The 141,552-nt window shown below is 51.8% G+C and overlaps 1 protein-coding gene across 1 annotated transcript; it reads left to right on the top strand.

Moving 5' to 3' along the window:
• The first annotated feature begins 10,463 nt into the window (after positions 1 to 10,463).
• Positions 10,464 to 96,401, top strand: LOC106028364 (uncharacterized). The gene is made up of 6 exons (XM_063259856.1): positions 10,464 to 10,527; positions 15,544 to 15,761; positions 31,116 to 31,424; positions 32,510 to 32,657; positions 88,811 to 88,904; positions 93,650 to 96,401. The coding sequence occupies exons 1-5, from the start codon at positions 10,464 to 10,466 to the stop codon at positions 88,882 to 88,884; spliced, it is 813 nt and encodes a 270-aa protein (XP_063115926.1). The 3' UTR covers positions 88,885 to 88,904; positions 93,650 to 96,401.
• Positions 96,402 to 141,552: the final 45,151 nt, after the last annotated feature.

Genomic DNA, 141,552 nt, shown 5'->3' on the forward strand with positions numbered 1-141,552 from the left:
ACTTAAACACAGCCTTGGCAGCCCTGGTGAAATGGATTGTCGTCGGCTGTGTGTCCCGATGGCCTCCGTAGGGTTGAGGAATGTCTGGCCCTGAGCCCCAGACCTCTTTCTAGTTTAAGCTGAACGAAAGTCCGACAACCTAAATGTCCACCTGGCAGCCAGCGGGGGACCCCTCCTGTTGATGGCTGCTAAGCTCGACTGTCTCCTCCCAGCTCTCCACAGTCCTCCCATTTGTGTACATTTTATATGGTCTATTTCCATTATAAATTGCCCACAAATTAAATGCAGATTTTCTTGGGAGCATCTTTAAAAAAGGCACAGATCTGTGTGACGCGTGTTTCTGGTACTGGAGGAGATGTGAACCCCCCACCCCTCGGTGAGCGGCCCAGCGCAGCAGCGCCCTGGCCGGGAGGTCGGGTGTCGGGGTACAGCTCCAAGGGCAGTGTGAGCGCACGGCCAGCGTGCCTGTCCTTCCTCTGGACACCACGACTGGAGGAGGACCTGGAGCAGGGAGGGGACAAGAGGATGGAGGCTGGCAATTCTGCAGTCTGCTCCCCCAGTGAATCTCCAGATCGACACTCCCAGCCCCGGAAGTGTGTGCATGTGTACACGTCTGTGTGCGTGTGTTCGCGCATGTCGGGCAGGGATGTTGCAGCATGACCTCTTGCTAATAATGAAGCTCCAGCTGGCCTCGAGAAGGAAACGAAAGCAGACTCAAGGCTTTCTCTACAACGTCTCCTTACCCCGTCGCATCTCCAGCTCCTGCTGGAGGGGAGAGCGGAGGGTGACGTTTGCCGGACTCTGAGAAACTGCGCCTCGCCTGTGCCCTGGCTTGGTGACCCGGGCTCCGCTCTTGCTCATCGGCTTCTTCTGTGTGCTCCTATCCCAGGTGTCTGTGTTGCTTGCCCGCTCCTCTCTGCTCATTCTGGTTTTGCCCAATGACCCTCTCTGGCAGTGTGGCTCAGTAGGTATCTCAAACACGCCGTCTTTTCCTTGCTGTATACTAAAGTTCATGTCATTTAAGAGGCTGTATAATTTACTTATTCTTATATACAATACTAAAACTAGGATTCATGAGGCAAGGCTTTTATCTCCTGTTCTATGTGTTCCTTTTAGAGTTGAGGGACCAAACTGCAACCCCAACACACTTATTTATTGCTACGCACCAGCACTGTAATTAAAACCCAAATATTGAGGGTTTAGTTCAGAAAAAACCGCTCATACATTAACATCTTTAAAGAAAAACAAATAACGTGTGTGCCATAGGTTCACCACCGCTGTAGGAACACTCAATAAATTTGTTGAATGAATGCCTGAAGATATTCATTTGCAAGTCACTATTATATGTTAGGGAAGAAAAAGTGTCGCAAAAATTGCTTTCAGACACTAGAGTCGAGCCAATTATTAGCAATTACAAAAAAGATAGGTTTTAGAGACTTAAAAACAATATGCAATATATTAACCATTGTTAATCTCCTATTATGTTGTTTTGAAATTTCGTATCATCATTTTTGTTTAAAGGAAAAAACCATTTTAAAAGAGGACCCACTTAAGGAAATACAGAGTCGCCCCAAGCGCACAGTGCCGTGGAATGAATGCCCACGGAGGCCGAGTGCCCAGCCAGAGTGGGGGCTGCTGTCGGGGCCCGGCGTCAGACCTCCTGGCCCCAGAGGCAGCTTCTCCACGTCCAGACTTCCCTTCCTCTGTTCTGTGATGCTGGCATAACACATGCTGCTCTGGGCTCTCCTCAGACAATTCTGGGAGTGGCTGGGTGCGGTCATGGCCTGGTCACACATCTCCTGGCCTCTGGTCCTCTGCCACCTGTGAGTCTGAGCTCCCGCAGGTCCCCGCCCTGCAGTCTCCAGCTGCCTTCCTCGGGGCCTGCCCGTGCTTCCCCGGGGCCCACGGCACCGTGATCTTGTCCATGTCATGCTGGGGAGCTCAAGGAGGCCTCAGCAGGAGCCCACACCAGGGCAAAAGGAAGCCACCCGCACAGGGAGCTGGAGCTGCTGGCCAGGAGCAGCAGCCTGCTAGCGGATATGCTGCCAGGGCAGGGTCCCCACACTTGGAGCCCTGAAAGGACCACAGCCACCTCCTTTCTCACCTTGCTCTGGGGTGGCCAGGCCTCAGGGCTTGTGTGGGGCTCATGAACAGACAAGGGACACTGTGGCCTCCTGGTGCTGGGACACAGAACGTGGTAAATTCAGGGCAACAGAGCGTGTGGGCGCCCCGAGAGAGCCGCTGCACGAGCCGCCTGACTTTCTTCCTGTAATTTTCCCCACTGTGGAGTAGACACTAGATTCATTTCTTTGAAAGTCCTCTTGATGTTTGGTAGCAAACTTTATCAGGTTGCTTTCTGTGCTATTCGATTTGTTAAGTCCATCCAGGCATCTTGCTTTGGTAATAACAATAATAATAATAATAATAATATTTGGGAAAAGCTAACTGCTCTGTGCTCGTCTGGTGTCTGATCTGCCCCCTGGGGTGGGAACTCATGACACATGGCATGACCTTGCTGTTGTCCCCCCAGCCCACATGCTGAGCCCGTGACCCAGGCTTCCCGAGAGCCTGCGTGGCAGGGAGCCAGCTCTGCAGGATCAGGGCTGAGGCCCACTGTGCCAGCCTAGAGCTTAGGGGAGGTTGGTGGTGGATGAAGTCGTCCTCACTTGGGTTTTATAAAAGGTTCTGTGGGGTCCATTAGAGCTGGGCGGGGAGCAAGAGAGCGATTTTTATGGGCAATTTACACATAGCCTTTTCTTGCACAGTGCCAGCTGGACAACGGGCTGCTTGCTGGCTGTTTCTCCAGCACAGTCCCAGCCTGGAGCAGCCCCCAGGATGTGAGATCACACCAGCAGGATGCTCCCCAAAAGGGAGGCGCCATGATCCCCCAGGGCAGCCGGCCTCAGAAATGCCAGGGAGGAGGGGAGTCGTGCGCCCTGGTCTCCATCTGTTTCCAGAGAACTTGAAGTCTAGTTTCCTTGAGGCCAACCAGCCTTTCCCTCCCCAGAAGAGGCATGACTGGGGAACCAGCAGAGCTTCTAATCCCGCATGTCACCTGGGGACACCACGGGGAAGAAACACGTGTCAAGAGAAGGTGCCATTCTGGGCTTACGTGGTCTCTTCAGACCAAGGAGCGGAGTCAGGAGGACTGTTTGTGGGTTGCCGTGCATGTGAGTGCAAGGTGCAGGGGCCATCGAGTGCCTCCCAGCCCGTGCCTTACAGCACTCTCCTCCCGGAAGTGGGCCTGGTACCCACGAGATGTCCCAGTGCCCTGGAGACACTGCGTCACCTGGTTCTCTTGCTGGAGAGCTGGGCTCCTGCGACCTTTGCCAGTGTGGGTGTCTGTCTCGGTTTGCCTTGTGCAGCCGCCGCAGAACACCACAGACTGGCACTGGGAAATGGCAGCAGCTGATCAGTCATGGTTTGGAAGGCCAGGAGTGTGAGGCCCTCTCTCCGTATCACCTAGTGGAGGGCATCACATGGTGAGAGTTCGAGAATGTGCGAGGGAGGGGAGAGGCTCAAACCCGTGGTTGTCTCAGGATCTCACTCTGGGGCTAACTGAGCCACTTGGGAGAGAGTGGCACTAGGGACCACTTCAAGGCCCCAGCTCTCAAGCTTGCTGGGATTAACGTTCCAATTGTAAATGTCGGGAAAACCATAGCAGAATCACAGCAGTTGTGAGATGCAGCCCTGATAGGGAGGTGGGAGGCTCATGCCTGGACCTCCTGGTACCTGGGGATGAACTCATGATATCAGCACTCGATGCCCTATCCAGCAGGCGCTGGGCCTGGCTCCAAGGGGGCCGTGCATCACGTGCTCCTGGGTGATTGTGAGGCGTTTCCGGGAGCCACTGCTTCTCCGGGGGTACCTCAGGAGCCGAGTCGGGTGACTCAGCCTTTCTTTGCCTCTGTCTTGACACCATCGTACGTGGGAGAGCCTTGCAGGTCACTACCTTGGAGTCACTTGTGAAAGAGGATGGCCATTTCATTTTGTACTCAGAGTCTTGAGTTGCATACCCGGTCCTCACCCTGCACACAGGTGGCTCAGATGGGTGCCTGGGGAGAGATGGGACAGAGCAGGGGGCGTCTCAGGACGGGGTGTTGTTGGCTGAGGGTGGGGCTCACCTTCAGACGCTGTGAACTGGGCACGGCTCTGCCAGCCTTCAGGCTCTACCGTCTTGGGCTTCTTTCGCCCTTTCTTAATGTAAGCTGGTCACATTCTGCTCCTCTGTTTGGGGACAGGTTTTGTGCCCTTGGCCAGTCTAGTAGGCTAGGCTGGGTCAAGAAGCAGAAATCCCATGGAGCATGGATTTCTTGCAGGGTCTTTTGTCCCTCAGAGATCGGGGAGGGGGGACTCTGCTCCGTGCGGTCACTCTGGGCTCTTGCCAGTGGAGGTCCACCTTCATAGTGCTGCACAGGGTCACTTGGCAGGAGGCCTCCCGGCTGCTCCTTAAGGGTCCAGCTTGGGAGACACACAGCGTTTCTGCTCGTAGCCTACTGACCGCACCGGATGGCGAGGGTCTGCAAGGTGTTCTTGGCTCCAGAAGAGGGGAAGAACTGGATGCTGGCGAGCACTTGATGTGTTCCCCATGATGAATGACCCAGATATTTCGTTGCCTAAGTGAATAAACAGAAGAATAAGAAGGCCGTGGTCACGTGTTACCCAGACAAAGTCGTGTTTGCTTCTTACTTCGGGGCTCTTTAGTGTTTCTTGGTGAGTTACCAACAGCAAAGCCCTCAGCCAGGCCCCGCATTTCTCTTGTGGCAGAAAGGTTTCTGCTAACGGCTGGGTCCTGAGCGGCAGTGTGCTGGGCCTCCCCTGGGTGCAGGAGCCCTGCTGGGGCAGAGAGACTCTGCAAACGAGCAGGCAGGTATGGGCTGCTGCCCATAGAGAAACATAGAAATGACCAGTGTGAACGGATCCACGGCACTTGGGCCTAAGAAATATACTTATTTCTCTAAATCGAATCTGCCCCTGTCCCCAGCCACCTGGCTGCTGGGATGGACCCTCGTGTCTGGTCACGTCCTGTCCTTCAGCTCCGCAGAGATGGGCAGGGAGGGGCTGCAGAAACGCAGACTGGCTCCTGCTGTGCCGGTCTCCCTGGTCAGGGGTGGGCGCTCATCTGGGAATGAGAAAGCCCTTGGCTTCGCCAGAATGGAGAGGCCAGTGCTGCTCAGGAACCGTAATGTGCGTTGCCCGGTGCCACAGGGTCTGTGGGACAAGGCCCTCTCCTCCAGCAGTGGCTGGCGGGCCTTGTCCTGCTGTCCCCCGCCTCCCCCATCCTGGGCCTGTCTGGAGCCCCGCAGTGTGTAGCAGCCTGGCTCTCGGGCTGCCTTTTGGGGTGTTCCTCAGCCTGGCTCTCTCTCTGCCGACTTGCAGAGATCCGCCGTCAGCCGCGGTGCAGCCAGGGGATCTGTGAGTTACCTCATCTCGGCCACGTTCGTGTGGCCAAAGCGCACTGCAGACAAAACACCATAAATGCCCGGGCCTGGGAGACAGGGCTGGAGACCGGGGAAGCAGGCTTGTTCTAAGGCCCAAAACTGGTGTCTTTTTTTTTTCTGGCAAAAGAGAAAACGAAATAAATTTAAAAACAATGTACAGTCCACATTTGATGGCCGTAGAATATGTACAGCCTTTAGCTGCTTCCAAAAAATTATTCATGATCTTTTTGAGGGCTAGCTAGACGCTGACACTATGTCTCCTCGCACTGACTTGGCCCCCGCTGGGCCCTGCCTGTCGCCCGCTGGCCCGCAGCCTGTGAGGGTTCCGTACCTGAGCCAGGTAAGTCCTGCAGGTGACCTCCCGCAGACAGGCCCAGACCATGCAGCACTGCTAGGGCTGGCCAGCGGGCCCTGCAGCTGGGCCGTGATTGTCCTGGGAAGGGTCGAGCAGGGGCCAGCCTCGCAAAGCCTGCTCGGCTGTGATTCCCTCCGTGCATCTCTGCTGGTGGACAATCGGGGGACAGCTGCCCTTCACGATAGCCCTAACCCTCCTCTCACTTCAGGCTTTGCTGAGTAGCACTCTTACCCTTACGTGGTCCTGAAAATTACTTCAGTGAGAAAGTCAGGAGACTGCTACCACTGTTCCGTGGCCTTTGTCAATTCTCCTTTTCCCGTGGGCAGGCTTCATCTTCCCTGGGTGACCCATGTGAGGCTGAGGGAATGTGGTGAGATCGTGTCTCAAAAAAAAAAGTAATGGAGATATAACTCAGCATTCTCTTCGGTCCCAGTTTGGGTGGGTGAGTGACTGGGGGAGACTTCCAGAAAGCTCTGTGAGAGGCTTTCTTCACACAAATCTCCATCCTTAGAATATCTTCAAAAACCACTCTTTCCACAGGGCAGGACCAGGAGAGGGCACAGTGCTGCCTGTGCCTCTGCCCTCTAACCCACATCTTGGTGCCCCTGAAAGGGCTCCGTGTATTAAACAGGGCTGCCCCAGTGATTTGAAGACCATCAGGGTGGGTGAAAGGAGATGACGGTGCCCGACATTCTGCTTCTATCTCATCTTCACAACCACAGTGACAACACAAAACCAAAATGGCGGCAGAATTATGAGAGGATGAAGGCCACGAAGAAGCCGTGCCTCTGTGGGAGCTTCCTCTTTCTCTCATAGTCGGAAACACTATCTGTCGGTGACTTGGGTACTTCCATTCCTTGGGCTTTCCCTCCTCAGCCAAGTGGATTTGTTGTGGTGCTCAGGGAACCCACCCTCCCACACCATTCCTGTGCTGACTGGGGAGGGTTCCGGCTCTCCACATTCTCACAGAGACCACTCTGAAATGTGTTCCAAGGTTTCCACCTCTTCTGCAGGGATGTTGCCCCTCCGCAGCGGGAGTCACTGACGGGGTGGAATGGAACTGGGGTAAGGGGTGACACAGATGATAGGGATTCCAGCAGACATAGCAGTGCTTTTCAAGCACTAGGCTCACTGGGCAGTGGTCATGTCCACTTAGTGCATAGTAGATGATTCATAAGCATTTCTGGAATGAATGAAGGTTTGGTGGGTGAAAACAGGGCATGGACGAGCAGGTCTAGATTCTAGACAATTTATGAATCCGGGTCACTGGCTGTTGACACAGTGCCCGTGGTCCTGCTGCAGAGTCCTCCACCCCAAAACTGGCATAAAGGCCTTAGAATCTCAGGAGAAGGAAGATGGCCCACTTTGGTTATGGCCAGTTCCCAGACAAAGTGACTTTCTGTGTCTCGGGAAACTTGTCTTCCTCCTTCCCAACGAGCCTGGCGAGGAGCAGTCTAGGGAAATCTCTGCTTGTTAATGGTGTGGAGACTGAACGGACAGAGATGTGTGTGTCCTGGGAGGCCCAGCCTGGATGCTTCGCTGGCGGGCACCGCTTCCAGGTAGCCCCCTGTTGGGTGACCTAGTTTCCTCAGTGGGTCAGCGCTGTACGGATTGCTTTGCTAGGCTCAGGTGGTTTCCAGTTTCTGGGCTGGGGAGGGAAGCAGGGCATTTCAGCCTGACTTTTCCTGGCTGGAAAGTGGCAGCTAAGTTTTTGGATGATATTGCACGGATCAAATTTACACTTGGTCAAAAGACAGGAGGTGTGTTTCCTGAGCTCACGAAGGCCCTTGTCGTCATGATATTTGGTGCTATCCACTTTATGCCCCGAGCCTTTGGTGGAGTTGAGCTCTACTCTCTGGTGGCCTCACAGACAACTGAGTCCTGAGGGGCCTCGCAGCCCTCTCCTCCTACCCTTCCGACTAGAGGGATTCTTAGTGTGGTCTTTGGAAGGTGGTCATCCCCTGCTAGGATGCAATTGGAGTCGCTGTCTTTTGAGGTGGCCCTGTGTGCTCTGAGCCCGGATCTACCGCGTGATCTTAGGAGTTCTATGGACGTGGCAGTAGAACTCCCAATACCCGCTGCAGTCCTGAGTCCCTGCTGCCTTGTGAAACCACAAAACCTGTGTGGTTCTGTGACTCAGAAGGGCTTTTCTGGATCCACAGACAGCAGGGACCTGCCCAGCCCTTCCCTTGGCCACATCTGGGACCTCATGGTGCTATGACTCGGGATTCCTTCTCCTTCATACAGCAAGGCCAACCCAGGTACTGAGGAGGAGGGTCTCACACTAGTCCTGCCATTCTGATGGCTCAGCACAGAGGGGAAGGGGCAGGGGAAGTAAGCTTTGGACTCCAATTGGCACTGTGTCTCCTGCAGTTCCTGGAATGTTGGATTCTCCAGGGCAAGCTCCCGTCTTCTGGAGAAGCCCTTCAGTTCAGAGCAGAACACCCAAGCACCGTGCAGCGAGTGGACTGAGGAACAGCTGTGGCTGTGTGTAGAGCGATGGGAGAAGGTGAGCACGGGAAGAGCAGAGGCCAGCACTTATTAAGCTCCTGCTGAATACTAGACTTTTTTATGCAGTATTTCACTTATTCTTAATTAACCCTATGGGCCTAGGTATTCTTGCTTTACTTATAAAGATTCCAGTCCTAGAGAAGTTGGTGTGAATAATTAGCCACACTGAAGTTTGGGTTGAACTCAGGACTGTGTGTGTCCAGAGCTTTTCCAAATTGCTGTACTTGCCTGGCTTCTCGGGCCAGCTCACGCTGTCCTGGACTGGCCTGCTTTCTCCAGTCCAGACCTCCACTTCCCATTTGGAAAATGATTTATTGGACGCCACCCTCTCCAGAGCATCTTCTGTGAGTCTCATCCCAGGGGTTTCTTAAAGTGAATTTGTCCCCACGCCCTGCTTTTACCTCGTAGAGTTTCTCCTGGGCCTCAACAGCCAGCTCTAGTGGGAACTGCCTGGTGCTCTCAGGGACATCCCTTCCTCACTGTGCGCCGGGGGCTTTGGTGTCCATGGTGCATGTTGGATGCTGCAGGCACATTGCCGGGGGGCACAGGTGCCAGCTGCAAACCCCACGCAGTGCAGCTGTTGTGGCCCAGGCCTCTCTTGGAAACGGCTGTGCTGTGGGGGGCAGCTGACTGGGGGACAAGAAGAGGGACAGTAACCTGACATAACTAAAAAGATTTCCCATGCTGTGGACTTCTGGAAGTGTGGGTGTGGAGCAGGGGTTCACACCTAGGTTCAGATTCTGGCTCACAGGGGCTTTGGAGGTCAAGGTGCTCCAGCGTCGAATAGAGATTGGATGTGCCTCTTCCTGTGTGTGTGTGCAAGCGACAGCCCTGGGTAGATATCCACACTGCCATCCATACTGCCCACACACCTGCATGTGTGTACTCTTAGCCCAGTGCTGAGGCTTCCAGTTAGTGTCATATGTCACTGTACCTTTGTCACCCGTGATCCTCTGCAGAACTGGCACATGGGGCCCAGCAGGAATAACTTCCAGAGGGAACTGTACAGCGCCCTTCTCCAGGGCGTCTCTTCTGGTCCCTGGCTGACTGAGTCCGGCGATGAAGGGGCCATCCAGTTCTCCTGAATTGACACCAGCCTGAGGCAGGAGGCCTTAGCGAGTGAGGACCTTGTGCTCGGCTTCCCTGCTAGGTGCTCTCTGTCTACACTGCATGATGGGAAGCGCCCTCGGCAATCAGCTCTGCAGTTTCTCTTGCATTTCTTTTGTGTTTGCTTTTCAATCCCCAAATGAAAAGGAGTACATGGTTTATTTCTAAAACAGAAACACCCTGGACTCCGCTTGTCGCAGGGGCAAGAGCCTCTCTTCCCAGCACTCTGGTCTCCCTGGGAGCAGAGGCAGCCTGGAGTCGGAGGAAGCTGGGATGGGGACAGAGGAGGAGAGGGTCGTGTCCAGGGCTTGTAGTGGCCAGGTGATGCTGGAAACCCCGTGTTGGAGGATTATGGTCATGCGAAGAGCAGGCAGCTGTTCAGACAGGCAGCACCGGCTCGGGCTTTCACAACAAGGGAGTCAGCGTCTGCAGCTGGGTCTCCTGCTTCCAATTTGGGGTTTCTCCTGTTGAATGGTCTGAGAGGTGAATGTTGGATTGGGTCTTGGCCTTAAGGAGAAACGTCTTAGAGAAGATGTAACAGGAAAGCCCTTAGACTATCCATGGGCGAGGGAATTCTGGGGTGATGCTGATGATGATAGTGAGAGAGATTCTCAAGGATCATAGCTTGGGCTTATCAAGACTCAAGAGAACTGTGGGACTGTGGCTCTGCAGGAGCTCGCTGGTGTGTGGGTGAGCTAGGAAGTATGTGGACCAAGCCCTGGACACACAGGCCACTGCTTATCTCCATAGCGTGGCTGTTTTCTTGGAGGGAAGGCTGTGGTGGTCCTGGCTCCTGGTGGTTCACATCACGGTGAGGTTGGAGCTTGGTGTCCATATTGGGGGCTTTTGGGGTGACAGACACACCTTGTCTGTGCTTCCACTGTCCAGGAATGCACTCAAGTTGATAGTGCAGACCCGGAGCATGAACTGGTAACCATTCCTGCGTCCTAAGTTGAGCTCAGCTCCCCAGCAAAGGAAGCAGGTAAAAGGGGAAACACTCTTGACCACCAGGCACAAGTCTGTGCTCTGCACGTGGCTCATGCGTGGCCATGGCACATGCCTTCCCTTCTCAGGTTGTAGCGATGCTGGTGCTCCTTGTCCTGTCCGCCGCTGGTAGGCTGCATGCTTTGTCTGCAGTGTTCTCCTTGGCCTGCCCTTCTGATATGAGCATGCCGTTCCTTAGTGGGTAACTTCTCCTCCATAACTGGGGGGTCTGGTGGAGGCTCCCAGCTACACCCCCTCTCCTCCCAGCCTTACCCATGATTATGATGAGATTAATCTGTTTATCCCAGTCTCTGGCCACTCATTTTGCAGGAGAGTTAGGATTGCTCCTGGCCTTACAGAAGACACTCAAGGCCTGCACCAACAGCGCTGAGTTCCACTAAGAAACAGCTGTGGTAGGGCTGGAGCTGAGTCAGTTATAGAAGCTACTGCTGCGCTGCTGTCAGTGTGAACGACGTCTCCCCGGGGGCTATTGCTGAGGCCCCAGAGGATAGTGAGCTATAAGGATGTATATGTGTGGGAGATTTTGCTTTCAGGGGTGGAAATCCCAGCCCAAAGTAATTTAAGCAGAAGAGAACGTATCCCTTCACTTCTCTTAGCAGGCAGAGGTCGGGTTAGTTTTGGACTCGGCTTCAGACAGCACCTCATTCACTGTCACCAGGATCCCGAGTCTCTCTGGTCTCCTTCCATTTCTCAGCTCTGCCTCCTTGGAGCTGACTCCATCTGGAAGCAGAAACACCCCCCTAACCCCCATCTCAAGTGATTGCATGAGCTCCTAGTCTGGTATTCTCTTAGATTCAACTTTGTCTGGAAGTAGCAGCTGTCTTTTTCTTAGAAATATTGGCTGCTGTCTGATGTCTCTGATTGGTTCTGATGGGTCTCATATCTATCTGCAAAGTAAGAAGTAGGAAGAGAGTGACCATGCGACTGTGACCATTTAATTGGTTTAGGCTCACACTGTGCTCAAGTCCTACGTGAGGAGTGAAGCCCAGGATTTAAGAGCAGAGGAGAGGACAGAATTATCAGAAGGGCAAGGCATTTCCCAAAGCCACTTCAGCAGCGTCTCTACCTGGCTCAGAGCGGCTCACCCAGAGGAAGAAAAGTCCTGACAGTTGTTTCTCGGGAAAACCAGGGCCCACAGTGAACGTGTGTGGGTCCTTCCCTCTGGAGGACAGCAGGCGCCTGGGAACACACCTCTCTTGAGACTGAAGGGCCCACTCCTCCCTGCAGAAGCAGGCACGTAGGGAACGGTCAGCTCTCCACGAAGAGCACTCGTTCCCCGGCTCCATTCCTCTGGGGATGTTGGTTCAGCCTGTCAGTGACTCGGAAGTGATCTAGGACTCGCACTGGGAGACCCCGGGAAAGTGTCCTCAGGTTGCTCAGCTGGAGAATGGTAGCCGAGCTCCTGGTGCCTGCGCTGTGATTCCAGGCAGCATCTGAGAGCAGAGAAACAGAACCAGGGAGGGCCAAGGTGTGATCATCACACATCTGAGGGCCTGAATTCAGTGCGCCAAGGTGTGATCATCACACATCTGAGGGCCTGAATTCAGTGTGCCCGGACCCAAACCCAGCTCAGGAATTTCAGTTTATTTATGACAATAAATTCTGTGTGTGGGCTCTTCCTCCCCTTCCCTCTTCTTGTTCTCTTCTTCTTCCTTCCGCTTCTTCGAATGCCTTCTGTTGTGTCCTTGTCTGGGAGTTACTAGAGCTGCTGTTTGTGGCTGTGTCAGAATGAGTGGGCTTTGCCTCGGGTCCCAGAGCCGTGACCTTGGGGGAGGCTGTGAAAGACCTCGCCGAAGCGTTACCCGTCCCGAGGAGGCGTAACCTGCACCCCCGTGTCTCCAGGCAAGATAGAGCTTACCCCACCTCCGGGACTTCTCTGCCTGGGATAAACCCTCACTCCTTTCTCCCTGCCCTCCTCATCCCAGTCTTCCTCCTCTCCCAGAGTCATGGCATCCAAATTCTCCTCTCAGGGGCGTTTCGGAGAAGCTGAGCTGAGTCACTAAGCAGTCCCTGCCTCTGGGGACCAGGAGCGTGATTCTCCGGGTGTGCTCTGTGATGGTCGCAGCTTCCGCAGACAGCTGCTAACTTTTCTGTGTTGTCCTCTGCCTTGGCCTAGGGCAGGTCAAGGCTCAGTAACTGCCCAGAGACGCTGGTCTGAACCATGTCACCTGGGGCCCAGACCTGTGCTCTCTTTGCCTCTTTGACGGTTCCCTTCACCTCCTCTTCGGGTGATTCAGCATCTGTGGCCACCGTAAGATCCACTGAGCTCCTGTGACTAAATTTGGTTTTCTTTCTGTGCATCTGATTGGCTGAGGGGCTTTCTGGTCATAAACCTTCAAGGCTGTCTAGGTGGTTTCATTTTCCAGAGTAGTCTATGTTTTTTATTTTATTTAGTCCCAACACCAAGCCACGTACAGCCCAGTTAGTTCTGCCAGATTCCCGCCACAGTAGGGCTTCAGTGCTTTTGAGGTCAGAACTCTCAGGCTCAGCCTTGAGGTCAGCCTTGCAGGCTCCTGAAAGTGTGCTCATGAGCTTGCTTGTGGGAGGTGAAACTCTGAACAGATTTGATTCTTGGATTGATTGAGTCACAGCTTCTCCAAGGGTTTTTTGAAAGCATATTCTGTGAGCCTCAGTTTCCTCCTGGCATGGGGAGAGCAGGTGCTGGCTCGATGTCTGTATGGACATTCTGGTCCTGGCTGAGAGAAGACTGCTAACAGTGAAGGGTTGTCTCGGAGTGGAACCTGGGCATTCACAGGGGAGCACGATGGGCGCAGGGAAAGGGGTCCCCAGCTGGCAATGGGTTGGGCAACTTGGCATGAGTCTTGCCAATAAGTAGAAATTCCAGCTGGTGTGGGAAATCAGCACTGCAGAGACACAGATGGAGAGTTCTGCAGCCCGGTAGTTAGTGTTGATGGAAGCATCAAACCCAAACCCAGGGACTCTGGGGAGACTTCCGGGAGGAAATGGTGATCACCTGAAGTGACCAAAGTTAACCATAGCTGGAGCTTGGAAGGAGCTGCTGGTGGCTGAAGAGTGATGTACATTGCTAAGAGAAGCGGGTGACACAGAGAGGAATCGGGTCATAGGGGGCCTTGGAAAAGTCACAGTGAGAACACGTGGGGCTTTATTCCAAGACCCCTGTAAAGGCCTCTAGGTATTCCTAGGGCTACGTCTATGTCCAGGTGCAGCTAAATTCGGGCCCACAGATGCTGAGGCCATCAACCCGTGGCCCTCCTCTCTGGTCTGTCTTTTAGAAAATGCTGCAGGCTGTCCTGGCTGTGGCACAGGGCACGAGCAGGTGGAAGGCTGTCACCGAGGTGCAGCTGTGTGATTGCAGCATGAGCCAGGGAGAGAATGGTGTGGACAGACAGAATGGGACAGACGTCAGAAGTTCAGCGGGGCATGGGTGAAGGCAGTTTTAGGGCCTTACTGGACTGCTTGGGTGAGGGGGAGAATGGCCCAAGGGAATGCTGGGATTCTGAGTGGGACAACCAGGTACATGGAGGCAAAAATAAGATACGAGCCAGCATCTGCCGAGTGCTGGGGCAGGGCTTGATGGGAATCTGACGTAGCCGGTGGGTTACTTGAGTGGAGGGTTGAGCAGCTGAGCATTTTTTCTAGGGAGACACCTTGACTGAAGATACTGTTCCAGTTTGGGTGGTCCCGTGGGATCGTGTATTGGAAACTTAACTTTCAAAATCATCTGCCTAGCGGTATTTGAGGCGGGGTCTTTGAAGGTAACCGGGACTGGAAGAGCGGAACTCCATTATGACACTGTGAGAGGGAGAGACCTGTACAGCAGCAACGTTTCACGCCCGTCTCATTATTCATGCCCTCCCCCGGGCCCTGGCCCTGCAAGATGGCCCTTACCAGCTGCAAGCCAAAGCCATGCCATGCTCCGCACTGTGAGCTAAGCAGGATGCTAGTTTTTATAAGTTATCCAGTCTGTGGTATCAGTTACGGTAAGACAATCATGGACCGCAGTAGGCAGATACTGATTTGAGACTTATCAGCATGTACATTAACTTCAGCCGTGAAGTGGGTAGCATGGGTCAGGCCGGAGGCCGTAAGAGCAGTTTGAAGACAGGAGAGGGCAGTTTTAAGAAGCCCTCGACTCTTAGAACTCCATCGCGAGGAGCTGGGGTACGGCTGACGAGGTCACCGCGGAGGAGGAGAGGAGCATGTCATCAGGTAGAGGAAGAAAGGAGGAGAGGATGTGCCGGAACCCACGGCTGCAAGCTTAAAGATGAAAGGATGGCCGGCGCTGCTGGCCGGGATGGGCCTCGCGAGTCCCTCTGCAGGTGCTGCCTTCCGAGACGGGCAGAGGTGTCAGGAGGGTGCGGTGGGGGCTGAGGGGCGAGGCTTGCTTCACCCCAGCCCTCTCTTTCCTTCCGCCTGTTGCACCCCTTCCTTGAAAATATTCTTCCCAATAGCGAAAGGCTGCTCAGAGATGGCAGGGAACCGAGGAACGCAATGTCTGGCCGGCAGTGATGGTCAGGGTGGACAGAAGACGAAGGCCACCTCTGAGTGCGCCCTGGGCTGTCCGAGCAGATGCCGAGCTCACCTAGGGACTTCTCGGTGGGCACAGTGGTGGCCAGACACTGCAGAGCCTGATAAGTGAAGAGAACCTGCACGAGGTTGGTAGATGGCGGTGACGGGGAGTGGCAGCTGGGGGTTTGTTTGAAGGTCTGAGCCCCCAAAGGGCTGGGATTTTGGGTCTCAAAGAGCAGAGGAGGGTAAGGGGGACACGATCCCCCTCGAACCTCCCTAGCTTCCTCTCCAGGGGTGGCAGGTAAGCACTACCTGAGGGTGGAGATCCAGTGCCCGAGACTGTTCCCAGATGATCGTGGCCTTGGAGCAGGATATGTTTCTTGGATAGCGAGTCCAGCCAAGTGCGGTCCACCCTTTGAACATCTGCCATGGGTATCCTGTTCCCAGCACCTGCCTGATGTCTCCTCTGTGCTCATGCCAGGGGCCAGACCCCCAGGAGCCTCTGCACAGTGTTAGTACATGCTGGATGGCCCTGAGGAAAGAGGGAACACATAATCATGATTTAAAAATAAATAGCAGAAGACAAAGTATTTGGCTCTTGGCTCTGCCCACCGCTGAAGTCATCTGTTCAAGCTCTGGCCACGCTGTACTTGGAGGGCTTTGAGGTCTGGCAACTGCTGGGCTTTGTCCATAGAGCGCTGGATCTGTTCACAGATGACAGACCCGTCCACCACAGTCGGGCTCTACTGGAGCAAGACCCAGCGCTGGGAGAGCCCTGCTGGCCCTCTCCTGGCCTGTCTGTCTGTCTGGTCTTCCTGTCAGAACAGCTCCGCCACCACCTGGAGAGGCAGGTCAGTGTGTTACGGGTCCAACACAGCCAGCTTTGTGGCACAGCACTCTCCTAAAGAGGGTTCAAACAGATGCAAGCAGGCAGAGGCCCGGGTTCCCATGCTGGCCGTCAACCTCGGATGCCTGCACCCTTAAAAGTCAGCCTTGGAAGGAGATGAGTGCACGGATGGCCTCCAAAGTCTCAGTGAGGCCTCTGGAGTCAAAGGGAAAAGCCTGAGAAGGGGAGAGGTCGAGACCGGAGACCCTGGGTCACCAGATGGCGTTCAGTGGGCCTCACGGCACTGATGCTGCTGTGGAGGGTGCATTGCGTGTGCTCTGTCAGAGAATACAGACCTGATTTAATCATTTCATCAGAAGAGAGCCACCCACAGGTTCTTCATTTGTGAATTTTGTTAACAAAATTAAGAAAATTCTGTTCATCCTATGAATACTTAAATCCAGATAAACTGGGAAGGCTGTTTGCAACCTTCGTGGCAGAGTTAGTTAATAACCCTGACACACAGGCCTTTACAAAACGAAAGGAGAGCGACTCACAGACCAGGAGACGAGTGAACCCAAGAAATAATGCCATTAACAACGTGACGAATGGTAACGGATCTCGGCACAAACGTTGGCTGGGCTTGGTGGTTCACACTTGAAGCTTGGCAGACAGATGCAGGAGGGTTAAAAGTGTGAGTCCGGCCTGGAGATTGAGACCCTGTATCAAAGTGAAAATAAAAAGGGCCGGGAACATAGCCTTGTGCTGGAGCTCTTGCCTACCATTTTTTTTTTCCATACCGGGAATCGAACTCACAACCACGTGCTTGCAAGGCAGGCACTTATGCCGCTGAGCTAAATCCCCAGCCCCTTGCCTAGTGTTTGTGAGGCCTTGGGTTCAAGCTCCAGTCACACTCACACTCACACAGACACACACACACACACACAATCATGCTTTACCTAACGTTGATGGTAAACAGATTACCTAGTCAAGGTCTTGAGAGACACTTCGTTATTGGGACTATAAGTTAATGGAGGTAACAACAAGGATCAAAAACATAACATTCACTGGGCCAGGGGCTCAAGGCCCAGGCTGCAGCCAGCTGAAAGCACTTTTAGGCAGAGAGGCAGCCATGAAGTGTGTTCTCAGGACCCGAGGGACAGGGCCTGGAGGAGCAGGACCGCGTCCGGCTGTAGGGGACGTGGCCTGACCAGGTGAGCGTGGTCAGACAGCTCCAGCCCCAGCTCAGGTGGTCTATGGCCTGAACAAGCGTCAAGCCTGGGTCTTGTGTTTTAGCTCAGTGACTGGACGTTCCAGTGTCCCAAAGGACCTCAGCCTCATTTGCTGGGGGTCTCCTGCCCTGCACACACCCTGTTTTAGGGGCACTGAGCGCACGGGGCTCAGACCGAGTCCAGGAAACTAATGGCTTGGCTTCCAAAGCCACCCTCACCACTGCCCACCATGGGGCCTTGGTTAAGTTCTTGTGTTCCCGTGGCCTGTGGCATGGAGGAGGACGGTCAGAGCCGCTGCAAATCCGTGCAGGGGAGCACTTAGGAAAGCTTTCTAAATGTTTTCTGTCGTTACTTTTCCCTGCTGCTGTCCTCCCTCCCCTCCCCTCCCCTCCCTGCCCCTCTTCTCCCCCTCCTCTCCCCTCCCCTTTCCTCCCCTCCCCTCCCTTCCCCTCCCCTCCCCTCCCTTCCCCTCCCCTCCCCTTCCCTCCCCTTCCCTCCTCTCCCCTCCCCTCCCCTCCTCTCCCTGCCCCTCCTCTCCTCTCCCCTCCCTTCCCCTCCCCTCCCCTCCCCTTTCCTCCCCTCCCCTCCCTTCCCCTCCCCTCCCCTCCCCTCCCCTCCCCTCCCCTCCCCTCCCCTCCTCTCCCCCTCCGCCTCCTGTTCCCTCCCTCTCCTCTGGCCCCATGTCTCACCTCACAGGATTTCAGCACCATCTGGAGGTGGGCTGCCCACAGGTCCTCTCTGCCTGGGCCCTGCGGGCTTTGCCTTCGCAGTGTGGCCTCTCAGTGGCAGGGTCGGGGAAAGCGCTCGCCCTGGCACCGGCTGGTGGCTCCTGCTCCTCTGCCTTTTCGGGGACCCTGTCCCTGGACTGCGATTCCCCACTAGAGCTGTAGAAGCTGCACACCCTTGTTCTGCCTTAGATTTTCTGTGTCTGTACACCGTCCACCATGTTATAAACAGGGACTTCATTCTTGCCGCTTAGACTTTTCTATTTCCCTCAAAGCTCACGTGCGATCCCGAGCAGACCCCGTGGCCTGTTTGTGCAGAGCCAGCCCCTGACTCTCCCTTACAGTGCAGGGCACACCCGCCCCACTTCACTCTCTGCCCCCTAAGCTTCCCTCTCCCCATAGCAGCAGAGTGGTCTTTATCAAGCCCGCCGAGCACACTCCTGAGCCTCAGCTGTGGCTCTGTGTGGTCTGCAGTGAGATCCCCAACCCTGGAAGTCGGGGGTCCCTGAGCCTTAGTCTCTCTGCTGTTTCTCCAATGGGCTTGCTCCTGCCACAGGACGCTTGCACCTGCTGGTGGGTCAGTCGGAAATTCTCTCCTCTGATTTACACAGCGGCTCATTCTCTCACCTCTTCAGCCCTCTGCTCGGCTTTCATTGGCTGATTTATAAAACAGCCATCTAGCATTGCTCTCTCCTTTACCTGGTTTCTTCATAGCTTTTGGCAGGACCTTATATTGGGTAAAATTTTTGTTTTGGTTGTTTGCTTCTTTAGGATTTAAATGTAATGAGGTCAGGACCTTATTTTCTGTCCAGTGACTAGGACAGTGCCTGGAATGTAGTAGTTGATCATTCAATTTATTCAGTAGCTTCAGAAAATATCCAACCACATGACCTGCTCTTTTGATATTTATTTAGACTTTCCCTAATGTATCTAAGCGTGGCAACATTTTTAAATGCGTTTGCAATACTATTGTTAAATTTGTTCCTAAGTACTTTACATTTTGATGTAATTATAGATGAACATGTATAATTTTGTTATCTTATTTTTTGATGCTGATTTATAGAAATACACTTGATGATCAGTATTGACCTTGGAAAGGCCCTGATCGCCTAGATTGACTTATTTCTTCTAGCTGTTTCGTCCTTGTTCTTAAGTCTTGGTGAATAATCATGTCACTCCCGTCTCTTTTTCTTTTCTCGGCTTTCCGAGCTGCCGAGGGCCATCGCTGCTGTTAGACCTGCGATGCTGGGGGTGGCGTGAAGGTGGGGAAGGGCTCGCTCAGGAAGCACCGCTGGAGGCATGATTTCTGCAGCTGCCTCTGACAGGCTGAGCAGGCAGGCGCTCCTGCTTCTCCCTCACAGACAGTGTCTGCACATTTTTAAACCAAAAGGGTTTTGCATCTTCACAAATATTTTTCCTTTTCATTTTTATTCTGTTAATATGATGAATTTCTTTGATTTTCAAAAACCAACTCAGTGTTGCATTTCTACAGTAAGTTTACCGGTGCACGATAGGTGTTTACTAATATTTGCTAAGGACTTTGGTACTTGAGCTCATGGAGAACTTTTCTTGCTGAAATGCTTTGTTTCACAGGCGTTGGAATATCAAGAGGATGGTAATATCAGTAAAGGAGTAGAGAAATGCTGCTCTCTGTATTTTCTGAAAAGGTTTTCCTATGATTGATGTTATTTCTTGATTAATGTTGGAATTCAGAAGGGAAATCACTTGAGCTTGAAGTTTTCCTGTCTCAGAACACTTCTGATATCTTCAATTTCTTTGAAGACACTTTCTGTTTCACCTTGGGTCACTGGGACGAGGCGTGTTTCCAAAGGAACTTTCTAGCTGCCCTCGGTTGGCAAGTGCATTAACACAGCACTGTGCGTAATATTCTCTCATTCTGTTTCTGTGAGGTCTGGAATGCCCTCTTTTCTTTCTGACGTTGATCTCTCTTTTTTCTATGAGGTATTTATTAATTCTATTAATCTTCTCAATAACAATATTCTTGGTATTGCTTTTCTGTTTTCTATCTGATTACCTTCTGACTCTAATTTTATTTTTATTTTGATCTGTCTGTTTACTTTTGGTAAATGTGCTCCTTTTCCTCCCTGAAGGTGAGGTCTTCTGTCACTGATGCTAACCTGCCTCCCTCTGTAATGTCAGCAGGCAGAACCGCGCCCTTTCCTCTCCCCTCGTCCACGGCATCTTGCAGGTCTGCATTTTCATTGATTCTGAAATTTTTTTTGATTTCCTCTTTCAGTTCTTTGACATTTATTTATTATTTGTTCAATTTCTAAATAGTTGTTGTGGAGGGAAGTCTCTAACTTCCAGATTATTACTGATTTCTAATTTAATTTTGTTGTGCCCAAAGAACATACCTCCATGATATATAATATTTTGAAATTTATGGCCAAGCAGACAGTGACTGCTAGAATTGCCTTTGGAAGGACTGCGTGGTCTGCAGTTGTGGATGTCTGTTGATGTCGGTTACCTTTTCTGTATCTGTGCTGATTTTTGGGTTCAGTAATTCTCTCACCAACTTGGGGGGCAGGTAATAAAGCCTCCAGTTCTGTCACAGATTTGCCAACTTCTCCTTGTATTTCTTTTAGGTCTGGGTTTATTTATTAGGAAGTCTTTTTTTTTTTTTTTTTTTTTTTGTCTTTTTCGTTTTTACTGGTACCAGGGATCGAACTCACAACTGCCTGCTTGCAAGGCAGGCACTTATGCCGCTGAGCTAAATCCCCAGCCCCTAAGCTAAATCCCCAGCCCCTTATTAGGAAGTCTTGCTATCACCTGCAGGCACACTTAGATGTGTTGTGTGGTGCTGAATCCTTTATTATTACAAAAATTTCCCTCTTATCTCTGCTAACAATCTTGCCTTGAGGTCTATTTAATCTGACATAGATTCAGCCACTCAGCTTTTTAAAGAAATTCATTTGCCTACTTTTTCCTTTTCCTTTTCTTTTACTCCAAAACTGTTTTTATCTTCATGTTTCATTTTGTGGACAGCTTATAGCTGAGACTTATTTATTTATTCTCCTCTGTCGGTCCATTCTGATTGTAGTGGTCTTTTAATTGTGGTGTTTGGTACATTCTTATGCAACATATTATTGATACAGTAGGAATTTTTTTTCCAAAAAGCAATAGCAAAGTTTATTCAAAAAAGCAAAAATGAAGAATGGCAGAGAAATTGGCTTGTAGAGAGAGTTTGGACCGACTAAACAGAAAAAGGGAGTGAACTAAGATAGAAGCACACACTGTGTCTGGGAAACACAGCGTGGGCTGTGGCGGAAGGCGGGATGCACCCGCTGCTCATGGCTGCCTCTCTTTGTGCTGTTCAGATCTCGAGGACACCCCAAGAGCTGCTACATCCGGGTCCTGAGAGGCAGGGCTGGGACCCGAGCTTCAGGCTGGTGTTGGGCCTGGGCTATCCTACTAAAACCCGCACCAGTTCTCAGAGAACTCCATGTGCAGGGCTACTGCACATGCGTCTGGGATCTAGCAGGTAGCAGGTCCCCCTACGACCTTCACCTGCACCCTAATCTCCTCCTCACTTCACCCTGAGAGACACAAATACCTGTGATTCTTTATGGGCTGCGGAAGGGGCGGAGAGCTCTGTCTTGTACAACTTCTGCAGGCCAGAAGGGGCTGTAGCCCCTACCTATGGGGACCCGTGTACCCTCCAGCTATCTTGGGGTGCTGCAGCTCACTGGCTGGGCTGACGGAAGGAGCACTTGTCAGGAAAGGGGAAAAGTTGGTGACAGATGAGCCTGAATACGAGGAGCAGGTCAGATTTCCGTGCTTTCTGTAGCAGGACACGAGTCTTGCTTTCTGAAGGGAAATCTCAAAACTCTAGAGGGCCAAAGAAGTAGCTTTCTTCTTTCCCACTTCTTGTTCTTCAGACAGTTCAGCTGGGACTGGCTTTGTTTTAGAAAGATGAATCCAGTTGTCTATTTCTGTCACCTTTATTGCAGTAGGTCTGGCAAGGATCCCTGAGAAGGGTCTTTTCACTTGGATTTACCTGATAAGTAAGTGTTTCCTCTCTCCAAGTTTTTAGCAGAGGTTCCTGGAGGAAGAAGTCTACACTTAATGACCTGTTTTGTGCTAACAGCTGCTGCATAAGCTGCGTTTCAATGTGCTTGAGCAAAGCCACTCCATCAGTGAGCCACACCTCTTCAGGGTCTTGGAGGGGCAGATCACTGACGTCCTGCCTACTTTATATGTCAGAGATAACTTGCTCCCGAGAGTGACTAGCTCCTGGGCATAGAGGCATCATAAAAGCAGGATTAACAGTAGTACAAGTTTTTATAATAAGCTCAGGGGTATCTAGGAGTATGCTGTGATACTTGGTGAGCCATGCTCCTCTAATCACAAATAACCTTTTGTCTCCAGAATAGCTCTGAACTGATGAGGGGTCTGCTCTCCTAGTCTCCGTCCTAACATTAACTTTGTAGTTTCTTCTGTTAGCACAGCTGTAGCTGCTATTACTCTCAGGCAGGGCGGCCATCCAGCAGCCAACCCACCTGGTTTCTTTGAAAAGTATGCCACTTGCAACTCCTTACTTTTCTGGCATGTAGAGAAAGAAAGTTTTTCTTTAGTCAGGTGTTCCCTGTGCTGGAGCCTGAGTAAGGGCATACTTTATCTCCCTAAAGGCACTGTCAGTCACTGTCCATTCTAGGCACACAGACTTAGGGCCTTTTGCAGACCCATATAAATGCTTTGCAATTAGTCAAAAATTGGGCAGCCAGATCCTACAAATGCTGGCCATCCCAAGTAGTGGGTAGACTGTTTGGTGCAGGAAGCCCGAGATCACAGATGACCTGGAGCCTGTCCCTGTCATTCCTCTGGTTTAAGAATATATCCTGGACACTGACATTTTGGAAGAATATCTGAGCCTTTTCTCTGGAGATTTATAGCCCTTCTTCACCAGAAAGTTGAGAATTTGTAGAGTGTTGTGGTTAGTTAATTTCTGAGTTGGGCTACAAACTAGAATACCATCAACGTACTGTAGGGAGGTTCCTTGATTAATCTTGACGTTCCTCGAGTCTTTCTCTAGTGCCCACTAAGTCTGAGGACTGTTTCCAAGCCCTGGTGGGAGGACTGTCCAAGTGCGTTGCTGCTTTTCTCTGGAATGGGGATTTCCCCATTTAAAGGCAAACAGCAGTTGGGAGTCTGGGCGGAGAAAAATGCATCTTTTCAATCTAAGACTGAGAACCAATTGGGGCCCCTGGAATTTGGGGGAGAACTGATGTGGGTCTGCCCCTAGAGGATGAATTGGAATGGCAGCCTCATCAGTGGGGTGGAGGTCTTGAATCATCTGATGTCTTTACTACAGGGAGAGTGGGAGTATCGCAGGGGGCCTGGCAGGCTTTGGAATAATTTTAAAAGCCTGTGATGAGAGGCTGAAGGCCTTTACATGCATCTTCTTTGGTTGAATACTGCTTTCAGTTAGTCTTATATTTTTCCGACCAGGTATTCCGTGATTCCATGCCGCAGGATCCACTTGGCCAGTTTGGTCAGGGAGACCTGGTGTGGTCCCACCGAGTAAAATCCAGTTTGTCCTTAGCTGGAATTTGATAATTGCTTCCAATTTAGCTAATAAATCTCATCCTAGCAAGGGAGTAGGACACTGTGGCACAATTAGAAACTCATGGTTAAACATTTGGCCTTCAAAGTGACACATCAGAGCAGGAGGAAAGAATCTATGTCTAGGGGTCCCATAGAACCCAACTTTGGTATAGACCTAGTGGAGAGTTTTCTAGGGAAGGAAATCAAACCAGAGTGAGCAGACCCTGTATCGGTAAGCAGTTGAATTGGCTCACCCATGATGCCTAAGTTTACCCAGGGTTCCTAGGTGAAGTCTGTGGATGGGGCATTGCAGGTGCCTCAGACCTCTTTGGTCATCAAGCAGGAAAGGAAGCTTCTGGCTGGCCTCACCTCTCGCTGGAAGCCAGGACAGTCAGCCCTCCAGTGCCTCACAATTAGAGCAGGGCTGGGGGGAAACCCAGCATGATCTCGTGCCCAGTATCTGATCTTGCACAGAAACAGGAACGTTTTCCTCGGTTGTGTCTGGGTTTTCCTTAGAAGACCTAGGAGGGCTTAAAACATTAAGAATGGCAGCACAGGGCTGGGGATTTAGCTCAGTGGCATAAGCACCTGCCTAGCAAGTGCAAGCTCATGAGTTTGATCCCCAGACCCAAAAAATAACAGCATAATAATTCTACCTTATCTGTCCTTTCTCCTCTGGGTTCTGATGGTTGGACACACAAAGCACTGCGTCCAGCATTTGGGACACGGGTGTCTGTGACCTCTTCTGAGGTTTTTGTAGTTTATGCTGAATATCTGGCGTGGGCTGACGGGTGAAATGATGTGTCCCTAGCACCTCCCCTTCCTGGAGGATGGATCTATGTTAGTACATTTACAAAAGACTCAGCACAGTTTTGTAAATCTCCCTGGTAAGAAGCTAGCAAAGCAGACGTCATTTCTAGTCCAGGACCAGCACTGCCGTCCCTGTCTGGTTCCTTTCCAAGGGGGTTTCCTTCCTCTTATAGAGCGCATGTCCACCTGCATGGCTCCTGGCCTCTGGTGCATCTGTAACTGAAGAACGGCCTGATCTATTGGCTGGGAACTCGGAGGAGGCAGAAGAGACCTCCAAGTGGTCCAGGAGATCCGAGGCCTGCACGTCCCCATTTGTTCTGTGTTTCTCCCATCTGTTTCATATTCTGTTTTTCTCCTTTCCTTTTAAACTTTGAACACATCAAATATTTTTTATCATTCTGTTTTGATTTCTTTATTGGATTTTTAGCTATATGTTTTGCGCTACTATTTTAAGGGTTGTCCCTGGGACAGCAATGTACATCTTTTTTAAAAATTTTTTATGTGGTGCCAGATTGCTCCTGGCCCTACTTGATTTTTGTAAATAAGAAGAGGAAGAGGGGCAGAAAGGAGGGGAGAGGATGGGGAAAGAGGAACCAAGATACAGGGCGTACAGGTACGGATGTGATCAATACGTGTATCTAAACTGCACCAATAAACTTAATAATAAAGATACTGTACAGTGTGACAGAAGATGCAGAGTCATTGCTCTAGAAGGCTCCAATGGCCCAGCTCCCCTTCCAGTCTGAACCGCGGTGGCACCGGCCAGTGAAGGACAGCACGCAGTACTCTGCACCCTGCTGGACCACAGGAGGCGCCTGGGCGCGGTCCCGGGCGTGGTAGTGGGGATTCTTCTGGTACAAGATGGTTATGTTCTAAGCAGCACCTCGGCCTGTGCCACAGAGTGAGCCACCAGGCCTCGGATCAGCGGGACTCCCAGACACAGGGAACGTTTGTGTCCCATGTGTGTGTAGAAACCGGGAGTAAACATTCCTGAGAGGCTGTGTGTGAGAAGAAAGCGGTATACTCCCTGCATGAGGGCGGCAGAGCGTGTCTTTATTCTCTGTGCATGCTATTGGAAGAAGCTGGAGCATAGTCTGTTACATGAGTTAAAAACTTGACAATGCATGCTTAAAAACAAAATTAAGAATTGATTTTTGTAGCTTTCAGGGAAGCTAATGATTAATTGCAACTTGCAAAAGTGTTTGTTGATCTTGTGTAATACCTTTGACCACAGAGGACCCAGAAGACACAAACCCGCTGAAGACACATCGCCATCTCTGAAATTTATGGTTATTTTAAGTCCTGCCCAAAGTTAATCAGATGAATAGCTGCAAAGGGTGCTTACAGATCATTTTATGACCCATTTAGCCTCAATGACTGTTCTTCTGCGTTAATTCCACTAGTGTCCAATTCCAAATTTTTTTGGGCAGGGATGGAAAGTGAATGATAGCAGTGGACATGTTGGCTCTGTCGGGAGAAAAATAATTTCTCCAGCAGTTACATGAGGCCAACATTAAATCAGCGTCATGAGATGCTTCAAATAGAATATCCATTAAGATAATTTCAGACCTGATCCAATTCACGGAACCAAAGCAATGCTGTGGTGAGTTCATTCCCTCAAAGGTCAAACTGATGAAATGATGACAGTTTGACTTGTTAAGACATTGAACATGAGAGTTTTCTCAGCAACAATAAAAATACGTTTTTTGTGGAACACAGTGTTAGAGACCAAATTATTTTCTTACCGAATTAAGATGTTTTTAGAGTGGGAATGTATTTGGAATTGGTTGGAGCACGCATAGTGAATAACTTTGTGAACAAGTTGTTTTTTTTTAAAATATCAATTCTATTGGAAACTGTAGTTGCATAAATTCAGAAGACTGAACTGCAAAACTTTTGTGACAAATCTGATTTTGAGCGCAAAATAATAGTATTTTAATCAAAATTAAGAGAATGACCCCAAGGCATAGTTTTTGAATCTTTTAGTGAACTGCAATTGAGAAGAACAAAGCCTACGGACTAGAAGACACCAAAACTTCTCTCTACAAAGCAAGGGAGGAGCTTAAAAAATTAAATAGTGAGCACTTCTGGATGGACCGCTAAGGTTAATACTTCAGTTCTGGAGGGCACTTTAGGGTATGCGGCTTTGCAGGAAGCCTCTCGGCTGGGGCTCACAGCGAGTGAGCAAATTTATCTTCCGTCTGGGATGAGATGCAGCTGAGTAAGCCTGCCATTCTGAGCATCTACAACTGGTGAACCGTTTACAAGACTCATAAACAGACACAATTTATTTGACATATTTTGTCAAATAAAACTACTCTGAGGCAAAAAGAAAGCATCTGAAAATATTTGAAGCGAAATATTTACTCGTCTCAATATAAAAATAATTAAAATGGACAGCATCCTCCATTTAACTGAATTTTCTCCAAGTTTACCAGTTTTCTCAGCGTCAGGAGGCAGAATGTTTTCTTAATTAAAAAATTATGGCCTACAATGCAGGGCCAATGGAAAGAATTGATCATTTAAAATTTATTAATAACATGCCAGTCTGAAAAAAACTGCAGGCAGTTTCAGGGGAAAATCTGAAAGTGTAAGATGAGGTTAAAAAACTTACATTCTTTAGAAAAATTCAGTGCTGCAATATTTAAGAGAAATATATCTAAGAAACCAATGAATACATGTGAACTCACACAAAGCAAAAGTCATTACATTTACCTCACTTTGTATGTTCAAGTCACCAATGTGAAGTTGTTTTATTTGATGTGCCCAGATATTTATTATAATTTTAAGAAGACCTTTACTCTTGCAATTAGTTTTTGAACAGGACAATTTTGTGGCCCATCAATAAAATCAATTTGCCAATACCTACGTGTTGTACAAATATGTAACTTTATTACTTTTGTTCCCTTTGTATTTTCCGAAGAGCCCCAGTCTGAGTGGTGTGCTATCTCGTCGCCATCACTACTGGGTTTGCCGTGAGCAGAGCTCACGGATGCAGAAGGACGAAGCTGTTTTGTATTCCCGTGTTTTCTGCAGTTAGTCGTGCTCATCAGCCGAGGACAGGTGAGCACAGGGGACGTCTTCGAGCTGGGCGGGCTGCCCTCTTCTCTGCAGTCATCATGGAAGCGATGGCCAGTGCAGCTTCTGTCAGGGTGCATCTCGGCGGAGGCACAGCTCCAAGCAACGTTATGTAAGAAGCTAGTGACAGATAGATGCGCACCTACATCCTTATGCTTTTAAACCACTGAGATTTTGGGAGGATTTATTACTGTAGCAAAATTTAACTTACTCTAACTGATCAAGCTGTTTAATAAGTTCACCTCTTAACTAATCCCGAGGCAGATTATAAAGCATGGTATTAAATAAAAAGACAAGGGAGTGGGTCAAAGGGAAACTAGGGATCTGAAATAATGTCGGAGGTGAGCTCAGTTCTGAGAATGCTTTTCTGTGCAGTTTGCAGAGCTGGGGCTTGCCTATATGTACAGTCTTCTCGGCAGCCGAGGCAAGGAACAGTGCTCCTAAGACAGCGATGAGCAGGGTGCTTATAGGGAAGACCTCAGACCAAGATGGGACACACACTGCACAACTTTCCTTCTGTAAATAAACCAGACTTTTTAACACAGTTCTTTCTTACACTATGCAATGCAAGCAGAAGACACAGCTGCAATGCTGAGCTCGAGGAGACAGATGGGAAGCGATGGTTTAATACGGACCAGACAAACAGCTCTCAATGGCCTGGTCTAGTTCAACATCAGCGTCAGGGACTTTGCCACATGAGTATGTGGTCTTCAGCCTTTTCTTTTCATCGGGGGTCTTTTAGTAGAACTTTTTTTTTTGTCTTTTTGAGACAGGGTCTCGCTATGCAGTTCAGGCAGGTCTTGAGCTCACTTTGTAGCCCAGGCTGGTCTCGCTCTTGCAAACAATTCTCCTGCCTCAGCCTCCCAAATGCTGGGATTCCAGGCGTGCGCCACAGGCTCGGCTTTTTAGTAGAATTTTTATGGGAGGGTTGTTGTTTGCTTGTGTATCTGGCAAGGTCCTGGTGCAGAATCAGATTTGGCTTCTATTTTCCATAAGATTCCACTTCAGTGGCAGGCAAGACATATGAATAGACACCGCGGCAGAGAGTGAATTAAATACAGCAAGACCTATGCGCTCAGCGTGTCCTGGGAAGGGCCTCGGCTCTCCTGGGTGATCGCTGAGTCACTCCCTGGGAGGATTATGAGCGGCCCCAGTGGTCTATGTCTTGGCTCTACTAAGGTGCTTGGCTGCTTGGCGTCGGTCTCTCACCAGCTTCATATCCAAGAACCATCCAAAAGGCCTGAGGGAGGAACACGCTACGTCGGATAAGCCACCATGTCAATTAAACCAGCTGTACCCGAGGCAGCCAGTCTCCAAGTGAGCTCAGGGAGAGGGACCTCCGCCAGGGCTGGAGAAGCCTGTGAACCGGTGACCCCAACACTGGAATATTTGCAAGAGTCTATTTTTGTTTCAGATAAAACCAGAAACAAAGAGCCACTTGGGGAGGCTCTCTGGGAGACTGATGGTGGTGGAACGAGCCACGGCTCACCGGGGGAGCGTGCAGGGGCTCTGGGCGTGCTGATGTATTTCTCTGAGAGAGACAGGCTGTTCCTTTGGGACAGGCAAGGGAGAGAAGTTCTGTCCAGGCCAAGTCCCCTTCCACAGAGTGCCCACGGGCATCTGCATCTGTCCATCTGCCTGTGTCACTCCGCACCCTGAGCCCCAGCAGGCACACAGCTGGTGTCTGGTCTTCTGGTTAGTTAAGAGGGGACAGCAGAAGGGCCAGGTCCTGTTCCCTGGGTTGGGGGAAATCCACAGGCAGAGCACATCAAGGGATGTGCAAATTGAAAGCAATTTGAAAACAGGGCCTGGGGATTTCCTGTGTTGTTAACTCATCAGCCACTGGAGAGGAATGCTTTCTCCTCACAAGCTTTCTCCTAACCAATCCAAAGCCATTCCTGGCAAGTCCACCTGAGGCTGGGCTTGTGCTGTAGTGCTGGGAGGATGAGGCACGAGAGGGGACGTGGCTCTGCTTTAGGGTCTTGTATCCAGGGCTCAAGTGGGAGGAAGAGCCCTCATCCTGGAGGTACACCTAACTCAGACCCCATTTCATGTCCAGGAACCACTGTCCTTCATCAGCTCCCTCTACTGATCAGAGACCTTGCGAAGCATTGCCCAGAGGAGCGGAGACAGATTGGACACCCTGAGCAGTGAGGGGCGGGCCAAGCTCCTTCCAGCCTGTTCAGTGTCCGTGCTGGTGCAGGGCACACGGCTGTTTCATGCACGTGCTTCCCAGCCTGAGTCTGTCTGAGAACTGGGACATGGACTGGGTTCCCAGGGGGACCTGCTGGCCCACTCATGGTGTCTGGGAAGCATGTCAGGGTTCTAGCAGGGCTGGAAGGCAGGGAAGACCCTCGGTGAAGAGGCACAGCATAGGACTTATCCCAGCTGCACGTGTTGATCGGGAGTCAGATGTACTTAATGGGCAGAGTTTTCAGATAAGTGGGAAGAAGCCAGCTTCCTCAAAGCTACTGTGAGAAAATCAGCACGGCGTTGGAAAAAACAGAATACAACACCTGAGAATCAGTGGAACAAAATAGAAGATGCAGACACAACTCCAAATACACTCAGCCACCTTGTCTTTGACAAAGGAGCCACGCATATTTACTGGAAGAAAGACAGCCTCTTTAATAAATGGTACTGAAAAACTGGCTTTTCATAAGCTGAAGACTAAAACTGTCTATCACCATGCACTAAACTAAAGTCAAAATGGATCGAAGATCTAAATATTAAAACAGAACCACTAAATCTGCTGGAAGACAAAATAGGTAGATACCTTGAAGACACAGGTGTAGGCAGGGATTTCATGAACAAAACCCAGACCATATAGGAAATACTTCAAAGAACCAGCAAATTGGATCTCACCATATTAAAACCTTTTGCACAACAAAAGAAATCATCAACAGAATGAAAAGACAACACACAGAGTGGGAAAAAATTACAGCCAGTTGACCCTCTGACAAAGGACTTATATCTATAACATATAAAGATTTGATCCCCAAATTTAAAGTCCCAATCAAAAATGGGCATCTGAAATGAATAGGAACTTCTCAGATGAAGACATACAAATAGAAAGTAAATATACAAAAAAATGTTCAACATCACTGGTCACTCAAGAGATGTAAATTAAAACAACACTGAGATTCCACCTCTCCCCAGAAAGAATGGCTACTATCAAGAAATCAAGCAATAAAAAATGCTGGAGGGGCTGTGGGGAAAAAGGAGCCCTTCTCCACTGTTGGTGGGAGTGCAGACTGGTGCAACCACTGTGGAAATCAGTGTGGAGATTCCTCAAAAAACTAGGATGAGAGGTCCCATTTGACCCAGCTATTCCCTTTCTGGGTGTCTTCCTCGAAGAATTAAGAGCATCACACCACAGCGATACATGTGCACTCATGTTTATAGCAGCACAATTTGTAATAGCTAAGTTGGAAACAACCCAAATCCTCATCAACCAAGGAATAGATAAAAAGGATGAGGATTTTTTTAATGCAATGGAGTACTACTCAGTCATAAAGAAAGATAAAGTTGAGACTTTTATAGGTAAATGGCTGCAACTCAGGACCATACTCATAAGTGAAGTAAATCAGATTCTCATGTGTAAACATCTCCCCGCTGTGAGAAACAGAAAGAGTAAGATTCCAAATGTATAACTGATATTGTGAAATGGGGAGACACTGTCCAAAAGGAAAAGGAACTAGGTTTGGAGGAAGGGAAAAGAAAGCAAAGGAAGGGGAGAAGAGCTGTATACACGCAAGATAGTTAAGATAGTTATTATGTAGCTAGTTTTTCTTAGTTAATTGAAAAGGAAGGTTTGCGCTAATATTGTTTGGACAGTATTTCATGCCTGTGTCTTGCACTCTGAGTAACTCCTGTGAGCATAACAATATGCAATGTATTTGTTACTATTCTCCTATTAGCTTGTTTCAAAGGTCTATTTTATTTATTTATTCATTTTTCTCTTAAAAGGAAAAGAGAAGCCCGTTTCTGGCCCGAGCCTCCGGGCGGGAGTGGGAAGGTAGGCGATCCTCACCCGGGGATCGGAACCGGCTTCAGGAGGTTACTATCTGGACACCCGAAGAGCCTGCCTTCCTCCTCGCAGGAGCACCGCGGGGCTTGGTGCCGAGAGAGGCGTCTACTGTTTCGTCACTTCTGTCTCTGAGTGGTCTCACGCGTGCCTCGCCTCCCCACGAAGACGTTGTGACCGCCACTCCCTCCCTCCCCCGGCCAGCATTCCCTGAGCCCTCTGCCGGCTTTGGGCTGGCAGCAGGCCATCAGGTAAGTCAGGAGGATGCTGCCTTGGGGTGCACACAGCACGGTAGGGCAGAGGAAACCGTAGCGCCCGAGCGGGGCTCTGGCAGGCAGGAGGAAGGACGTGTTCCGAGGTGGCTCAGCAGGGTGGCACCTAGTGGGCACTCTTCGGAGCAGACGCGGTGACCACTGCCTTCACTGCCAGTAGGACTGGGCCCTAATATGCTGGCACAGATTATTCCAGATGCTTCTGCAAGGGTATTTAAAAAATGATGATATTAACATTTAATTGAAATAATTGCATGGTAGGTTTAGAGTATAGCAGATTCCTGCCAGGAACATGGTTGGGCCTCACCTAACCAGTTGGAGGCCCTTGGTGCAAAGCAAGAAGGGATCCTGCAGCCAGTGGCCCGTGGACCCACACTGAACCTCATCCGCAGGTCTCCTGAGGCTGCAGAGCTTGACCAGAGTTTGGTTGCTTTTGCTTGACCATTTCTTAAATCTCTCTCTTGATATATGTGTGTATATCTATCTACCTAGGTACACACACGTAACACAGACACACACAAATGCACACCGCTGGTTCTGTTTCTTAAACTTTGACTCACACATGTGTCAGTGGCCGGGGAGGCTGTTGGAGAGCCTTGGTTCACCCCTGTGAGCTCCTAAGCTACCCACGAGCAAAGAACATTCTGGAATGTCAGGCTCGCAGACCCAGTTTGGGGTTTGTGAGGGTTGCAAAAGCCTTGATTTCAGAGATAGCGGAGAGTGTCACGGATAAAAGCTTTTCCTGTGGAATGTGAAAGCCACAGAGGATGAAAACTAAAAGTGTTTTCTGTGCAGCTGCAGAAGGTGCTGAATCCTAGAACCAGGACAAGTTACTTACAGTTTCCAGTGAGAACAAAACTAACGTCAAATAAGCAAGCGACAAGGACACCAGACGTTAGGTGGCCGCATTCTTTCTAATCCCGAGACCCGAAGTCAACTGAGATATTTGTATCGACCACCATGATTTTGCTTCTCTAAAATAATTAATACTATTTTTTAAAATATGGAATGTCAACGCACTGTAGTATTTTCCCACATTCTTACTCTTGCTGTTATTTTTCCAGGGGAAAACCCACATGAGAAAGTGGGAAGTTCACCCACCTTTCACTCCTCTGGGCCTCGGTAGAGGGAAGACTCCACGGCAGCTTCCGGGTGGGTCCTTCGAGCCCCTGAGAGCCACTGCGGTGGTCCCTGGTCCCGTCCTGTTCACAGGTTTGTGAACGTCTGCAGTTTTAAATTGCTTCCTGGCTGATGCATCTGGAGCAGTTTCTGTTTTCCTGACGATTTGACAACACAAGGGCTTCCCAAAACAGACCTTTGGAGATGGGTTGGCTGGGATAGATGTTAGGCTTAGAGACAACGCGGGTTTCTGTGTCAGTGGAAAGTAAAATACTGACCATGTGCGGCCTGCAGTGGCAAAGGGTTTGCAAAGCCACCTGAATTTGTAGGGAAGAAAGCACCAGTGCAGGACACGCCTTTGCAGGTTGAATGGCCGCTGGCGCCAAAATCGTGGTGATAAGCATCGAGTGCGCACTGCAGGGTCAGAATCGGAGGGCTAGCTCTTCCCAGTGCGTAGCAAGGGAGGATGGCTTATCTCGGAGTGCGGGCTCGGAGTGGTCAGGGAGGGGGACCCCTGCACTTCGCTTAGTGCTTCGTGTGTGCTGGAAAGCTTGATGGTGAAACTGTAAATACCCGTACAGCGTGGCTCCAGCTCTCCCAGGTCTCAGGTGCAGACACAGACAGAGGCAGGAGGTTGGAACGGGGACCCCTGGGTGGACCTAGCTGAATTAGAGGGTCCCCCTCGCTTCGCAAATCTCCTGTCCCGCTTTGCTGTGAGCAGAAGCCTTCTCCGCCACTCTGGGGCGCTCCCTCCCTCCACTGAGAAGCTGGTGACAGGACCTGACAGCTTCTTATGACATGGCCGAGGCTACCCTCCTTGCCTTTCTTTGCTCCCTGGTGCATAGCCAAGTTAGATGTCAGCGTGCCCAAGGGTGGCGAGAACAAGTGCGCCCTGCAGGAGAGGCATCCATGCCAGAAGAAGTACGAGGTGACAGACAAGGAAGGAAGCCACCAAATGTTAGATTGGACTGATGTATCAAGATGCAGGTACTCATCAGAGACCCTTAATTTAGAATTGAGCAGCTTGGAGTGGCTCCAAGTATTTTTTGTTTTGACTTAAAACTGGGCTGGGTGGTGGCTGGCACTGAGGGAGACCAAGCTGTCAGGGAGACCAAGCTGTCAGGGCGTTGTTGGTGCATTGCAGACAGAGGAAACCCCATTAAAAGGGTAGGAATGTTGGAATGGACCCCTCCCTCTCCTGCGTGCGAACACACACGTCGATGATCTGGTGCAACAGTATCCTCTTTACCTGTGCATTTCGGAGACATGATGACCTGTCCAAGCCTCCCACCTGGCTGGGAGTGGAGCTGTGATCTGAAACGTGGCCTTCTGACTTCAAATCCATTTTCTTTTCCAAGTCTTGCACCGCTCGCTGATTGGAGTGTGACGAGGCTGACAGGAGGTCCTCTGCCTTGTTCTCGGGCTAGCTAGTAAGCAGTGGTGGCATCCTATGAAGCACAAGTAAAGTTGTCATGGCCAGCAGACAGCTCCAGTCCTCTTTTACCCTTCAGGGGCAGCCTTGGCCATCTGACAGCAGTCCCAGACCCTGGGTCTGTGGCCAGAGACTTGATCGATCAGTATTGGCCAAGAGGACGAGGATGGATCTTCTTTCAGCCTAGGTAATTCACAGACCTGCGAGAGGAGGGTGTGGTGACTAACACTCCAGGTTCTGATTCTTGAACCCTGAAGTCTTGGGAGGAGTAAGATTAGGGGTGGAGATAATGAGCAGGAGAGAGGAGAGGGGGACCTGGGAGCATGGTCAGGACTCAGGCTCAGCAGGGAGTCTGAGGACGTATGAGAGGTAAAGAGAGGGGGTGAAGGGGAGTATGGGGAAAGAGACAGATAGACAGACAGACAGACAGAGACAGAGAGGCACAGAGAGACAGAGAGAGACAAAGAGACAGAAGTAAGAAGTCGGAGGAGGAGGAGGAAGATGAGGAAAGGGAGGAAGAGCAGGGAGGAGGGTCACCATCGAGCCTGCTTTTCTTCTAAGTCAGGGCAGAGACAAAGCAAACATTCTCCTCATGTTCTCTAGGGTGGAATGGGCATAGAACCACTCCACTGTGTTACAGGGTTCTTAGTTACATAATGACTAAGAGCAGATAAAGATCCAGCCAAAGCACAGAGAGCCGTGGACCCAGTGCTCATAAAGCCCGTAGCCAGGCGCAGGGCTTGGCTGCCGACCTGCTCTGGGCGATGTGGGTGACAGGGCCAGGCCCCAGCAGCCTCCAAGAGCTCCGAGGAGGAGGTGGGGGTGTGGGGGGAACAGCAGAGAAGGCCAGCCCTGGCTGCCAAGAACAGCAGGTTGCAATACTTAATGTCCACGCTCATGCCAGTGTGCTTAGGAACTGTTGTTATTTTTATGAGAAAAATGCAGAAAGGCTAATCTGTCTATTTATGTCTGTCTGGACACGTGTAATTACCGAAGGGCCATTCTGGTGCCAGCACTCAGCTGTGGCTCTTCTTCTCCCATCATGGCTCCGGGAGGCTGGGCTCCATGGCCTTACTCAGGAGCCTGCAGAGGACCGGGAGCACCGGAGGGACAGCCAGCCAGCCAGCCAGACGTGATTGGAGACACCAAGATCATGGGTCAACACTTTTATCCATTTTAGGTGTTTTGGCAAGGGGTAACTTGAGGATATTTTCATTGAGTCTATGACTGATGTCAAACGCAGTCTCCATCCATCCATCCATCTACCCACCTTCCATTCGTCCATCCATCCTTTGAGCGAGCATGTCCCACTAGATACTTGCTGGGACCTGTAGCTTCAGGACTAAATAAGACAGGGTCTTTCCACTTGAGAGACTGAAGGTGCACAGTGGTAGACATGCCAGCCACAGAGCCCAGGAAAGTGCCACAGGGGCCACGGTAGCCTTCCACAGGCAGGGGGACGAGAGGAGGCGGGGAAGCCAGAAACAGCTTTGGAGAGCAGGTGAGGACGTTTTTTGCAGGGAGGCTGCCACCTCTGCAGTGCTCAGGGTGGCACTGACTCCTGGATCTATGACTTCTGAGGGCATCTGAAGTCTGTGCTCTGCTGGGGTTGGGGTGGGGCACCATGGCAGGATGACGTTCCTCCGCTGTTAGGTGTGTCTGGTGACCTGTGCGGCCGTTCCCCTGAGAGTCCAGGCTGGCCACGTAGTGCTGTGCTCCGAGCAGGCCCTGCAGGTCCTGGCTTCCCGCCTTTGCTGGGTTGGCTGCTGGTTAGGCTGCTCCCTCTCACACGTCCATGCTCTCTTTGAGATCACATCGTCACCCCAGGGGCTCAGTGATCAGAGGCACTAAGTGTTGAAGAGCCCCTTCTGCGCCCAGCTGCGTGGCCAAGCTCTGAGGTGGGCACAGGTGGAGATCGTGGTGGCCCGTAGGAAAGGTACAAAGCTGGTGAGGATTGTTGACTGGAGCAAGGTGACAACATGCCACTCAGCTCACAGCACACACCACAGACAGCTGAGGGGATTGTCAGTTACAGGAAGCTAGACCAGGCAGGTCACGTGACACCCACCTTTCTCATTCTGGGGATTCCTGAACCTGCTGCTCTGATTTTCTCCATGTTTTGGAGGACTTGCTTTTTCTTTTGTATTTTTATTTTAAAAATAACAACAAAACAAAACAAGACCAAAACTTTAGGGTATTGAAACAAGATAAGGGAGTAACAATAATTAATATGTTGTTATTGTTATCTTCAGTTCTCAGGGTACAAGACATCTACATGACAATATCAAACAATATTAGCGCAAGCCTTGCTTTTCAGGGGACTAAGAGAAACTTGCAGTATAACTGCCTTACCTGTCTTGTTTATCTGTCAGCTGTCTGTCTGTCTGTCTATCATCTCCATCTTCTGTATTTTTCAGTTCCCCTTCTGTCCTTTTTCCTCTCCTCCATCACAGCTAGGACTCACTTCTTCAGTCTCTCTCTGGGCCATTGCAATCAGCACGGATGGCCCCGAGGAGCCCCAGGGACGGAGCTAACTCCTTGGTAGCAGGAGACTGTGCTCAGAGGTGGCGGCACAGGCACTGGCAAGGGCGGCCAGTTGGCCCTGCTTCTGGGCCCAGCTGGGCCCAGCTGGGCTGCGACCATCGGCCTAGTCCCGGCTCCTTCCAGCTGACCCCAGCCTAACCCACGAGCTGGCCGCGAGCTGTCTGGACCCGGGCCGGCTGTGCAGTCCCCTGCAGATCCGAGGAGCTGTGCAGTGCTGGCTGGGCATGTGCAGGGCACTGAGGTAGGTTTGCCTTCAAGCAGGGAGTGGGATGCCCTCCCACCCGGCCTCTGCTTTCCTGAAAAGGGGTGAGGCTGGACTCCACGGCCCTAGAGGCTCTGTCTCGCTGTACAGGGCTGAAGACTTCGGTGCAGTGGGTGGTCCACAGCAGTGCTGAGGACATTTCAGACGGGGAGATGAGATTCATTACTCATTCTGTCCACCTTCCCGGAAATACCGCGGCTGGTGTCAGGCTGGCTCAGGGCTCGGTGACTGAGATTAGGCTGGGCATGGTACGAGCAGGGAAGCGGAACACCCTACTGTTAGTTCGTTTTTCCTAGAAACCTTCCTAGAAACCCATTGCTGCCTCGAGGTGGCCCAGGAACTCAGGCCCAGGTGGTGTCGGTAGGCTCCCTGCGGGTGAAGCAGGCTTGGAAAGCTCCCCAGAGGAGGTAGCAATAGGGAATTTAGGCAGGGAAGGGGCAGAGTAGCTGGAGGGGGACAGGGCACAGCAAATTCCTCTGGGTTGGCACAGTAAGGAAAGGGCCAGGAACCGCATCATGCATGTTCCCTGTTGCGCTGCTGTGTCTTGAGCACCCCAAGAGTGGTGCTCTCTCTGTAGATGATGTACAGTCGTGTCACAGCCCTGGGGCTCAGACTGTACCAGGGCCGGGGCGGGCAGGGATGGGCAAGCTGAGGCCCGAGGAGTCACCACCGTCAGAGGGAGAGCAGGGCCGGGTTTCAGAGTGTGGATCCTTGCTGTGCCCAGTAGTGTGGAGGTCCTTCCTGAGCCTTCGCCTCCCTGCATTTTTGGGCTTCTGTTCTGAATCCTCCCCAGCTCCCTGAATTGCTGTGCCCACAGCACCCTGCGCACCCAGGCCCCTGTGCCACCTCCTCCTGCAGAAGAGCCCTGTCCCCCATCCCTCCATGCACTCCCTCTTCCTGGTTAGGTGTGTGTGACTCTGGGGTGCCCTACTCCGCTTGCACATGGCCTGAGGCCCACCTGAAGGACTCATGAGAAGACTCCTCGGGTCTCGCTCACCCCCATGTTCCTAGGACGCTCTGTACCAGCGTCTGCCGAGTGAACGAGTGAAGGCAGCTGTCCTGGCCACGTGCTTTCGCGCCCCTGCCGTGGACCTCCTCCACTCGTAGTCCTCTCCAGGGCAGCAGGGGGCCAAGCAGTGGTCCCAGCTGGAGTCAGATACCAGGCTCCCCTGACACCTCCCCTGCAAACAGAGGCCCTGGGCTTTGGGGCTCAAGTGGCCTAAGGACTGCAGGGTCATCCGGAGCCACAACTTACCTCGTGTGGGATGTTACAGTCAAAACAAAGGTGCACTAAAAGTACCATGCAAAACCTCCTTCGGTGTCTACAAAACAGAAGTGAATTCATGTTTAAATTACATTACTTTCTCAGGTTGTCTCATTATATAGTTGCAAATTCAGTATGTCATGGTCTAAACAAACAAAATCTTAAATCTGAAACACTTCTGATTCTAAGCATTACATACAAGGAACACGCAAGCCTCATAATCATCTGTGATTGTTAAGCATAGCTGTGAGTTTGACTGGCCTGGGGGTGGCGCAGGTGCTGAGGAGTCATCAGTGTACGTCAGGGAGCCCATGGAGATGTGCTCTTGAGTTCCGCAGCTGGCCCCTGGCCCTTCCCCTCTGGGCCTGTTCTGCTCTGCTCTTTGACTGCCATGCCTGAGCAGCCTTCTACTCCCACGCCCTTCTGCCGGGGGCAAGAACCAGCCAGCTAACCATGCACTGAAGCCGTGAGCCAAATTAAGTTGTGGGTATTAGGTATTTGGTCCCAGCATTGAAAAGCTGAGTAATACATTATCATTATAATTCTTAGCATTAATATAATATTAATAGAGCATAATAATTATAGTCCCATTTCTGGATTTGGGGACCCAGACTGTGGGGTACCATTCTGGTATCCTGAATGTGAGAGCCAGTCTTACCGTCCCTGTCCTTTGAAGGTCCCTTTTCTATGAGTCAGCTGAGTGCCAGGAAAGAGAGACGGTGGGCACCTGGCCTGCTCTGTCGGGCTCGGCTACCTTAATCTGCTGTTTGCCACTTCTCGGCCTGGGCACCCTATCTCTCCGAGCCTGTTTTCTCACCTGGAATGTGGGGTTTCTTCCCCAGAGAGTTGTTACCAGGCTTACATGGCAACACACGGTTGGTGGTTACAGCTGTTCTCCTTTCCTGGAAGTTTCTAGAGCTTAGGAAATTGTGAGGGGTGGAGTGGCACATGCCTGTAACCCTGGCACTTCGGGGGATTGACACAGGAGACCTGTGTGTCTGAGCCCAGCCTGGGAAGCTTAGTGAGCCCTTCTATAAAAGGAAAAAAGCTGATGATGTAGCTCAATGTTCAATTTCCTGTACAGAATTTTTAAAAAAGTGAGGCAATTGTTTTTAGACCTCGGATCATCTCCCCAGGTAAGACGGTTTCCCTCGTAGGGCCTCGGCGTGGGCAGAGCGCTGGTGTGGGCAGGGCTGGTTCCGCCTGCTGCTGGTATCAAGGCTCATTCCGTGGAGAAGAAGGTGTTCATGAGAGCATCACGGCAGCTATCACAAGGCACAGGCCAGAGGCAGAGGCGAAAAACCCATATTTGGCCGAGGAGAAAGGATCAGGCCGTGGTCCCAAGCTTGCCTAATAACTTCCCGCCTTGGGGGTCATTACTTGTTGTGAATGACTTTCTCCTTTAGAGACAGGAAGACACTGCAGGTGCCAGAGCATTGTCGCGGGCAGGAGGGATTTATGGCTGTCTGTCTCCTGGGTCCCTCTGTCCTCAGCCAGCCTCTGGAGGAAAGAGCACGAGCCCTGAGCCGCCGGCAGCTGGTGGCCACGCTCTCAGCCGTGGGTGGGGGAAGTGGTTTGTCCGTCCTCTCCCCCAGCCCTGGTGGATACCCACTGAGCTCAGCAGCTTGGCACCCAGCGCTGGCCATGGTGTCCTCGGTGACTCACTTGCCCCAAACCTCCTGCTGGACACTCTGGAAAGGGTGAGTGCCAGGGCCATTTTCAATTTTATTTCCAGTGGTCAAACATTTGGTGCTTGGCCCGGGCTTCTTTCAAATCCTCGACTTCCTCCGGCAGGGCAGGACCACTCCTCTCCCCGTGCCGGCTCCCATGAACCAAAAGCCCAGGCGTTCTGGAGAGCAGGGCCGGGTCTTAGTCCTGCCGGAGTCCCAGGCTCAGCGGGGCGCTCCGGGCCTTGGTCTCTGACCTCAGGCTATCTTATCTATATGGTGTCTTACTCTGGTTCGCACAACTTGGGAGGGGAGCAGGCTGCTCAGTGCTGAATGCCCGGATCTGCCTCCTGTGGGGAGCCCTCTCTCCCAGCAGTTGCCCGTCCTCCAGTCCCCTTGCTGGCCCTCAGAGTGCCAGCCTGCGTAGCTCCCACGATCCCAGTCTAGTCTTCTGTCTCTGCCTCAATTTCTCTATCAGTCACAACTCCTTGTTCCGCTCCCCAACCCCTTTCTCTTCTTTTTTCAAATCCCTTTGTGCTAAAGTAAGGTCCTCAAGAGAACGGGTCCTGAGCCAAAGCGTGAAGTTGGGAGGCCGTGTCCCCTGACAGGGTGTGGATGAAGTCACCAGTGACACTGGCTCCTTACGCAGACGGGAAGTTCTTTCTGCTAAGCAGCTGTGTGACTGCAGTGGGCCTCCCTGGTGGCTTCAGTTCTGTCTTCTGAGACTTTGCTGTCCCCAAGCCTGAACTCCATCTCCTCCCTTCCAGAGGTGGCCTTAAAGGAGGCTGAGGTCCTGGGGACCTGGGAGGCCTGCAGCTCCTGCTTGTGGCTGCAACATGACAGTGTCCCGCGTGGCTGTGGCCGACAGGCAGACTTGCACTCCTGCAGCCCCTTCTGGCGGGATGCAGGGCGGCTCTCCTCTGGTTAATGAGGTGTCCGGGGCCGGCGCTGGCTGCTTGCCCCCCACTGCCCTGCTTAGAGTCTCAGGTCTCTTCTAGGACACCCTCATGAGGCTAAGGACACTTTGGTCAAGGGCAGGTTGTGACTGATCCAGGCCACAGAAGCGGCGAGCGGGACCTGGCCAGAGCACTTCTGGATTCCCAATGCAGGGCTCACTGTCTCCTGCTCCCCAGGTCCCTCATTCCTCAGTACTTCACTGAGTGCTTAGTACTTCTTCACTTAGTACTTCTCTCGCAGAGGAACCTGGGGTGGGCAGGCTCTGAGCACTCGCCTGCGAAAGGCAGGCCTCGGGATCCTACCCTCGGCCTCTCGGGGACCCCCCCCCCCACGCTGTCTTCCTGCCCCCCCCCCCTTTGTAGATTCTGGCTTCCTGTCTGCCTCTCCAGCCTTAGCTCATGGTTTCAGGCCCAGAAGCTAACAAATGGCTCGAAAATGCTGCAGGTTGTGGGCTACCGAATCCACATGGCCCTGGGCCCTCTCCCTGAGGTCTAAACGCTCTGGGTCACCGAGGGTTGAGGTGACATCTCTTGTGACCTCTTCTGCTTCGCAGGAGACGCACACCACACCTGCTGGCAGCTGAGCACTGTCCCTGCCCGAGTGTCTGTCTGAGGTCAGTCTGTCCTCCCCAAGCCTCTTTTCCTCAGGAAGCTCCTGTTAATATGTTCCACTTCGTGTATCAAGCAACTGTCTTGCAAACGGTGCCGCTGGTAATTCATAGGGACGGCTGTTATTGTTGGAGGCGGGCGCCTCGGAGACAGGCCGCAGGCCGGCTGCTTGTGCTTTTCCTTCTCAACTTTCCTCTTATTACTGTAGAAATTACAGAAAAAGATTTGGCTCATCATGCTCGACAATATATATGGCCGGTTCCCTGTCACTGTGTTAATCCTGGAAAAATAAACCTTCTGGCTCCTCACAGATTCTGCTCGGTGGAGGGGAACAGGGCTTCCTGAACCCTGGGGGCTGTCAGTACCTCTCTGTGCAGCGCAGGACCTGGGAAGGTGCAGACGTGGCCAACTGGACTGCACTGAGGTGAAGTGTTGTCATGTCTTGGTTACCTGGAGGGTCAGGGTCATGTCAAAGCTGTCCACAACCCTGGGACCCTGGGCAGACCTGGATTTTAAGCTGACGCAGACCCCAGGTGGGGATGGGAGTGTGTTAAACTGATCTGAACAGGAAGAGAGGACATTATGCCAGCTGAGATGCAAGGACAGTTGGTGATACGGTCGCTCGGGCAATTTCACCTGCTGCAGGTCTCCCTATCAGGTGATCTCACTAGAAATCCTCTTTTTCAGAGCCCTGAGAGAAGCAGGGCAGTGTGACTCTGCCCATTTTGTGGATAAGAAAGTAGAGAGGCTCAGGGAGGAAGAGTGGCCTCCTGAGAGCCACAGAAGGATCTGCAGTCAGGCAGAGGATGAAGCGAGGCTGCGTGATGCACAGGGCAGCCCTTTTCCTTCTGCAGCCTGTCCCCTTGACCCGTGTCACTGACCATCGCTGCCCACAGATGGCAGCTTTGCCTGCTGTCCCTGTCCTTCAAGGCACCGCACACAGCTCTGTCCTCCGTTCTGCCCACTAATGACCTGCTGTCTTCCTTAGGCAACAGGTGCCCCCTGCGGCCACAGCCTGAGCCACCCCAGGCAGCCCTGGACTGAGGGAGCTCGGAGCCTGCAGCCAGCACAGCCCGGAAACATCGTTCTCATTTCCTGGCTCTGGGTCTGTCCTCTGAAGGCGAAGTGGCTGGTCTCCTCCTTGGGAATCATCTGTACCGAGCTGTGTTTCAGTTTATTGACTTAGCTTGACCATAAAACCACAGGTGGGGAAAACACAACCTTCGCGGCTCAGGGCTCTTTCCTTTGGGAAAATTGGGAAGAAAACCCGGCCTTGTCATGGGCACCGTCTGCCTCTAGGAAGGGAGATCCTGCCAGGTTTGACAGCTGACCCAGATTTTCCTCGGAGCCATCTGGGCTGACGGAATCGCCAGTTTCCTTCAGATGGTTGTAATATTCCCCGCGATTTACAGCCCGGGTGCTCCCTGGGGTGTCGTCCTCTTTTCCGATTCCTTCATGAAATCCGCACCTTGTCCAAGGGAGCAGGGTTGGGGGAGGCACAGACGGGCACACTGGTGGCCACCCTGTCCTCTGAGGGGTGGAGGGTCAGCAGAGAGCGTCCTCCAGGCTCTGGGAGTTTGGAGCTTGGCCTCCCACTCGGTGGCTGTTCGCCACGGGTTTGCTTTTGTGGCAATTGGGTAGAGCTCATCCCGAGTTAGAAAGAATTGCTGGGAGCATCTGTCTGTTTTTAATTATCACTCTGTCGTGCATCTACGAATCCAACCACCATCTCCCCGCCCAGGTCCGCCCGTCCCCCCAGCCTCCTACCCCTTCCTGCCCTGCTTTCCTCCCTTCCCTCTTTCCTTCCCCCCATTAATTACCCATCCAGCCATCCATCTATCTCCATTTTTTTACGTGTGTGTGGGGTCTCCTAATGTTGCCCAGGGTGGTCTTGAACTCCTGGGTTAAGAGATCTTCCCACCTGAGCCTCCCTCCTGAGTGCTGGGACTGCCGGCTTGCGCCACCCTCTGGCTCCACCTCCACTGTGAAGAGCTCCGTCGTGCTCGGCTGGCGTGGATACACACTATTTCACAGAATGTGTGCACGCAACAAAGAACTACTAAACAGCTTAGAAACATATGAGCTTAATTTTCAGGTCACAGTTTTCCTGGAGCGTAAATACGATCTTGGAGTTGAACTGACTGTGTTTTCCTTTGTTGTTAAGAAGGTCGTCTCGCCTTTTGCAGAGTCTTTCACACCACTCTTGGTTGCCCTCTGTATATTTCTATGTATATTTTGCCCATCTGACATGGTATAATTTATAATTTAGCCTGCAGATGTTTGCTCTCTGCATCGTGATGACTGCTTTGTTCCCCGTGTGTCCCCCAGGTTTCATGTCCCATCTATGGCTCCAGGAACCCCACATGCTCCTTCTGCTGTGCTGCTGCCTGAGGCTGGGGTCCACCTTGTACCCTGAGCTTGCTCACACCCTTCCTACCCTTCCCCTTTCGGACGCATGCTCCATGCGAAGCTTTCCCAGGCTGGCTGGAGCCAGCCTTATGGACCAAAGCTTCTGCTACGATGTACTCTGCTGTCCCCGAGCCCCTTGAGGACAGGAGGGAGGCTGGTTTTCATTCTCTCTCACATTCATGATAAATCTGCCCAGACTAAATGCATGTCGGTTCCACCGGAGACAAAAAAAGACAACGAATTTAAATAAAAAGCCTTTCCCCAAATCCAGAGGCATGCTCCGTATGGCGGGTCCCTTTGGGTCCCCTTTTGACCAGGGAGTATCCTGAGTATGAGTGGGCGCCCCGGCAGATGCTGGGACAGCTCTGAGGTCAAGGCCTCTCTCCTCGGGCCTCAAGAACTTGCAGCCAGTGCGCACCAGTGACAAGCTGTGGCAGCAACCACTTCTGTTCTGACTGACTACGGTGAGGTTGGACTCTGTCAGGAACAAGGAGAGGCCAGGAGGAGAGTCCACGAAGGGGCTGCTCCCCAAGTGTGAGGAGACAAGGCTATGAGCAAGGGTTGAGGAACCCCAGGAAAGCCACAGAGGTGCGGGGAGGGAGGTGGGCAGAGCCGCAGCGGCAGCTGCCCGGTCTGTGTGGCTGTGTGGCTCAGGAGAGGTGCCTGGGGGTGCTGGGCAGACGTCCTTGATGTCACCTTCCACCGTTAGTGCTAGTGTGAGCCCCTTGCACTGGCCAAACCAATGGAAGCTGAGGGCAGGGGAGCCCGTCTGTGCCGCCCCAGGTCTGCCTGCAGGATGGGCCAGAGGAAGGGTGGCTGCGAGGGGGGAACGGGCTGTCCTCACTGGGAAGTGCCGCTTGGCCTGCTGGTCTTTGGCTGCTGTCTGTAAGTGGCAGGCTCACCCTAAGGACCCCCAGAGATCAGCAGTACCCTATTTGCTCCTAGGCGGGCTGCTGTAGGATCTGTGTGGAGTCTTGCAAAGTCTGGCCTCTTCCCAGGAGAGCCCCTGGCCTGACCTGTGGGCTGTGCCCAGGGCACCTGCTCTTCCCCACTCTTCGCCTTTCCCTAAGAGATGCAGCCGCACAGCTTTGTGGGGGCGCAGAGCTTGCTGGGCACATGGGCAGCCTCTGGGGTGTCCGGTACACTTGGGCAGCGAGGCAGAGGGCCCCACCGAGGGGCAGTCCCTCGCTCAGTCCCTGACAGTTGTGAAGGAGCTAGAGGGGAGTGGGGCTCTCAGTTCGCTCGTGTTGGGGCTGAGAGCAGCTGAGTGGTTCAGTCATGGCGCATGTGAGGGACGGACCTGAGCTTCAATCTCGGCTCCCATCTGAACTTCGCTCTGAGCCCCAGCGTCCATGACTTCCAAACAGGGGTGCTGTTCTGACTGAAGAGCGTAGGAGGATGGGAGCCACACATGCTTCGCCTCCATTGCTGGTCCTCAGAAACAGTGTCACCTGTGGCTGCGCTCAGGTGTGGACCTGGGGAGAAACCAAGGCAGCTGCAAAGTTGGTACATCTCAGGCCCCCGGACGCCTTTCCCGCCAAAGCACACCAGAAAAGCTGCGGAAAATTAGATGCTGAGTTTACAGGCCCAAGAACACGAAAAAGCTCTTCTGCCAGTTAAAAAAAATGGATGTTTTTTCTGGGAGAAGAAATGTCGTATAGTGGTCAGGAGGAGATGGTGAGTCAGACCTCTGAGGCCGCCAGGCTGGCCCCGCAGCCCACCTCTGTGCGTCAGTGCCTCGCACGAGGCCTGGCGGGCAGGGGTCCAGCAGACCCTGGAGCCAGGTGGCTGTCCCTGGGGAGCTGCAGCTGTGCTGCCTGGGACTTGGGGAAGGATGTTCAGATGCCAGCATCGCCACTGGCGTGGACACCGTGGGCAGCCGTGATAAGGCCGCGTCCCCCACTCTTTTCCATAGAGGCCCTGCCCCTCGGTGGAGCCCTCTGCCTTGCTCGGGGTGTGCCACAGGCGCTTCTCCCAGTATGTCTCTGGGGATCTGTTAGCGGTGGCATTTAGTCTCCAGAACTAAAGAGCAGCACGCTCTGTTTTGGAGGGCTCTGCATGTAACTGATGTGGATTTCCCAGCTTCCCCAGAGGGCTCCAGACTACAAAAAATGCAGAGGCAGGAAATCAGACCCTTGGGTCATGAGAGGAAGAAGGCTTGAGGTTGACCAGACGCCCAGGCGGGCGGCCTTGCTCACTGCACATGTTGCCCTGAGTGTACTGGGAGGTGGTTAGAGCAGGGGGTTCCGGGCCCTTCGGGGATCTGGCTCCACCCAGACTGCACCCCTTACTGCTGTGTGGCCTAATATTAAAGTTGCCCTCTCTGATCCAAGTTCCTCAAGCCCAAAGTGAGGGAGGCAGTTGTCTTTTGTGCTTTGTATATAGAGTCAACCTGAATAGGAGTTCATGTGAAAACACGCTATGATCTACAAATTAACAGCAGTGCGTGTAAGGTGCTGGTGCTGTTAGATAAGGAGAGGAAGGCTCCGGGACCTGGAGACCTGCCTGAGGTCGCCTGACCGGAGTCCTAGACAGGGCCAGGTATGTGTCTCCTCTTCCCTGTGCTCTGTGCTGTGTGATTTCTCGAATTGTCTCCTACACAGAGCACTTAATTAGCTGGTCTCCTTGCTCTGGGTGCAGGTGTTTTGTTGATTAACCGGGAACCTTGGCCTCTGGCTTGCAGGCCCTGGACAGCAGGCCAATGCTGCGTGAGTGGCCTCCAAGTGACCTGTCACCCAAGGGGGCCCAGTGATTCCCGAAGGAGCTAATACCAGAGGTGGATCTGAGTGATGACATGGGCGGGCTTGTCCTGGCCCAGGCCTGCAGCTGGGATGTGCTGATGGCCTTGCCTGTCCATGGGCATCCTGCCGTGAAAATGCCACCTGGGCTGTGGCTCTGAGGACAGGCTGGGTCATTCAGATGGCAGACAGTGGAAACCTCTGGCAGGGCCACCAGAGCCCTGGAGGCTGGCTGCACCCGAAGGTCCTCGGCTGGGCGGTAAGGAGACTCTTGTGGTCCTCAGCCAGAGGAGAGTCCTTGTGCACCACAGGAAAGCAGCCCAGGGCAGAGACACCAAGGAGGAGCGGCTTCCGGTGGACCTCCGGTCCAGAATGGGGACCCACTTCCCGCTTGGACACGGCTGCCCCGTCCTGCTCGGGGTCTGCTCTGCGAGCCCCTTCTCTGGACAGTCTTTGGTCCTGCTTCCCCGTGTGTGTCTCCTGCGGCAGAGGAACGTGGTTTCTGCAGCAAGACGAGCCTGGCTGGGACATGAGCAGATTCGGAAACCAGGAGACTCGGTTTTCTTACCGCAAAGTGTATCCATGTTTCCTTCTTCTGGGGGGCCGGTAAGGAGGAGTTAATGGAGGTACCACGGCCGACACAGTAGTCTGTGCATAGTGGTGCGCACTCAACAGTGGCCTCCCTTTTTATCATGTAAGGCCCAGCCCAGGTCTGACCTTGCAGAGCCCCTCAGAGCCTGGAGCCCCTCTGAGGCTGGCCACCCCACCCCTCCTGACCTGCTTTGAGCTCCAGGCTCTATTCTACTCAGGTTCTTTCTTTCTTGTCCCCCAATCTGATACCCCATTTTCACCTATCACAGCACCCGCCATGCTGAATGGGGCCCTTGATTTCTGTCAAACTCTGGGAGTGGCTTTATCTTGCCACTTAGGGCTGCAGGGGGCCCTTCCATGGCTCCCACTGTGCTGCTGTCCCAGTCAGCATCTGGGCCACTTAGGAACACAGAGCCCAGAGTCTCAGAGTGGGCCACCTCGAAGTCTGATCCTTTCCTTGGAGCCTTGCAAGGGAGGGAGGGGCAGCGTGAGGTGGTCTCCAGCCCCTTTGCAAACTGGACACCTCCGATTTATACTGCGAGTTTGAGACTCCTGGTGATGGAGGAAGGAGGCCCACCGGCCCTGAGATCAGAAAGGAAGGGGGAAGTCAGCTCATGGTGGGCAGGCTTGGAGCCCAGGCCAGCGTGCGGTGCCAATGACACTGCTGCTTAGTTCTCCGCCCTTCATTCTCAGTGAGCTCCCCTCTGAATGGAGGGAGGTCCAGGTGGACAGACACACCGGTGCTGCCAGGGGACAGAGCCCAGGAGTTAAGCAGGCCAGGTGTGTAACCACCTCTGGCCACACACGGAGATGCCCATGTCTGTCTTCATACTGATTTAGTTCGGTTCCACTTGCAAGCCCATGGGGTGGGGCTTGCAGCCAGGGATGCTTCGGGGTTGAGAAATCTCACTCTCCCTGGTGCAGGGCAAGAAGATGCAGCACCAAGGGGACAGAGGCGCACAGGGAACATGAGCTGGTTGCTCCATGCACTTTTGAGATGCTCTGTGTGACTCCTGGGATGTGTGTGTATGAAGCTTAGCCTAGCTGGCCTGTGCCAGCTATCAGGGAGTGATGCTATCAGAGTGACAGGGAAGCTTTGCCATTGTTTCCATAGGCAGGAACATGGCCAGCGCCAACACTATCACCCGCTGAGAGCTTGACCTTTTCATCCATGCGACAACAGGGCATTCAGCCTTTCCACAGGCTCCTCTGCTGCCCAGGGCAGGGCTCAGTCTGCAGGCCCGCTGGCCTGTGGAGGGAATGAGCACTGCTCTGGTCCCCCAGGAGCAGGCTGTGGTCCAGCTGAGCACAGGGAACGTGTGCTGTAGGGCGGGCTTACTTTTACGTGCATCTGATGGGCTGAGGATTCGGAGTCCTGTTTTTTTAGCTATGAAATTCCTGTTGACCTGGATTCAGCGCGTGAATGTGCACAGGGGCTGCTCTGTGTGAGGCAAAATGGGAAGTGAACAGCAGGTCTCCGTCCTCAGAGAGCTATTGATCTGAGGGGTAGCACAGCAGAATTGCACTGCAGCCTACTGCGGTGGGCTAGGGAGCCAGGAATGCAGCGTGGCAGGCCAAGGCCGTATCCCATTGAGTTAACCAAGGAGGCCTTCTCAGGGGCTGGGCGGAAGTCAGGTGTGCAACCCTGCGGGGAGTGGTGGGAGATGGGCTGATCATGGATCCCAAAGTAGGGATTGGATGGTGTGTGTGTGGCGGGGGGCAGGACTGGGTTACATATGCGCTCTCTGCTGCCTGGTCCCAAGCTGGCATTTATAAGATAGTGATGCTCATCAAGAACTTGCCAGGGGTAAGTGAGGGCTCTCTGAGGCATTTACAGCATGATTTCTGTTTTACAGGCAGGGAAACTGAGGGGCAGTGAGTTCCAGTTGTCAACATCTCACAACAGTGTGTCTGCAAAGCATGGATTCCTGCCCAGTTGGGTTTGCCCAAGGTCTGTCATAGCTCTCTGCCTCGAATTCTTTGTCATCAGAGCTTGCTTGCTTCTTTTCTTCTTCCTGAATTCAAGGCCCTTGGAAAGCCAGTGCCCGTGAGCTTTTCCACATTCTGTCCTCTGCCTCGCCGGAGAGATGTGTATGCTCTGCTCCTGCATAGGTGGCCCCTCTCCCTCCAGGTTTCTGTCCTTCCCTGAGGTGAAGCACATGGGCGGGAAGCAGAGTGGAGTTAGAAGGGACAGACGTCCCACGTCCTGCCTTCGGCTGGGTTCTGGCTCCTGCTGGCCTTGGGCTTCTCTGTTGCACCCCTCTGTGCCCTGGCTGTGCTGGCCATGCCTCTACAGCCTGCTAGATCACTGCGCGTGGGCAGCAGGTTCCAGCCACTGCTCTGGCTCCACCCTGACCTTGACCTTGAGGCTGGGTGCACAGCATGGGGACTCAGTTGAGAAGTTCCAGGTGAACAAGTGAGGAGCCACATGACTGTCCACAGTTGCCACCTCCAGCAGGGTCACTGTACAGGGAGAAGGCAAGTCCAGCTGCTGGCTTTCTATGTCATAAATTTAAGTGGTCTCATATTTCTAAAGCCCCTGAGAATTTTCATGAATGAATTTAATCAATTGAGTAATTTACTCATCCAGAAGATATCTACTGATGCCTCCTGCATGACTGTCACTTGTTTTGGGTATTATATGTGTGTCCCCGTCCTTATAGGGCTTATTCCAGCCCAGTAAGGTCTGGTAGACCTCCACGGACGCATTCATGTCTGCTTCCTGATTCATCTACGTGTAATGTGATAATCCTACTTAAACTCCCTGTCCCGACAACTTTTGAGATATTAGGTTATCACTCCATTCAGAGAGAATATTTACCCTGGTCCTAAATCATCCAAACTCTGCAGAGATGCTTTTCTATGCAGAAATACCACACCCTTCCCTAACATCTGTGATTCATACAGCTTGTTTCATGGCAGGCGAGGATTCCTGTGGAAGATTGCAAGATGGTTAGATTTGGCACTGATGGATGTACATGTTAGGCCGAAACCTCAATACCGCAGGGCCAGAGCAGAGAAAGACATTAGCATATTCATGAACCCCTGGTCTTCTATTTATAGGGCCATTTTCAAAGCTAATGATTTTTCAGCTTTCATGAAATCATCGAACTTAGTAAAGATTCCTGCTGTAGAAGGTACGTGAAATCCAAACACATCCTCATATCCATAGGCACTATGGTAACATCTTCAGAAACGGTGACCAGAAAGAGGTCACCCAGAAACACAAATGCCAGTCCAGGACCTGCCACTTCTCTTCCTGCCTTTCACAATGGCTGGTGTTGGTGGTTAACGGTGGACTATAAAACCATGATTTTGCTTTTCATGTGTGGCCTGGAAAAACTTCCTTCTGATGTAAAGTCATTATGTTTTTAATTTAATGGTTCCCCTGGGCATGCAGGAGAAGGTGAAGGCATCCAACTCCACCAGTTTTGTAGGCATCGCCTGCTGTGAGTGGACGTGGAGGCCGGGACTGCTTTCGGCCATGATGGCAGATAAGGGTGTGCACCTCTCGAGAGCACAGTGCTTTCTGCTTGCTGATGGGAGCTGGGAAACATTTCATGCAGCTTTGTGTGCGACCACTGAGCCTTTTCTTAGAGAACAAAAACAGCCCCTCTTCCCCTGCTCGTTGTATGAGCTGGTTTTGCCTGTGAGTTGCACACGCCCACCCAGGTGCTGGGCGTCAGTCACTCTGGGCGCCCGCCTCCTAGGTCTTGGCTCGGAGCATTCCTGGCCTTCTGCTCTTTCTCCGAGGGGGGCTGCAACATTTTGCAGCTGATATGTTTGGAGTAAAAATGTTTACAGGCCCAGAGGAACGTTAGTAACATTGGGAATGCTTTTTATTAAGACCAAAAATGAAGCTGTGTTCTAGCTGTGGATGGAAGAGTGGGTGGACGTTTTCGATCCTGAGGGTCCTGAAGACTCAGATTTTTCTGTTTTGCTTTCTATATGGTTGGAAACAGGAGCTTAGTTCCTGGTTAAGGAAATGGCGAATGCACAACATTTGATGTTTACTGTGCATCAGAGAAGAAACTCTTTGGGAAGTTGTGGAAAAGATGGTCAGCACACGCCAAGAGCTCTTGGGAGAACCATTCAGTGGCTGAGGACTGGGATGAAGTGGTGGTGGGGATGGTTCTGAGCGAGGAAGGAAATTCCAGGCAGAGGGACAAAGAGGGCCGCCTTCTGCGGCTGTACTACAGACTGTGGATGGGGGCGCATGTGAGACGGGGGTGCTGAGGAGTGGGCTGAGTTGAGATCATGAGAGATCTGCTAATGACTGGACATTAAATCTGTAATGGCAAGGAAGAGCCTTGGAGATTGTGCATGAGTCAAGGTTTTGGGGGGGACTGGAGTGGGTGGGTAACTGGGGATAAACCCAGAGCTTTTGCACTGAGCTATAGCCTCAGCCTCTTTAAAATTTTTAAATTTTGTTAAGCCACTAAGCATCACAGGCTGGACTCAAACTTGAGATCTTTCTCCCTCAGCCTCCCAGAGTGCTGGGATTACAGGCATCCACCAGGTTTTAAACGAAAAAGTGTTGAGTGTGCCTTAGCTACCGTTGTCATGTGCCTTAGCTTTCTGTTGGACCAGGGGTGCCAAACACACGCCACATGGGGCCCGTTGGTGCAGTCCTTGCCGGGGCCCCAGGGGCGGGCCCACGTGGTGAGCTGAGTCCTCCCGGGTTGAGGAGCTTCTGAACGGTGCTCTTCAGTGTGAGATTTTGGACCAGCTCTCCAGAGAAGACAGCCACATGATGAGGACAGCCAGGCCAGGAGTGTGAGCAAGTCCAGGGGGGCTGTGAGGACCTCGGCCTGGGAGGTGGGGAAGGAGGACCTCGGCCTTCCCCAAACGTGTGTTTCCCAGAGTTGTCACACCTCAGAGCACCATCTGGAGACATTCACGGGCTCCATCTGCCCTTTCCTGGTCTTTTCTAGAGCTCTGCACCCCTCCAAGGAAGAAGCAGCAGGCAGGCTGATGAGACATGGATGGCTGTCTGTGATCTGCACGCTGACATAAATGACCCTCAGTATCAGCTGCCTGAGGACCCCTAGATCCACTGGGGTAGCTAGGGAGAGGGCCACTTCCTTGTTGGGTGATCAGTAGGCTGATCCTGCTCCCAGAACCAGCGTTTCACCAGGCTTCTAGGAGTGGTGTGAGGCAGTGGGCCACTGCCCTGCACTCCTGGTCACGTACCCAGGCAGTGCCCCTGAGCCACAGTGCTCTTGCACAGGTGCTAGCTCATGGGTGCTGAGCACACAGCAGGGCCCCTCAGTTTGAAGCAGGCCTGGGTATTATGTTCACGTTGGTACTGGTTATAATCCGGGTTTTACCTACCGGGTTAGGTAAACTGTGAGCCGTGAGCATTTTTAATAAACCAGATACTGTTTGCAGCACCATTTGTGTAGGAGAAGTGCCCGAGAGGGGTTTCCATCACTTACAGCTGCTCGTGTGGCAGAAGGTAGAGCTTTCTCTGTGGTGTATCAGTCAGGGTTTACTAGAGAAACGGGCACAACACACGGCATACAAATGTATACGACATTACAAGATCGGCTTATAGTGGTCAGCCTGGGTCAGACGAGGGAGCGGGCAGAGGGGTCTGCACACTGGAGGCTGAAGGGTCCCCCAAGGGCTTCGGCTGACTGCAGTGTCCCGTGCAAGTCCATGTCAGGAGGCCAATGCGTCTGTGATGGAACACTGAAGCGTCTGTGATGAAGGCTGGAGAGGCCCAAGCAGAAGCCGAACACTCTGTGCCAGAAGCCAGGAGATGGCGGCCCAGCGAAGGTGAAGGCTGGGCTCCTCCCAAGCAGCAGCCATCGGTCCCTCCTCCTTTGCCTCTTATTCTAAGCAGGCTGCTTCCCTGGAGTAAGGCAATTGGGTGCAGCGCTCACACCGTCTGTGCCCTCCTCTTGCACAGGCTGACGATGTTACACACTAGGGACCCTGACAACCCCCCATCAATTAAAGTTCCAACCTTCTCAAACTGACACAGTGAACAAAATCCTAGACGGTCACTGCTTGTCCTCTGCACCCCAGGAGGCAGAGCTGCTGTGTCACTTGGTTAAGCTCCAGACTCTCCAGCTCACACAACACGTAAACCACAACAGAGGTTTAGCTACCTGCAAAGCGGTGGGAAGACTTCTAGAGTGGGGTCCACGTCACTGGGCTTCTGTCCCGTGGTCTAGTACTTGCACAGTGACACTGGATGAAGTCCATTGCTCAGGGTTTTAGTTTCCCACATGGGATCCAAGTAGTAGGACTAGAGGAGCTCAGAGGTCCCCTATAGCCGGGGAGCGTGACAACTCTTAAAATGCTCTCCCTAGATAAACTCGGGAGTAGCAGGAGGAGACTAAATGGCCCCGTGCTCTCAGGGCTGAGGTTTGGATAAGGGGACCAGACCACCTTGCTGCCAAGCATTCTGTGGCTTGCAGACTACAGATTAGAGCTCAAGAACACGTGCACCCCCCCCGCCCCCGTGGCACTGGAAAGCATGCTCAGGTGGTGGGGAGGAAGCCCCTCTGTGCCTCCTGGGGTGGGGAGACTTCCTCAGCCTTCTGTTCTGTGAACCAAGGAGAGCGCAGAAAGCGCCATCTAACAAGCTCCACAACGCTGAGAGGGACACTCGGTGAGAACGAGGAGAGAGGGAGGTGAAGAGTCGCAGGAGAGCTGCACGGCCTGGGTCCACTCCCGGCCCCCAGCTGCTCACGCGGAGACAGAAGCTGTGTATGCGCAGAAGCTCAGTGGCATAAGCGCCTGCCTTGGAGGCAGGCAGTCATGAGTTCAATCCCCGGTACCGGTAAAAAGGAAAAAGCCAAAAAAAAAAAAAAAGAGAGAGAGAGAGAGAGAGAGAGAGAATTGTAGGTGTGAATTTGAACACTTTTTAAACTTATTTTTGTTTTTAAAATTTTAAACAGGATAAAACCAAGGGAAATAAAACAGAATAAAACCAATCAAAATAAGCCAGTATAAGTGATGCAGGACTTCAAAATCTTATGAAATCAGCAGTAGTTACCATAATGTCTTTTGTTGTCTTCAAAATAGCTGTGGATGCCTTTGGACATAGTAAAAATCAAACAGAACAAAACAGAGTAGAAACAACAGAAACAAAACAATGAATGCAATAAAAAACTTCCAAAGAAGCCAACAGGAAATCCAAAATGGCTCCCATTATATGTCTTCTGTCTTTTAAATAGCTGCTCCTGCCATCAGATTTAACATAATCAAACAAAACAAAATAGAGTAAAACTCGACCCAAGAAAACCATGAGAACGATAAGGTTTCCAGGCGGGGACCACCTCCTCCAGGGGCCGCCTGGCTCTCTCCCTCCTCGGTCCACAAAGGAACATTCTCTCTCTCTCTCTCTCTCTCTCTCTCTCTCTCTCTCTCTGTCTCTTTCTTTTCTTTTTCTCTTTTTTTCTTGCAGCTATAGGCTTTGAGGACTTCACCAAGGAGAGGTGTACTTTTTCTTGGAGCAGCGCCTGCTGTCTTTGGAACACACACTTAGTTCCTGATGGAACGGACAACCGTAAGTTCTAGATGATGTCACCCCAATTGCCAACCTGATCATGAGAGAACTTTGACAAACGCCCTGCCCAGGAGCTGGATGGACATTGACGCTGCTGGTGGTGCTTCTCTGCAAGGTTTGGAGAGGAAGGTACCGAAAAAGTCCTGCTCGACTTTACAGCGAGCGGCTGGCAGGTGTTACCCTGGAGAAGTGGCCAGCTGAGCATAGTTGGGGACAGCGTGCTGACAGACTGAGGCTGGATATGGTGCAGCGAGGGGGACCCCTCACTTCTGTGGTGCTCTTCTTCAAAACCCGTGGCCCCAGTGTAATCATGAGAAAAAGCTGATTTTTCCGGGTCCTGATTTTTTCTTGTTTGGCTGCCAAGTCGGTTTGCTCTTGGAAACCCGACTTTTCATTTTCTTAGAAAACTGATGTAAAATATCTCATTAGGAAACTGCCCTATGCAACCCCTCATGATTAAATGGTTCACCAAGCTGGTTTTGAATGGCCGTCACCGAATCAGGAACAGACGCTTGGATTTCTGGTTGGACTCTTGGTTGTTGGCACCGCTAGGATTAGGTGCCCAGGCAAATCCTCTCAGCCTCCCATGAGGAGCGGAGCAGTGGAGCCGCTGAAGGCCAGGTTTGTAAGGCAATTGGCAGCTCCTCGGCAACACACACTGTGCACCCAGCCCTCTGCTGGAGGTCTGAGGATGAGATGATTTCCTGGGGGCGCAAGGCCAGGCGGCCCCTGGAGAAGCCACAGGGTGCTTGGGTGTGTGCTGGGGAGACTGGGCAGGCCGGCCAGTGTCTGCTCTGGCTGCCTGCTGGTGCTGGTGACTATTAGACCGTCCTTCCACAGCGAAGATGACCAACTCTTTCCAGGGGTGTGTGACTTTGATGCTAAAATTGGGGTGACCCAGGCCAACTGGATGGTTAGTCACCCTACCTAAACCTGATTTAGTAAACTAAATCAGGGACCATGACTACAGGTCCCACAGTAGCCTTCATTATTATCTGAAAAGAAGCTGGAAATCATGATTGCATGGGTCTCTTGGTCTCCTGGTTGTGACTTGGTACTGCCTGGGAAGCCAGGAGAGGTTGAGTCCAAGGCGCTGAGGGGCTCTTGCTGTTAAAGGGGGTTTCCCCATGGCCATGGTGGGGCTGGGAAGCGCCCATTTCCAGGATAATGACTCCTTGAGTCTCAGCTCAAGAATGACCAAGCATCCCTGAACCCACTACCTGACAAAGACCGTGCCAGGCATCAGGCCAGGGCTGGGGTGGGGGGAGTTATGCAGGAGACCTGGAGGGGGACCGACGATGGCCCCAGAGCTCCACGTGTAAGAGAATGCTGTGCTGATTTGCGGGAGTCTTTGCATTCTCATTATCTTCTCCTCAAGGGATGCTGTCTTTGGTTTTGAATCCTATTTATTCACCCACGATGACTGCAAGCACCCAAGCGAAATGCTGAGTGTTCTCTTTATTCTCTCCTCATGTCCCCATTTCCAGGTTGTGGCTCTAGCTTATCAATTCTACGACTGCAGACATCTCTCTTATCTGGTTCTGTTGTCAGTATCCTAGCTTGCATCTCATCAGGACCCCCAACCACCTCTGCCTCTGGCTTCCTCTCATCTGCTCACCCTCCGCTGGCTCATCGTCTCCAGGAGCATCCTCGGCTGCTGCTCTCTGGGCCACGGCTCCTCGCTGACCTCTTCCAGACCAAGGCTGACCTCCAGCGCTGTCTGGCTTCAGCTGCCTCCCTGCTCCTCTCACACCGCCCCATCGAGACCAGATGTTCTTGGGCCAGACCACCATTGCTTGTAACTGCTGATTCCCTGTGGAAAGTGCCGCCTGCCAGCTCTGGGTCCTACCCCCAGCATGGATGGAGCTGACTTCCAGATTTTTCCAGCACTTGGTTATTTATGTACTAACTTGGCCCTGGAGCAGCTCCCTTTGGGTACAGGACAGCCCGAGTCCAGGCACCAGTGTGGACACAGGCTGGGCTTCCACTTAGAGTCAAAGGGTTGCTGAGAGATCCAGGTACCCCCTTACTCCCTGTGTGTATGTTAGCATCCTGAGCTTACCGGGATATAGCTTTGTTGGAAGTGGGTCCTACTAATGACCAACATCATCTGAGTATCTGGAGGTGTATCTTGTGCCCTGTCCAGGACTATTAGCTCCCTTGCGAGACCTGTCCTGTGGCCACTGGAAGGCGGTCAGGCCTGTGGGATACCCTAGGCTCCTGTCCTGACCCCAGCCAATTCCAAGAGCCCGCATTTGGGGTAAGAAGATGCAGGTCTGACTGCTATCTGGTGCAGCTGGGCTGAGTGCTGGCCTTCGCTCAGGAGACAGCAGACAGCTGACTGTCTGCCTTCGGGGAGCTGTACCCCCAAGCAAAGCCACAAGCATCTTGGCAGGACGTTTGGTGAGCTGGGAGTATCCTGAAGAGGCAGCAGACTGTTGATTCAGCTAACAACAAAATAGCGACTTAATAGAAAGAAGCCTTAGCTTCTAAGAAGGGCATCTGTGCCCACCGACAGCCCACAGGGCAACGTCAGGCCCATTTACCAGACCAGGCAGCTGAGGCTGGAGGCGAATGATAGGGAAACGGGAGCTCTGTGCCCTTGGGACGGAGGCTGCCTCTGGCCCTAGGAAGGCGGTGTTCTGCTCTCGGCAGGTCATGGGTGTGTGAGAGAAGGAGAAGGCAGAGGGCAGCAAAGAGGAAGAGAGGGAGGTGTGGCGAGGACACCCCGCATCTCAGGAGCCCCCAGGGGAGCTGTCTGGGTGGGGTGGGGCTCCCGATGATGAACTGGGATGCACCCTGTGTGATTCCATCTACCCAGGCTCTTGCTGGTTGCAGGGAGGGGGCTGAGGCCCAGCACCTGTCCACGTCCCAGGCAGCAGGGTACCAAGGGAATAAGTGAGGAGAGACAGCGCTGTGTCAGGAGAGTGGCTTTGTGCCTGGACTGCACAGTGACCCCTCTTGAGGTCGGGGCCCAGACTCTGCCCTGTGGCCCTGTTACTGTTCCTGCACTGGACAGGGTGGCACTGCTGGGCCTCAGTCTCTGCAGAGTCCTCCCCCACTCTCCTGCCGGACTCCCAGACCTGCTGGTTCCGCCCCTCAGGTGGCCACTGCTGTTCCTTCCTGTGGCTACTCGCCTGTCTTTCTCACTTGAGGATCCCTGCCTGGGGACTCTCTAGCAGGTGGCCTGTGCTCGTCCACCCACTCAGGCCTGAGGGCTGGGCTCAGGGCAGGCGTGGGGCAAATGGGAAACTTGGGCAAACCTAATGCCACCCTGACTCTGGGGTTCTCCCTACGAGCCCTCCCTAATCTGCAGGGTCCGGGCTGCCCAGGGAGGACAGCCAGCCTCTGCAGTTTGCGCTTCTGAGTGCTGAGAGCTCAGAGATTCCTGCCTACTGGAGCAAACCAGCAACCAGGAATAAAGGGCAAGTGACATGTCACAGGGAGGCCAGAAAGACCCAGCAGACCAGGGTGAGGGCGCAGACATCCATTTAAAACCACAGAGCAGCGCGGTCGTTGTTTGTTGAAGTAGATGCCCACGTGTCTGCCCTCACACGGGCGTTTGCGTCTCGGCCAGGGCCAGCTTGACCCGCCAGTCGGAGGATGCTTCTCCATGGCTGCTGCTGTCTCCTCCCTGCTTGCTAAAGTCTTATTCATGTTTCAAGGCCCACTCACCTGTGCCTTTCTCTGGGAGAGTATCATTATTTTTTATTTTAAAGAGAATGAAATGAAACAAAGCAAATCAGAACAGAACAATGCAAGCAACACAGGACTTCACAGCAAGGCAGCAGGAATCAATAATGGCTGCCATAAGGATGCTTGTTTTCTCTGAAATAGTTGTGGGAAGGTTACTCTCATCCTGTAGGCAGAATTAATCTCTTCCCTTTCTGTGCTTTCTGGGCACTTGTTATCTAATTTTGATGCAGGCATGACCTCCTGCGGGGACCCCTGCTGTCCAGATATCTGACTTCTCCCTCCCGGAGGACTTGTGGGGAGGCTGGCAGGGAGCAGGCCCTGAGTGAGAGACGGGCCGTTAGCCCAATCTGCTGCTGCCTCCTTTCCCCCACAGCCCTGGGGTTCCCTCGCGGGGAGCTGACCTGCCACCTCATGACTTGCCATTGGCACGGCCCCAGCCTCTGGGCTGCTGGCAGCCTGTGGCCCCATTAGGGCCTGCACTGTCCCTGAGGGTGCAGGGCATGTGCCCAGCCAGGGATGAATGATCCTGTTACAGCCCAGTGATGGTTTCCTGGTCTCTGTAACCTGACATGCAGCGTTCCTAATTGTCCTCTGAGTGAACCTGGCCCAGCATTTAGTGTGTCCTATAGAATAATACTGAGCGAATGAACAAATCAGTGGCAGAACCTTCTGAGACTTGCCTAATTGCAACTCAAATTGTTCCCATATTGGAAATTACATGGCTAAGATGCCTTTTGGGGAACCGAATATTAGGAGCCCAGGAAGGTCAGCCAGCAATGAGTTGCTGGAGTCTTTTCCTCCACGAACGCTTACTGAGACATTTTCCTGCAATGAGACATTGATAGGTTGACTCAAAACAGATTTTACAATCGCTTTATCCAATTTTGGATGGCTTAATTCAGCAATTCACATAACCCTCTTTAATCAGCCTCACATTCGGGGCTTATTGTGGTCTGCAGGATGGATGGTTAGATGTCCCTCAGACAGCACCCTAAGTGGGGAGGCTGTGGTCAGTCTCTGGGTGGCGCTGGGAGCAGGGACTGTGTTTGGGACCCTCTGGAGCCCTGGGCCGCTTCCAGGCCTCCCTCAGGGCAGGGGACCTGTGATTCTTGTTCTAGCATGAGGATGGTTTGGCCCCTGAGCAGGATCGTGTCCAGGATGATGAAGGTGACAGTGCTTTGCACATTAAGATTGCTGCAGTTCTGACACTCAGGAGGGCTTCCGGTGTTTTCAACCCTGACACAAACATGGTCTGTCTCTGTGCCTACCTCAGTGGCTTCAGGGAAAAGTCATTTCCTCTCCACTGTGTATGGCTTTGGAGAAACCATATCCCTGGAATTAGATGGGGACAATTAGTTCAATTGGTGGTCTCTACCATGTTACCTCTTAAGGACCGAGGGAGACACAGTTTCTACTAGGGGACTTCTATTTGTCTAGCTTCATAACTGTCCTTTGATGAGACCTAGGGAAGGAACGTTCCATTTCACTGACTGGGCAACTGAGGTCTGGAGGGCTTGCACGACTTGTCCAAGGTGGTTCAAGTGTTCGTGACTTAGCTGGGATAGTGCTAATCTGCTCCGCGCTAGAGGCGTCTTTTACCAATTACATTGTTTTTGCTAAGGAACCTGCCCCTTCTTCACTTGGATCCTTACTGTGTGCGTGGTGAGTGGTATCATCTGTGTGTCCTCTGCAGATCACCTGCCAAATGCAGATGCTTGGTGACTTCCTGGTCACCCTCAACGTGGCCATGTGTTCTCCCTGGAGGGCCCAACGCCCTCCTGGTGCCTGCTTTGCTGAGCAGGCTCAGCACTCCCCCTCAGGTGCATCCAGGGTGCCTTGCATGTGCATGCTTTAGAGAGCCGCAGAGGCAGGAGTGTGCTCTCAAGAGTAACGGCCGAGAGCATCGCTGGATGCTGGGCGGTGCATGCATGTGTGGCATGTTTTTGTGTTGTATGTGATTATGTTGTATTTGTACACACTGCAAGTGTGCACATGTAATATGTGCACAGGCATGTGGTACTCATGTGGAATGTGTAGTGGAGTGTACTGTCTGTGGTGTGAGTCCGTTCAGCCCAGGGCATGTGTTTGTGTGCAGTAATGTGCACATTGTCTGCATGCATGTGCATGGTGTATGTGTTTTTGTGTAGTGCGTGGTATGAACGTGGAATGTGTATGGAGTGAGTGGGGTATACCGACCTATAGTCTGAGTGTGTGTGCTGGGAACACACAGTGTGTACTGCATGCCAGATGTGAGTGTGCTGCATTCCATGGTATGCACCATGTGTGTGCTTTGTGGTGCATTGCTCTGTGGCATGTATGTGTACAGTGTGTGTGCATGTGCTGTGTGTATTGGTGCACAGTGTGTATATTTCATATTTATCTATAGTTTGTGTGCATATAGTGTGTGTGCTTGTGTGGAATGTGTTTGTGGAGTGTAAGGGATATATTTTTCTGTACTCTGTATGTGTGTGTGCACAAGTGTACACACAGGTGGTGTGTGTATGCTATATGTGTGGCATAGGTTTGCATCTTGTGTGTTTGGCATGTGTAGTGCACGTGTGTGTGTATGTGTGTGTGCACACACGTGTGTTGGAGGTTGTTAGTCAGGCACTCTGAGTGGGGCTGGTGCAGAGGGCACAACCTGGAGGTGGTGCGTGGGCACGTGGATATTAAGAGGCCGTGGCAGGGCAGGGCAGGGCAGGTGAGAGCAGGACAGTGAGGTGGCCCCAAGGCTGGGCCAGGATCCAGGGGAGCCCTGAGCCTCCGTGCTCAGGTGACCCTGGCCTTTCTGTAAGTCTCTTCCTCCATGACAGAGTCTGACACCAAACATCTGTTACAGCTGGAAATTAGAGGATGAGCGGGGACAGGAACGGGCCTACAACCCGGAGAATAAGCTGTACAGACTTGGGGGACAGAAAAGGGTGATGACAGCTGTCACGATGGTGAAAATGCTCCTCGTGTCACCTACACATGTCACATGTGAGCTCACACCTGCTTTGGGTGTGTGCGGTGCCTGTGTCCTCCTGCTGATAGGAGCTCAGGCTGCGAGTCCTGAAGCCTCCACGAGTGTCTACACAAGGCTCATGCCGTGTGGGTTGAACCGTGCTGTGCTGTGTGCTCACTGCGCCGTGGGAGCTGTGCGAGGAGGACTGGGCTCCAGTCCCAGAGAAGTCTCCGTCAGGATGAGAAACCTACTCTGTGGGCACAGAGAAGTTTGAGAAAGCTCACCTCCTCCCAGCACCCATTTCCTGGAGGAGAACCCCCTGCTGCAAGGGTTGGAGCGTCAGATGACACCTGAGCTCACTGGTTACCCCTGCTCTGGCCTGGCCCCTCAGCCCGGCTCTGAAGGAGGGATGTGAGCTGGGGGCTCCCCTCATGCCCTCATCATCGAGTAGACTCCAAGCATGGGGGTGCTGCGGGAAGCAGGGCAGATGCAGCCTTCCCTGCAGAGTCAGGGGCGCCTAGGAGGGTACCACGGCACCCGGGCAGTCTGGAGAACATGTTCCTGGTGCGGGCACAGAGAGATGCGGGGAAATGTTTGCCGCAGCGGGGTCACTGGTGCCAGCTCCCCCGACCAGATGGGGAGGTTCGGCTTGAGGAGCTGAAAGAGACTGACTCGGCTGAATCCTGGGGACTCTTTGCAGAGCCACCTTCAGGGAGGCCCAAGATGTGGGCAGAGGTGAGACCACCTCATATCAGGAAAGCCTCGCTCCACCCTAAGCCCTTGGACTGCGGAGCCCATGGAGGCGAGGCCAGCTCATAGCACCAGGGACAGAAGGAAGCCCCGTGAGCCCTTCCTCGCCTGCGGCTCCCCTCACATGGCCTGGGCCCAAGTCTGCAGGGTCGCCTGGCAGTGTCCTGTCTCAGCCTTCCAGACACACCTCCGCTCTGCCTCTGGGAGAGTGCCCAGGTGAGAAGAGACTTTTTAATAAACACAGCCAAAAGCAGCCTTCAATTTATGGTAGAAACCACTTCTCTGTACCCTGTGCCCACCCTTCCCCCTTGATTGCATCTTAAATTTTCCTAGCATTTCTCTGAAGGTCAATTTACCAAAAGCTGATTTTGGAAATGAACTCTGTTTGCTCAGACAAGGTGCCTTGGCCAGGAGGAACTGAGAATCATCTGGAACCGTGGCTTTTTCTGACCTGCTTTTTGTCTTGAAAAACTAGCCCCACCCTGCTCCCTTTATAGGTGTCGAAGAGAGTCATCAAGCCCCATCAGGTCCCCTCCGGTACACAGAGTGGCCAGGGCCTGCTGCCCCGTCTTTCTAGAAAAACCCTCTTTACAGGAAGGAGCAGAACAGAATTACGTCTTTGCTTTTTGGTATTTACTTATTTAGAAGTGTTTTGCTGGTGTAGGTTTGTGATGCGCAGTAAATACATTTGGTTTGGGACTTGGTACCACACAAGGGAATACAATGCCACTGTCACTTCAGGCCCTTGTCCGCTTCCCCACCCTCCTCCCTTCCCTGTCCTCCTTTCCCGTTTCCAAAAAGTCTACCTCCCTGTTTCCTGCCATCTGTTTCTATTTTACTCCTTAATTTATTTATATTTTGAGCTTCTCATATGAGAGAGACCATGTGATATTTAACCTTCTACGTCTGATTTCGTTCACTTAAAAGTGTGGTCTCAAGATCATTCCAATTTCCTACACGTGACTAGAATTCCTCTTTCTTTATGGCTGAATAATACTCCACCGTGCGTATATGCACCACATTTTCTTTATCCATTTATTGGTCAGCAGACAGCTGTAGTCTGTCTCCATAGTTCAGCTGCTCTGAATTTCGCTGCTCTAACCCCGGTACGCGGGTATCCCTGCAGCATGGCATCTTTAGAAGGTACCTAGGAGTGGTATAGCTGGATCAGTGGGACTTCAAGTTTCAGATTTTTGAGGACTCTCCACACTGACTTCTGAGGCGGGTGTCTAGGTCTGTCCCCAGCACTAACATCCCACATTCCCGCCTTGACCTTTTGAGATCTCAGTGGTGGCCGTTCTTACTGGAATAAGACAAAATTCCGGTGGTGTTTCGATTCTCTATTGGTCAGGGCTGCTGAACATCTCTTCATGAATTTAACTGCCGTTCCTGCTTCTTCTTTTATCTCCGTTCATCTCGGGTGCCCGCTTTTTGGTTGGTCATTTGATTTTGGGATCTGAGTCTTTGGAGTTCTTTGTATGCTCTAGGTATGAGTCCTCTATCAGGTCAGGGCTGTCCTGTCTTTGTCCTTGCACTGAAGCCCACCGCTGCCTTGCTCTGTAGCGTGTGAGGAGAAGCCCAGGGCACGGTCCTGGGAGAAAGGTGTGGGTACGGGGCAGGGGTGACTGCCAGCAGGAGCGGGAGAGGCTGGCTGCTGCCTGGTGCAGCAGTGAGAGAAGGGAGCTGGAGGCCAGGTCCGAGGGCTGGCACTGCGGGCTAGGAGCTTCAGACATTGTCTCCTAGGTGACGTGGAGTCCCAGGGCCTTTGAAGAGCATCGCGATGACAGCAGCAGGGCATTGGCCAAGAGCCATGACACTGTGGCCTTGTACCCCAAGGGCTACTGTGGGACTCAGCTGATCAGGGACAGAGCACATACCCCGAAGGTCTTACCAGGCCACCCTGCCTCTCTGGCCCACTGTGTGATGGTGACTCCCAAATTCTTTCCTGTCCTCTGAACCTGTAAGTCACACAGCAGTGGTCTCCCAACATCGCCACTGCCAGGCCTCCCCAGCTCAGACTCAGCGCATCCAAACAAAGGCCTTTGTCTTCTTGCTCCAACCTGCTACACCTGTCTCAGCCTTCGTGATGGGACACCCGGGTACCCAGTTACTCCAGTCGGAAACCGGGGCACCACTGTGCCCCTCTTCCTTGTGAACCTCTATGCCTTCGGGTACCCTGTGCTGGGGACAACATTCGGGACTCGTACCCAAATCCCTGTGCCCCTGCAGCCCCGCCACTGAGGCTGGAGTGAGTGGGAGATAGTGGAGGTGGGGGTGGGTGGGAGATTCCTCCCTCCCGGCACCTGTGGAGAAGCAGCTCAGCCCAGTTCATCTGTTTTCAAATAGCAACTCCCATTTTCAGATCAGGAAAGTGAGGCCACAGGAGGCCAATCTCGCTTTCAGAAAGCCTGCTCATCAGCTGTGCTGTTGTTTTCTTTAGAACTTGAGTTTCTATCAGTTTCTAACCTTTGCATGTAAATGAATTTGTAATATAGCGAGAACCAAAATTTCACTCTCCTCCCCACCCGAGTTTCTCTTTTTTGAGACGCGCTATGTAGTTCAGGCTGACCTTGAACTCGGCCTCCCGAGTGCTGGGATTACAGGTGTGTACCACCACGCCTGATTCTCCCATCCAGCCATGGAGTCTTGACTTGGTGCAAAGCTCCCATTCGATACTCCCGGGTTCCCCTGGGAGTCCTGTCCGCAGCTGTTGTGTGCCCGTCCTGCTAACTCTCCTGGTCTTCTCCTTGAGCTCCCCTCCCACTGCAGAGCCTTGGGCTGCTGCCTGCGCAGACCGGCTGACCCCAGTGTCCTCTTCTCAGCTCGTCCCCTTGCTGCCAGCCCCTCCCACGGGACACTCGGTCCTTGCCAGTTTGAGCAGTGACGTGTAGGGACTTACGGACAGAAACTGCTGCTGGGCTGTGCCCTTCCCGTTACCAGCTTGTCTTAAACAATCTAAAGATGATGGATGTGAACCCATCCGACTAGACAGGGTCAGACCAGAGGACACGCAGAATCCCTCCTCTGCAAACACACGGAAACCTTACACCCAGGTCTCCATTGTTGAGTCTCGCCGTAGGACCTGTTAACTCCCTGAGGGTAATTCGGGTCTCTGTGAAGTAAGGTTTCCAGGAATTCGGCCCTGGATGTGTCTGGATCCCTGCACAGCTTTGAGCCAGGGCCTCTGCTATTCACACTGTGGTCCAGGAAGGCAGGGCTGCAGTCCTGGGCACTGAAGGTGACATTCATGCTATGGGCTGAGAAACTGGCCCTGCCTCCTGCTACCTGGGGGGAGACGCCGTGCAGCTGAAGCAAACTTCAGGTCCTCTGTAAATCTCTCACTTCCTGGCTCAAACTGCAGGAATCGGCCTGAGGAATGGGATTTTGCGATCCTCCTTTCTCCTCTTTGCAAATGTGTGCTTTGCATTTTAGCATGTCGGGTTGTCTTTTGGTCTGTCTTTCTGATTTCTCACCTGGGCACACGACAGGTTGGAATGTCCCTTTGGGAGCACGGCAGGATTCCAAGAAGATGTCATGGATTTTTTTCTTAAATAGATTAGGGCCCGAGAGCCCTCCAAATTGTCTCTGGAACTTGGGCTGCACACATCTCTGCCCCGGTCTCATACAGCTCCCCATCCATCGGGGAGCCCAAGACGATAGCCATGATGCTGGCAGACAGCTTGGAGTTGGTAAGAACACTCATGGGGGCAGGTTCTGTAGCAGTTCGTGGACACAGTCTGGGCTCAGAGGTGCCCAGTGTTGCCTCAGTGACTCACCTGCTGCAGCTGGCATGGTGTCCCCTTCCACAGCCAGGAGGCACCTTAGCTCAGCTCCATTCCCTTTGCACAGCTGCGGTTCCATCCACCTCTCCTGCAGAATTCAGGGCTCCTCTCTTGCTAGAAGAGAGCCAAGAGCTGGCTTGGGCTTTCCACTTTGCAAGGGAGAGTCCTCAGGGCATCACTCCTAAGCTGCTAGAGTGACTCTGGGCTGGGGCTAATAGTTCAGTTTGTCGTGTGTGGAACCTCCTTGTCAGTGCCGGGCACTAAGCAGGGCTGTGGAGAGACAGAGAGTGAAGATGCTTTCCGCCCTGGAGGTCATCTGGCTAGAGGAGTGAAGGTGAACCAGGAGCTTTGGTGAAGGAGAATGATCCTGGAAACGTGGTACAGTGTGATCAGTTTGAGCCAAAAACCCAACGAAAGAAATTTCAAGGAAAGTAGCAGATCCGCTGTGATCGTGCAGCCTGGCCCCCAATGTTTCATCTAGCAGTACAGGGCACCCCGCTGCAGTCAGTCCTCACGCTGACAAGTCATCCCAGAGGACAAGATGGAGTGGGACACCTGCCTGTGGGTTTCTGTATTATTCCTTGCGAGGGAGAAGCTGGCCCAAGAAAACAGTGGCACCGAGAGAGGACTGAGGATATAGATGGGCACTCAAATCTCTAATCTGGATGACCAGGTGAAAATGGGGGAGACACAGCATCCTTGCTATCCATGACCAGGACTGGGGACACCCCACAGTCCAGTGAGATGGAACAGGCATGGAGCTGGGATCTGGGGGTCCCTCAGGAGAGGCAGATGCAGGGCTCCTGCTTGCAACTAGCTGTGCTGGCCTGGGCAGAGGTGGCTGTGGCCCACGGGGTGACCTGTGTCTCCACACTCAGCTGGGGGTGTTGGTTGCATCTCTGATGTGCTCTTTGGCACAAACAAAGCACCTCTACCAGGCTGACATCAGGTAACAGACTTGACCACAACATCACGTCTGCTAAGGTCTGCTCACGGCTGATAGGCACCTGAGCCAGCTGCGGAACTTCCGGACTCATCTCAGGGTCTGCTGATGGGTATTGTCTGGGGGTGCTGGTCACGGCCTTGAATTGAAAAGGTTTCCAAGTTGATTCTGATGCATTCACGGTTTACAAACCACCAGGCTGGGCTGTGGCTTCCTTTTATAACTGAAGCAGAGGGGGTCTTAGCAGGGTTAGGGTCAGACCTGCTTGTAGAGTGACTTGGCCAGGCATCCCTGAATTCTGCAGCAGCCTTTTCCTGGTGCTTCTTGCCAGGGGTGAGCAGGCTCTTGGGCTCCCTCGATGTGGTCTTCTAACGGCTCCCACTTCTCTCGTGGGAAGCCCAGGGGATGTGCGTCTCCCATCCCCACTGCTGGGCTGGGGGAACAGCACAGATTTTCCGTGAAGTCCATGCCAGGAAGTTGGCTCTCTTCATGGCTTCTAAGGACACCGGTCCCATCTGCACGTAGATGGCAGCTTCCAGAAGGCCAAGGGCCCTGGCCTTCTTTACCGACGACATTGCAGAGCGGGGCTGTTCTGCTTTGGCCCCAGATAGCCAGGGTTCTCAGCCTCTTTTCCTGCTCATGTTCTAGTTTAACTATGAAGTGGGGCTGTCAGGGCCCCACTGGCCTCCCCAGCTGAGAGAGCAGGGAGCTGGGACAGACTGGCTCTCTGCAGAGGCTGTTTAACATCAGCCACACAATCCAAGGCCTACGAGCACAGCTTCATACTTGATGAGTTCGAATCTCAGGGGGACTTTCTAAAGAGGATCCGGTAAGCTCAGCCCAGGCCACTCACCTGTGACCAAAAGGTGGCCTTTGGCTTATAGGATACTCTTCCAATAGGTTCTGAAGAGGGAAGGTTGCTGTGAGTGGGACAATTGGTACGGCCATGTCCCACATGGCAACATTTCAATCAGCGGACCACATATGTGCACGTGGTCCCCTAGGAGTTTATACTTCTGGTGATGGAGCAGGGCCCTGAGTGCATCACGGGGTTTACCCGATGGTGAGGTTCCTGACTGTGCGGCTGTTGGTACGGGTTCTCGTGTCGCTGTGTGCACCATGAGGACACAGCACTGCCCAGGGACGCTGAGGGGCCTGCTCGGGCTTCTCCGAGTGTGAGGAGATGTTGCTCATGTGGGCAGCAGGAGGCTCCGGCGGGATGAGGTCTGGGTGGCAGGAGAGGATGCGCCAGGCAGGGTGACTCCCAGGGACGACTCTCGCAGTGACATGAGGGTGACGACTGTGTCCCCCCTGCAGGGTCCTGTGCTCTGGAGCAGTGAAAATGCAGACCAGCAGGTCGGGCTTGTAGGATAGCCGGGCTGCGTCTCTCAGGCCCAGGGAAGTAGTCACCCTCTGAATGCCCTGGGGCAGACTAGGCTGGTGCAGCCAGGAATGGGGGTCACACAGGCGGTACCGTGACACCAGGTCCCTTGTGCATGCAGAGGGAGTGAAGCAGGCCCAGGTGACAGGGAGTGGCAGGGCAGAAGAGGAGAGGTGGCATCTGCATCTGGCCGGGTTGTGACTCTCACTGCGGCCCACGGTGGGAGCCTGGTGTGTGTACCGGAGTCTCTCGGGTCTTACAGCGCGCAGACTGCGTGGCATGGTTCTGCCTGGAGTCGGGACACGTGGCCGTTACCACTCCTGCTGAGAAAAGGTGTGAGGGGGACTGACCGCCATACTAGAGCCACCGTGAACGTGAGGACACTGGCCCTGCTGGCCTCCCACCCATGCCTTCGTACAGAAGTGTGTGCACGCATGTGCGTATGTGTGTGTGATAGAGTGTATAGGTGGGTGCACGCCACCACTCATATTATGTTCCAAGGAGTGCCCCTCCTGTAGTTGTGGAGTGTACCACTGCAGGCTGCACGTATGAGCTCTGACTCAACTAGAACTTTTGAAACGCGTGGACCGTTGAGCTTCACACTAGCTTGGCTCTGTGATGTGGAAGAGTCTATTACACGCTTTATCAGGGGAATGGAGAAAGAATATTTGGTAACCTCTTGCAGGGAATGCTACACTCGGGAGAAAATATCTCTCACCAAGTGAGAGACCAAACTCCCGTGACAGTGAAATGCTGGTTAACTGTGGTATGAAGATAGGGCATAAAATTAGGAGCTGTCCTGAGAAATGTCACGAAGGAGGAAGCCTGCATTTGCGTATTTGTGTTTTGCTGAAGGTTTCTGGAATGCTGAAATATTATTTACAAAATCTTATGTCCGTGAGATACACAGAGCCATGCGTTTATGAATAAGCTCACTTGGTCTGCGATTGTATGTGGTGAACTCTCATTTTTATGTGCATTTTTGTTACATGCTGGCTTTAGACATTAGTCACAACTTAGGATACAACTTCACTGCTGCCTTCAGAGTTCCCACAGCGGATAGACCGATGGACATCATCAAAGTGAAGTTTGGAGCTTAATTCAGCCACAGACCAGGAGAGGGCTTTACATCAGGAGTATTCTTTGTACCACTTGGAGTTCTCTGCAGGAAGGTGAGGGCTGTTTTAAAGACAGCACAGTTTTAAAACAGAGTATAGCATGCAAATGACAAGATGCATCTCTGCAAAGGGACTGCGTACTCCTATCTAACCAACAGGCACATTATTCTAGGTCCTTTAGGAGGAGCCTCGCCCTCTTGCTAATCACTGTCCCCTCCAGGTAGAACCAAGGCCTAGCTACGAGTCACCATCTGCTGGCCAGCTTCAAACTTCATACATTCAGAGTCTTCACACGAAGAGAACTTCGTGTGTGTAGCTTGACGTGCGTGCTCTTTTGCGCCTGTCTTCTTTATTCAGCATTGTGTTTGGGGGAACTATGCTACAGGGATGGGGTTCATTCATTTTATCCCTGTTTGTGCACGTGTCACAGTTTATTAATGCTTCCTCTTGTTTTTGTTGTTGCTGGACACAGTCTGGCTGAGTTGACCAGGCTGGCCTTGAACTCATGATCTTTCCCCGGCAGCCTCCCAAGTAGCTGGGGTTAGAGCTGGGCACCTCCGTTCTATTGTTGCTGGGATTTTGGGTGGTTCCCAGTGTCTGGTTCTCTTGAAAAGGAAGAAGCTTTCAAAGACCCTAGCACTTTGCGTAGTCATCCTTACTCTGTTTTCTTTCATTTAAATCAATCTTGCTAAGAATTGTGCACATACAGACCAACTTTCTGGGCTCTTGAAGGCATGTTCTTAGGATGACTTAGGTCGGTGCCACCCACAGTCTGCTAACCAGCTATTACTTGTCAGCAACAAGATGACAAGACTGTGCCAGAATGGGAATCAACATCAGTTACAGCAGAGCTAACTCTTCGTTTCTTCACAGTAAGACTTTCTCGATGAGTGAAGTAGTGTTTGATTTAGTTTCTGGTGGAAGAGTCTTACTTGTCGCAAACCAGTATTAACAAGCCCTACCCAGACTGGCTCTTCTGAATAGCACTGAGATAGATACTTCAACTTTAAAATTTTAATTGTGATTGCGGGGATTATGGAGCCTATTACCCTCTGCTCCCAATCTGGTGAGCCCTCACTGTGCTGTTCTCATAGATTTTGGGTTTATCCAGTTCTGCTTTGCTGAGGAGAGAGACAGACTTGTATCAGAGACACCACCAGGCCCAACGTTTACAGCCGAGTTCTAGGAGGGCCAGGAGAGCGGCAGGGGCAGTGGGGATCGTGCCGTGGCAAGGCAGTGTCTTCTCAGCTGCAGTGGACGTTGCGTGAATTGCTCAGCTGATGGGACCGATTTGGGAGCTAGGTCTCGAGGTCACACTGGCCCTCCTGCTGCTCCACATTCTTCTGGACCATCCTTCCCACACATATTAGCCTGTGTTGCATCTCCTCCACTTCTGTGACACTACCCTGCCTGTCACTCAAGCTCCGTTTCCAACCCCGCGTTCCCTTTCCACAGCAGCTACTGAGGTGAAGTTCGTACTATGCAAAGTCTCCCGTGTTAAAGTGAACAAATCTGTTTTACATTTATAGTGTTGTGCAACCGACGTGCTCTAGTTTCAAAACATTTCTGTCACTCTAAAGTCAGCTTCCTCGCCGGCTGTTCTGGGTTGAATTTTCCCTTCCCTGAACTCTGTGTGCTGGAGTCCTCAGTCCTAGGACTCAGGGGGAGACAGATGAGAAGCTCCCAGCTCTCATTTTGCTCTGTGCTGGTTGGGGGGGGGTATGGCTGTGCTGTCACACCCCATCCTTTGGCTCCCCCTTGCACTCCTGTGGAGCGGGACACTTTGCCTCAGTGTCCTCCCTGGCTATCAAATTGCCATTTCCCACACTAGCATGAATGCAGCCGGCTATGGCACCCCCATGCACCCCAGCCGCTTTAGCCAACATTGCTGTCATTTTGCAGAAGGGGGGCACCCTGCAGAGGTTAAGATCAGGACAGGAGGACCTGAGACCCCTTTGTGTGCATACCTGGCATCCCCAGCGAGAACTTCCAGACGATTCCCTGGCTGTCCTCTTCACTCTCACTGAAATGGGCCTGCAAGCGACATAGGCAACACATCTCAAGGGTTACCCTAGGGGTGCTCCCTCCTGGGCACTGACCCCTGCGCTGCAGCGTGGGATCTGTTACTTAAAGATTTGCTGTGGTGTCCTATGAACCTGCTCACGATCAGTTTCTCGGGTAACGTGGACTCCAAAAGTCCTGTAAATCTATGTGAAATTCTTATCCTGCATAGTGTGGACAGAGTGGTCATTTCCAAAGAAAAACAAAAACCCACTTAGAATTGTTAACACCGAAGAACTCCAGAGGCCTGCAGCCAGGAAGACCAGCAGCAGAGACCAGCACCGAGCAGAGCTGATTTGCCTGATGAGCAGCAGAGGGGACCGGTTTGGGAGCTAGGCCTTGAGGTCACAGTGGCCCTTCCACTGCTCCACATTCTTCTGGACCATCCTTCCCACACACAGTAGCCTGTGCTGCCATCCAGCTTTACCTGATGTCATCTGGTGACGCCAGCATTGCTAGCGAAGCTGTGCTTTGCTGATTCGTGATTTCCATCTGAGTTGAGCAAAAGAACCATTGGCCGAACGGCAGCCCTTGCAAGGGCAAGGGGTTTTGGGGAGAGAGGGTCCTTGCAGATGTGCTTATGAAGGTGTGCCCTCTGAGATGGCCCCCCTTCAACATGACTGGAGGAGAAATGTGGACACTGAGCCACATACTCAAGACGACTGTGTGAAGATGGGAGCGGAGATTATAGAAGCCGAGGAACCCCGAGCAGGGCCAGCAAACACCGGCATCCAGGAGAGGCAGGTGGGAAGCACATTCTCCCTCTCACAGCCTTCTGAAGGAACCCAGCCGAGACCTCCCCACCTGGTATGTCTGTGCTGCAGGACCATGACAGGATAGCTCTCTGTTTTGCAAGGCACACAGTTTGGGGGTCTCTGTTATGATGTCTGAGAACTTAGAAGCCCATGGGAAGGTTCACCCATTCCCACCGTTGCAGTTGACTTAGGTGTGATCTTGAGCAGGCCACGGTACTTGGCTCTGATCAGACACTAGTCTAGATGTAGCTGTGAAGGTAGTTTCTTTAGCTATAACAAACATTTAAATCAGGAGTCTCTGAGTAAAGCTGAGTATCCTGCATAATATGGCTGACCAATCAGTCCAAATGGAAGCTTTTAAGCGAAATAAGACTAACACACAGCGAGGAAGAAGGAATCTGGCTCCAGACTGCAGGCCGCCTCGAAGCTGCAGTCTCAGCTCTTCCTTGGTTCCGCAGCCCAGCTTCCCCTGGGGATTCAGATTTGTCTGCACCCAATTTATTTCTTAAGCTAATTATCTCTCCTTCTGTATGTTGGCGTGATACAGCTGTGCTGTGTCTATGGACTTACCTCTTCTGGATATTTCCCATAATAAGTGACCTTTCGAGGCTGGTTGTTTTCACACATGGCCTAATGTTTTCCAGATTCACCCACATGGCAACATGCATGTATACATTCATCCAGTCATGGGAGTCCAGGCCGTTTCTGTCTATCTTTTAATGGTGTGAAGAGTGCTGCTGTGAATGTGTTTGTACCTGAACGGGCTTGAGATTTCATTTACAATTTTTTGAATATACCCCTATGAGTGGAAACGAAGAACCATTTGGTAATTCTATTCACTTTTTGAGGAGCTTTCCATTGCAGCACTGTGTGAAGATTCTAATTTCTGTACATCTTCGACACTATTTTCCATTAGAGATTTCCATTATTTGCCATTTTAGAGATTATAGTCATCCTACTGTTTGAGAAGAGGTTCTTCATTGTGGTTTTTATTTGGATTTACCTAGTGGTCAATAATGTCGGGTATTTTTTTCTTGGGCTTTTGGTCACTTGTACATCCTCGTTGGATAAATGTCTTTTCAAGTGTTGGCCATTTTATATTTGTGTTGTTTGTCTTTTTGATCCTAGCCAGATAAATAAATTGCAGTTATTTTTTCTCATTTCGTAAGTAATAGTTTTATTCTTGGTAAAAGTCCATGAATGTATAATTTTTTATTTTGATGAAGTTGAATTTTTCTACATATATAAAAATCTGTTGCCAAATCCAAGGTCATGGAGATTTACTCCTGTATGTTCTTTCAGAAGTTTTGTGGTTTGGTGCTTATATCTAGTCACCGATTCCACTTAAGTTCAATACATGTACAGTGTGAGTTACGAGCTAACTGTATGTGGATCTAATTGTTTCAGAACTATTTGTTCTAGTGACTGTTCTTTCTCCATCGCATGGTCTTAAACAGTTTTTTAAACATAAATCGGCTCTAGGTGTGTGGGTGTATTTCTGGACTTCTAATTCTATTGCATAGATCTCTCTGGTTGTACGTTTGCCAGGACCGCACTGTCTTGATTTACCATAGTTTTATAGAAATTATGAAACAAGGAAGTGTGAATCCTCCAACTTTGCTCTTCTTTTTCAAAATAGTTTTGGCTATTAGCAGCCCTTTGAAATTCCATATGAAATTGCTAATCAACTATTCTGTTATTAAAAAGGACAGAATTTTGCCTGGGATTGAATTAAATCTGTAGATTGCCTCGCTATCTTAATAATATTGGACTTTATAATTCATGAAGAGAAGACTTTTTAAAAATTTATTTAGGTCTCCTTTAATTTCTTCCAACAATGTTTTATAATTTTCTGCGTAAAAATATTTTTCTTTTATTAAATTTATTCATAGGTATTTTATTCCTTTGGATACTATGGTAAATGGAACAATTTTCTTAAGTTTCTTTTCAGATCGTTCACTGCTGGTACATAAAAGCACAACTGATTTTTATGAGCTGCTCTTGTGTCTTTTGACTCTGTTGAATTTATTAGCTTTAGTAACCTGAGAAACTCTTGTAATTTTTCTGTATATAAAATTCTGTCACCTGTGAAAGATAGTTGTACTTCTTTCTCTCTAATTTGGATGCCTTTCATTTATTCTTTTCTGGCCTAATCACTGTAAGATAGAACCTCCAGCACAATACTGGCTAGCAGTGGTGAAAAGTGGGTAATGCTAGCCTTCTAGAATGAGGTAAGTGGCATTTTGGATAGAGTTCGGGGAGCGTTATGGATTAAAAACTGGAGGTCAAGTTAACACCAGCTGAATTCAATCAGCATGGTGCTGAGCGTAGATGGTCCACCTGAGGAAAGTTGCCAGCATGAATAGAGACTTGGAGCAGAAGAGTGAGGCGTTGTGGGTTTCTCTAAGTGTTGCTGTTTGAGCCGCTGCTTCTCTTGGAGGAGCTCGTCATGACTAGCTTCCCGAGTGTGAGTTCCACCATTGCCATCAGAAGAGCTCGGGACCTTGTTGGTGACAGTGGCTGTGGTTCACTTCGGGGGAGCTCTGGTCCTTATATCGGGCATTGCTTCCTGGCTCTGGAGGGGAAGTGGTGTGCCATTTAATCTCCAGGACAAACTTGTCATGCTGGCTTTCTGGCCTATACTGGACTGTTCTTATTGTCAGAGGAGCTCGGGACCTCTGTGTCATTGAGGATGGCTGTGGTGCTTTTCAGGAAGCCCTGGTTCTTATTTTGAGTATGACTCCTTGGCTCCAGCATAGAACACTCAACCTACCAGCACAGCTCCTTCACCTCGCTGGTATAGACTTTCTGGCTTCCACCACTGATATCTGAGCCTTCCCAGCATGGATCCATAAAACAGACTGGTGTGACTCCTTCTCGTGGGCTCTGGACTTCAGCTGGACGTGTCGAAGGCATTGTCATGGGCTCTAGGTCTTCATCTAGATTCATGCAGAACATTGCTGTGGGATCCAGGTTCTTGGCTGAATATTCTGGGTCTTTGGTGTTGTGGACAGATTTCCTGCACTTTCTTGTGTTAATTCTGGGTGACCATCATAAATAATATTATAAATTCGGCGTCCTGATAACAATTATTTTGCCCACACCCCCTGACTACAACAGGGAGAATTGCTCCAAATTCTGCTTTCTGTGTTTGTCCGAATGTCCTGGTGAACTCATCTGGCTGTGGAATTTTCTTTGTTGGACAAGTTTTGATTACGATTCAACCTGTTTGCTTGCTCTGTAAATCTGTTCGGATTTTCTAGTTTTTCTTGAGTCAGTTTTGGTAATTGTGTGCTTCTAAGACTTTTTCTGTTTAATGTAAGTAATTTACTCTGTTGGCATTCAGTTGTTCATGGTGTCGCACTCTATTTTGTTAGTTGGTAGTTGTGTTTTCACATTCCCGTCCCACTTTATTTGTACTTTCTCTTTTAAAAACATCAGTCTGTCTCAAGGTCTGTCAATTTCATTACTCCTTTCCAAGTTCTCTTTACTGCTTTTTATCTTGTATCTCCTTTCCATCCTAATCTTGACGATTCCCTCCTTCTTCAAGCGTTGGGTTTAACTTGCTCTTGTTTTTCTGGTTCCTAAAGATCTAAAATTGGGTTATTCACTTACGATCTTATTACTTTTTAATGAATTTTTTTTTTCACTGCTACAGATCTCTTTGAGCCCTGCCTTCTGTGTATCTCATAACCTTGATATCTTGTGTGTTTATTTTCACTTACTGCTAATTAATTTATAATTTTCCTTGTGAACTCTTCATTGGCTCATGGGTTACTTAAGACTATATTGTTTAATTTGGACATTTTTGTAAAATTTCCAGTTTTCCTTTTGTTATTGATTTCAGTAAAAAATGATACTTTGTATAATTTCAGTATTCTTGCATGTATTGAGTCTCGTTTTATGGTTTAAATGCGGTCTGTCTTGGAGAATGTCCCAAGCGCACTTGAGAAGACTGTGTATTCACTCTGTCAATCTTGGAGAAAGTGTTCTATATTGCCTTGTTAATACTAGTTGTGTATAGTGTTGTCAGAATCCTTTATTTCTGGACTGATCTTCTGTCTGGATGATCTCTCCATTATTAAAAATGGGCTATTGATTCTCCAGCTGTTATCATCCAACTGTCCATATCCCCATGAAATCCGCCAGCGTCTTCCGTGTTGGGGAGCTCTGGCACTTGGCATGCTGTGTTTATAGCTGTCGCGTGCTTGGATGACTTTTATCAGTATATAGTGTCCGTCTTTGTTTCTTCCTCTCGATTTGGTTCCTAAGTATTTTATGTTCCTGTTACCCTTAGAAGGTCAGTGACTTTTGGAATTAATCTAACATTAGAAATCTAAATTAATCTAATTAATCTAAAATTAGAAAATCTAATTTTTCTCAGATCCCTCCACTGGACCATGCACACGGGGCTGCTGGCCAGTTACATCGATTCTTGCTGATGTTACAGAGTCCTGGTCTTCCCTGGACACCAGCAGTGTCTGGCTTGGGTCTCATGTTGGGCTTGAACAGTCAAGCCAACATGACACGGGGTCGGGAGCGGGCCTTTGCTCTGGCTGTGTGTGAGTGCTGGGTGTCCCGTGTGGGAGCTGCTGCATGATCCTCTTCTGCTTCTCCCTACAGGGTGTTTCTTTCCAGAGAAAGCTGCACGCAGATGCTGGGTGGCTGGACCTGAGGTCTCCTTGTCTACAGGGAGTGCAGTGATCTTCATGCTGATTTGGTGTCTGTGCCAGGAAGTTGTTTAATGCGCAGAGAGCAGAGTGACTTTAATTAGGTTTCAGTTTAAAAAATGAGTGAAATCACAGAGCAGGCCCTTTTGTCACCCTCCTGGAATTTATGGTGGTGAAAAGTCAATGCCCACTCCACTGCCAGCCGCTCCTACCTTACTTCTTGGTCAGCTCAGCTTCCCCATTAATCATGGAGGCTCTCTCCCACCTTGGAGTGACAGCCACCCTTCCCCTCCGCCATGTCTGGCTGAGCTCTGGTCTCAGACCAGATGCCTGGTCCTGAGCCCATACTTGGAAACACCAGGCAGGGATGAGTGGAAGGCGGCAGTGGTGGTCTGAGAGCAGGGCATTGGTAGTGCCCTTCTGTAGTCCCGATCTGGCTGGCTTCCCGAGGGCAGGGACCCACGTCTCTGTGCAGGCTCTCAGGCACTGGGTGGTGATGACTGAGTCCCTGTTCCATGAGCACAACCTTTGCTGTCCCCCTTGAGAGAGACGCTCACTTCTCAGCTCCCTCCTGGCAGTGCCTAGAGGAGCTAGAACCTTCCTCAGAGTGTGAGCAGGGCTGTTCTGCCTGTGCACTTGAGGGGAGTGGTTGTACTTCCAACACATGCTCTCATGCTTCGACGGGCTCCTTGTCCCCCACTGCCCAGCTGCCCCAAACTGGTTTCATGAGTGGGGTGGCTTGGCAGCCTCCGTGGAGCTTGCTTCGTGATTCTAGAGCATGCCTGATGAGGGGCAGGCAGCACCCCAATCTGCTCAGAGGGTGGCAGAAGCCAGGGCTGTTTTGTCCCCACCGTGGGCTGCAGTCTGGCAGCTATCGTGATCTCCTGGTTATTTATTGTCATAACATTAATCATTCTGAACTCACTTGGCATTAATGAGGACGTAATGTGTACTTGGAAGAGCATTTTTATTGTAGTGCAGCATTAACTAACTGGCCTATTATATAAAGTGTTACCAGACCTGGTATGTACAAGTGGTTTACTTTGCCGTCTCCAAGTGTTGAAACTTTGTATGGTTTGTGTCAAGAAAATATGAATATGGAGCACAAAGGAGGCAGGGGCTGGCATACTGTACGGCTGTCCTCTGGCTGGCAGGCAGGCAGGCGGGGCACCCTGGAGGAGGGGCACCTAGACAGCCTGGGCAGCCCGCGGTGCCCTGGCTGCTGTGGCCCCGATGCCTGGGTCCGGGCCAGGCTGCACATGGACACTTAGGCTGGTCCTGAGGGCCTTTCTGAGTCCCCTCCTTGAGAGAGAAAGGAAACAGAACAGCAGAATTTAGAAGTGGCAGAAAGCTGCAGCTGTGCTGAGGCTCATGTGTCCTCCAGATTTTCCTCTCCGTCGTTGCTCGGGGACAGCTGTGGCTCCTGTTACCCAGCACCTGCGCAGACAGAGGTGTCCACTCCTTTCCACCACTGCGAGCCTGGACCCATGAGCTGGCCTCACTGAGGTTCATCCCTGAGCTCGGGAAGTGTCCTGGCCTTTGCACAGACTGTTCCCTTGCTGGGCTAACATCCGTTCATCTTCTGAAACTCAACTCGAGCAACACACGCTTGGTGAAGTTTCCGTTTCCTGCGCTCTGACAGTGTGTTCTGGGGTCCTTGCTCTGCTCTGTGGACCCTTGCTAAGGAGCATGTGTGCTGGGATACAGGGAGACGACTCACAGGAACACAGGATGATCCTGCCAGTGTAGTGTGGAAGGCAAGTCATACACGCACACACACACACACACACACACACACACACACACACACACATGCACGCACTCTTCACTTAGCCAGTTAGCAGAATATTAGTGCATAAAACTAAATTGCCTTAGAGATAAAGCACTAAACTCTGGAATCTTTACAGCAGGAGAGAAGCAATAAAAATGGACCATTAGGGTAGCGGTTGTTCAGAAGAGGAGGGGGACGTCGGCTTGTGTTGGGTGTTGTATAAGAGGTGGAAATACAAATATGCACAAGCACTTGGGGAGCGGCACCCAGGGCTTGGGGGGAGCCTCATGATGCCTCGTTGGGACTTCGTAAGTCTGTTTTATAGCTCAAAATGCTTCCACTTTATCTCCTTTCGCTGCTACAGCAACATTGCTAAGTCTGCAAGGATGCTCTCTTGTCCCCACCTTTCATGTGAAAACACAGCACCAGAGACGAGTGTGCAGACTCCAAACGTGGAGACTCCGATGGGTCAGCTGACTTGGAATGGCCCCAGCTAAGAGGTGGAAGCGGTGGACTGCCTGCCCCATGTGGGGAGAGCCACTGCTGCTGCTTCTCCTCGTGGACTCCGGTGGGTGCCCTGAGCGGAAGGAACACTGCACTTGGCCTGAGTGAGGACCAGAGGGCCAGAGAGGAGCGAGCCAGGTGCTGTGACCTGAAGCTCTTGCCCTGCCTGTGGGTGCTGACTGGCCTCGCTCAAGAAGGGACAAGGGACACTGAGGTGTGGGGAGTCAACAGAGCCTCCTGTGGGCAGAAGTGAGTTCCACGACACAGTGTTTGCCTGGAGGAGCAAAGGGCCACTCACATTTGGCACCTGTGGCTGCGGAGATAGCTCTGGTTTGGCAGGGGGTACAAATGCAGGACCAGTAAGGTCTGAACCTGTAGGGGAAGGATGCCGGGAGGTGGTTTAGTCTAGAGAGGAAAGGGCCGGGCTTCATAGGGCACCTCCCGCCAGGCTGACGGCAGGACTCTGGAAATCTGGCTCGGGTGCCAGGCCCTGTGGAGTCTTCTCAGGAATCCACGTTAAGGGCTGTGACGGCAGAGCAAATAACATTATTAGTGGTTGTGTGGTCAAAACATGCCCCCCGAATTCAGTGGCTTAAAACAGAATTATTATTTCTTATACGAAGCGCAGCGTTCTGTCCCTGGTGTCTGTCCAGGTGACACGAGACGCGTTCTCTGAGGGACTTTGCCTCCCTCCACCTTGTGGTTTTGCTTCCCTTCCCCTGGGCTGTGGATTGCTCCCCTGGGCGTCTGTATCTGGCGGGCAGATGGGGAGGAGAAGGAAGACTCCACATGGAGGGTTTAATGGGCCAGGCCTCGCAGGGGGCACAGCACTGCCATCCACATTCGGCAGGCTGGAGCTCCAGCACGGGGCCACCCTGAGCCGCAGAGGAGGCTGGGGCTCGGGTCTGTGCGCCCGAGGAGAGGATGTGGGTTTCAGCCAGCATCTCTGCCATGCCGAGAACTGACGGCAGACGGCCCCAACTCCTCCGTCCATGTTCTTTCCACGTGTGGGCGCTAGGCCAGTCTCTGCCTACGTCGTCTGGATTTAGGAGCCGTCCCGACCTGCTGGACCCTGGGTTTGAGACAGAAGGGCTTTTGCTTTGGTGGGGCCTGGGGCCTCCTGCACAGTGCAGTCTGTTTCTTACTGGTCAGGGCCTGGGCTTGGTCCGCCTGAAGCTGGATCAGTGTTAGACCTTTGGGTGCCTGTGCACTGATAGGAGCTGGATGGGGTAGCTGGGCGTCCCAGGCTTGGGATTCCTGGTCTTGAGTCACTGCTGCCAGGCTGGGCCCTGTCCGAGCCTTCTCTCCAGGTTTACCAGGCCAAGTGCGCCGGGCAGGGGTTGGGATCCCACCTAACGTGCCCCGGGTCAGAGCGCAGTTAGCAAGTTACCCCAGAGTGACTCGCTCTCAAGTCTTGTCTTCCCTTCTTTGGCTTCTCTGCTTCTTTGTTCTCCTGGTTTCCTTCCTAAGTGACATCGTGAACGGGTCTGCTGGTGAGTTAGAAGAGTTTATCCAAGTGGACATTCTGTTTATAATGGATAATGTGCGTTCCGGTGTTGGCACGGTCCTTCCATCCTTGAGCGTGGCCAGCATGCTCTCCCTGCGTGCTTGGTGGAGGGTTGTTCAGAGTGTGGAGAGCAGAGGGCGTGGCTTCCACGGGTGAGATGTGGACGCGGCCTAGCCTGGCCTGGCCTTGGTGTGACAGCATCCGGACGCCATGTGTGGCTGTTTATTCCTGCATTTTCCACAAGTAGCAGCGTCCTTACCACATGTGAGGAAAGTGTCCAAGAGTCTGGGGCCTGCAGGATGAAGGCCTAGGCCGACCGATGGTCTCCGGCTGGCCATCTGCGGCCCTTCCTCAACCCCCAATTTTGTCTTTAGGATTCCTCCAAATTGCGGTGGGACAGGGGGCACGCAGCACGTTCTCTGCCCATCCCGGACAGCTTTGGGTAAGTCAGCTTCCTCTTCTGACCTCAGCTCTAAGGGCCCGAGGGCGATGAGATCAAAAGCCATGCGGCTCTGACATCTATGAATCTTAAATTTCTTTAATAATTTGGATAGCTCTCCTGTCAAGGAGCTCGGAAAAACACAAAGCGTGTGATCTTTGAGCCTGAGCCTTTTCATCTGTAAAATGAAGGGGAGGATCCCGGTGATTCCGTGAGGAGGGCCTGCAGTTAGGACAGTGCCTGTGCGTGGGCCTGCAGTGCCCTTCACCCTGCAGCAAGTGTGGGCCAGGGCTTTCCCCATAACAGCAAAACGTGTGGCAGGGGTAGCTGATCGGACGGTAGGGCAGGGACCAACCCCTGAGACCCGAGGCCGCCCATGCTAGGCCTGGTTCGGGAAGGAGGAGGTGTTATTGCTGCAGCCGGCACCTGGCTGTGGCTTCTAAGCATGGGAGAAACCCAAACAGGCCACAGCGAGGGCAGGCTCTGCGCAGACCATTTGCAAACGTGTTTGTCATTAGGCCTTCCATGCCAATAGTCCACATCTTTCCTCTTTCCTCTTTGTTTTTTTTTCTGGTGGCCAGAAGCCAGACAAAACACTCTGATAAACTTCATAGCCGATTCTGCCTCCGAGCAGGAGGGCGGCTGCCCCCCAAACGCTGGAGGTTCAGGTGCTTTGTGAAGCCGAGCTGGAATTCGAGGCTGCTCTCTGAGAGCTCCTGGCCAGCAGTGTCCTCCAGTTGTCCTGCAGTTAGCCCACGATGACCACTCTCAGAATGCAGGATGCAGAGTGCAGGTCAGCACAGCCCCAGAGGCTGGACACGTGGGCGGCCAGTAGTTGTCTGAGGACACATGGTTGGGTCCATTCCACTGAGCTTGGCCCTGACCACCTTCCGTGGAAGGACCCGTCTCTCTCCTCTAGTCTTTGTTCTGGGTAGCTTCCCTGTCCAACACATTTGGTCTCTGGTCCCCAAGCATCCGATCCCTCCTCACCTGTGTCTTGGGACGCACAGTCAGTTTCTTAGAATTTAGATTCACGAGTACTTCACAAGCATCAACCCCAGGGGAGGCCTTTGCTCGTGACTTCCCTGAGAAAGATGCCACCTCCTCTTCTGTCTGGGCTCCACTTACCTGCGGCCGGTCCTTGCATTTGAGGCTCAGCTCCAGCTTCAGCCTACGATGTTTCCTTGACCACTCCATTCTGTGGTGACCTCCAGCCCTCTTCTGATTCCTGGTGACATTGCTTCTCCATCTCCTCACTGCAAAGCCACGTGATACTATAATTCATTGCTTTCCATATTGGTTTTGAAGAGTCTAGACCTTGAAGTTTACACTCACCGTTACCGCCTGGCGTCTCCTTTTCACACACGATAGTGCTTCTGGATATGTCACCTTTTCTATCACACTTGATTTCTTGAATAATCTTACTTTATAATTTGACTTATATTTAACATTTCAAACCCTCTTCAATCTCAAATTCGACTTTAATCTTTCCACCCAGAAATTTCCAGCTTGCTATTTCTAACTTCTTGGCTGCAGAGATTTTGAAAGAATGTGCATGCGTGTGCGTGTGCAAGCAGTCGTAGGTGGGTGTCTTGGGGTAGAGAGGAGAGCCGGCAGAGGGCAAGCAGCCCCCTCACCCAGCAGGCTCCCTCCCACTGACTGTGTAGTTTTCTGCCAAATGCTGTCACAAACTCATCGGCCGTGGCTGCCAGCCCCAGGCCACAGGTCTCTTTCATACCTCCTGGGAGCCGGGAAGCCGGGCAGAGTATTCTGGGCCCCTTTCCCTGTCATCTCCCTCCACACTGGTCCTCTCCTGTTTTATTTCTCCTTGCTCAGGTAACAGAAGCAGACCCCAGACAAGTGCATGAAATGAGTGTCTTTTGTTCTCACACGTCTTCCTCATTAGTTTCTAGGGCTGCTCTAACAAAACATCACAACAGGGGAGGTGGGAGGTGGCTCAGAACAACAGAAAGTTCATTGCCTAGCAGTTCTGGAAGCCAGAAGTCCAAAGTCAGGGCGCTGGCAGGGCCACTCGCCCTCTGAAGGTGTCAGGGCAGAGTCGTCTCAAGCCTCTTCCTCACCTTCTGGTGGTTTCTTGGCTTGTGCATCACAGCGCCGGTCTCCCCAGGAGTTCCCATTTCTAAAGACAGCAGTCATGTTGGAGGAGAGGCCCCCCGGAACCTACGTGACCACATCTTGGCTCACTATGTCTGCAAGGTCTGTTTCCAGGGAAAGTCGTGCTCAGAGGCGTCACTACTTCAGACCTCAGCACTTGTATTTTGGGGGACACGGTTCAGCCCACAGCTGTTGTGACGCTGCTCATCACAAGTGCTTCTTGGGCACATCTTCCTTTGTGTTATAGATGCCTTTCCTCTCCGATGGTTTCCTCCGAGCTCGCAGACCACCTCCCGTGGCTGCTCAGTTTCTGTGTGGACAGAAGCTGGATGCTCATGGTGGTTCCCGTATGGGGGAGCAGACGGTGAGGGAGATGGTGATTCTGAATTTAGAAGAGGGTACTCAACACCTGTTTTCCAGTACTTTGAGCCTTTGCCACAATTCTGAGACAAGAGACCAAGCCCACACTGTCTTCTGTCAGGACAGGGACTGTCTCAGAATAAAGAACCGTCTCCACCCAAGCCCGGCCCGTTTCTCCACACATGGTGCTGTTTGCAAGGCGGGGTCCACTTCGCGGGCCTTTGCCCGCGTCTGTCGCGCTGGGTCCCGGATGAGGCCTTGGCTGCCTCTGCGATCTCCTTCTGCTCTTCCTTCCGTACATCCCTGTCCTGTTTCTTTCACTCTCCTTCTGGTAACAGCCATTATAGTTACCGTAACTGTTGTGAATTAAATTCCCAGCTAATGCTTGGTGGTACACGTAGGAGCCATGGACCTTGATGCCCGCCTGGTGTGTGCTGTGTGTCCCCCTAAGGTGCTGGCCCGGGAGGGTGGCATTCCGCGCTCTCCTAATTCAGCTCGTACATCCCCAGGTGAGGGGGCCTGGCCACCTAAGTTAGCCTCCTTCCTGTGCTGCCTCGGCCATCTTGGAGGATGTTAGGGCTCCTGTATCAGGCGCTCGCAGGTGGTGCCTTCCATTCACGATGGCCTGAGTCTCTTGAAAACTCACGAGCAGGGACAGCTGACTCCAAGTTTCTACCTGGTGCATGGTCACCTTCAGGTCACCTTGTCCCTGCAGAGCTGGCTGCATTCTCCAAATCCTGTGCAGATTCACATGTGGCGTGGTAAACTGGCTCAGTGGGGTTGATGGTTTACTTGGCTGGGTTGTTGTAGCTGAGCTGGAGCCAGACAGCTAAGGAACAGGACGGTTTGGAGGATTAAGGTTCCTACATGCTTTTAAGAGGTTCAGGAACCAGACGCCCCCAAATGACAGTCTGACAAGCAGGAGCCAATGGCCACTTTCTGTTCATTTTTCAGGCTGAGATGAAGACAAGCATTTTATTGGATTTTAATTTGAGACCAGTGAGGCTCCCACACCAATCAAGGCTTCTCCTGCTTGTGGCCTAGAAGGGCTTCTGCTTTGAGAGGCTGATCTGAGAGTGACCAGGAACTCGGTCAGATGCACAGGGGCACGGCACTAGCTCCTTGCATGAGTAGCGGTTCTGGCTTTGTACTGGTCCCCTAATGTGCCAAGCGGGCTCTGCATGCACACACGGTGTGTGTGTGTGTGTGCACACGCATGCCCGCTACCATGGCATATACCAGTGGGTATACCTTTGTAGCCTGGAGTCACATTGCCTTTGTCTGATGGTGAAAATGATACCTGAGCCTCAAGGGACGATACTGGGCCTATTTTTCCCGGCAGAAAACTCCGAGTCTTCTCGGATCAGTCTCCTCTGCTGAGCCGGTGTGTGACCTGGGCCCCGTTGTTTTGCCTTGTTTGGGCCTCTGCAGGTCTCCAGGAATGACTCAGGATCCACGATCTCTGTCAGCCCTGGAGAGGAGCCAAGCTCATGCCTTCCTTTCTGCTGTCTTCATTAATACTGGGCTCGCGTCCCAGCATTCCTGAGAAATTGATAGAGACAGAACATCAATTGTAGTTTAGCTCTACAATGGGGAAACTCATGGTGACAGGCTGGGGGATTTTGTTGCCAGGGAAGTCGCTAGGCCCTTTCCTGGAGTGGCCCAGGGCTGAGGCTCCCTGGGCTGTCGTGAGGTCATCGAGTGGGACACAGGACAAGAGCAACAAGCCGCTAATCTGCTAATTGCAGCCTGGCTAAGTGATGTTACCTTCGTGCTTGGCTTTCTCAGACTTGATGAATGGCTCTGTCGTGCAAAAGAACAGACCAAGGCTCCCTCTCCAGGCTTGGAGGAGGCTCAGTGGACCAGATGGAGGTTAGGCTGGGTATCAGGCCTCCTGGAACCCCACTCCAAGGATGGGTGCAGCATCGGGCGAGGAGAGGTGGCCCACTTCAAGGCTGCTGGACTCCTCTGTCATGTCTCCCCACCTCGAGGCAGGGCGTGTGCTTGTTTCTCCTCCTTGTGGTCTCTTTAGGTCCCTCTGGTGGGTGAATTTGGAGGGGGTGTCTGCAGGAGCTGGAGGCTTTTGAGGAAGCCATTCCAGGGTGAAAACACGGTGGCCTTTGTACTAGGGACGAAGGACAGGGAAGGTGCCTGCTGCCCAGGCTCCCTCACTGCCACTCCTGTGTCCTTCACCTTAGCCAGCAGCAGCAGCCGCCCCGGCCACCTAGCCCAGAGGCTTGGGGTGCCACAGACGCTTTGTCCTTGTCACTCCTGTCCTCTTTGCCATCTCTTGGAGGTGTCTACGCTTTCTCCCCCATGGTCCCCTCATCGAGGCCTCTCTCATCTTTCCCATGAGGGACCACAGCAGCCTCGGCTTGAGTCCTGCCTCTTAGTAATTGGCTTCCCTCCTTCAGACAGAGTGATGTTTCTAAAGTGACTGTGTGCCAGCTCAGAGAGGAAGGAGCCATTCAGGCCCTTCTGCCTAACCTTTCAGTGGTTTCCTGTTGCCTTCTGGACCAGATGAAGGCCTGCCTTTCTGAGAGAGCGGTACGAGCTGGCCTCGCCACCTCTTCTGTCCCTTTCATCTCGGCCCCTCGGCTGGCACTGTTCTTCCAGCCTCCACAAACCTTTTGCAATTCCCTAAACATACCAGGTCCTCTCTCGCTCCTAGGCCTTTGTGTGTGTTTTTCCTGAGTCTGAAGCTCTTTCCCTCGGCCCTTGGCCAGTTCTGCTTTTTTCTTTGTCAGAGCTCAGTTTAGGGGTTGCTTCTTTGGGATATCTTTTCTGATTTCCTGATCACAGTGAATATATTTCCTATGTACTCATAACAACACATAGAAACAAGCCATTGATTCAGTGAAAGATATTTTTCTTAGTAGATGGTGCAAAGCTTTTCTTAAAGAAGAAATTGAATTTGTTTAGAAAACTATCTCCACAAGTCACTGGTTTAGAAGTGAGGTTCAGACCTGGTTTAACGGGAGAGCAGGAGAACTGGATAGAATCCAGATCTCGGAGAGAAGCGATCTGGGGAACGAGACGGGAGGGTGGTGGAGTCCCAGGGGGCTGCTCAGAGAATTCCCAAGAGCAAGACAACTCATATTCAAAGCTGGGGCAGTTTGGGGGGACATGATCATTTGTCACCACCCTAAACCAACAGTAAAATTACCGTCCACAAGCACATGTGTGCCGTCAGCCCTGGAGGCAGGTAGGTCCGTGGCTGGGTCTTTCGTGTGGTGGAAAAACGCCCACTGAAGAAAGGATGTCCCAGGTGTGTGGGTGACCTCGGACATGAGCTGACCTAGGAAGACTCGGGGCTGCTGAAGAGGTCCTTTGTGTTTCCCCGCGCGTGGCCAGGCGTTTGGACTCACTTCACTTAGATTTACGTGGAGGAGGACCCCGTTGGTGCCTGGCGGGCATTTCCTTGCCTACTTCTTCACTGAGATAAAATTATGAGGGAGGCACATGCTCCACGTGGAGCTAAAAAGGCTGTGGAATAAATAGAAGGAGGAAAAAGAACCAAAAAGTGAGGTGCTAAGTGCTTTTCAGGAGCCATGCAAGGTTTCAGGAACGTCCTAGACAAAACTGAGCTCCCAGCAGGAGCTGGGAAGGAGGAGACCCTCAGGTGCCCTGCGGATTTTGCCCCTTACTGATCAGAACCGTGGCACAGAGGAGCTCCCACCAAGCACATCTCTCCTGCAGGGGAGCTGGCCTTAGCAGGACCCGGCGTGGACGCAGAGAGGCGGTTTAGGGGACAGGCAGGTGGATCAGGGCTCCCGTCAGAAGGAGGAGGCCGGAAGCCCTGGGGAACTCATTTCCCAGTGAGGAGCGATCTGCCCTTCACCAGAAAGCGGGCCTGGAGGTGAGGAAGTCCACAGACGTCGGCAGGACGTGTTAGACCTCGGGTCCTGCTAATACTGTGGCAAAGGCGCCTCCCGGATGGAGGGCAGAGTCCGCGCCAGGTAGCCACAAACCTGAGAGGCTTCCTGCTCCCTAATGAGTTAATTTTGCTTTTATATCTGCTGCTTTTGTTTCATGTTTCCTAATTACCCATATTTTATGCCATCTCTTAAAAATAGGATCAATCCCAGCCCAGATTTTATGCTGATTTACATATCAAAGACAGAGATAAATCTGCTTTTGTATTTCAAGGTGTCAAATTGCTAGAATTTTTCTAAACCTACAATCAAATAAATGCCTGTGGGCTTCTTAATAGGTCACCTTTCACCATGGGGGGCTTCTTTCTCTCCATCTCAAAATTGTGTCTGCAGTAGAACAACCTGAACGGACTGCAGTGATCTTGCCCAGTTTAACTGCCCTGAAGACAGTCTCATGGCGGAGGGACCTAATTGGATTTCTCTCCCGCCCTTTCAAATCCACTTTCTGTACTTCTCCTAACCCCGTCCCTGGCCTCCACTCTCTCTCTAGGCCACAGTGGGAGCAGCTCCTTGGAATCTGGTCTGGGAACAACCATAAGGAAGACAGTGACTCTTTCTGTGTCCAAGAAAGGTCTTGGGGAAAACGTCTCCTGAGGACAAACCTGTGGGTGATGCGGGGCAGCTCTGAGCAGGGAGGAGCTGTCCTGTCTGGGTGACCCCGGGGAAGGGAAATGTCACTTCTGCTCCCTCAGATGCCTTCAGGTCTCCCTTTAGGACCTAGTGCGCCTTTCTCTTCCTTGGAGGAGTCAGCCCTGGGTGGGCTCCTGCACCCCCGGCACCCCTGCCGTGCTGTCCTAGCTCAGAGGCCAGTGCTGCTACCCTGGCTGTCCCAGCTGCTCTGCCCGGCTCTGGCAATTCCCTGGCCTGAAATGTCCATCATCCTCCCTTTCTCCTGGCTCTCTACTCTCCCTGCAGGACTCAGCTGTATTACAGCTTTTTGGGGAGCTCTTCTGAGGCCCCTAGATGGGGGCGGATGCCTGCTTTGAGCTCCCACCATGCCTAATGTCTGCCTCAGTCCCTGCTTTGTTTGCCCTCTATTGAAATGAAGTTCGTCCTTGTCTTTTCTCTCCACCCTGACCTGAGAAAAGGGGGTGCCATCTGAGTGAATATCCAATCCCCCCATTCAAGAGAGCAGGAGGAGGGCAGGAGGGTGAGGCAACGAGACTGGGGGAGAGAAGGTGCCATTGACTTGGGGACCAGCTGCCCGGAGTGGAGAGTGACCTCAGTGCTGTGTCCTCATTTGCTCTTGCCAAGCCTGGCCATGTCCAGGGAGGTGCTGATGGGGACTCGGTTGCTGGGGCTCATGAGGTGACCTCAGGGGTTGGGGTGCCCATGTCCTGGGCCTGGCTCCATTCCCACTGATCCGAGAGCTCTGTCCTAAGGGCCCTCTCCGTCTCCCCTATAAACCGCAGCCTCTGGCTTTGCTCATCGGCCTCTCCCCCCGCACATCTGTGTCCTCTCCTTCTCTCCACTGGGCCCTCTTTCCTGCTTGTTTTCTGGGTGCACTCTCCTATTTTCCAGGTCTCACTGCAGCTGCTATTCCTGGGAACCTCCACTTCTACCCACTCACCGCCTCCGAATTCCTGGGGTGTTGACTCTGATCCTCCAGAAAGAGGTGAGCGGATTGGTCACTGAGGACTTGGCTGCATCTGCCCACCCCTAAGCCTGACCCTGACCAGTGTTTAGGGGATGTTTGGGGCTCAGCAGCTGTGGAAGGCTGTGTAGGGCAAGTTGGGCCCAGAGCTGCAGAGAGGTCGGGGTGGTGAGCAGGGGCAGAGGCAGCAGGTGTGGCGTGGGGTGATTGCAGGGATTTTCCACCCAGGGACCCCTACCTCCCCTGGGATGTCACCAGAAAACCTCTGTGATGCAGGAGGGGCAGCCAGAGCAGGAACTCACACTGTGTCCCGGCGCCGGGCTACGGCCTGAGGATGCCAACAGGGAAGGAATGGGACGGAAGGGAGTACCGGCCAGGGAGACGAAGGCCTGGAGGGGGCCCTCCCATGACCTCTCTGCCTCCGTGAGGGCTGGGGGCCTGTGACGGAAAATCCAGAGGGGCCTGGGCTTCCCCCACTCAGGTGGTGAAACTGGGGCCAGCTCTTCCCATCTGGAGAGGCTACTGCAATGAAGCGCCTGTTTAAAGGCCCCCTGGAGCCGTCCTTATGGGCGCACGATGCAGAAAATAGTTTAATGAGGACAGCAGTCTGCAGGTGCACCTGTGCTAATTCCGCAGACAAAGGCACTAACCTGACAGCTCGGAGAGGAAGGCGCCATTAAGCCTCTTCTGGGAAACATCAGTGCTGCAGGCACACGGAAGCACCTCGGCCGGGGAAGCCGGTGGTGAGGATGTCTGAGGACTCTGTCCATCCTGCCGGCTTAAGACACGCTGCCTCCACCGCAGGCTCTCCTGTGACTGCACCTGCACACTGGGGCAGCAGGGTTCCGGGGTGGGCCGTGATGAGACACCTATAGCACGGAAGGTGGGGAGAACGGGTTAGGAATTCCTACAGGGGGACTTGGATGGTGGGGGAGAGGCCAGAGAACCGCATTTAGAGAATTTAAACCATGGCCCATCGCAAAAAAGGGACTTAGCATCGTAAGCATTTACACGCTCTGTGTGCGTGCACCTTTGCACGTCTGAACCAACGCTGACCTGTACGATGTACTATGCACCCTTCCATTTAAAAACGCTTGGGACCCACTGTAGCTTCTTGAAGTTCATTGAAAAACTGCGAACCAGGCAAACTGGCGTTGAGATGGGAGGGAAGGCCCGGTCTGAGGGCGGGGAAGGTGGCACAGTCTTGTCCTGCGTCCTTGTCCAGGGAAGGCAGCTGTATCTGTTTGGGAGTTTTGTGGTCACGTTCCATGAAATGATCCTCAGATGCTGCCCAGCACAGAGTTCGAGCATTTAGCAGTGACGAAAGATGAGCGGGGCAGGACGACACGGATTCTGTTTCCCCGGATGGGGAAGACACGCTGTTGCCCACTGCGACTCTGCCTCCTTCCCCACGGCCATCACCGCTGGACTCAGCTGCTGGCCAGGTGGATTACTGTCTGAAAGCTGCAGCTTTCAGGGAGGGAGGGGCTCGCTGAGGACGGGCAGGTGGAGATAGCTGGGCGTGACGACTGCTCCTCCCAAGGGGGCTCCCAGGAAGGCTGCCATGCAGGCGGGGAACCGGGTTCGAGACATGTGTTATCTGCTCTCAGCATGTCACGATTCTCTTGCTCTCCCATTTTTAAACAGATGGCGACAAGGGTCAGTTATAAGAGGAGCTAGAATGATGCTAGCAATAACAGAGAGAAAGGTCACTGTGTTGAAAGCGGCCACCCGGAGGAGAGTGATAGACCAGAAGTCAGGTCAGGGAGCAGCCAACAAACTGCTCCACCTCTTGGATGAGTTTTTCTTCTTGCAAGTTCCGGGCTTTCTTTTGCAGCCAGGAGCTCTGAGTCCCTGCCACCTGAATGCACCTCTGTCTCAGCCCCAAGTGGTAGGAAATGACAGGACAGGTGAGTGTTGGGAGGAGTTGGCTCCAAGCTCCAAGCTGGGACCTGAGTGGAGAGCTCAAAAGGGACCTCCGAGGCCTGCAGGGCAGGGGCTGCTCCCAGCTTTGGGGCTGAGCAGTCACAGACACTCTGGACACAGCCAAGGAGGAACCTTCTTGGACTCTTCTGGCTCACACAGTGGGTCTTTCGTGGTGGATCTGGTGCACTGTAAAAACAATGGGCCCCCTTCCTGTTCCATACTGTACTGCTCAGATGTTTCGACCTTTCCTCTGTTCCCTAAAGGGAGCCAACAGTGTTGGAGCGAGAGGAGAGGAGAGCCAGGCAGCTGAGCCTGAACGTCTGGATGTGGCCTGCTCTGCTGGGTAGACTAAGCCTCAGAGGCCGTTATGGTAGATCTAAAATACCCCTCTGAAGTCTCTTTTGTTGGAGCAGGGCGCCTGGAAGGTGTGTGGACCGTGGGGGTGCTGCACTCACCACTGAGTTAATCTACTGACAGATTCGTAGTTGTATGCGCTGCTAGGGGGTGGGACCCAGTTGGAAGAGTTAGGTCACCCGAGCACTGCGGTCCCCAGCAGATGCCTTTCCTCTCTCCTTCCTGGCTGCGGCTTTCCCCTGCAGTACCCTTCCTGCAGGTTCTTTCCGCTTCGGAGCAACCAACCACGCACTGCACCCTCTGAAATCCATGAGCCACTGTAAGCCCCTCCTCCTGTATGCTGTGGGTGCCAGGCATTTGTCCTGGGTAAGTAAGTAATTCAGCGGGTGTGTGGGTCTGCACATCTGGGACCCGTGCAGGCCTGGCCTGTCTGTTAAATTCTGGTGTGGAGTCCCTGGCTGGCTCTCTCTGGTCCTGCAGTGCCCATGTTTAGATGGCTCTGCTTTCCTCTGCAGTGTCCCCTGTCTCAGCTCCCAGGACAGCAGATGCTTCCACTGGGTCTGAGGGCCCTGGCTGAGCCAAGCTGCTGCCTGTGTGGCTTCCTGCTGCACCTCACTGGTAACCAGATGGCTTGGTATGTGCCTGGGGGTGCCAGGAATACCGTTTTGCAGGAGTGGAGGCCCAGAGTTCTTCTTTTGGTAGATTTAAGCCTCTGCGTGATACCTCTCTCTTCTGCTCTGTAAGTAGCCACCCAGAATGACACCCTGCTCACTTGTCAAACACAGCGGCTGCCCCTGCAGACCAGCGCACAGGGCAGAGCTTTCCTCAGCAAGGTCAGGGGCCTTGCAGCTGGGTCTGCAGAAGTGCAAATGAACACTGTTTGTTTGCGGAGTCTGCTCTATGTCTTGTTCCATGCTGTGCCCAGAGCAGGGAATCTCCTAAGGTGGCCTAAGGAGGAGTTGCGGGGAGGGGCCCCTACCTGCTTGCGGTCTCAGGGGACTTTCTGGAAGACACTGACCTGGCAATACCCTCGAATATGGAGGTGCCTCCCCGGCAGCCACAGATTCTGTCTTCAGGCTGTGATTGGCCCAGCACAGAGGGGCTGAAGGGCCCCTTGGAGAACTGAAGCTGGGCTCCAGTCTCCAGTCTTTGGTCTGGAGAGCTGGCAGGGGTGGTGGTGGTGGTGGTGGTGGTGGTGCAGGATAGGCTCCTCCTGTATACTCAGGAGTGGTACCAAGGACTGGTGCCCGGGCGCTGGTATCAGGAAGGTACAAGCAGCATCTTTTCACTTGTGGATCCAGCTGGCAGCTGGGGAGGGGATGGTGTCCACTGGAGGGCACTGCAGCACCACCGTGGACCACCTCTAGCAGCCCCTTTACCCTTGGAGAAGAGCTGGTCACAGCCAGGAGGGCGCGGAGACCAGCTGGTTCCCTGCCCAGCGATGACCACTAATTCCTCTGGGGCTAGGCCCTCAGCAGGGAGATCAGCCCGCAGCTCCACACGCTCATTCACGCAGACTCACACGGAGCCACGTGTTCACCATCACGCACATCCACGCACAGGCGTCCGGGGTACCACACACACCCGCACAGCCATGTGAGCGTGTGCACGCCCAGCCTGTGCTTGCGCAGTGCACGCCGTAACCTGACCCCCTCCGGCCATGTGCCTCCCACATGCTGAGGGCCCGCTGCAGCTGTTTGTGCTGTGGAGCTGATGTAATGTCAAGAAATTTCGTGTTATATTTAAAATGACACCTGTAAAAATAATCTTCAATTTGTAATTTAAATACTGTAATACTCAATTATGTGAACTGGCAGGAAGTGTCCCAGTGGCTTTGGAGAACCACATTCCTATGCGCTGCCACCTCCCTGTGTCCTGGGAGCCATGAGGTGGGACCAGCCTGGCCTCCTTCCTGAGTGACCTTCTGGGGTGCTGAGCCTGATGCCCTGAGCTGGTGCCCGCGGCTGCTGCCCAGCCTACATGCATCTCGTTTCCCCCTGCAAGTGGCTTCCTGCAAGAACCCCTCCTGGGGTTTACTGAGGCGTCCAGAAAACAGGGTGCTCCCTGGAGGGGCGCGGAGGCAGTGGGACAGTGCCAGCCTCTTGCAGCTCATGGTCCAGCAGCACACAACACCCTCACCCTGGAGCCTCTGCGGCTCCCCCAGCCTCATACAGGCAGTGTGACATCTGTCCATAATCCGCAGCTCTGGAGCCCAGGGCCCCAGTCCTGAGGACCGCGTGGCTTCTCGGCTGAGCACACAGCACCAGCAGCAAGGTCAGGTCCACCACAGCTCCGGTTACCCCTCCACCCAGCCTCGGCCCTGCCACTTAGGCCCTCAGCTCTGGCCACGCACCCCACCGACCTCCAACCTGGAAGCAGGCTGCAGACCCGCTGGGTGTTAGCCCACAGTGTCTGATGGGCACTGGGCGCTGGATTTCACTCCACTCCCAGGCCCTCCTCCTCCCGCTTCTTTCCTCTGTCCGCAGGTGACTGCTGGCTCCCTAGCTGACCATGCCAGGACTCGGACCATTGCTCTTGACCTCCTAAACTCCTCTGCACTCTGTCTCACGGCCAGCTGGTCACCCAGCTGTGTCCCTGCTACCCTCACAGTCTCTCTCTGCTGCCTCTACCCTCTCATCTCCGTTTGACCTGGGCTCCTGGCCACTGGCTTCTGATTCATTTCCTTTCCCACAGAGGTGGAGGAGCGGCTCCTGGGCAGTGCATCCAGGCTAACTTTCTGTGGTGGTGGAAACGCTGTCCGCTGTGCTGTTCGATACGGTAGCCCCCGCAGGCCCTGTGTGTCTCTGAGGAATGCACACGACTTTTACTTTTATTTAAACAGCCACGTGCAGCTTGGGGCTCTCGCCTTGGGCACTGGGAAGGAAGTTTGTGCGGCCTTCCCGGGCGGTTTCACTGCTGCTTTCTACTCGCTGACCTCTTGGACTCCCCAAGCTCCCCTGAGCTGAGCACACTCTTCCTGGGCCACTGATGCCGTGCACACCGTTCCCTCTGTCTGGAAACTCTCCCCTCCTCTGGCCGCAGGCACATTCCCTGCTGACCCTTGAGACTGTAGGATGCCCTGACCTTGGCACCTGCTGACCTCTGGGGTGCCCTGGGGTCCAGTCTGTGCTTCCACAACACCTGCTGTACCCTGTCGTGCTGTGCTACTCTCTTAGTGAACACAAACACCCTCAGGGCTGGGAGACTCACACTGCCGGGACCGCGACCCAGGTGTACAGTAGCTCAATGCACTGGTCCCTTCCCCATGCGGTCATCTCCTGACCCCGCTGGCGTGGGCAGGGCAGGGAACCTTGCTCTCATTTTACAGATGAGGAGTGAATGCTCATCAAGTCAAGAAGCTCCTTGGCACAGGATTCAACTTTGAAGGTAGCAGGGCACCTCCCGGGTCACTGACGGTGAGGTCTTGTCCAGGAAAATTAGTGGTAGCTGGAGATTACTCCCCTCACTGGCTGTGGGTGCCCGGGGGTTCCTTCCCTGCCACCTCCTCATGTCTCTTCTTTTCATAGCGCACTCAGTGGGAGAAATGTTTTTGGACCTTGCCTTTTGGATTTCTGCATTTTTTCCTGATTCACACCAGACCCGGCATCCCTAGAACTTGGTTATTCTTGGAAAGGATGCCTGAGAATAGGCTTTGTTTGGATTTCTCCTCTCCCTGGAGGAGGAGGTGGGGGAGCGGGGAGCCAGCAGGTCAAGGGCTCTGCCTCCTCTCTTCCTGGGGCCTCTCTAGCTTGCAAGCAAAGCCCGCAGCCCGAGGAGAGCCGTGCCTTCACCGGAAGAGCCTCAGGACGGGAGGAGCCTGCTTGAGGGCCCTGGCAGACAGCACCTTCCACTGCTCCTCACCTGGAAGCTGCTTTTCCGGGGACTCTGGCAGGAGCTCAGCTGTGCGCGTGTGAGGGCTGCTCAGGCAGCCACATGTTTATGTGCTGCCACACATCAGAGACCCAGCACAGCAAGACACAAGCCCCTGTTGCTTCTCTGTGTGTGTGTGTGTGTGTGCAAGGAATGATTATGAAAGCCCACACTTCAATCACAGGAATGCTGAGTGTGTTTGGAAGATCCAAAGATTGTATTTTCCCATTCATTCTTTTTGGGTGCGCGCGTGACAGAGGATGGGTACACCTTATAGCCACGTTCCTAGCCCTAAAGCCAAGGTCCAGGACATAGAAGGCATTTTGTAAATAATCATTGAACAAATTGCTTAATTTTTACTCTTCCTTCATAATTAAAAGAAGTATTACGTATTATAAACGCACAGTTCAGTGAGTTTTTATCACCATGTAGGCAACACCCCCTCAGGATATAAAATATTTTAATTCCATGGGAGTTTCCCTGGGCCTCCCTTCTCTGGTCACTGGTTTAGGGTTTTAGGGTTTACTCACGTGTATATGAGCAGCCCTGCCTTTTGGTTGGTGCTCACTCTTCCACTGCTCTCTCCGCCTCATTTTGTTTATCTGTCTCTCTCCTGATGAACTCTGTAGTTGTTTCCAGCTTGGAGGTTTCATGAATAATGTTGTTGGGAGTATTCACACATAAGTTTCTCTGGGGGGCAAACTTTCATTTCTCTCAGGTAACTGCACAGGAGGAAGTGGCTGGATCCTGGGTAAATGTATTTTTAAGATGTTTGGTAATAAGAAGTTACCAGAGAGTTTTCCAAAGTAGTTGTACAATCTTATAATTCTACCAGCCAGGTGTGAGAAGCTCAAGCTGTTCTGTTCCCTTCTCAGCACTAAACACCGGAAGTCTTTTCAGTTTGAACCACGGTAGTGAGTGTGGCTATAGTCACCGTGCTTCTAATTTGCAGTTCTCTGACCACTAATGATATTAAGCGTCTTTCCTAAGTAAGTTTATTGGTCGTTTGTATTTCTTTTTGTTTGCCTCAATCTTTCTCTGTTTTTATGCTATGTTTAAAAATGGGCTTATGGGAATTAAAAATACAGTCTGGATTTTAGTTCTTTGTTGAAAGCACATACCACGAATATTTGGTAGCTTTTGTTTTCTATGTGTTTTGTTAATTGAGCAAAAATCTAATTTCTCTATATTTTGTGTGTACAGTGCTTTTTGAAAAACTCTATTTGGGAAATGTTTGCCTACTCTTCGGTCCTGAATGTATCCTCCTGTATTTTCTGTTTTCCTTGATGTTTTAATTTAGTGTTGTAAAGTATCTTGAATGACTTTGTGTGTATGCTACGAAGCATGAATAAAAGTTTGGTTTTCAAAGTGTGACTCTTTTGGCCTGGCACTCACTAAATGCCCCTTCTGAGATGGGCAGCAGACCGGGCATGCCATCCTCTCTACAGGCCGAGAGGAGTCTGTGGGTGCACGGCCTCTGCAGATGTGCGGCTCCTACAGGGTCTGCCTTAGGGAGCATCCCCAGAGCGGTGTGTGAGTGTTTGTCATAAAGGGCGCTCTGTGGCTCAGATAGACCCTGTGGCATTTAGAAGGACAAGTTCCTCTGCTTTCACACCCAGGAAAGCTCCTGGGAGCAGAGGGTCTCGAGGGGGACTTGGGAGAATGAAGAGGAATGAGGCTCCCTGATGGCAGGAGAGGACCCCGAACACAGTCAGCAGCAGGGAGCCTGTGTCCCTGGTTAAGGACAGGAGCTCAGAGGAGAGCCAGGTATCGGTATAATCCACAGGTGTGTGTATTGGATCTAATGCTGAGCCTTGTCTCTGTCAGCATCAATGTCTGTGCCTGTGTCGGTATTGTTGATGATCTCTGTGTCTCCAGAAACCTCTGGGCTTAGGAGGGACTAACAGACTCGAGCTTTTGTGAAGTTTGATGACAAGTGTGACAGATACACCACACAGGACAGTGCATGTGTCCACACGTTCATGCCTAAGCCACATCCTCACACATCCTCACTCAGCAGGCCTGCAGAGGTCACCCAGGCCAGGCCCATCCTGGACAGATGTGGAGCTGGACCCCTGTGGAGGAGGATTTGTGCAAGTCTTCGGCAGGTCACTGGCGGGGTTTGGGGTACAGCTCACGTTCCCTGGTTCTGGGCCCTGGATCTTTCCCTGTGCTGCCTCTTCACTCTGGGAGCCGGCAGCCTTTCCACCTCCGCGTTTCTGAACCTTGCAATGTTCTTCCCATCCGTGGATCCTCTGTGGGGCTAGATTAGCGGAATCTCAGCCTTGCTAATCTTCCTTTACAGGTTTGAGATGAACCACCAGAGCTTCTTCTCTTAATAATTTATGGGCTGTTTGAGAGTGGGGCTGTGTTTCAGTGACCTGGGCATCCCTGCCTGGCAGGAACTGGCAGGTCTAACCGTGCTCCACACGCGCAGAACCTTGGGTGCTGAAGTTCGGCCTTGGTAGGGAGCTTGGGTCCACACACTGTGCCAGCCCAGCCGGTAGCTTTTCCAGGCATCGCATGTGGCTGTGATGCTTTCCATGTTCTTGCACAGCCCCCGGACATGACTCGTCCTTGAGGCAGAGGCTGTATGAGGGCCCTTCCCAAGCTCCAGTTGGTCTGTCCTGAGAGGATGCCGGGAGCTGCTGCTTACACTGTAGACCAAAAACTAACGAGGAGCAGGTGATGAGTTCGAGGCCAGCGCAGACAGGGCAGGTGGTGGTCTGTGGGTTCTGAGGAAGCGGAGGGAGTGGGAGGTTCAGGAGAGATGGGGTGTGTCTTTTGGCCTGAGCCTGCAGGCACCGTGAAGCTGGAGCCCTTTGGCTTCTCTCGTGGGTTCCATCCCCCTTCCCTCCCAGAGCTGGTTCCCCTGGGAGCCCTGAGCATGGCTCTTCCCTTCCCTGGCAGCAAGTGCTGCTGATTGGGCTGGAACATCGCTGTGAGATTCCTCACGACTCGGCGTGCCCTGGAGGGAGGACACCCGACTGACCACGCTGTCCTTCTTCTTGGAGCCTGAGTGTCCCTTGGAATCAGAGTCCTTCTGTTTATTTTCTCAGAGCCTTAGAGATGGTTCCTGCTGACTTAGAGGGAAGCTATGTGTCCTGTGGAGGAGGCAATGAGAAGCTGTTTTTTTAATCCAAATTTGGGGATGTCTCCTTGGCTCCTGAGCTCTCCTGGGGCACAGGCAGCATTCAGCTTCTGTCCCAGGCTGGAGGCCCCTACCGCTGGGGAGGACGCAGGACAAGAGCAGGAACCCTGAACTTCTGGCCTGGCTAAGCTGGGTCAGGGGCTGAAACTAGGCCTTGGCTCCACCATGGCTGCGTGATCTGCCCTCCAGAAGCCCGCGGAGATGGTCCACAGGTCCCCGGCCAGCTTCGGCTCTGCTGATGTGTCCAACCCTTCTCAGGCCTTTTGATAATTCAGATCTCGCTTGTGGGAGCCTCTCTCATCTGCTTCTTCTAGAAAGTTCTCCCAGGCTACCACTGTTCAATCCATCACCATACTGTGTCCTGATTACCCACCAGTTTGGGGCACTTTGCTTTGCTTTGGTTTCTAGTTGTCTGTCCCAGTGGTCCCCCCGCCAGGCCCCTCCTTTCCTGTGATGGCTCTCCAATGAGAGTGCTGCCGATCTGCCCCTGATTTTCCTGACCACTCAGCACCCAATGGGAGTTGAAAGCCCATCAAAGTTTGTGCTGCCTTGAGGTAGAATCGGACACTCTTTCCTCTGGGTCCTGTGCCAGGCTTCGCTCAGCAGCATACAGCAGGACACTTGCTCGTTTACAGACAGCTTCTGAGCCATTCAAGGACAGAGCCCGTGGCCTTTCCATAATTAACAGTTTACCGAAGTGTCTCTTGAGCAGCACAGTGGTTTATGTGCTGGCTGTCCTGTATGTAGCTCAGGCGGGGGGCTTTTCAAACAGGTGATTCTTGTATTAAACAAGTTTGGTGAAATTGTTGTTTTAATATTTCCCACTATATTAACTTATAAAATCAACAAAATTATGCGGCATTTGGTCATCCTGTACTTACGTAATGGGACTGGTAAGTGGTAATGAACCGGTAGCTCGGCCTGTATGCCACAGGTAGATGGACCAGCAGGCTTCCGAAGGTCCCTTTCACCGGAGAATCTCTCAGGCCAACACATTGTGCCAAGGGGAGTCAACAGTGCCACCATGGATGCCAGGCGGAGGCTGCTGCTGGGACGGCGGGTGGTGCTGAATGTGCTGTCCTCCTCCTGCAGGGCTGAGCTGAGCCCCCCTCCTCAGGGGAGCACAGCAGCTCTTCCAGGTGGAGCACAGCAGCTGCTGCACCTCTGCCCAGAGCTGCCCTGTGTGTCTTCAAGGCGCCCACACCTCTTTATTCTCTGGGGTGCCGGGCAGGGGCTTTGCAGGAGAAGGTAGGTGCGGAAGAGCTCAGCCTGGCCTGGGTGCCCAGCAGGTGGTCAATGACTGCTGTTCCCTCTGTGTGAGGAAATCAGATGCGACCCCCAGGGCTCCTCCCCAGGGGTTATGACTTAGAATGGAGGAAGGCGCGGAAGCACCGTGTGGCTCCCTAAACCTCCCAAGTGGCAGGTTTGGCAGTGTCTGAGGTTTGTAAACTTTCCCTTCCTGGTTCTCTGCTAGTCCCTCTCTTATGTCTGCAGCATCCAGCTGAGCCTTGACACTCATGGTTTGGGACAATCTTGCCTCTCAGCTCCAGTGTGGACCTGAAATGTCCCCCAGAGTCCCCTGTGGTGAGTCCTAGCTACCAGGATGATGTCTCTCCTGGGAGGTGATGCAGCCCAGAGGGAGGTTTAAGGCCCCTGGAGACAGGACTTTGGAGGGACGGGGCCCACGCCTTCCTGTCTTTCACATCCTGGCCATGAGGGGAACCGGCCTGCCCTGCCGTGCTCCTCCACTGTGATGTGTGCTGCCTGGCCCCAGGTCAGTGGGGCGACTCACCAGGGACCGGAACCTCCAAAGCCATGAGCCCAGGTGACCCTCACTGCACTTCAGGTTGTCAGTTGTTTTTAGCAGGAAGCTCTGCAGTGCACCCCCGTTTGGTCCGTGGGAGTCTGGTAGCTGATTCTGGGCAGGGTCCGACCTGGGTCCCGGCACTGTGCCTGGCTCAGGGCGGTGTGTTTGGGGAGCACTGCTTGCCAATGCCAGTTGTATGGCTCCCAAGGCGAAGATCTCAGGAGTTGAGTTAATGAGCTACCTGGGGTTTTCTAAGCTGCCCTAGGGAGTTGTTGTCAGAGTTAGGAACCCCCAAAATGGCCCAGATGAGAGATAGGTGGGAGGGAGGTCAGGAAGACTGGGCCCTGTGTGGATGAAGCTGAGTTCCTGTCCTCCCTCAGGACGGTCAGCCCCTGGGGCACACAGCGGAGCCTCGGCCTAGAAGGCCTTACCGCACAGCTAACGAGCAGCTTCCTAACTTCTAAAGGCCCAGCAACCTCTGGCCAGCTCTGGGCTGCTCCCCAGATTCCTGAGTTTGTTCTGGGCTTCCTAGAATGTGCTTCCCAGCAGATTTCCTGTGGTGCACCCCAGTGTTTGAAGTGGGGTGAAGTAAGCTGATAGGAGCCGTAGCTCAGGCCCGGCCAAGCCTAACTGTCCAGGCCTGATGACACAGGCCAGGCAGCTCTGGCCCTTCCATGTGACTGGTGGCATGGCTGATACTCGCTGGGACCAGACTGGCTTACGAGTCCCAGGAGGGGAGAGCTCAGGTCCAGGGCACGGGCTCTGATGGACGATTGTTATTGCAATGTGTGTGCAGTTGAATGACATCATGCTATTGAGAGCAGGAATTTTTTGTTAGTCTTTTAACACAAGTTTATGTTTTTCAGACCTTAAAACTGCAGGTCATTTTTTACATTTGCTATTGAGAGCAGATGTGACGGATCCCTATCGGGCTCTACTGAAAAACGGCGGGGTTGTGGAAGGTCAAATGCAGACCGCCTTTCAATCTCCATTATTATTTCCTCCACTCAGTGGCCTCAGCAGGAAGCTGACACTTGGTAACGGTGGCCTTCTGAAGGTTCTCAACCCTTTAGCTTTAGTCCCTGACCCTCTGGGAGCCATATCTAGGCTCAGCGGCTGCCAGGGAAGAGGGCCTGAGCTGAGAAGCAGGAGACTCAGCATTTTGTGAGTCTCGACTTCCCTGTCTATGCAATGGGAACACAGACTGGACTGGCAGGTCTGCACTCTGGGACTTGCAGAGATCCAGACTGGGGAGTGTGTCTTGGCATTGCAGAGTATGCCCAGTGATTCGGGAAAGTTCTCAATGATGTGTCGAGTGGAGACATGCTCATTTATCCCCCACTGTGCCACCTGGTGAGTAGAGCTGGGGGAGGGATATGTTGGTGTGAAGGGTGTCCTCTGTGTTTCTGTCCATCGCCGGGGTCTGGGGTAACCCTTCAGGATAGCTCTGTCTTCACGGGCCACTTTTATAGGAAAGTTTCCAACTCAGGCTTGGACAAACACAGACTGTCTCTAAACTCAGAGTTTCTTCCCCTTGGCAGTGTGGGGGTTGAAGTGGGGTTTTCGGGGGCAGAGCCTGTCAAAGCCCACTGTGTGCTGTCCTTAGTTATGGTGAGAAACAGAATCCAGGATCCCAGTGCAAAGGGGGTACAGAGAACCCAGCAGGGGGCCCCTGCGCGGACCGTGCCTTCTGCGTAGAGACCCTGCACTTGCTTGTTCTGGGCTGATGTGACACAGGGCACAGGGGTGGCCTTTTGATTCAGAGAGGAAATATACCTTCGAATAGGGCCCAGGGGCACCCCCTTTCTAGCTGTCTGCCATTGCTGTGGGAATTTATTCATGTAACCACACATTCACCCATGGATTAATCCATGCATCCAACAAGCATTTGTGGAGTATCCTCCTGCATCTTCTCTTCACTAGAGACGTAAAGATGGACAGGACAGTCCTTGGCCTTGCGCTTAGAGCAGAACCACTAAAGAGTGCAATCGACCTTGACAGAGGCATAAAGGGTGACAGGAATGCATGACGGTCCATCTTAATTCCAGCAGACGTCAGAGGAGTCCAGGAGGCTGCTGCCTTTAGGAGTGTCACAGTGCTGACCTGGGGCACCTTGGGTCTTTCTGCCTCACTTTCCGTGGCCTTGGCACTCTGGACCAGCGTGTGTCCTGCTGAGAAGGGCAGGGGTTGAGGTGGGTGTGTATGTGCCTACAGATGGGAGAGCCTGGGGCCTCGAAGCAGCACGCTACAAGTGGGTGTTGGAAAAGGAGGTTCACGGTGAACAAGGTTCTGCATCACTTGGCTCACTGGTGTCTTAAAACTATCCTCCTCTTGGCTTGGGACCATCTTTGTCTGTATCTCTATTCTTGGGACTTGCATGCAGGGGCTGTCAGGAGGACTTGCTCACCAAGCCAGGCCAGTCATTTCAGCTGGGGCTGCAGATATCTCAGCCCCAGGGACAAACCGAAATCCCAGGACTCGGCAGACACAGGAAGCAGCGGTCAGAGTGGCAGAGTGTTCACATTGTCTCTGACTCTTTAATGTCATCTCTTCACATGGGGCAGGTGGCGCCATCTCCAGCCGGCTTGTCATAGCTCATGCCGGGGACACTGTTCTCCTGGTCGCTTCTGTAAACATTGAAGTGGTGGCCAATGCATGACTCAGATGCCACATTGATAACATCTCTGTCTTAGCTTCTCTCTCCCTGCTTCACAGGGACGTCATGGAACAGGGAGGAGGAAACCACGGGCAGAGACCTGCTCTGAGCAGCTGTGAGATCCAGTCTACTCTGCCTGGCCTGGCAGACTGGCACGGCAGTCACCAGCAGCCAGGCATTTTGCAGGAAGTTGGTGCTCATCTCCCAGGGAACCCTCCTCCGACTCCTGGGGTTGGCTTTACCATAAAGTGGGGCAGCAGCTAAGCATGAGGCTCTGACAGAGGAAGGGGTCCTTCCTCGGGCTCAGGGGAAACTTGGCAAGCAGCATTAATAAAGGCATATTTTCTTTCTTCCACATGAAATGCCCGGTTACGGCTGGCTGGAGTGCTGCAGCTCGGGAGCCAGTTAATCTTCCGAGTCCATATTTTTTACTGGCACAGCAGGACCTGTCCTGGGTTTTTGTTTCCAGCAGTGGGATATCGGGATTTGTATCCTATGGTATATCCAAAGAATAATTCTCCTTTCCTTTGATGTCCTTGGACATCTTGAGACACTTAGGGGTGCGCTCCCAGGGAAGGTTGGAGGGCTGAGTCGCACGGCCCTCATTATGCTGTTAAAATAGACCCAGTGAGGGAAGACGGAATTCCTTGAGTGGAAAGCCGCCTTGCTAAGTGGGAGCCTGGCTAGAAGGTTCTCCTTGCCCTGACTTCTTGAACCAGGAACTATATTTTATTGCAGCTTGGGCAGGAGTAAGCTGCCTAGCTATCCATGTAATTGTTTCAGTTGGAGGTTAACACAGATGGCTTTTCCTGACATTTGGAAAAATCGTACATTAGCGAAATGTAGGTTAGAGTTTTGAAAAATCAAGAACTGTCTGTTCATAACCTTGAATTCCATCTTTAAGATCCCGCTGATCCTTTGGGCTGGTTATGTATCACCTTACGTAGCGTTTCTTCTCCTAGGTTTTGCTCATCAGTGTGGTCACGATGCCAAGTCTTTGCCCAGGGGGCTGGTTCCGGGGTGTTGTTCTTCAGGTCAGAAGGCTGCGAGGCTCCATCACGTCCAGAAGAAACACATTAGCCAAACCATTCCTGGCTTCCAGAAGGTGGGACCTTTCTCCAGCACAGTGGCCTTGCCACAGCCCCTAGCATATGGTGCGTCCCGGCCCCCACTTCTGTTTGTGTCCCAACGTCTCTGGCTTTGTGTCAGCTCCCAGCCGCAGCTCTTTTCATAAGACTCCTCTGATCACCTAAGGCCTGAGTGCTTCCTATTTTATTCCCAGTTCTATACTGACTTGACAGAGTGGCAGTCAGCTTACTAGGAAGACTCAGTCTCACATAGTTGGGTTTGAAGCCTGACTATTTTGTAAGCTAGCTGTGCAATTTCAGACAGTTTGTTTAACCTCACTGTTGTTCCTTTTCCTCATCCATACAATGGGCACAAGCGTGTCTACCTCACTAACTTGCTGTGTGGGTTACAAAGTAATTCAGAGGAAAGCTGTTAGTTCAACACCTGACACTCGGCAGCCGCAGTGGGAGTATTAGTGTCTTCCTGCCTGGTGCTCGCTGTATTCACATCACTGTACCAGCCCGGAGCTCTTCCCTCCTCTGTCCTTATGCTGCTGGGAGCTGACTGGGGATCTCCAGTGATGCCTGCACAGGATGGGATCAAGACACTCAGCTGCTTCTTTCCTGATGAAGGATGGAGAGGAAGGAAGGCTGGCGGGCACAGACATGCCCCAGAAGGCCACCCCGGTGCCACTCGGGACCCGTGTCAAAGAGCTGGCGGAACTGCTCTGCCTCTCTTTCCTGGACGGCAGGAATGGACTTCAGAGTCCCTGCTGGACTGCGATAGGGATGAGGCTGGCCGCACACGCGCCTCCCTCTGGGGACTCGGAACGCACATCCTGCTAAATTTACCAGCGCCTCGAACAGCCTCCCTCTGCCCTGGTGAAGCTCTCAGGACCTCCGGGGAACTTAGAGATGTGGTAGTTTTGTCACAGCGAGAGGAGCTAGGAGAACAGGTCCAGAGATGAGGGAGAATGAGCCTGATAGCAAGAGGACACGGGGCCACCCCAGCTCCTGGAGGAGACCGAGCTATAGCACCGGGGAGCAGCCGGGCCAGGGGGAGAGGGGAGGAGTCCGTGCACGAGCTGTGGAAGCCAAGCAGCAGGGCCACGCCTGCAGCAGGCACCTCGTGTTCCACGCCTGACAAGCTGGGGCCTGGCCCGGTGTCACGCCCCGCTGGGGACCCTGTTCCGTTGCACCTGTTGTCGAGGCTCCCAGCTCCCCCATCAGAAGCAGCTCCCTGTGCCCTGGCCTCTGTGCCCTGCTTCTCCTCACTGTCACCTCTGCCTGCCCCTGCCTGAGCCCTGGGCAGCCCGCGGGGCTTCAGGGCTGAGGAACCCGATGTGTTCAGCCACTTCCTTTAGTGAGAGAACCGTCGTGGGGTGATTACTGAGTTCTCCCACCTCGGCTGGGGCAGGCTGGATATTAGCCCTGTTTCACAGCAGAGCGAGGTGAGCCCCAGAGACCTGCCACAGCTCGGCCATCTGCTGTGGAAGGAGGCTCTAGTGGTGCCCAGTGTGGTTCTGGAATTTGTGTGGCCAAGAGCCCCACTCGGGGCTCTCTCCTGTCCTCCACCCTGCACAGAGGCTCACAGGTTTTCCTGTAGCTGTTTTGTAACAGTTGTAGTGTTGATGGGGTGGTTCACAGTTGGCTCTGACTACTGCCGCCACTGCGATACCAGGGCCACGGTATAGTACAGCAGCCGCCACCCGAGGGCAGCTGTTGCTACAGGTCTGCCACAGCCACAATACTGCCTGCCGAGGCTACCCCCACACCGTCCGTCCCCAAGCGCCGCAAACACTGACGCCATGGCAATAGCCACTTTCACTGCTGCAACCGTAGCTATTACACCCACAGCTGCTATAATGTCTCCCTCGCCTCCGGCTGGCCTTAGCGCTCATGGGAGAGGAGGATCAAGGAACGGCTGGCTCCTCCCTACCGCCAGTGCTGTGTGGTTGCCAGTGCAGGCAGGTATCAGGGCACTGTCACATCTGGGCACTGTCGGTTACTAGGTGGGCCACACTGGGCAGCTCGCCCCATCCTTCCATGCCTCAGTTTCCTCACTTAGAGTGGTGGCCACAAGGTTGTGGGGAGGGTCCTGTGTGTTCATCTGCAGAGATGGCCACACTGACTGTGGGGGAGCCGGAGCTCCCCATTTTCTCTTCTGTGGGTGCGCTTGCCCTCAGCTGGCTCTCTGAAGTTCCTACCGGGGAGAAGGCGTGGACGTGGCTGGCTGAGGTGATGAGGGGCTTGTGCGTGGGCCTGGAGCACAGCAGTGTGAGCATAGAGCTTCAGAAAACCACTGTGGACAAGTGTGTGCTTTGGGAAGGGAGCCCCAAGACTACCACACAGGGGAACGCAGGGCCATTTCTGGGAGACTCTGGCATGAGAGGGCTGGATGGGTCTGTGGGTCACCTGAGGAGGGCCACTTCTCAGTGCCATGGGCAGGGGAGAGAAGCAGCACTGGCAGGAGTGGACAGGGCTCCAGGCTGCTCTGGTTGGGGGACCCGGGGTACGAGCTGGAGGCGGCTCCTCCAGCACGCAGAGCTCCAGCATTGCGTGGTGAACTGGAGGACAGGCTGGGAACAAGTCTGGGCAACAGCACTCAAATGTAGACCGCACCGTGAGGCCGAGCAAGGACCACACTGTCACCTGTGCTCTGGGGAGAGTCGGGCTCCCCCACTGAGCCTTTCTGCGCTTTGTGGGTGTTGCCTGAAATCTTCTAACTGCTGCTCAGGGTCAAGGCGCTGAATCATAGCTCTTCCTCCTCATCGTGTTGTTACGAAGTCTTAAGCAAATGCCCTCTCTTGGGCCCTCAGCTTATTCATCTTGCAAATGGGTAGAAGAACACTGTTCATAAGGTTTTTCTGAGGATTAAATTATGCAACTTTTGAAAAGGGGTCAAACGCAGTGGAAACACGCTTAGCACATTCATCTTCTACCACTGGTCTGGGGCGTGGTTCCCATCAGGATCAGCGTCACGTGTGAACTCCTTAAACGTGCAAATACTTGGGCTCTGTCTGGGAGGCTACTGATGCTGATTTTACTGACAGTGGAACTGGGATGGGCCCCAGCAGGCTGTGCTCTGAGAGCCCTCGAGGTCTTTCCGGTGTATTAATCTACGTCAGCACAGAGCTGGAACGCAGTGGGTGCCACACCTGACAGCGCCCCCTCCTCCCCACCTGGGCAAGCCTGGTCCATGGCTTCCCCCAGGAGGTTAATGCTACTGCGGACCTCCTGGAGGTCAGAGGGCCTTGTTCCCCCGGAGGATAGACACATTATAACGGCTTCATTTGATTAAAAGGGGATGTTGATCATTAGTTAGGACCCAAATTTCTTCTCTCCCCGGCAATCACTCAAAGTGTTCCCAGATGCGCGGGGGACTGTTGGTTACCTGTGAATACAACATCCCTTTATAACGAGGATGTCCGTACCAGTGGCGACGCTCAGGCAGGGCTGCCTGGGCTTGGTGGAGAGGATGATTGAAGGGGAACATATGCATTCCAGATTGGGCCCTCGGAGCTGGGCGCGGAGAGGCTGCCTGCTTTCAGCGGCTGCCAAGGAGCAGTGGGGGAGCTCTGCAAGCATTTGCTGTTCTCGTGGGGCTTATTATGGACTTTTAGAGGCAAGTAGCCACCCCAGTCTCGGTGAGCACAGTTGCTCGTTACTGCATAATTAAGAGGAAGGGGGGCAGCCTTGGTGGGGAGCAAGGTGAGGGGAAAGCCAAATGCAAATTTCTCGGATGCTTTTGTCTAAGGTACCCTGAACGCTTCACTCTTGGGGAGGCTCTGAGGCCTGGGGGAGCAGCTGGCAGGTGAAGGTGGGTAGGAGCGGGAGTCAGAGTCCCAGGCATGTGAGGTGCATTCAAAGGATGGCTCGGGTTTGGAATAAGCGCTTGGGACTTGCTTGAGGAATCTCCATCTGAGCTGGCTGCGCAGGGCCTCTGAGAGTGTAGTGACAGTTAAGGAAAACTCACCAATGCTGGAGAATGGACAGAGCGCCACGGGCCTGGAAGATGAGGCAGGGCTTGTCCACTGCTGAGAGGGCATCTGGAGCAGCTGAGGACTGGAGGGCTCGGGCCTGGCCTACCCGACGGGCCCCTGAGTGCTCCCTCCAGGCTGAGGCCGCACCAGTGTCTTCTCCCAGGAGCGCAGCGTGCTAAGCTTTCTGTGCTGCCTGTGCAGACCGAGGCCACTCCAGGCCGGGGTGCTGAGGGAGGACCCAAGCACTGATGGACCTCAAGGACTCAGGGTGGGCGGTGAAGAGCGGAAGGTGTGGAGCGAAGGAAGATTCCCACTGTGACCTGCTCTGTGCTGCGGAGCTGGGAGCTCCCAGGACGCGATGGAACGCGAAGCCCTGGCCCAAGCAGGACCTGGCCCCCACCCGGTCCTTCACCACTGGCGGCGCCCGTGAAGTCGCCCTGCCATCCTCACCCGCAGAACCACGTGGAGGGGGAAGGGACGGGTGAATGTGCTCAGGGAGCTTGAAGAATGTGGCTCTGGCTCCTCAGTGCAGTAGAGGAAGCAGAGTTCACCTGTATTTTGTCGTCCCCCAACATGCTTTTCCCACCAGGGCTCCACAGATGGGGAGTAGATGGAAACGAATGTCGCAGGAGGAGTCGCACCCCACTGCACATCCCCCCGGAAGCTCGTGGCCTCCAGAGATGGGCGCAGCTGGGCGAAGGGGATGTTAGGTTACTTTCCCTTCTAGAGGCTGCAGGGAAGGAGCCTTCTCCACGCCTTTGTGGCTTGCAGAGGCTGCCCAGACTCCTTGGTCCGCCCCCTTCCTCCTTCTTCACCTGGACATGTGTTCCTCAGGCTGCAGCCCTCGGACACGAACTCTCCTGCTGCCTTCTCCCACAGGAAGGAGCCTGGTGATGACACTGGGGCCACTCTGGGTTTTCAGGACATGTCGGTGTTTGCAAGGTGTTTGATTAGCAACCTCAGTTCTACCTGAAACCTTAATTTCTCTTTGCTGTCTGACATCATGTGGGAAGCGATTATGGGTGCCAGGATGGGGCCAGTTTGGAAAGCCTGTATTTGGCTTACCATAGATGGTAGCTTACAAAGCACAGTGACAAGCCCAAGTTGCCACCAGCCTCAGTGACCATGACTTCATACCCCAAGATTGGTCCTGGTGGCCTTCTGCAATACCTGGGGCCGGGTGCCATCCTGGAAGCTTCCCTCCTATGACACCCCGGGGCTCCTCCAGTGGGCACTCGGGGACGAACTTCTCTGAGCTGGGGATCTTTCCTCCCGCTGTAATCTTTCTTGGGTGTGTGTGTGGGGTGAGGGTGGAGACCCCTAAATTGCAAGTGAACCTAGATTAATGTTTGGTGAAGAAACACACACTAGAGACCCCTAGAAGTCTGTTAACTTATTTTTGAGTAGGTGGAGTCTCAACTCCTTTCAAAATGTCAGCAACCCCCAAACAAGGGTCTCTGTTTACCAGGGCCCTTTTATCAGCAAAGCTTGGTGTGTGTGGAACGCCGTGGAAGGCTTCCCACATTCTGGAGTTCTCCTGGTCCCCAGCCTCTCCTCCAGCCCACTCAGTAAGAAGTGAGTGTCGCGTGTCTGTTTAGTGCTTCCTCTGCGTGGCTCCCTGCGCGTGGCTCCCTCCGCATGGCTCGCCTCAGAGCGCATTGCTGTGCAGGAGGAGCTTCAGTGAGCTCATGCGGTTGTTCCCCGGTCTCCTCCTTCTCTTCACTTCCTGAAAGCATCAAGCATCCCCAGGGGCCTGGCTGAGGCACTCTCTTGAGCGTCCAGCAGTCCAGAGCTGACTGTGAGTTTCGAGGTCTTGCCCCAGAGCCACTGTCCGAAAGGGTCCTGGTGCTCCTCGGGCTCCTGGGCAGGAGCCATTGAGGCAGGAACTGTGGAGTTTCTGGCAGCACCAAGAGGCTGGGACCCTTTCCCACCCCTCTTAGACGGTGCCTGGGGAACCTGCTGGGCTTCCCTGCAGACCTCCTGGGCACGAGAGGAAGCCCGTCTTTATGTGACTGTTTTAGGTTGAGAATTATTTTTACATAAAAGATGCAGTATGTGATATTGTAGTAGGGAAGAGCAATTCTCATTAGGAGAAGAAATGAAATTATCTGAATGGGAGAGACATGGGGCCAGGAGCCGACTCTGAACTTTGGTTTCTGCTCAGCGTTTTGGTCTGTGTTATGTGGCTGGTGTGGTCCTTAGGCCCCTGACCTAGTGACCCATGGCCTTCTCCTGAGCATCCCAGGGCCACATGGTCAGCGAAGATCTCTTCCGTCCAGGGATTCTACAGTGTTGCTCCTGTGAGACTCACAGGAGGCTCATTTTTATGTCAGGAGTTCAGTTCTGTTGGACAGCAGCCTTGTCTAACAGGAATAGAATGTGAGCCATACATGTAATTTGAAATTTTCTAGTAGCCACATTAAAAAGTAAAAAGATACAGGTGAAATGAATTTTAATAATGTATTTTATTTAACTCAATATATCTAAAATATTACCATGTCAACATATTATCCACTTACAAACATTAATGAGGTACTTTACCTTCATTTTTTGGTACTCAGCCTTCCAAATCCAGGGTGTGTTTCATACTTAAAACTTACTTCAAGGCGGATGCTAAATTTTCGTTGGCAATACTTGATCTGTATTTAGAGTTCATAAAACCGAGTGTTGAAAAAATAGATTCACATATCCACATCGTTCCAACCATACTTAAAAATTTTCCAATAACTGACTTGGGTATCAGTTTTTAATTTAAAATTCATTAAAATGAAATAAGATGAAAAATTTACCCCCTCAATGGCAGTAGCCAGGATCCACATGCTGCCCTTTGACCAAAAGTGCCTGGTGACACAGATGCACAGACGGGAGGTATTGTACTGAAGGCCCCCAAGGGAAACTGAGGCTGGGGCTGGGAGCACGGGTGCTGGCAGTACGGTGAGGCGGCTGCTCCCAGCGAAGCTGCAGCAGGCATCCTGAGCCTCGCCTTCTGCCTGTTGGTCTAGGTGTGTCTGAGGGGCCAGATCCCAGCCCCTGCACAATCCTTAATGCTCAGGTTCGATAACCTTATGTGAGAGCCTGAGCCCAGTACGCTGCTGACCCTACTGATTGATGCAGATCCATGGTCCATGACTGGGGACCCCAGAGGATGGCTGGGGAGGCCGCTCTGGAGACAGGACACAGATTGAGTGAGGGAGACCAAGGCCTGGGGGCACAAGCATGCTGGCTGGACGAGGGGATGAATGCCAAGGGGTCGAGGCACAGGCCCATTGTGTTTGCAAACCAGGAGGGCCTGGTGGTCAAGCCCAGCAGGCAGAGAGGCTGTGCGGGAAGCTGATGTCTCTGGCTCTGGGGAGCGCCCAGCCCGCTGCTGTGGTCCTGTGGAGCGGGCGGGGGTGGTGGTTACAGACTTCAGCTCCATATTGAATCCTGTGCTCAAACCCCTTGCTCTGTGCCTTGGGGCTGTTACTTAATCTTCTAGGTCCTCTGCTTCCATGTCATAAAGGAGGGTAATAACCCGGTCCAGGGCTGCTGTGATGACTCTCATGCGCCAGATACCTGGGTGCTGGTGAACTGCTTGGCCTGAGGTTCACCATTGGCCCCTGATCCCCTCAGTCACTTGTTTGCTGACAGGTTACTATGGCAACAGCATGGGCACCAAAAAAGTTAGTTATTAATGCTGCACAACGTAGAGCAATCTGGACTTGGGAGTCGCATGATTAGAATGGTATGTCTGTCTCTAGGGTCTCTCTTAGGTCTTGGCTCTATTCTTTAGTTTTGTATGTTTGTGTCTTCTGCTCAGAGATTAGGATAACTTAAAACAACTCCCCCCTCCAGGCTCTAGGAAAATCAGCATTTCTCTTTCCCACGTAGAATGCGTGTCGGGGAAGACCTGCTCTCTCCGGGGCTGGGGGATTAGAAGGCTGCCATTCAACCGTGGCTCACTCTGGCTGGTGGGGGAAGATGTGAAGAGCCCATGCTGTCATCATCGCTTTGTTTGTAGAACCCCAATCAAGCTCTGCAGGGCTCAGCGTTTCCAGTCGGGTCTGGAATGTCGTAGAGATTAGGCGGAGGCCTTGTGAGGAGCTTTTTCCGAGACTTTAATTGCAAGTGCGTGTGACACTCAGGACTTGTATCGGGCACCCTGCCAAGTGGGAGACAGGGAGGGAAGGCTCACTGCCAGCCTCGAGCTCTCTCCTGCCTCCATGCCCAGGACGAAGACCAGTGTGGCCCATGCAGAACTGGGAACCAAAGTGCTGGTCCAAGGAGCGGAATCAGAGACCCTATGACGTCCATGCCAGTCACTGGTTTATCTGCTTGCCGATTCATCTGTCAAATGCACGTTTATCAGATGCTGCTATGGTCCCAGTGTATCTTCTGCACTTGTATGTTGGAGTTCTCATCTCCAGGTGGTGGTGTTAGGTAGAGAAACCTTTGGGAGGTGCACAGACCACAGGGACAGAACCCTCCTAAATAGGATTAGCACACTTCTTAGCAGAGACCAGAGATATCCTCACCTTCTTCCATATGAGGTGACAGGGAGAAGATGACGCTCACCAGACACCTCCATAGGAGTTTCTGTCTCCAGAGACATGAGAGATAAGTTCCCATTGTTAATAAGCTGCCCATCTAATAGCCTTTGGTACGGTAGCTCAAATGGTCTAAGTGCATCTAGTTTCTGGACACTGGGACCAAGGAGAGGGCAGAAAACAAGAGACTGTGAGGAAAGAGCATTCCAGGAAGAGAGACGAGCAGGTACGAAGCCTCAGGGTAGGAGATGACGGTGTGTCCGGGGCTGCAGAGCAGTGGCCTTAGCAGGAGGGGTGCACACAGGAGCGGGACTCAGAGAGAGGAGGTAGGAGAGGGCAGGATTGTCTAGAGCTGTGTAAAGACGTTATCTCTATCTCTAATTCCATTTCTATTTTTCTCTTTTATCTGTCTGTCTGTCTGTCATCACCACCACCACCATCATCATCATCATCTATGGAGAAATTACATGCAATAATTGGTTTACAGGAGTGTGGCAAGTGAAGTGTCTAAAATGCACGGCGCTGGCCAGCGTCAATTGTGTGGGCCACGTCTAGGGGCCATCTGCTGAAGAATTCCTTCTTGCTTGGGAGAAGTCAGAGTTTTAGTTTGTTCAGGCCTCCAGCTGATTGGATGGGACCCATTTGTATTATGGAGGACATGGCTTTATTCAAAGTCTGGTCATTCAAATGTTAATCTAATAAAAAAAACCCAGAAATATCCAGAATGAGGTTTGCCACATATGGAGACGCATTAACACTTGAATGAATTGCACACCTTGGTCCCTAGAGCAATGGCCTTGTGGGCCAGCGGAGGCCCAGGACACTTATCAGACAGCCAGTAGTAGCTGGCTGTGTAGTGGAGTGGAACAGGCCGCAGAGAAACTTGGAAGTTAGGATCCTGGACACAGCATTTAAAGCTACAAAGAAGAATGAGATCACCCAGGAAGGAGGTGTAGGAGGCCGTGCCTGAGGCAGTCGTCCACCTGCCTGGTCACAGAACTTTCGCCTTTGCAGGTCTGCGCTGTCATGAGAGCTGGGAGGTGAAGGAGCCCAGCCAGCTGGGAAGCACTGGCAGGGTGGTCGGGGACCTCAGAAGAGGGCTCACCCTGATGCGCTTTGGGGCCTCAGCTGTGCTGCTCTCAAAGTGCTGAGTGTCACATGTTCAGTCACTGAGCGCCCTCTTTCTGAGCCCTAATTCTGCTTCATCACACACACACACACACACACACACACACACACACACACACACACACGCACATCCCCGGCACTGTCAGAGTGGAGTGCAGATCCAGCGATCAAGGTGAGACAGGCGGCAGTGCCCTGAGAGGTGAGAGGCAGGGGCTGTGAGCAGAGGGTGCACAGTTCCCAGGGCTCAGAAATGGCCCGTTCCTTGCAGCGGTGGCTCCTGAGAGCCGCTGTCGCCCGCCCCTTGCCAGTGCCCTCGCTGGATCCCTGCATTTCCACCTTCCGGCTGGGCCTGGACGGGGCTTCCTGCTGCTCGGCCCTCAGGTCTCGGCTCCCTGGCTCCCCGTGTCCTGCTGGAACATTGGATTTCCCTTTTCCTGTTCTGAGAGTTGTCGTTTTCCCTCCTTTGTATGAGGATTCAACTTCCACCATTGCTTCCACAGTAGTGAGGAGAAGGTCCAGCTTGGAGATGGCCGCGGCCTGGAACTGAGGTCATTTGGAAAGTTCTCCCAGCTTCCCAGGACCTTAGGAGCTGTACTGAGCTGAGGCTGGGGTGGAGCCAGACTTGGGTGGCAGAGACATTGGGATGACCCACCCCGTGACAGGCGCTGCCCCTCCCATCAGTCAGCACCTCGGTCCCTGCAGTGCGAAGCCTCACACTAACTTGGCAAGCCTGGGAGCTTTGTCACCACGTTCGTGTGCTCTCCTCCGTGGTGGGACTCCAGCACCATATGACCCAGGCATGTGCACCCCTGAAGGCCTGTGCCCTCCTCCCTGGCCTGGATTGTAATCTTGCTTGCATTTCAAGGATAATTTCATTCATCTGGCCCTGATTCATGTATCCCAAGTGGGCCTGATGGAGATTCAGGTGCCAAGATTTCCCGTAGAACTGGTTCCAAGCAGACCCTAAGTGGGCCCCAACTAGAGGTTCCTGGCATTTTCTGGTTTCGATGCTATCTTCTCACCAGAGCATGCAGTGGCCTCTTCTGGGGAAGCCAAGGCGAGCCCTGCTTGCTGGGGAATGCAGTAGCCAGGATATTTCCCGGGGAGTGAGCTGGTCGTGGGATCTGCACATGGGACTGTGGATCTTGGGGCTTGGCTGAGCAAAGGATGGCGATCCAGGCTGTGGATGGGAAAGGGCGCTGGCCTGCCCCCGGCTGAGCCTCATTCTTGGTGCCAGTCCCCTTCTTCTGGTCCTTCCCGTTGCACTGCAGCACATGCGTGGTCCCTCATGCCTGGCCCCTATGGCTCAGGGACTTGCATGGAGATGGAAAGTGGAGACAGAACTGGCAGCCAGGAGCAGCCTGTCAGTGGGCCGAGCCAGGCCCCAGCAGCCTGCTGCTGCATGGAGCTGCTGCAGGCCCTCACTGTGCCCAGCTCCTGGGGCAAGCCCTGGGCTGCTAACTGTATGTCCAGCTCTATGCAGCTCACAGGTGATCTCCAGCTGGGGTGGCCCACGGCTTCTATGCTGGCCTGGATGTCTGCTTTTGCTCACGCCCTCCTTCAGCAGGCTTAGCCTCAGGGACCCCAGAGATTTGGTGGCCCTGAAGTCTCAGAGAGCATGCTTTTCTGGTGATGTCATGCCAAGTGGCGGGGACACAAGGTCATGCTGGGTCTCATGTGACAGCAGAACTCACATGATGGACAGGCGCTCTGAGATACCAAAAGATCTTGGTGTAATATTCAGCAGGAGGAGTGGTCCATCAGAATCACTGATGAGTGTAAGTTTAAAAATCTACAATTTGGATATGGACTTGGGATGGGTCCAAGAGTTTCTTCCCACACTTTGGGGGAGGATAGAAGAAGGTGAGTATTGTTTTCAAAAAATTAAAAATAATTTATATTTCATGCGGACCTCTAATGTACTTGAAATTGTTGGTTTTCTGTTATCCAGTATTATTTTCTGGCTTGTTTGCACATTGCTAAAAAAACCACATTGTGTCATTTATGAGTCTATGGTACAAATTATGAATTCTGGCCTGAGGAGGAATACTGATATCTTTTGGAAGAATACACACACAGACATGCACACACACACACACACACACACACACACACACACACACTCAATGCGTGTGCTAATTCACATGCTTCAGTCTGCTCCATACAAAACCTTGCTCTCCTCCTGATCAGCACCCCCTTCATCTGCCTGCTTCTCCTAAGTCGGAACTAGTTTTAAATATAAGAGTAGGGGGCAACTGTTCTTTACCTGGTAAATTCAGGCGTGTGCATCACATTTCTGAAGGGTTCTCTTCTGCTTCTAGCAGCTTTCCACCTCCCATGGCTTCAGTTACCTGTGGCCAGCTAAATGAAATATTCCCGAAAGAAAAACTTTGTGAGCTTGACGTGTCTCCCTTTGAGGAGGGTGAGGAGTCCACTGTGCACTCCTTCCTTCTCGGCCCGTGCATCCTTTGTCCAAGGCAGTTCCAGGTGTGCACGCCCTGCCCGTCAGACTCCTGGTAGCTGTCTCAGGTGCAAGTCGGACCATTCTAGGGTCACAGTGCCTGGGTTCAAAGGACCCTCACTGTGCTTAGTAACAGCTCTAAAGTGCATGAGGAGTGATGTTGGCAGTGCACTCTATCACATCATGATTGTGCTACTTTATTGTCATTGTTAACCTCTTACCGAGACTCACAAATCCAACTTTTCGTAGGTAGGCACATATTGAATAAATACACCACAGTGCATACAGGCTTTGGTATCACCTGCCGTCTCAGGCATCCCTGTGGCTGGGGGGGGGGACACTACAGGGATTTGTCATCAGAACCTTGAATGGAAATGCTTTGGGGGAGTCCAGATATGGCATCTAAAAAGGCAAGCACAGTGCCTTTGTACCCTGCATGCCCAGCGCTTACTGCTGTCTACCCTGGTCCATCCGTGTGCGGGGCAGAAGGACCTCTCTGCCTTCAGGTCCTACGAGCCTTGGTCTGGGAGAAGTCCCTTCCCCCAGGGTCCCTGGTGCAGTCAGCCGCCCAGCTCCTGGTGGGGGGAGGCTTGGACTTTGTGTGTTTGAGGTGCTTCTATGCATTCACAGAAGGTGGGCCGCTGGGTCTCCGAGTCTGGGAGTGGTCGACTTAAGGTTAATATCCAGTGTCTGGCAGATATGTGGTTTCTAATCACCACAGGGAACAGAGTGGGGTCGGGAGATAAAATAAGAGGTTGCTGAGCTCCAGGTAATCTGCACAGAGAAATCGGAGAGTGATGCAGGGAGCAAACACGGATCCTGGGGGGTACTTGCAGGGGGCAGAAGAACAGGGGAGCGAGGCATCAGGGTGTCCCGAGAAGGGCCGTGTGTTAGTGTGGCAGGGCTGACTGCATGGCTCAGGCAGTGGTGATGGAGAGCCTGTGGTCATCCCAAGGTCAGGGTGCTGGTGGCGGAGCTGTGAGGAGTGGGTGGGGAGGCTGCACCTGGCTGCTGGAGTTCCGGCCAGCTGGGCTAGAGCCCTTCCTTCCCACCTCGTCCGTCCATCCTGGGTGCGCACCTCTGTAAGTCCCTCTGTGTGAGGACAGCTGTCCTCCTAGGTAGGGCTGACCAGTGCAGCTGCATGGCCTCTTCTTCACTCTGCTCCTGTGGCCACGGCCGGAAGGCACACACACCTCCTCGGGACACTGGCCTGGAGCCCTGTTCTCTCTGTTCTTCGTGTTTTCCCGCACACACTTCAGTCATTGGCTTCTCAAGCCTCAATAAGAGGTTTCTGAGAGAGAGAGATCAGGGCGTCTGGCCTTCGGGGGTCTGAGTTCCCCACAAGCGGTCAAGAGCCCCTTAAAATCACTTTGCTCTGCCCTCCCGGAGATGGACCACTGTCCTGACTGCAGGTCTGTCCACTCTACACTCTTAAAAGAGCTGAGAAGCCATAATGTATTTTTAAAAGTTTTAAAAACCAGGGAACCACTGAAGAGGAGTTCTTCCAAATGTGTGAGAGGCTGCCTGTGTTGTCAAGTGCATGTTTACGTCTTGTGGTGGGGGTAAGAAACGTGACCACAATGCCCGGTCCGCTTCCTCGGCTGCTGGGTACCTACATCGTCGGCCAGCCAGGGTGTGGAAATAAACCTGTGACCTTATTTTGTTTGACCTTGAGTCCCCTCCTTCTCCCTCATGCTCTCTAACGGCCTGACGTTTCCCATACTTTACTCCTGGGAAATCCCACCGGTTTGCTGGGATTCTGATGGTGCACATGTGGGTATGAAGTGGCCACTGTCTACAGGGTTAGGGTTGGGGTTTGCATCCCTCAAACCCTGCCCCAGCTCTGACATGCAGGGGCGCTCACAGACCCACTCAGGTTGGTGCAATGACTTGCGTAGACCCCATGAGGACCGTGAAGTCAACCCCTGACCTCTGTCTAACTTGTAGAGGCCCTCTCAGTTCTTTAGTGACCCTCGCTTTTCCCAGAGTCCTCAGGAGCTTGGCAGCTCAGCAGCCGAAGGAGCTGACCAGCAGTGAGGAGAACCCAGGACCAGCAGATGGGGTTAAGGGGAGAGCGTCCAGACAATGCCTGGTGCTTGGAAGCGCTGCCAGAGGGTTTGTTAAAGAGGTCAGGTCAGAAGTAGGACAGGCTGGGTGTACGTGTGGCTCTGTCTGTCAGAAGCTGTGGTCTTGTAAGGTCCCACAGCCCTCAGCACCTTAGATTTGCTCTCTCACAACGAGACTAATAATTACTGCCGTTCCCACTCCAGAAATCGGATGCAGTGCTGGAGGTGCCCTAATGAATGTGCGAGCGCTGTGTGATCCAGGTGCTGTGCTGGGTGCAGGGAGCGAGGCATGGAAATCCTCTCGACCTGGCTGTTTCGGATGCAAATATCTGGCTGGAACACTGCACTGTGGTCCTCGCTCCTGGGGCTTTTTGGTCACCAGGCTTTTCCTCTGCCATTCTCTCTTCTCATCCTTGATCCGTGCTCTTCTATTTTTCTTCCAACAGCTAAAGTCAATTATTTACTGACGCTTCTGCTAGGTAGCCCATCCAGGGTGCCCCCTGGGGGTCTCAGGATGCTGCTTTCATGTAAGTGGAGTCAAGAAGGGCAGGATGGTGGCTGGATTGAATATCGGTCCCTCACATGCTGCTGGGGCAGTGACTGTGGTGTTTTGATGGGTCAGATGGCGTTGATTGCAGCGGTTCCTCCTCAGAGCAGTGGGGTGTGCTCCGGGTACATCTGAACCAGCCCAAATCCGAACTCTTTCTTTCGCCTAAAACGGGCCTTCTCTGGGCTCTTCCTGCATCCCATCTTGCCTGTCTCCAGAGCAGTGCAGCCGTGCAAGAGTGAAGCTTCTTTCCCTCCTGACTACGGTGGGTCCTATCTGAGGGCCCACGGATGTGGATTGATGCTGTGCAGGTACGGTGGTGGCATGCTTTCTTCTTCACTTTAGAACTGAAGATAACGAGGGAGAGATCCATTCTGGGTACCTCCTTCCCTCCCATCCTCCTGCCCTGGCAGTAACTTTGTAAGAGGATCCTATCAACAAACCTTCCCAGAAATTTTAAGCAGGGCAGTAGAGATGCCAGTGGACTTGGAACCCGGAAGCAGAGGGGTGTAGGTCAGCTTCGTACCTGTTAGACCTTATAGGGGCCAATGACTTCCAAGGAGAGCAACCAATTATGTCTCGTTTGCGTAGAGATTTGGGAAATGACCAACTCGAATTGTTTTACTGCAAAGTTATTCTTGGAAGCCACTTTTAGTGGAGACAGTAGCCCCGATTACCAATATGGCAGCTCTTATCAGAACTTCCTATACAGTGAACAGAGCCCCACTCTGTGTATCCTGGGGGGCACAGAGTTGAGTGGGTCTTGGGCCCTACATGCAGGAGATCATCCTCCAGCAAGACTGAGCAGGCTTTTGGAGGTCATGTGCCGGGTGGAGGCAGGACGAAGGAAGTGGCAGAAAAAAGCAAACAGGGTTTTCTGCGGCAGGTGGTCTCCAAAGTGAGGGTGGTCTCGCAGGGCTCCCGAGGCAGCTGCGGGTATGCGGGAAGTCACGAGAGACAGCAGCCAGGGGCCGTGAGAGGCCGGCAGCCCTCCAGTACGCCAGGTCCTGCCAGGTGCCCAGGATGTGAGACTCCCAGTGTTAGAGCACCGGGAGTGGCTGTGGGCTGGTAGAAGGGCTGTAACTTTAACAGCTGGGAAGACTTGGGTTTGAATCCCAGCTCTGCTACTTACAATCTGTGTGACACTAGTTAAATTTCTTAGTTACTCTGAGTTCATTTCCTCATATAAAACAATAGGATACCTATGCTTATCTGTCTATTGATCGCTCTATGCCACCGTCATGAGACCCTACCTATCCCAGCAGTATTGAGAAGAGGTACTTAGTATTTTAGGCAGAAAAGCAGAGTTTTAGGGTCCAGTTGGAGTAGAATATAAAGAAAGATATGGTGCAGGCTGGTGGAAATGGAAGCAGGGCCCAGATCATGAAGAACGTAGACATTTCCTCCTAACGGTTAAGCACTGAAGTTGTTTTATGAGACAAGCAAGGCAGTCTGGTGCTTGCCTCCGAGAGGCTGGTCTGCAGGAAGAGGGAGAGTACAGTGGGACCTGGAGGAGAGGGTAAGGTAAGGGCAGGGTAAGGACCATGTGCTCAAGCGACTGCAAGCAGAGTTACATTCTGAGACGGAACAAGGCACACAGAGCTGGGAATTCTGCGGGACTTCTGCCAGTTTGGGGTCGGGTTGGAGCTCTGGGGGTCACGGGGGCTGGAGTTCTTCTGAGAGTGGGTGTTGTTCACGGGTTCCAAGCCGAGCTGGGCTGGGAGGTTCCTTGCTTTCCAAACAATCTGACACCTGGGGCGCTGTGTGCCAGGGTGACCTCGCGAGCTCCTGGGGTAGGTTTTGGGTCCTCCCCTAATGGCATGCCTCTTCCCTCCACTTTCTCCCTTGGCCTTGTCCTGCACTGGAGGCTCCCAGCCAGTCCCGGGACATCGCACCGTCTCTATGGTGATGGGACAATGGTATCCTAAACACATGACCTCACCTAGTAATCATGCGAGAGTGAGCTGGAAGGGAGGGTGCTTGCAGCTGGCGGACAGGCATGGGTGGGGAACCCTCGGAATCAGGTGCCCGTGCAGTGGGTGCCTTCAGGGAGGGGGGACCAGTCCTGCAGGTGGGGTGACGGGACACATCATGGCGACAGTGACAGTCTCCTTGGCTCCATGAAGCTGGGAAGGACCTCCCACAAAGATGGACAGAAGTTACCAGAGAGAACGGGATTGAAGGACTAGCTTCCCCAAATACTTTTCTGTACGGAAATAATTCAAATGAAAGGAAAAATATGAATTCGAGAAATTATTTATACTAAGTGTAATATACAGAGGGCTATTATCCTTAGTATGTAAGGACTTTTTTTTTCTTTAAAAACAAATCATCATAATTAAAGAAAAAAGCCCTAGTAGAAAATATGACAAAGAACATAATCAGAAAATTCACAATGAAAAAAGATTCATCCATCCAGCCATTCACTTGTTCACTCATTCATTTCTTCATCCATTCATAGTTTTAAAGACCACGTGGAGCACTGACCATGTGGCAGCAGTGGTTCGGACGCTGCGCAGATAGCAATAAACAAAACTCAAAAATCCTTGCCCTCCTGGAGTGTCAAGGCACCCGGCTACCATTTTCATATTTTTTTCCTAATTAGTGTTTTTTACATTGACTTACGCTTACCTGCGTTCTTTATCTGGGATTTTTTTTCCCATAACACTGAAATGTGAATTCTCCTCCTCCGAAGTCAACTGCTTGCTCTAGGCATCATGAGCGGGTCCTTTTGTGCTTCCTTGGTGTATGGTAGAGACCGTAAGTCAACCCTTGCAATGCTAGAGCCCTGCGTGCTTTTTTGTTCCAGTGCCTTCTCCTGCAAGTCTCACCGAACTGATTTTAGCCTCTTGGCTTGGGACCCTGTCTGATGCCACAGGTAGGTGTCGTGTGGCCGGAGGGGCTGTGCTGACAGCGATTGGAAGGCACTCATGATCTTAATGAATTTTGCCTTAATGAATAACTAGTAACGTCTGAACAGGTCTGTCCCAAAGACAACTTAAGCTACCGTCTCCAAAGCTGACTTCGCGCGCTGTTGTGCAGTGTCCGGCCGCACTTCTCCCAGGCAGTGGACCTGCACCTGCCCCTCGCTCGGCATGAGTAACTGCCCGTACGAAAAAATGCAGGGAAGTTTTCCTGTCCAGAACCTGTTTCTTCACCCCTGCTTTACCATTTCCAGGACATTTTCTATGAATGTATTTAATAGACTTTGCATATTTTTAAAATATTGTTTTCAGATTTATTATTATGTCACTACCAATTGAAATAGGCTGTTTCCCGCACTGTGTCTTCTGATTAGCTGTTTCTGGCAGGCAGGTAACTTACAGACAGGTAAATTTAAGTTCATAATTATCGCTTTATTCAACTCTTGTTCTCACTGGTTTTCTCTTGAATATTTTTTCTTTTTTGAATCGTGTCATCTTCAAATAATTTCAATTTCTGGCTTTCAAATATCACATTTCTTCTTTACATCATGGGTAGAGATAGGAAATGTACCGTTCTTATAGAGTCTTACAAAGAGGGCTTGTTTCTCACTTTAGTAGGCGTGCGCCCGTGTCATGGTAAGAGGATGCTGCTCACAGGTGTAAGACCGTGTCTGGAGTTTGCTCGGCTTTTTCCTTTTTCGATGCTTAAAGTCCAGGAGGATGAACTTGTGGTCTTTTCTGTGACATGTTGACATGAGCCCTCGCATACCTCTGCAGCTGAAGTCATTCCATTCCAGAGATAAGTACAGCCTTAGTCATGTTGAATTATTCTCTTAATATCTCCTGGATATGATTTATTAGTTTTTTTATTTAAGACTTTTGCATCTACGTTCAAAATTAAAATTGGCCTATGTATGTATTACATGTGTATTTTAAGACACTTTACGTGTATTTGTTTAGTTGTATGTTATTTTTCACTGATTTTATCAGAAAATTCGTTAGGAACTGGGTTGTTTTCTATCATTCTGCGGTACAACTGTCTGAAAGAAGTCATCTAGAGAGTGTCTAAGCTCAGAGCCTCTTGGAGAAATAATTTCTCTACATTTTTTCTCAATTTGTTTTGTGCCTAATGAGTCTGTTCAAATAATATTCTTTCTGGGACACGTCCTTGGTAACACGATCTTCTCAGAAAATTGTGTTTGGCCCACACATTCATAGTCATAAACAAAGATGTCCCTCCTGAGCACTCTGCCTGTGCAGTGGACCTTCGGTGAATTTACTCTGATTGTTGTAGAGCAGCTGAGGCAGACCAGAACTTACAGAAGATAGTAACAGATCATCAGAGGAGAATAATAGGGGAAACCTGTGCAAATATTCAAGAAGCCACAACTTCCGCAACACACCCTGTGTGTTCATAGCATCTAATCTACAACGTCCATCTTCTAGTCTCTTGGACACCCTTCCTTCCTTTCTGGGGCCCCCCATGAGGGAACCGCCTCCTTATAGTTTGTAACAGCTTGTCATGCTCAGAGAGAGCTTTGTTCTAGCATAGAACCAAACCCTATTAATAGCCACTTCACTAATAATAAACACAGCCCAGGAACACTGTGTCTTCTGGCAAGCACAGAAACTGCACTTATGAACCCCGGTGCTTCCACAGGGCTGTGGGTGTTCATCAGGAGAAGTCCAATCCTGGTGCCCCATCTTCACCCAGGAGATGAACTAGGGGATGTCGCTTTCCCCCCACTCATAAATGCTGCTTCTGAACACACAGGGATGGTGGGAAATGCTGAAGAATTTCCAGGAGTCCAGTGATCATGTTCAGACCCACGAGGCTCAGCTAGGAAGAACTAACCTGGACCTTGACTTTCAGGCTAAATAGCCAGAAGGACGGTGTCTTCTCTTTCTGTTCTTTTTTCTCTCTCGGTTGACATGTATCAACGTTTAGTACTCTGAGAAAAGTCCCACAGCTGTCTGGACCAGGAAACAAACCCAGGGATGCAGTGGACACCAGAAGTAAAATCTGACCAGCGGGAGGCTGCCCCCCTGTCCCCTCTCAGTGGCTAGGAGCCTCTCCAGAAGACTGTGCCACTCAGCTGATCCAAATGGACCTTCTCTGTATCTGAGACAAATATATCAGTAAAGGCAAAATGATGAGAAACTGAACCAAAATCTACCACTGGCTTAGGCAACCTGGCTCTCAGTTAGAGGTTTTGGGGTTCGGGGATAGGTTTGACCCATGATTACTCTCCGTCTTCCCTCTCTATCTTTTTTCATGACCTTCCAAACAACTCCAGATGGTAGGCTTCTGGTGTCAGCATAGGAAGACTATTTTTTCAGGAGCTCCTAAGGTCCCTGTGGCCATATCCAGCGTGTGACAGATGGCCACCACCAGACAGAGCTGGGCCACCAGGGCCTGTGGGTCTGCCACTTACACTCAACCTCAGAGCATGCAGGGCAGCGTTCCACTGGGAATTGCCTTTGCATTTGCCCAGCTCAGGTGGCTCAGTGATGCTGAACCCGCCTCTCCAAGGGCTTAGCTGCGTTTTGATCAAGATGAGCCCGTGGGAGGCTGAGGAACCATCTTCTGTATGGTTGTGTCCCACCTTCCCTGGGCCTTGATGTGCCCATCTGGAAAACAGAAACACTGGCTGCTCCACAATCCATGGCTCCTTCCACTCTGGTGCCGTGGTTGCAGTGTGCTGGAGGGACAAACGTGCTAGGTGGGTTGTTTGCTTAGAGCTGCCATAATTAGGACCACAGACTGGGCAGCTTGAGGAATACGAGGTTATTTGCACAAGATTCTAAAGGGTAGAAGTTTAAGATTATTCCAAGGCCGCTCTTTGGCTTGTGCATCTCTGGTCTCTGTTTTTACATGCTCTTTCCCCTTATGTGTCCAGAACTAACCTTCTGGTAAAGACACCAGTCGGACTGGATTAGAATCTTCCCTTAAAAAATCCCCTTGTTTTAATTTAATCACCTCTTTAAAGACTGTATCTCCTTAATACTGTCCATTCTCAGCTCTTGAGGTTGAGGACTCCAGTTCTTGAGGTTTAGACATTTTTGGGAAGGACACAGTTTGGCCCACGATACTAGCAAAGGGAGTCCAGCCCTGAGCGGTGAGAACTCTGCCTTGCAGAAACATGGTTTGTTGCGAGAATTAACAGCAAGTGGCAGAGTGAGCGAGGCTTTAAAAAGCCATGCGGGAGTCCTGGGGAACTTCTTTAGTGAGTAGAGAGACCGATCTGTCGTGGGCGTACCTGCACTCTCGCTATGAAAGGTGAGGTGGAAGGTAAGTTCAGGAGGACTGAGTCTGCCCTGCGTCTGGAGCTGAAGATGTGAAGGGGCAAAAGCAATGAGCCAGGTTCAGTTTACCAGGTTCAGGTACCAGGTACCAGGTTCCGGCGCCTCACCCTGGAGAGCTGCCGGTAGAGGAGTTTAGCTTCTCCAGGGAGCTCCAAGGAGCCGAGCGAGCAGTGAGTGGTTCCAGCACCGCCCTTTCTGGTGGAGGATCTTCTGAAGACGGGGCTGTGGTGAGGACCCTGTGGGGATCACAGGTGAGCATTCTGGGCAGGGCTGCAGTCGCTCTCACTGAGTTCTCGAGGGAAAGCCCAGGACAATGCAAATGTCCAGAACCTGCTGCGGTGCTCGGAGGCCCCTTGTTTTTGGAACATTTTCTCTGTGCCTTCGGAATTTGTATCTGGAGTAAGTTCACCAGGACAGAGTCTGGTAGAGCAGCCCGATTCCCGGATGAATCATGAAGCTCATCTTAGAGAGGGGGACACTGGCACTGAAGGAGCAGGAGTGAAGGGGCTGAGGTGGGAGCCCTCTTCCTGACCCTGCGGCCATGAGCTGCAAGAGGACACAGGGGCCAGGCAGGGCCTGCACGGGGAGGCCTGGTGGGATGGGCAGGATGCCCGAGGACGCTGGGTCTGTGGTGCCTTTCAGCTCAGTGCTTTTGCACGATTGCGTGTGGAGCACTGAGTGAGAAAAGGAGTCGGGTCAGCAAGAGGCTCCTGTGTCCACTGTGCCCGCCCCTCCTCAGGCAGAGGCGGAGGAACGGTTCCATCGCAGCACTCCAGAGGAGCTGGCGAAGAGCACAGCACCTAGGACAGGCGGCGGGCCCCCCAGAGCCGGTGGATTTTAGAGACTCCTTCCTGACCCCACCTTCCTCCTCCCACCCAGCTGCCAAGTGAGGCTCACCAGCACCGTTAGAATCCCAGCATCAAGGGAGGAGCAGAAACGTGTGTGGGTGTGGCATGTCCTTGGCCTGGCATTGGCTTTTCCCAGAGGACCAGAGTCAGTTTGAGCTGGGGGTGGAAACGGGAGGCCAGGCCACCTTCACCTGAGAACTGACTTGCTCTGCCTTCTCTGGGGAGCACGGCGGGCTGGGCCGAGGGGTGAAGGGCCAGGTGCTGCCTGCACTGGAAGTTGGCTCCTCTCCTTTGATGTGGGTAATTCACAACCAGACCTGTAAGCTTGTCTGACCCCATTGAGGCAAGCAGGAGAGCAGCTAAATTACCTCCCTCCCCACCCAAGGCTCAGCTTCAAAACCAAGGGCCAGTGCTGCCTGTGACCACTGGCTTGCAGGGAAGAAACAGGTTGAAGCTTGCAATTCTCTTCCTGAGCCTTAGGACCGAGTACTGGTGTGCGTGTTTTGGTTCAGGGACAGGGACACACAGTCCTCGTTGGTGATGTGCCAGGCTTTTCAGGGAGGCACTGTCCTCACAGGCATGTGGCCGTGGGAGTATGGGGTGTTGGCAGAGCAGCCAGGGAGAGGGCACATTGCTACTGGCTCTGCTGGAGCCCTCATTGCCAGTAAGAGAGCTTTAATGTGGCCAGAGTATGTGTGTAGCTGGGTGAGAGTGGAGGCAAAGGGCTAAATACATTTGACAGTTATTAGTGCTTCTTTCATTGTTTTAGTGTTGTTCATTTACTTAACACTGTAGCACTGGTTTCTGGGTTAATTAACTGCAAATATTTTTATGTTTTATTTGTATGAGAACAGATTAGCTAGAGGGCTAATTGGATCCCTGCATGTTACACTGTCCAAGCAGGGAGGCCTCTCAGAGATTGTCCAGTCGCATCCACTGGATGCATCCCAAGTTGGGGCCTAGCAGAGGGACATGTCCGCCCCAGGATCTCCCAGCCGGCTGCCAGAGGGACTGTCTCCCATGTCTGCCCACTGGAGTGTGCAAGGCTGTGCCCAGCTGGGTTGGACCTGATTGTCTCTTCGGCAAGCCGTCTCTGGGTAGAGGGCTCCAATAGTGGCAGTCAGCCCACATCCCACCACGTGTTCACAGAGCTCTACAGGCTGTGTCACTCTGGTGTGCGTAATCCTCTGTGATCTTCCCCAGCCCCACACTGTAAGGATGTGCAAACCCACATTCATGGCGGTCAGTTCCTAGGGACTTCTTGCTCCCTGATCCCTCCAGACTGAGCATCTTCCCACCAGCCCCTCCCTCTCCTTTATGTCTTCCTGTCACCGGGGTCCTTCCGAGAGCCTCCTTCTGTATGTCCCCTGCTTCCTAGGCCCTGGCTCTTCCTGAGGCTGTGTAAAGTGAGGACCAGAACCCTGCAGTGCCCGGAGATCCGGCTCCCTGCTCCTCTTGCTTCCCAGCCAGGTAGAGAAGGCCTGAGCGCGGCACGTTAGGTCACCCCTCCGGCATCCCTTTATTTCTTTCGTGGGGCTCCCTCCCCACTGCCCTCATGCCGCCTTACAGGTCTGATACTTCCTCCGACGTTGAAAGGTGGACTCCATGTTTTCTGCCTTGGGGAGCTCGTTCATTTCTTAGGGCCTTGCGAGCCAGTTCAGGCTCCCAGCGCTCAAGCCTGCGGATCCCGAGATCCACTGCTTTTCCTTCCTTTTCACGCTTCCTCTCCCTGCGCGTCCTGCTTTCTGGATGGCCCTGCTGTGGAAGTCCTGCTGCTCTGCCTTCTCTAGACTCTCAGCTCTAAGTGCGGACATTGTCTGTAAGCCTCAGTATGCTTTCCAGATTTCTTTTCTCCAACATCTATTCCAAACCTTTCTTCCATCTTTCTTTTCTTTTCAAACATCTCCAAACTAAAGTGTCTCTCCACTAAAAGAGATCTACTTCCTAATACCGATCTTGTATTTTGCTCTTTGTTTATGTTCCTTTGACTTTTTCATATAAGAGAAACCATGTGATAGTTAAGCTGTGCGCCTGTTTCACTTACATCGTAGTGTCAGTGTGCCTCCGCTCACCTGCAAGTGCTTCAAGTTTATCTTTGCTTATGGCAGAGCAGTACTCCACTGGGTGTAGATACCGGTTTTCTTTATCCATTCATCTATTGCTTCCATATAGGCTGCTTCTGGATTTAGCTATTATAATTTGTACTGTTACAAATATAGGTGTGCATGTGTCACTGTTAAATGGGCAATAGAAGGGGAATAGCTGGGTCAAATGGAATTTTTAATTTTAGTTTTTTTGAGGAATCCCTATACTTATTTCCACAGTGGTTGTGTTAGTTTGTTCTCCCACCAGTAACGTAGAAGGTGTCTTTTCCCTGGTTATTTTATTTCTTCTGGAGTAAATTGGTATCTCAGTGTTGTCTTTATTTGCATTTCTCTCATAGCCAGTAATGGTGAGTGCTTTTTCACGCATTTATTGGCCACCTGTGCTTTTCCTGAGACATATCTGTTCATTTTGGCAGTCTATTTTGTTGACTCGGCTTTTTATTTGAGGGGGACCTAACATTTTTGAGTTCTTATAAATTCCAGATATTAGTGTGAGGAGTAGCTTGTAAAGTTTCCCCCCATTCTACAGATTGTCCATTCTCTCTGCTGGTTGTTTTGTGCTGTGCGGAAGGATTTTAATTTGCTAGGATCTCCCTCGTTGGTTCTCAGTGTCGCTTCTCGTGCTGTTAGAGTTCTGGTCAGAAGGTACTTGCCCATGCCCATGTCAAGAGTTGTTAATGTGTAGTCTATTAACGGATGATTTCTTACTGTTACTTTTTTTTTTTTTTGTAGTTCTGTATTATGTGTAACCTTACACTGCTTTGTTTTGTTTTGTGTTTTTCTCTTTTTCCTCTTAAATAAAAAAAAAATTAAAAAAAAAAGAGTTGTACCTATTTTATCTTCCAGGAGATTAAGTGTTTCTGTTTTAACATTTAGATCTTTGATCCATTTGGGTTTTAGTTTAGTGCGTGGTGACAGATATGGATCTAGATTCCATCTTCTGCATGTAGGCATCCAGTTTTCTCAGCACTGTTTATTGAAGAGCCTACCTCTCCTCCGGTGTACACTGGACTCTTGAGTTTTGGCCAGACTGACATACAAACAGCTTGGGCTGCGATCAGAATTTTAGTTTTAAGTCATGACCAAAGTCTTGAGTTATGACTATTGGCTGCTTGTGCTTCCAGATGGTCTTAGATACAGATATAACCCTTAGAGTTCTGGAAGGAATGTTACATTTCCTCTCCTGTATGGAGTTAATTGAAATCCTGGGTCAATGTCTAAGGACACTGAGATCTGCCGGGATGCAGGAGAGAGACTTTGAAGGCTGTGTAAAGGAGACTGAAGCTTTAATTCACAGCTTTGAGTTATAACAAACCCTTGGGATTGAAGTGAATTCCTAAGTCCAGGAGTCACTGTATATTTTTGGCTTTTATGTCAAAGATTAAATAATGGGATGTGCTGTGGTTGTTTCTACTTTCTTAATGCTGTTTCACTGATCCACATGTTTGTTTTTGTGCCAGTACCATTTTTATCATTGTAGCTTTGTAATATAACTTCAAATTTGGAATTATAATGCTTCCTGCTCTCCTTTTGTTAATCAGGGCTCCTTTTGCTAGCCTGAGTCTCTCCCATATGAATGCAATATGAATTTCATTTTTTCTTTAGATCTGTGAGGAAAGCTATTGGTATTTTGATTGGGATTGTGTTAAATCGTGAGTTCTGGAAGTAGAGGAGCTTTACCCATATTGGTCTTGCCTATCCAGGAACGTATATTTCCACTTTCTGATGCCATCTTTCATCTATTTTTTTCAAAGTTGTAATTTTCATTGGTTCAGTCTTTCCTTCCTTGGTTAGGTTAATTCTTTGACTTTTTTTTTTTTTATCAGTACCGGGGATGGAACTCACGACTTCCTGCTTGCAAGGCAGGTGCTTATGCCGCTGAGCTAAATCCCGCCCCCATTAGATTAATTCTTAAATATTTAATTTATTGATGGTATTGTGAATGGTGTTTTCCCCCTAATTTCTTTCTCAGTGAGTTTATTTTTAGTGTATAGGAACACTACTGATTTTTTCATGTTGATTTTGTATCCTGCTACTGAATTTGGTTATTAGTTCTAGGAGTCTTTTGGTAGTAATTTTTGTGTCTTATAAGTAGAAGATCATTTTGCCTTTAAATAATGGTTTAAATCTTTGACTTTGTCCTTTCCTGTACATATTCTTTTTATTTATTTCTCTTGCCTGATTGCTCTGGGTAATATTTTGAGGACTATTTTGAACAGAAGTATTGATAGAAGACATCCTTGTCTTATTCCTTATTTTAAAGGGGAAGCTTTCATTTTTTCCCTTATTTAATGTGATGTTGGCAGCAGATTGTCATATAGGTCTCTTATCAGATTGAGATATTTTATTTTCTTCATTTTTAAAATCATGAATGAGTTGATTTTGTCAAAGACTTTTTCTACATGTGACTTTTATGATCCACTTACTTATGTGACGAGTTACACTTACTGATTTGCATACATAGAATCATCCTTCCATCCCTAGGATGCATCCTACTTGGCCTTGATGTATGTTCTTTTTGACCATTTGTTGTATTCTGCTTGCCCTATCTTGTTAATTAAGTTCTCTTTTTTGGTTGGATCCTTGTGTACCTTTGGGATAAGGGTAATTCTAGCTTCCAAGAATGACTTTGGGGGTACCCTTTCCCATTCCATTTAATTAAAGCGTTTTAGAAGTATTGGTGTTAGACCTTCCCTGATGTTCTCGTAGAATTCAGTAGTGAATCTATCAGGTCCTGGGCCTTTGGTAGGTATTTTATTTCTGCTTCAATTTCATTCAGAATATTTAAATCTTCTTGGTTCAGTTTTGGAAATTGTATGTTTTTAGAAATCTCTCACTTTTTTGAGTTCCCTGTTTATTAGAGTACAGATTTTTGAAGTAATTGGTAATAATCTTTTGGATTTTGGAGATATGTGTTTTGATCTCACCTTCTTCATTTGTAATTTCATTGGTTTTTGCCTTTTCTTCTTTTTTGGTAAGATTGCTAAATGTTTGTCTATTTTGTTTATTCTTTCATTAATTTGTGGGTTGATTTGTTTATAATTTCTGAATTTGAATTGTCCTTGTTTCTCTAGGACCTTGCGGTGCATCGTTAGGTAATTTATTTGGGTTTTCTTTGTTTTCTGATGTGAGCATTCATAGCTATAAACTTTCTGTTTAGGCTTGCTTTCATTGTGTTCCATAAGTTCTAGTATTTTGTCTTGGTATAATCATTTAATTCCAGGAATTGTCTTAATTTTCCCTTAATTTCTTCTATGACCCATAATTATTCAGGTTGCTTAATTTATATGTGTTTGCATAATTTCTGTGGCCTATTTTGTCATTGATTTCTAGTTTTATTGCCCTATGATGTGACAATATGCTTGGCAAAATACTTTTTTTTTTTTTTTTGTCTTTTTCCTTTTTATCTGTACCGGGGATCGAACTCATGACTGCCTGCTTGCAAGGAAGGCACTTATGCCGCTGAGCTAAATCCCCAGCCCTGGCAAAATTCTTATTTGTTTGCATTTACTTAAACATGTTTTATTGGCTAGTATGTGGTGATCTATTTTGGAAAATTCTCCGTGTGTTGCTGAAAAAAATGTGCATTCTGTAGTTGAGTAGAATATACGTAATATATTTCATTTGCTTGAAGGCTAGGTTCAACTCCAATATTTCTTAATTTTTTGACTTAGTCTATTTGTGATAGTGGGGATATTGAAGTCTCTCACTGTAATTGTATTGATGTTAACGTGATCTTTTATGCCAGTAGCATTTGTTTTGTGAGGCTGAGTGCATTATTGTTTGGTGCATATATGTTTATAATTGTTACTTCTTCCCTCTGACCTTTAACCAGTATGTAGCATCTTTTTTGCTCTCTTCTGGTTAGTTTTGGCTTAGACTCCACTTTGTCTGAAGATAGGAGAGCTTCTCTTTCTTGTTTTCAGGTTCTTGTGCATAAAATATAGTTTTCCATCCTTTGATTTTAGTTTATGAATTTGTTTTTGGGTTATTCTAACCAGTTTGAATCACCAGTGTTACATGGATCACTGTTGCATCAGGCAGCTTATACCACTAGTTGTTCAAATGAATCTAATGACTCTTATCAGATTTTTTAAATTAATAAAATTAACAAAACATCTGCAAATGGACTCAATCTAGTTATTTGCTTGAATCTGAATAATTATTGCTCAAGTATAAATATCAAGTAGTACTATTTATATCAATTAAAATTATAATCAATGAATTTGTTTCATTACATTAACATAAATTTATTTTTATTCCCAAATTTCTTTAAAACATTTCATACCTAAACGTGAGTGATTTGTAGATGGTGTGTAAAGTGTCATAATGCATTTTGTCTTTGCTTTTTGTTGGAAAAGTCATGCATTTGCCACAGTGGTTCAAGTCAGTGGGCTGATTGAATTCACATCAGGGTCACTAGGAAGTGAAATATATGAATTATAGCTCCATCATGAACGTGTTAAAAGTGTTTCTTGTATACAGCATACCATTGGACTTAGTTTCTTGATTTATTCTACTACCCTGTGTCTTTTATTTGGTGAATTGTGACCATTCACATTGGTAGTTAAAACTGACAGGTATTTCCTGCTGCTGATTTCCTTTCTTTCCTTTCTACTTAATTTCTTGTCCTACCAGATGCACTTATTCCATTGGGCCTTTTAGCATTCTTAATCTCTTTGTCTTTTTCTTGGATATCCTTGAATTTTTTTGCAGTATTAGTTTGGTGGTCTAGATTTCCTTGTTTTCTTTGTCATGGAAATATCTCATTTCTCCATCATCATTCTGAATCGCAATTTTGCAGGCTACATCAGTCTTGTTGGAAATTATTGTCTTTTAGAGCTTGAAACATTTCATTCCACTCTCTCATTGCTTTTAGGGTTTGTACTGAGAAATCTGCTGTAATCCTGAAGTTTTTCTTTGTAAGTGATGTGTTGCTTATCTCTAACAACTTTTAAGATTCTGTTCTTGTGTTGGATTTTTGGTATTTTGACTATGATATGTTTGAGACTGGTTCTTTTCTGATCGTAGATATTTGAGGTTCCATATGATTCCCTTCCTGTATCAATGTGTTAAGCTTTTTCCACATTTGGAAAGTTTTCTGCTTTTACTGCTGTAATCAGGTTTACTATGCTACCAGCCTCTTTCTTCACTTCTGGTCAGCTCTGATTTACATGTTTCCCAAAGTTCATGTGATAAACTGTTGATAACTGTCGTCACGAAGGCTCTGTCCTTATGAATGGACCAGTATTGACTTGTGATTGTGTTCACTGTCCTTGTAGTGGGCTCCCGATATGAGAATCAGTTTGGGTCCCTATTCTCCCTCATGCACTCGTTTATGCCATCTTGTGGTGCAGTAATATGACCTTCATCAAAGTGGTTCTTTGATGTTGAACTTTCCAGCTTCCAGATTCATGGATCTGGAATTTTTGCAGTTAGCTGATAGGCCAAGAAGACGTCTGTTAGATGCAAGTCTCTGGACTGCCATGCCCATAGGAAACAGATCTCTTTTCTTTATAAGTTCCCCAGCATCAGAGATTCTATTATAGCAGCATAAAGCAGACTGAGACAAAGATCTACACTTGAGATACGTGTAAAGCCAGACTCTTCATCCTTCTCAGCTCAGTCTCCTCCAGCATTTCCGGCACAGCAGTCCACATGACGAAGCTGTGGCCCACACCAGGGTCCCTCTCAGCGATTTCCCTTCTGCTTTCTTCCTTTTGCTCTTTGGCGGTTGTGCTCCTGACAGGAGCACACTCCTGTGGAGTTTCACATGTCCCTCTCCGCAGACCGTGAATGGGGAGCCGGCTCTTCAGGGGACAGAGATGCATCCCACGCGCTAATGTCCTCTTTTCTTGGCCCATCTTGTTACGTCATTCTTTGGTGTGGAAGATCTCCATGCCAGTGTTTCTAACCCTCATTTCAGCCTCCTATTTTAGCCTCATATCTATCAGAAACCTAACCTGGGGGACACCCTTGTGAGGCTCTTTCCCTTCTAGGCCCCTCTTGTTTCTTGCTGCTAAATCTTAGAAGCAGTTCTGATCTTGGGCACCAACTCACTTCTTCCTTCCGAAATCCTAGCTTGCTCTCAAAGTGCAGCGGTAAATTGTCTCTCTAATGGTTGTACCAGCCCTGTCATCTTAAAGGAATGGGGTCTGAGGTCCAGAGAAAACAGGTAACTTTGCATCATCCAGTGAGCAGTCTAAGCACATTTCACTGGGCCCCGTCCTCTGGGGTGTCAGGGCTCGGCATTGCCCACAGCACCAGAGATGGTGGCCCATGAGGGAGCGTGAGAAAGGAGACAGCCAGGGTGTTGAAAGACGGCAGGCGGCCTGTGTCTGCCAAGTGAGTGTGGTCACTTGTCACTTCTGGCTTAGGTCAGCCACCACTGGACCTCAACAAACAAAACATTTGGATGGCAATAAATACAGCCATTCAGCTCCAGTGTGCTGAGCCCAAGGAGAAGGGGCAGTCCTGGAGAAGGAATGGATCCAAGCACTCTCGGCACGTCTGGGGCCTGGTAATGCACGCTTTCCCTTCTGGAAAGGCCTGATTGAGCAGCACCTGAGCGGCTGGGATGCTTTTCTCAGAGGTCTCTGTGGCCTATGTCCTGGCATCGGGCCTTGGCTGTTGGCCATGTGATTGACCCTGGGGAACCTGGCCAGATGGCCTCTAGGCCCTGCTCTGCAGGGGGTGAGAACTCCGAGTTCTGGCTTGCCCCTACCTCCTGGGTGCCAGCTTTTGATTGGGAGATCCCAGGAGCTTGGATCTGGAATCTGATGTTGCAGAGCCTGGAATGAATTCAGCTGTCAGTTTTCTGGCCAGAATGGTACAGGCAGAATGGTACAGGCCAGGACTGAGGCAGAGCACTTTCCACAGGGCCCAGAGGGAGTTCAGGGCCTCCGGGAACTGCCCTCTCGCTGGGTGGGGGCCGAGTCCTGGTCTGCTGGCTGGTGGTGGGGACTATGCAGGAGGATGGCTACTGGGACTAGAAGGCCTCTTTTCTATCAGGACTCTGCAGGGGAAGCACTGGGGCCCAGAATGTGTTCGGCTCACTTCACAGAGGAAATTCTCCCTTGGCCATAGGCGACAGCTGTTTCTTCTGGTAGGACAGTTCGCCACTGTCCAGGTTCCCGTTCATGTCTTACTCTGTCATTGTCACTGGGCCCCCCCAGGTCTCCTCCACAAGTGTCAAGCGTGCTCTCTCCCAGGGCCTTTGTGCTGGCTGTTCCCTTGTCAGCAGCCCTGACCTCCTGCCTGGTTAGCCCACCCCTTGCCTCTCCTGCTCTTACTCAAGCCTTCCCTAACCAGTGAGGCAGCCTGCCCACCCAGGGGAAGTCTACATTTCCCTTCCTTCCCGTGTACCTGACGCCCTCACCCTGCGCTTTTCTCATTTTTGCCATAGCATGTGTGACTTTGTAACACACCTCAGGATTTATACTGCTTCTTATTCTTATTTTTTGAAAAGGTTTTTCCCCTTCCCAGGATATAAGCTCCCTTAGGATAAGCATCTCGGTTCTGTTTACTATTACCAGACTGTCTAGTTTGTGCATAATAACTGCTCACTCAAAGAATCTGTCCCGGGACCTGGGGTGAGTCCACTGGGGACCAAGTGGAAGCCAGTTTCACGCCTCCGAGGACCCACTGTTCAGTGTCACTCTTCGGGCTGCAGACCCACCAGTAGGGGATCGATTCGGAGTGTTCTGAGGCCACTCAGAAGGGTGCCTTGTGAGGGGCCTGGAGTCTGCCATAGGCCTGGCTGCTGACTAGCTGAGTTGATGGCCCAGTAGTGGTGTCTGCTGCATCTGGCTTCTGGCTGCAGGTGTCTTGGTAATGAGCAGAAGGGTGCAACTGTTTCCCTAGGTGGTGTGGAAAGGGATGGAGTTGTAGGTGCCTGCAGGGAGGAAGTGTGGTCATCATGTGTCTCAGCTGCGCCGTAGCAGGTGTCCACTGGAGTGGCCATAGCAATGAATTGCATGTGTGCAGGGGCTGGACGAAGGTTGGAAAATACCATCCTCCCCTTGCGGTCAGGGTGCTATGAATTCAAAATGCAGAATGGGAAAGCCGCAGGTTTGTGGGCGTCAGCTGGCAGGCCTCTTAGCTGGTTGGTTGTAGGTGACCACTCCTTGCTGACTCAGCTTTTCCTGCTGCATCCGGCACTTTGACCTTTCACCTCCCCCTTCCTCTATGGGGTTTGTAGTCTTCCCTCCACACTACCCTGCTGCCTGAGGCCCTAGGTTCCACACAGGTCCAGCAACCAAGCTGTGAGCATGGGCTGGAGCCCAGCATTGCCAGCTGCCCTTCCACACAATCCGAGTCATCTTGGAGAGGGAGACCCTGCAGATGAAGGTCAATCTAATCTATAAATCAGGAGCGACTTTGCATTAAGGAACTATTGCTTGTTGACAGTGGTATCAGCAGCTTTCAGCTGAGAGAGGAGCTGACAGGCTCCAGGGGACCGGGGAGAGTGGCGGGTCATGGCCAGGGCCGTGGCCAGGGCCGAGGTGGTATGCACTGAGGTGCAGCTGTCCTGTGACAGCACACTGGACCTTCTCTTTGTAGTGTATGTCGCGTGAGCAGCACTGGGGGACTGTCCACTGTTGTGGTCAGCTTGGGGCATGGACTGAGTCTGAGCAGAGATGGCGGCTGCTGTGTGAGCCACTGTTTCTTTCTGATCATTGCCAGGAAGACCTGGAGGGCCCAGGAAGGGGAGAACCATGCTTTCTTCTGTATTCCAAGTCCCAGGACAAGAGGGTGGATTTAGATACTTCAGGAAGATCTTTATTCTTCTTGAAAGGAAGTGTGGGCCCATGGAAGGCTAGACCCAGATAACAGCAAAGAGCTTAGGGAGAAAAACGAGGTTATATTAAGGTACTTTCAGATGCAAGTGATAAAAATCCAACCCAAGATGGTCTTAAGCAAAGTAGGGGATTTGGTACTGGATTAAGTCCTAGGGAAGAGCCTGGCTAACAGAACATCATCTCAGCTCTGTTCACTCGAGTCCTTGGCTCTGCTCCTCACTGCTAGCCTTGGTCTTCAGACCACTCTGTCCCAGGGCTGGATGACTGATGGCTGCTGACCGCCCAACCCATGTGCTGCTTGCCTGGCACCAACAAACCTTCCGCGTCCCGGCTTATTCAGAGAGGGCAAAAGCTCCTTGCCCTGTGAGTTGATTGACATCACCAGACCAATCTTAGTGGTCAATAAATTGTCCAAGGGAGGTTGTGGGAGTGACACTCAAACTGATAAAAACCCATGACTCTGTGCAGAACCCACGGCCTCCATCTGCACCTCACTGAAGATGCATCTTTGTTTACTGCTCCCCAGGGCTCAGGGTCATCGGCTTCCAGGTAGAATATGAAGGAGAAAATGTGTAAGAATCAGCTCTTTTCCATTTGCAAATCGACTGCACGTGTAGGGAGGAAACTGCTGCAGTTCCATTGCTGCAGGGCACTCCAGGTCCCCCCACCCCTTTCAAATGGGAGTGTGGTAGAAGTTATCGACTATCAGTCCTGCCATGGTAAGTTGGATGTACCGGGACAGAAATGTGTCCCTCTTGTTCACAGGTCTTTATACTGGGGCACAGTGGGAGAGGAATCTGCCCTGAGGATGCTTGCATGACATCGGGACCTGATTAGATGACAGGTCCTGATGCCACGCTGATGCTCTCAGGGGTGACACTGAGGGACTGGAAGCATGAAAGGTGTTGTGAGTCGTGGCAGTGAGGATGGACAGACGTCCCAGGGCTGTGGCAGCCTCTTTCTTAGATGGTCACCATAGTAATACTGACACAGGCCTCTGCATCCCCTCACGTCCTCGGGGCGGTCTTTGAAATGACTTCAACCTACAGAGTTGAAGCAATGAGAAGACCTAAGGTCAGGTCATCAGAGATGCTGCAACTTTGGGCTGGGTCTGCCTCTTCTGGACACTTGCTGTGGGGAGCCTCGGCCACGTGGAGAGGCCACACAGAGACATTTTGGCCTCAGACTCAACGTGGGATGTGTGAGCAGAAGTCTTTGATCTGCTTGGTCTGCTGGGGCTGCACAAGAGCTCCTCTTGGAGCATGGCCTGGTGGAGCCCAGTCAAGCCCTACAACTGTATGCGAAGACAACGATAATGACCAGAAGGATGATGCGATTGTTTTATGGCTCAGGGTCCGGGCGGTTTATGGAACAGTAAATTGCGACAGTGGTCAGTACGGAGGTCACAGGAGACTCTTGGCGAGCCAGAGTGTGAGCGGGAACCATGGCAACTTACTGAAATACTTTCTAAGATCAGGGATTTGGGTTGGAAGCAGGCGGCCCTGAGAGCAGGGTGAAGGAGGTCGGGTGTTAAATCGGTGGCTCAAAGTTAGAGGCAGAAGAACAGAGAGGGCGTTTCAGGTACAGTGGTGTGGACAGCCGTGCCAGACAGACCCACGCACCTGGGAAACCTCCCTTCTGAGGGTGAGGCGTGGGCACAGAGTCACAGTTCTCTTCCCCTGCCACCTTCTGCTGGCCTCCGGGTCTAGCTCCGGATGGAAGCCCTGAGAACCCTCAGGATTCTGCGGTTCCTCACAGCGGCAGACCTTTTGCTGATAACCTTCCAGGTCGCCTGGGATCTTGAAGCCTTGCTGACTGCCCTGCTCTCTGGGTCTCTTTCACTGCGCCAGCATGTACCCAGAGTTTCACCGCAGCAGCACTTCCCCGCACTGGCACTCTGCTGGACAGATGTCTCTGCCTGCTGGACAGGCAGGGCTGCTGCGGCCGGCTGCCCTCTCCATGCACCTTCCAGAGCGTCCGCGGCTCCAGGAACTTGCTGCGTCCTCTCGGGCTGGCAGTCCTTTGCTGGCACTGATCTTTCTTCCAGGAGAGCTGCCTCTCTGCTTCTCTCTCTCTTCTTCCCCCTCCCCTCCCACTCCCAGGTGTCCAGTAGGAGTCCCCTCCTCCAGGAAGCTATCCTCTGCTGCAAGGACAGGACCGGGCCCTCCTCTCAGTGCCTTCCTTCTCCACGTGGCTCTCATTCTTCCTAAATGTTTAGTGCCGGCTCCCCCAAGACCTGAGCTGCAGGCCAGGCTGCTCAGCCTAAGGGACAAGAGGGTGGGTCCTAGAGTGAGCAGCCACAGCTTCCAGGCATGGCCTTTGGGCAGTAGGGAGCTTAGACCTCTGCACAGGGGAAGAGTCCAAGAAGGGGGGCTGCTGGCACCTCTGGGGCCCTTCGCAGCGTGGGCTGAAGCTGCTGTCACCCAGGCTTCCCCTCGCCAATGGCTGAGCGAGGAGCATCCTGGGACCTGCTTTCAGGTACCATGTTTAACTGAAAAGTTGAAGACTTCTGCGAGCTTGAGTAGGCTGAAGATGTACCCACAGGTTACCACACGACTCCTTTACTGGTCAGTCCTGCCAGAGGATGAGTTTCCAGACTGCAGAACTCTGGGCACTTGGTGGACAGAAGGGGTCAGTGGGGACACCCTTGTTCCTCTCTGTGGGAAGCAACCCACAGGTCCATCCTGGGAAAGGCCTGCCCCTGGCCCTCGTCTCCAGGGCTGTGGGCAGGTTCCCAGGCCTGACCTGTGTCTTTCCCGTGGGCTCACAGGGCTGGCTTCTGAGGGGCCTGGAGGAAGTGGTGCAGGGAGCTGGGGCCCAGGGGCATCTTCACGCATGGGGTCCTGAGTAGTGCTCTGTGGGACCAGTTCTGTGGCCAGTTGAGGAGCCAGGTGTCTGCCTTACTGACACACTGTGGGCTGCTGGGAAGTCGCATCCATGTACCCAGTTTTAGGCAGAGAGAGCTCCAGCCCTAAGTGGCTTCAATTAGATGTCCTTGGACAGTTCGTTTATGAGGTAACCGCTGAATATAGATGCTTCAAAAGCACTTTTCCCCTGGGAATCTTTCCTGGCATGAGGGGCCAGAGCTTTCCCAAGCTGACCCCGTGAGCAAGAGAAAGACGTTCTCCAATCTGGTGTCCTTGGAACCCGAGGCTGGGTCTCAGAGAAAGGAACAGTTAGCAACACTATCACATTTGTTTACTGCACGCCTCTACCTCTGTGGATGCCAGGATGGGTGCCTGCAGCAACCTCAAGAGGGAGGGCCTCTGGGTGTCTGTTTTATGGATTGAGGTTGAGCTGAGTCTCATAAACAATGTGACTCGGGAGGCACATACCCGGGGGACCTGGGGTGTTGGTGGCTGTGTCAGATCTCATGGCAGAGTGTCCAGTCTGAGGGCACTGCCTCTCAGTCTCACCCAAGGGAGAGCAACCAGCAGGCAGGAGAGGATCATTTAGATCACCAGACAAAGGACTTCTTGCAGGACTCACAGAACCGTGCACAGAGGCCCGGGACCCTGGTCACTCACCTCACTAGGTCCAGCTACGAGGAAACTCTACAGCCAAGAATATTAAAGACTGATATGTTTTCAAGTTTATGAAAAGTTATTTCAAGCTCATCTACTCCTATTCTTTTCTGTGGGTATTTAGCAACATATGTAATCAGATAAAATAAATGTTAAGGCCGGGTTACTGTCAGGAGACACGAACGTGGGTGAAGACCAGAATGTGGGCCACAGCAGACTGGAGATGACTGGGCTTGAGCCCAGCACGTGCAGAGGAGGCAGCGAGGGCTCCCTGAAGTGTATGAGCACCAGACAGGGCTGGCGTTGCCAGCATGAGACCCCGTGGTCATGTAACACTCCATGCTCCTGCGGGCCCTGCACTCACCTACTCAGAATTCCTAACAGCCCTATCTCTCCATTTGTGTTTTACAAGTTGAGTCCAGCAGGCAGCACTGCTTATGCTTGTGGTCCCGCACTGTGAGGGCTTCTCAGTTCCCTCCATCCTGCTGTGTTCTGGTGCAGAGGACCCAGTGTCCCTGCAGGGTAAGAGGCACCGTGGTGTGGGCTATGTGGTTCGTGGAAAGGAAACTGCTCTTCACTGAGGACCACGAGGTGGGAGGCCCAGCAGCTGCTGAGCTGCATGTGTGATGAGTCACTTGCTGGGGCCTCAGGGACATGGGAAGGTCCCCACGTGTCCTGCAAGCATCCTCAGCCTTGTAGGAGCACAGAAAAGCACAAATAGAAAATGCCTTCCTAGGGTAGCATTGCTGGTACTGCTCTGCATGTATCCTGGGCTGAATAATGAAGCCAATGGCAAGGTTCTTCACAGAGCAGAAGCCTGCAGAGAAGCCAGAAGAGAAGGGAGAATGGTCTGTGTCATATGGGTGAATTGGAGATATCGGTGAAAGCTCAGTTTCGCTCACTACAGGTACAGGCGGATGTGGCTAGAAATGTTTAGTTACATGCAGACACACAGCTCAGTATGCACGTATGCATTTATCTGTTCTGTCAGCTGTGAACAAGCCAGCAGCGCTGAACACGCCCAGCACCATTCTGATACCGTTCTTTTCGTGAAAGCTGGTTCTGGAGTTGGGGTGAGAAGTACATAAGCATATTTATTTCTGGAGCACCTTAAAGTGCCAGGAAACAAGAACGTGTGCAAATCAACCTATCAGCCGGTGACGGGAGTGTGTCACCACATGCTCCGGGAGCTGAAATGCTTTCAGCTGCCTCAGCTGGAACAGTCCGAGCAAGAAAACAAAGTAGTGATGGATTATAACCCAAAGCTTAAAACACAGGTGCCTGGGACTGTGCTAATGTAAATAAATAATTGAATACAAAACCAAATGCGAACAGACACCTCTCCTGTGCAGAGGAATTCTATACTCTGCTCCCAAAGGGGCAGGCCAAAGCCCACTTCCCACGGGTGCTGGTGGGCTGCGTGGTGATGCCCTAAGGTGTGGAAGGGGGACGGAGGGGAGTAACTTCACAGTGCAGAAACCTCGTGTGCACGGCCAACACCAACAGTGATGAGTGGAACTGGGGGTGTGTTCCTTGGACATGATGCTGTGAAGACGGTCTTCTGCTTCTGTGCTTTCCACAGCTCTCAGCTGAATCACGAGCACGAGATCCAACAGTCA

Source organism: Cavia porcellus, unplaced genomic scaffold, assembly GCF_034190915.1.
Source record: "Cavia porcellus strain 051 isolate PalLab524CR breed Dunkin Hartley unplaced genomic scaffold, mCavPor4.1 scaffold_1, whole genome shotgun sequence".
Taxonomy (NCBI): domain Eukaryota; kingdom Metazoa; phylum Chordata; class Mammalia; order Rodentia; family Caviidae; genus Cavia; species Cavia porcellus.

Coding starts and splice junctions, on each gene's coding strand:
- LOC106028364 (XM_063259856.1), top strand. CDS start 10,464: ATGGCACATGCCTTCCCTTCTCAGGTTGTAGCGATGCTGGTGCTCCTT. Junction 10,528..15,543: donor CCTTGTCCTGTCCGCCGCTG/GTAGGCTGCATG, acceptor CATCTGTTCAAG/CTCTGGCCACGCTGTACTTG. Junction 31,425..32,509: donor GGCTGGCAGCAGGCCATCAG/GTAAGTCAGGAG, acceptor TTATTTTTCCAG/GGGAAAACCCACATGAGAAA.